Source organism: Pinus tabuliformis, chromosome 7 (genome assembly GCF_031772625.1).
Source record: "Pinus tabuliformis cultivar Carrire ecotype Pingquan chromosome 7, CPIR1, whole genome shotgun sequence".
Classification (NCBI taxonomy): Eukaryota; Viridiplantae; Streptophyta; class Pinopsida; order Pinales; family Pinaceae; genus Pinus; species Pinus tabuliformis.
The window spans coordinates 1,363,699,944-1,363,844,122 of record NC_142293.1 but is presented as its reverse complement, the minus strand read 5'-3'; positions in this window follow the sequence as shown (position 1 = coordinate 1,363,844,122).

Genomic DNA, 144,179 nt, shown 5'->3' with positions numbered 1-144,179 from the left:
TGATCTAATCAGTGTAAAGACAAATAAGTGGAATTCAAAGAGTCAAGTATGGAAAAAATATTCATGGAAGTCCAAAAGACATGTAATACTAAGAGATATGTAATTCCAAAATTCATTTGGAAGTCCAAAGGTTGTAGAAGTCCAAAATTCATTAGGAGTTGGAAAGTTAAGAGTCATGAGGATGTGAAAGGTCATGCCTCAAGTTATAAAATGATCCTCATTACTCATGTAAAATAATTTTAAACTTGGCTTCTCCCACAAGGCATTAGAGGGACAAAGTTAGTAATTTTGGGGAGCAAGTAGTGGCTCTAACGCTCCACTATTGGAGCTAGTGATGTTCATTGTATTTATGTATCTTGGAACTTTTGCTTAATATCGAAGCCTTTCAAGCCAACACATTTTCACACATGGATTGTGGATGTTTCTAATACTACTCTTTGGATGTTTATGATTCATGTTTTTTTCACATGCATTGGAGTAATCGAACTATTTCAGTGAGTTTGGTGCTTAACCTATTGGAAATGTGTTGTAATTTTTATAATGATCATTGCATCTATGTGAACTATTTCACTCGATGTTAGACAAACATTTCTCATTCATGTGTGTCTCCATTAGGGTATTACTATTACTTCTCTATTAGAGGCTCACTTTATTCCCCCCTTGTAGTAAAATAACCTTGATACATTTGCAATCAAGCATTCACAAGGCACACTCACTTGTTGATTAAAAAGCACATGTGCACTTATCTCTCATGGTAATAGATAAATCCAAGGTACATCTTTAAATAAATGAAATTTTGTTCGTATTTCGGATGGGACTCCTACATCAAGCTTTGTGATGTCTAATTTGGACCTCATATAAGGGATATCTCATGTATGTTGGTAGTATCCAACACCATCAACATTTTGGCGCTAGAAGGAGGGAAACCCATTTTTTATGGCTAATAACTCTATGCACCTTAACCATTCATCTTCTATAAAAGGTAACAACATTCTAAGCACCATTCCAACTCCTATTCCCAAGGTAAGAGGGTCTTCTCAACTTGGTCTAGAATTTTCATACAAGGTTACCTATGAACACCTTCGGGCCCTTCAACCCATAACCCATTGGTTTGCAAAAGCTATTGGTTTACTTCCTATCACTCAAAATATCTCGCATCATCCTAAGAAGAAGGAAACAACTCGTACTGGTGTATTAGTTTTGACTATGGAATATTTGGTTTTTTCCACTCTTCAAGACTTAGCGGAACCCTATGGGGACACAATTCAACAAGATTGACTTCCACCCATTAACAAAGGGTATGAGGAAGACATTATTCTTTCTGATGTAGTTTTTGAGTTTAATTATGGCTTAGACAGTCAAGGAGAAGGCTCCTCAGATTCTGAAAATGAGGAGGAGCCAAGAGATGAAGAAATGGCTAACCAGGACTTGGATTGGATGGCCCGAGGGTCTCTCACTCTTCCAGATAATCTTCATAATATGCTCAGACATCCAATTTTTTCTATCAAAGTTTGATCCAGATAAGAAGACAAAGGAAGAAGCTCATATCGATGATTTCTACATGCATCTGTGGATGTTGGAGGTAAGATACGATGATGTTGATTACAGGATTTTCCCTTTTATGGTAGAAGGTAAAGCAATAGCATAGTACCATAGTCTTCCTGTTAAATCAATGCACAGCTGGAGGGAGTTTAAGAAGTTATTTCTAGAGAAATATGTAGATGAAAATACTCGCGCCATGTTATTGAAAGAGCTCAGAAATAGTAAGATGGGGGGAAAGGAGAAAGTGAAAGATTTAATCAAAAGTTCAATCACATATTGAACAAGTTTCCCTTGGGCATGCAACCACACAATTCAATTACTATTGATTATTACACAACTGCCTTGCCCACTAACATTTCCTCATTCATTAAAAGAGATGCAAAGGAAACATTGGCACTAAACTTTGCAGAAGCAATCACCATCAAGAAAGACTTGTGTGCTATTGGAGTTATTACTGATGATGATGAATCAAAAGACTCTAAGGAGATCAGTAGGAAGTCTCAACTTTCTTCAAGTAAGGCTAAAGAAAAGGACTCGTCAAATATTGAAATTTTGACCAAGATAGTAAAAACACATACAGTGAAATTTCAGAATTAAAGATAAGCTTAAGCGAGACTTCTACTAATAGCAAGCCTCCCATGTATTTCCCATTTCAAAGGAATAATAGTAAAAAAAATAATTAGCCCACCAAGTCTGCCCAAAGTTCAAATGTTGTGTTGAATATAGAAAGTATGGGTATGGAAAACTATTTCTCTTTCAACCAAGAATATCACTCAGAAAAGACATGCCCAGAGTGGAACCAGAACATGAACGCTTTGGATGCACACATTGTGGATTCCTTATTACCATATGAGAAGTCAAAACAAATGGAAGAAACAAAAAGAACTTGTAGTAGTTGAAGAAAGTATGGGTATTGGACATGTAATGGATGTTTTTTATTGTATACTTAATGCCAACAAGAAAAATGTTGAAGTACCACCACAAAGTGAAGCCCCTCCTTAGAAGAAAAATGGTCGATATAAATTGAGGAGACAAGGACCCATTTTTAAATAGGAGGTGATGAGACAAGAATTGAAGGAGAAATTGTTAATAAGGATCACACCACCGGTTAATCTTACTCAGCATGCTTAAAGTAAATCTGGAAATGCTACCACTTCCATGAAAACTTCCTCTAGTAGTAAAAGTAAGTCCACGATCACTCCAGAAGTATCAAATAAATCCACTCCTCCAGACACTTTAACACTTCTTGCTAGAGGTGAAACCATTGATTACAACATAGTTGAATATTTGAAGAGAGATCAAGCAAATATTTCCATATATGAGCTTGTGAAAATAGCAGGCCAGCCTGAACTACTTTTCCAGACCTTTTCACAACATTCGTCAAGTGAAAAAGATTCTACCTCTTAGAAGGTGTCTGGTATGTCTTCTGGTTCCCTTGAATCCGTGGTTAATGTTGTAACATTAGAAGCTAAAACTCATTGCCATTCGTTTTTGTTAACTTTTGAAATTTTCAAACAATTTCCATAATTGTTTAGTATATTCTTGTGCATCTATGAATGTAATGTCATTATCTATTTCAAAGAAAATAAACACCTAATGGGACAAAACTGATGCACAAATCATTCAGTTGGACATATCTCTTGTCCAAGCTATTGGTGAACTCAGGAATGTTCTCATCTGATTATCATTTGATCAATGAGTTCAACAATGTATAACTATTGTAATTATGGACATCCCTAAAGCCTACGGTGTACTCTTAAGTCTAGACTGGTCTAGTAAATTACAAGGATATTTTGCTACAGACTGGTCACATTTATGGATTTCCATACAAGGGAATAAATAAATAGAATCGAGTGGAAAGTGAGCCATACATGAAACACACCGTGACACCACTTAAGGGCCACAATGAGCCTGTTGTCTTTGCCAATCTAATATTTGGAAATTTTTTCCTTGAAACCAACCATGAGCATTATCAAGTACAACCATCACCTGTCCCACCAGATACACAGTTGGAGCTCCTTCCTTGTTCTCCAATTGGTGCAAATGAATCATGTAACATAGATGTACATAGTAATAGGAATAATCATATAGGAAGCAACTTAGTAGTTCATAATATTTGGACTTTACAATTTGATGGTTCAAAGACACAGAATAGCTTTGGAGCTGGTTGCATACTTACAAACCCAAGTAATAAGAAGCATATCCTTTCATGTTGTTTGGAGTTCAAGTGTACCAATAATACTATCGAATATGAAGCACTCGTACTTGGACTGAGGAAATCCATTAACCTGAAGGTAGAGATTCTTAAGGTAATTGGTGACTCAGGTGGCCACTCTTTAGGTACGAGATACTATCCACTGTGTTTCATTGAATCTTAAAAACTACCAGTGGGAGGTATAACATTTAATTAGTTACTTTAAATCTTTTACTATTTTTTTTGTTCCTAGGTTTAGAAATGTTGCAGCAAATGCATTGACAAATGCATCTGCTAGGATATTGCCATTAAGAAATATTTTTTCTACTGAAATTATATATAAACCATACGTTCCTAAAAACATCAATAAATTTCATGTTTTCAATGATGACCAACATATACTGCATTTTATGGCTAATGCGGACATATTCAAATATGTTTCCATAGAAGAGGATGAGCATGAAAAGGCTTTGCAGGAGGCATCTAATGAAATGAAAGGAAACATTATGCCTAAAGGTGTGGCATCCCTGGAGAATTTATATGACCTACAGAACTGATTTAGAGGACCAATCAATACAAAGACTCAGAGTTCAAAGTTATCATCTGAACAAGTCAATCTAGGAACTCAAGAAGATCTGAAGTATGTGAACCTCGGTACATATTGTTCTCCACAAGAATTACATGCATTTATCCACTTATTCAAACAGTAATGTGATGTTTTTTCATGGACATATGACGATTTGAAGACATGTGAAACTCGTATTATCCAACACATAATTCCCATAAATGAAGGGGTAAAACCTTTCCAGAAGAAACTAAGTAAAGTGTTGGACAATTGGAATTGCTTGGATGGATAGTGGCAGTGAGTGTGTTGGCATTGGTGTCAACAATCATGCTAGGAGATGTGTTGGATATTTGGCATGGTCTAATGGCTAGTGGCAACATGTGTGTTGGTATTGATGTCAACCAGATGAGCAGTGAGGTTAGTGGCAACATATGGTGGAATTGATCAGCTTGATGTTTCAAGCACAGGGAGTCTCATGGTTGGTGTAGTCTCTTATAGAGAATCATCATAGTAGTAGGCTTATTAGAGAATCCATAAAATGGTGATTATGATCGTTGGGAGTCCCATGCTTTGAAATATATTCTACCTCAAGAGATCAACTCATATGCTTTTGGAGATGGCACAGTTGGATAGTGCTCGGAAAGAGACTTCCAAAAATATGTGGAAGTCTGCAAATGGCCTCTTATATTAGGAGTTATTGCTAGTCAAAGTTGAGATTCCCCAAAGTTATATGGAAGAGTTAAATGTGGCCTTGGGCCAAAGTGTTGACCAAGTTTAGTAGTGGCTAGAGTTAGTGAAACTACTTATAGGGCCACTAAAGGAGGATTGGGAAGATGTGGCCAGACACACAATAGCAGAGACAGTTCTCATTGGCCAACAAAGGACCCACTTAACATGCAATCTCTGTAGGGGAAGACCGGTGGTATAAACTTGGTGCAACCTTAAGGCGCGCATAGTGAATGCACCGAGAGATAGACATCCGGACACGGAGGAAAACTAAAGAACAATGGGAGTCAAGAAAGAGGTCCTCACTCCAACAACTCTGCCCGTTGAGGGCTAGCTTGGAGGAATAAAAAAGTTGCAATGTAAAGGAGAGCTGGCCCGACGGAAGAAAAAACAAAAAGTTGGAAACCCTTAAAATGGTTAACAAAGAAAATGAGTACAAAACCAAGGGCCACATGACCCTTTCTCTCTCCTCTCTAACAGTGGGACACATGGAAATATTTGATTGGATCTTAGGAGATGATGGTCCCAGATGAAATCAACATGACATAGCTATACAGGGGACACGTGGCAGGAAAATTCAACATTTTTGGGTAGTATAATGGGCCAAATACAGGTGACACGTGTTACCACTCTAAAGGTGCCATATGGAACTGATAACATTAACATGATTTCATCCTGCTGGTTGGAGCCCAAAAATGTTTTTAGGTGTTGGGACACATCGGCATTGACAGTCAGGTAGTCAACAACCAAAGAGAAGTGAGTGGACGGACCCCACCAGAAATCTCAGCTAGTAAAGGGAAGACCAATGGTTTTTTAATGGTGCGCAAAGAGGAAGTGTCGGGCAGAAGGTATCAAGCTACCTAGGTGTCAGGATGACATGGGCATTGTCAGAGATAGATCACCCCGACAGGTAATTGTGTTAGGTCCCCCTAATACTAGTGTAGCCCCCTTATTTTTATTGTTATTATAACCCCATTATTGTTATTTTTGTGCCTGTGTAGCCCCCATATTTTTATTATTGTGCCCCATAGAAGCCCACTATTTTTATTATTGTGCCCTTACATTATTATCGTTATGTAGGCTCTGATTATATTGTGACCCCTTAGACTCTTATATATGCAAAGGATGTCTTTTCATTTGTATCATCCGAGAATTTTTTATTTATATAATGTAAAGGAGGATTCCCCCTCGAATACAATAATTTTTAAGTCATTGATCTATCTACCTGTGAGCTGGTTGCATAATATTTGGTATCAGAGGTCTGGATTCTAGGCTTTTGCTACTTACAATAGGACATCGTGGAATTTTCATTATAACTCCTTTTGTAAGAAGCTTTAGAAGTTGAAATTGCAACCATGGGTATCTGAAATCATGGTGAACTTTTTTCCATAATTTCAGATCTTGGTTCGCTATATTTTCTGAGATATGGTCTGAAGAAGTTAGGGTTTTTTCATGCTTTAGAATTGAATATCAAACAAGTGACCTAGGGAAAATCATTATAACTTTTGTTTCAAGAATTAGAATTAAATTTTATAATTTTTTTATGAAAGAGAACAAAATATAGTTTCATCTATATAAAATTTAGGGCCGAATGTTAAAACAATGACACGTGTCATCCCATACAACTTCCCTCTACTGAACCAATCAATAATCAGGTCATCGTCGGAGATATGGCATAACTATTTATTAAAGAATCCAATATTGGTTTGACTTGTGGAATTGGAAATAATATTCATAGGGATAACATAGGACCAAATTTAAAACCTTGGATATTTGAAATTACATAGTTACAACCATTTCAAGATCGGGCTTCTAAAAAGAAAAAAAAAATGTGTGTATTTTTTAATTTTTTATAACGTTTGTTTGAACAATCAGTTTGAAGTGACTCAAAGGGAATATTGAAGCATAGATATTAGTATTTGATTCTAAAATACCTCCCAAACAAAATAATTCTACACTCATTAAGTCCTCATAAATCTCTACTATGACACATGAAGAAGAAGAATTGCAACATGATATATCAAAGTTACGAGACCAAGTGCAACAAATTTTGCTTTCACAAAGAGCAACCAAAGATGACGTGGATGGTATTAAAGACAAATTGGATGGATTAAAAGGGTACATGGATGGTATTAAATACAAAATGGATGGATTAAAAGGGTACATATATGCTATAAAAGTAAACATGGATTTTTTAAAGTAGATATCGATGCGATGAATTTCAAGTTGGAAGGGTTGAAAAAGTTGTTGCAAGAAAGGATTCTTGGTCATGACAAAGTAATCCATGAAAATCGTGATGAGGAAAAAAGGAATATTAATTATTATTTTAGAGACTCCAATGTGGGGTTTAAGAACCACTACATTCTAAAGATAGATATGAGGAAGTTTTATGGCAAGGATCTGGTAACATGGATACTACAGATGGAGCAATATCTTGATCTACAAGATGTGAAACCCTCACAAAAGGTACGCATTGCATCTTTATATTTAGAATTCAATCAATTTGTATGATATAGATGGATTTTTTCTCATATACCACTTGTCACTTAGTCAATTTTTACGGAGGAAATGATAGCACCTGATGAAGATAAAAAGAGACACACCTTCTTTAGCCAATTGATAAATCTCAAACAAAAGGGTTCAATGGCGAAGCACATTGAAGACTTCCAAAAATTGAATATTCGGGTAACCGATATTCCATAGGAACATAGGATTGATGTCTTCATAGGGACTTTAAAAGATAACATCCTACATGAGGTTTGTCCTTGGGAACCTGATTTATTGGAGAAGGCATTTAGGTGATAAGAAAAGTTGAAAACAAAATTATGGCAACAACAAATTCTACCACTCACAACTATAAAGATGGAAGTATTGCTACTCCTAGTCTTCCACAACCTACAAGATTGAAACCAAAACAATTGGAATAAAAAGGAGAAAAAGGGATTTGTTACATTTTTGATAGAAAATACACTAAAGGTCATAAGCATGTTGAGAAGAAATTACTTTACATAGATTGTGAAGAGGAGGAAGAAAAGGAAAAAGAAACATCAAAAGAGGAGGATATACACTAGGAACCAACCCTAGAGAAAGAAGAAATGTATCCAACCATATCTTGTAATGCATTGGTAGGAATTACCACTCAAAATCTCAAGATAAAAGGATATATCAAGAAGAAAAAGGTAATAGTTTTGATTGATTCGGGTAGTACCCGTAATTTTATTCATTGTAAGACAACCAAGGAATTAAATTTCTTCCTATATCTAGTACCAAAGTGTCAAGTGATGGTTGCAAATGGAGGATTTATACATTTCTCTATAAAGTTTCATGATATCAAGCTAACCATGGGGGAATATCTATTTTATAGTCCAATGATTTCCATTCCAATGGGTGGTTTTGATGTTGTACTAGGAGTCCAGTGGTTACAATATTTGGGGATGAAAGCTTTCAATTTTCAAGAAATTTTCTTGAATTTTTTTTGGGAAGGAAAGGAAGTTGAATTAAGGGGTATCACAGGGAAGCTAGGAATATAATCAGCTCTAATGGCATGAAAAAGTTAATGAATAAAGAACAACGGGGTGTAATTGCACAATTATTCTCACTAAAGGTTCAAACATAGAAATCATCTATTTCTCCAGATCTCCAAAAAGTATAGGGAAATCATTCCAAGATGTTTAAGACTCCCAAATCCTCCCACTTATTCATGATCATGATCATGCTATTCATTTGATTCCAGGAAGTGTTCCTCCAAACATTAGGCCTTACAGATATCCTTATGCCCAAAAGAGTGAAATGTATAGTTGCAAAAATGCTAAAGGTTGGTATAATTCAACCTAGTCAAAGTTATTTCTCTACTCCATTAGTATTGGTGCACAAGAAGGATGGATCATGGCATATGTGTCCATATTATAGGGAGCTCAATATGATCACCCTTAAAGTTAAATTTCCCATTCATGTCATTGATGAATTATTGGATGAATTACATGTAGCAATTTACTTCACCAAGTTGAATCTTCGTTCAGGATATCATCAAATTAGAATGAAGACTGAAGACATTCTAGAAACAACATCCAAAACTCATGAGGGTCATTATTAATTTATAGTCATGCCTTTTGGCCTTACTAATGCACCTTCCACATTTCAAGGTTTGATGAATTCCATTTTCAAACCCTTCCTTAGAAAATTTGTGTTAGTATTTTTGATGATACACTAATCTACAACAATTCTTGGAAGGATCATGTTCAACATGTTGACAGGGTGCTTAAACTATTAGAGGAGAAACAATTATATGCAAAAACCTCCAAATGTTTCTTTGGAGTGTAGGAGGTGGAATATTTGGGTCATTGTATTTCATGAGGGTGTTAAGGTAGACCCTAACAAAATATAAGCCATTTAGGAATGGACAATCCCCACAATCATAAAGCATCTTCAAGTTTTTCTCGGGTTGACAGGGTATCGTCTCAAGTTTTTTAAGAATTATGGGAGAATAGAGGCACCTTTAACATCATTACTGAAGAAAGATGCATTTTCTTAGATTCCAGAAGCAACGAAAGCCTTTGAACATCTTAAAGAGGCAATGTGCCAAACACCGGTCTTAGCTATCCATAATTTACAAAAAGTTTTATTGTGGAATGTGATGCCTCAAAAAAAGGAATTGGTGTTTTTTAATGCAAGAAGGAAGACCCATTGATTTTGAAAGTCATCTAATCAAAGGAAAGTATTTACACAAACCTATTACGAGAAGGAAATGTTGGAAATACTACATGCACTAAAGCAATGGCGACCTTACCTAATTGGAAGACACTTCAAGGTAAAAACAAATCATGATAGTCTTAAATACTTTGTGGAACAAAGATTATCTTCAAAAGAGAAACCAAAATGGGAGACAAAGATATTGGGTTATGACTTTGAAATCATCTGCAAAAAAGGGAAGCAAAGATTTGTTTCATGTGCACTCTCAAGAAAGGATGAGGATGTGGAAGCATTTCTTTGTGTCATTTATATAATCCAACCTGAGTGGATAACCGAAGGAAGGGATGAATAGAAGAATGTTGAAGAGGTGTGGTCACTCATTCAAAAGTTGCAGCAAGATTCCAGTACGTCTAGTACATTTAGCTGGAAAAATGATTCATTATGGTACAAATATCACTTATATCTTTGTAATAATTCCCAACTCAAACAAAATATTCTTTTGGAATTGCACACCTCTCCCTTAGGGGGGCACTCAGGATTGTTAAAAACTTACCATAGGTTCAAGAAATAAGTTTTATGGGATGGCCTTAAATTTGATATTCAGAATTTTGTGGCAGAATGTTTGGTTTGCTAACAAAATAAATTTGAGAGAATTAGGACCCCAGGTCTGTTACAAACTTTAGTCTTTCCAAGTTAGCATTGGGAGGATATCTCAATGGATTATATCATAGGTTTACTAAAGTTTGAAGGAAAGAGTGTCATCATGGTGGTAGTTGATATACTTACCAAGTATGCACACTTTTGTGAATTATCTCATCCTTTTAAAGTTAGTATAGTTGCTACTGCATTTATGGAAATAATTCAAAAGCTCCATAGAAATCTAAAGATTATAGTAAGTGACAAAGATCCCATTTTCACTGGAAATTTTTGGACAGAATTATTTTCTTGTCTTGGTGCTCAATTAGCTCATAGCTCATTTTATCATCCTTAATCTAATGGGAAAATTGAGATAGTGAAAAAATGTTTGGAAGGATATCTTCGTTTCTTTGTATTTGATAAACAAACACAATGGGTCAAGTGGTTACCTCTAGCTGAATGGTGGTATAACACTTCCTTCCATACTGCAGCAAAAATGACCCCATTTATGGCACTTTATGGATATCATCCACCATCCATCACCACATCTTTAAGTGAAAATGATAAGGGTCAAGCAGTGGAAGATCACATCAAGCATCAACAACAATTCTCCAAGTCTTAAAGGATAACCTCACTATGACGTAGAATCGAATGAAACAATAGGCAGATTAGCATCACAATGAAAGAAGTTTTCATGTAGGTGATTGGGTATTTTTACGGCTACAACCATACAAACAAATGCATATCAAGCAAGCTAAGAAGGATAATAAATTATCACCTAGGTACTACGGTCCTTACAAGGTGTTGCAAAATATTGGTACTATGGCATACAAATTGGAGTTGCTTGCATCTTCCCGAGTACACCTAGTTTTCCATGTTTCATGATTAAGGAAGGTTATCTATGACAAGATTCTAGTTCAAATAGTGTTGCCAGAACTTAACGAAGAAGGAAAAATCATATTTGATCCCGAAGAAGTGATAGCAAAAAGACAGCTACGGAATCAATCAATTTCACAGTATCTCATTAAGTCGAAGAACTTATCCACTGAATATTCCACATGGGAGGATGAGAATTTTATACAGAAGCATCCAGAACTACTCAAGCATTGAGGGCAACACTTTTTTGAAGGAGAGGGTCATGTTAGGTCCTTATAATACTAATGTAGGCACCTTATTGTTATTGTTATTGTAGCCCCATTATTGTTATTGTTGTGCCCCATAGAAGCCCACTATTATTATTGATGTGCCTTTACATTATTATTGTTATGTAGGCTCTGATTATATTGTGACCTCTTAGACTCCTATATATACAAAGGGGGTCTTTTAATTTGTATCATCCAAGAATTGTTCATTTATGTAATGTAAATGAGGCTTCCCCCTCGAAGAGGATAATTTTTAAGTCATTGATCTATCTATTTGTGAGATGGTTGCATAACAAATTGAATGGTTGGTAGCTGCAATGGATGGTCCCACTTGACAACCTAGCCCGAAAGGAATACCATGGTGGAGATATATGGGTGCACAAAGAGAACCATTGGCATGAGGACATCGGGCATATGTGGTCGTGTTACAGCACGGGCCAATGGAAAATGTGTCAGGTGGACCCCATGGGATGTGTTATCTCTCAAAGCTCACCTGGGTGGAAATAAATGAGTGCACAGAGTTTTGGCCAGGAGGATAGCGTCAGGAAACGTTAGCAAGTCAACACAAAAGCAGTGACAAATGAAAAAAGAGCTAGAGGACACCACAAGACTTGTCATCCCGCTAAGAGGAGCTTGAAAGTTTGAATTTGAGGTATGAATGATACCACTAGATTAGAGAGCTATGGGCTAAGTGTTGGTGTAGGGTTACATTTGGAAAATGTGACTAAGGGCATAGAAGGTTTGTTGCATAACTTAAGCCCTTGGGGCTATAGCTCAAAAAGTTCCCAAGTCTCGGACTTGCAAATTTTTTGTGGGTTATTGTGACAATGGGCCTTCAGGCCAAATTCAAGAAAAAAAGGGACACCAAGAGGATTAGGCAAGAGGCTAAGTGCCAACATGAGAGGTCTATAATCAGTAAGGGCCGCAAAGTTATATTTGACAACATTTTGGAACATTGGTCCAAGCTTAGCACTTGTGCCATATTTGGAGAATCTCTACTGGATGGTTAACAGGGATTGAATGGGTTGGTAGTTGTGACTTAAGAATTTGAGTCAATGCAATTGTCGAGAGATCTGGTTCAAAGCAAAAAGGACCACAACACATAGGAGAAAAATAATGAAGCATGATGAGAAACAGAATTAGTCATCCCTGAGTGTCCCTCACGTGAGGAATAACTAAATCAGAAGCAAAATTGGAATGGAGATCCATGGTGTGTGTCCAGGAAAAGTTTAATGGAAGAATTCCTTGAGTCTGTAGCTTGGCTGAGATTCAATTCTTAGAATGGAAGAACACTTAGGTGCCCAATCCTTGAATTAACTCAACTATTGTGTCTGAGAAAAGAAGTTACTATAGAATGGAGAGTTATACTAAGAGTATGCTTTCAGGAAGTATGGCTGATAGCAGAGACAACATTGTTCCCTATGCAGCAGAGGAACAAAACCCAAGATTGTAATGGAGTAATGGGGGACAAGAAACATTATTATGAGAGAGTTGTGTGGAAGAGATCTATGTGAACGCTGCTAAGAAGAGGCCAAGTGTTCCTGTGTTGTAGAGAAGAGGTCGAGAGTTCTTGAGAAGAAGAAGGTCGAGAGAAGAGAGCCCTATGTGGGTGTATGTTGTTGTAGAGTGGAAAGAGTGTAGAGAGGGTTGTGTATGAGTGACTGTTATTGAGCAGAAAAGAAGGTTGAATGTTGAAGTTTGTAGAGGAGAACAGAGATGATATTAGGTAGAGTGGCTACCATCTACAAAGAAGATTTGTTACTTGTTGAGTGTAGGTTAGAGCCTGCATACAAGAAGTTAGTGATTCTATCTATAGTGGGTGTTTGATGAAGGCTTGGAGGTTGTTGCCTCGTACAAGTTGGTTATTTCAAAAATCCAAGCAGATTCAAGTTGGTGCTTTCAACAAATCCATGCAGTTGGTGCTTCATATGGTGCTTTTGGTAAGCTGATTAGGTGTCTACAAAAGAAGCGAGTTGGTGCTTCCTGCTAGTCGGCACTGGAAAACATTCAAAGGGAGTTGGTGCTTCCTGTGAGTGGTGGATCACAAAAAAAATTGATGTAATAAAGTAGGTTCTCTTATTTACATCATAATAACAAACCAAATCTAGTGGTTTTCTCATGGAAGGGTTTCCACATTAAACCTCAGTGTCTCATGTGTTTGTTTCTCATGATGAAAACACGTGTGTTGATTGATGTGGTTTCTATTACTTTTGGTCAATGGTTTCTCACATAATGATTACTAACACTAAATGTTAAATACAAATTGGCATAAAAAATTGAATTAGCCTTAATACTGATTCAACACACCGCCCCGCCCCCCCAACCCCAAGTATTAACATGGTTTCCAACTGAAAGTCCATCCAACATTGGAACCCCTCATCCAAAAGGAATTGAGAAAGTTGTTGGATGCTCAGATCATTTTTAAAGTTAGACACTCCACTTGGGTTTCAAATTTGGTCCCAGTCAGAAAGAAGTTCGATGAAATAAGGTTATGTGTAGATTTCTGCAATCTCAACTGGGCATCTAATAAAGACAATTATCCAGTGTCATCCATGGAACAAATCCTCTAGACAGTATCTGGGTCTGAGATGTTCTCACTACTAGATGGTTTCTCTAGTTACAATCAAGTGCTAGTAGCAGAACCTGATTGATTGAAGACTACCTTTAGGACCAAATGGGGAACATTTGCTTTTAAAAGAATTCCATTTAGGTTTATCAACGTTGGTGCTACATTTCAAAAAGTGATGGACATTGCTTTCCATGGCCTTATTGGTCAAAGTGCAGTTGTTTATTTGGATGATGTTACTTTGTTTTTGAAGAAAATATCAGATCATGTATGTCTTCTGAAATGTATATTTGAGTGGTCTCGCAAATATGGGATTTCTCTCAATTCCAAGAAAAGCATCTTTGGTGTGTCAAAAGGAACTCTATTAGGGCACATCATTGCAAAGAGTGGAATTAAAGTTGATCCTCAGAGGTCAAATCCATTACAAAAATCATGTTCATGGCAAATAAGAAGGCTATGCAGTATTTCTTAGGAAAGATCAATTCCCTAAGAAAATTCATCTATGATTACACTCAAATAGTTAAGCCCTTACAAGAGATTATTAAGAAATACGTCACATGCAAATGGGACAAACAGGAAAAGGATGCTTTCACACAAATCAAGCAGACTATTATTGATGCACCCGTGTTATTCAGTTCATAATATGGAAAAGATTTCTTGCTTTATACGTTTGCTTTGGATTCCTCTATTGTAGTTGTATTGACTCAAAAGGATACTAAAGGAAATGAGAGGTCTATCTCTTTTATGAGCGCTGACCTACAGTGGTCATAATTAAATTACCCTGGTATCAACAAACAATAATATGTTGTATACAAGACAGTTAAATATTTCAGGCCCTATCTTTTAGAAGATCACACGACCATATCTGTGCCTCATCCAGTGGTAATAACACTCTTTGTAGAACAAGAGTTGGGTGAGAAGAGGTAAAACTGGATGACCTACTTACAAGAATATGATTTGGAATTTAAACCATTTCATACCATAAAGGGTGATGGCCTCTCTAAACTAGTAGCTTAAGTAAAAGGTGCTCCAGAGAAAGATATTTTAGGTTGGGAGAAAGAGATAGAAATGTACAATGTTGAACATGTTCCTCTGTCGACATCAACAACACCATGGTATTTTGATATACGAAAATTCCTAGAGAATGGCACCTTTCCCATGCACTTATCAAATAAAAGAAAGAGGGGAATTCGTTTAAAATCTCTATCCTACCAGCTAGTTCATGGAGCGCTTTTAAGAAAGCACCACAACAGTGTCCTAACAATGTAAACTTTGACATGGGAACTATAAACTCAAAACGGGAACTCTGGACAAAAAAAACCCCGAAAAAACATCAAAAACAGTGCTAAAAATGAAAAGTGTTGATGTTGGAATAACACCTTTTCTTTCTTCTTGGGTAAATTTTCAATATGTTTTAAAAATGGTGGTGAAAACCAATTTTTTGCGCAAAAATTGTCCAAAAAACACCCTCAAAACGAAAAGTGTTAACGCTGGGAAAACACTTCTTTTTTTTCAAAAGTAAAATTTCAACATTTCAAAATAATGGCGTAAAATATTTTATCATGGCCCTGAAAAACATTAAAAAAAAAAAAAAAAATCAATCATAAAAATGTAAAAAAAAACTAAATTAATGATAAGAATTAAAAACTACAAAAATAAAAATAAAATTATAAACAAATAAATAGTAAAAAAAAAAAAATCTTGTAGCCCATAAAAAAAAATTGTCAAAAGAAAAAAAAAGAAAAAAACAAAACAAAACAAAAATATGGAAAAGAACAAAAAAAACAATTAAAATAAACTAAAAATTAAGTAGGTAAAAATAGAAAAATTAAATAAAAAATAAAAAAAATCAAAAACATTAAAAATAAAAATTAAAAACAAACTAGATTTAAAAAAAATAGAAAATTAACAAAAAAAAAACTACTAAAATTAAGATTAAAATGTTGATTACTTAAAAAAACAAATATAAAAATATATATAAAAAAGACAAAAAAATAAAAAATGTTAAAAAAAATTATCTCATAAACCATAAAAGAATTTGGAAAAAAATAAAATAATATATATATATATATATATAGGCGATGGCGCACGGACGAACTAGGGTTTGCAAGGGCTATGGTTAGGTTTTCCTGGACCCTGCAGACCACGCATGAACCATCGAACCCGCCTCCGTTTGTTTGCTGCAGTGACTGTTTACCCTAACCGCTTCGCCGGTTTACCTGCTGGAAACTCCATGGTTTCTGAGCCCGTTCCGAGACTAACGGCGTGACCTGCGACAGAACTACCACAGCTGCACGGGATGCCTTTCTCACAACTGTCGTTTTCCCCTGGCTACTTTCCGTTCCGAGGTGTCTGCAGATCCTAGGAGCAGCTGGCAATGGAAGATATTGATGCCGTCGATTACTCCGCGGACCCATTGGAAGGGGTCTCCATATGGCGCTCACCCCTTGAAGCATCTGGAGGTATGTACAGCTCGGACTATTCTGCTCCATTTCCGCCGTTTCCGTTTTCTGAACCGCATTCACTCCCTCCTGTTATTCTCCCGGACGACCCGCCTACCTGGCCTGCTCTCACCACTCCCTCGCACTCTCCGGCTAACCTAGGGTTTGTTTCGAGCTGTACAAACCCTAACCCTGGTTCACTTCCCCTGGTTACGGGCTCCATCCCCCTTCATTTCCACAACCCCTCCCTCCCGGGACCTTCCATTGGCATCCCTGTCTCTTTCGGGATCTCATCCGGCAGTTTCACCGCTGTCCCACCTCTCTCTGGCGCCCCATCGTCTACTGACCCTCTCGGACACCCCCATCCGACTCGGTTCCCGGATTCACAGCCTGAGAACCCGCCTCTGCCTGGTCACCCTACCCGCCTCCCCCCCTCTCGGGGCCCTAAACGGAAATATAAGTGTTTTAAATCCAGGGAGGAAGACGTATTTCTCCGGTTAGAAGAAGACATTCGTTGGGGTGAGACCATGGATTTTGCGGACCGTGTCTTGGTCGGTCGCATCCGTGGCCGTAGTTACTCGGCAGCACGTTTGAAGCAGTGGGCAGCTGATGTTTGGGGTCACCATCTGGTTGATATCCCATTTGTGCAGACCTTCGTGCGGGGATGGTTCGCACTCCGTTTCGCGCGTGCAGACCATACTAACTGGGTACTCTCATCATACTGGCATTTTGACCATGCACCGGTGCTTCTGAAAAGATGGACTCCACTCTTCGACCCTGAGACGGAGCAAATTGGCATTGGACCAGTATGGATTAGGCTACCAGGTCTACCTCTCCAGTACTGGTCTGAGGATATATTCAAGAGGATTGGAAATGCAATCGGTGTTTATATGGGCTATGATAAATCCTATCAGCAGACAGGAATGATGGCCTACGCCAGGATTCTCATTAACCTGGACACGAGAGGGGGCTTGCTGGAATACATTACGATCCAATGGAGGGATATTGAACGCAGGCAGATCATCGACTATGAAGGAGTTCCATATAGATGCCGCCGATGCCATAAAGTGGGCCACCTATACAGAGATTGCCCACTCCTCAAGAAATCTGGCACACATGGCACTGAAGATGCAGCCCCTCAGCCGCAGGACACCCAACCGGAGACACGGCCTGCTCAGAACACTGAGGCACCAGATCCTCCACCGATCGTGGAAGAACCAGAGCACGCTGGTACTGGCGAAAATGCTGGGGTACCCACTGACCTGCAGCCGGACTTGACTGATCTGCAGACGACCATTGGACATGAGGATTTGGAGCAACCGGGGAACAAAACACTGATGCTGACCATCTCTCCAAAGAGGCAGCGCACAGGCAAGGAGACAATTGGCTGATTCAGGAGGAGAGAGAAGGGTCATTCTATCAGTATTACCATAGGCCCTTTGATGACTAGATGGAAAATGGGCATTAAGGCCCACTCACAGTTTTATATTTTTGTAATTTTGCTGTAAATATTTTAGATCTATATGGCTCTCTGCGAAGAGCAACAGACACAAATATGTTATACTTTTCAGTAACAATTTTTGGACAGCTCCCTGCGTGGAGATTGATGTTAATTTTTTATTATACAGTCTACACACTGAACTCGATAGGCACAGCTGCCTCTACTTGAATGCTTCGGCATATGCAAAATGTAATTTCTTACCTTAATAGAAATTACGACTTTTTCCCAGGGGAAAATATATATATATATATATATATATATATATATATATATATATATATATATAAGTAAAAATAGAGAAATTAACAAAAAAAAAATAAAAACAAAGTAGTTAAAAAAAAACACACACACACAAAATAAATTCAACTTATAAAAAAAACCAAAAAAATATGAAACTCGCGTAAAATATTTCTTTTCAAATGAAAAAAATAAATAAATAAACAAAAAAACATTTATAGTTTATAAAGAAATGCGTACATTTGATTTTAAAAATAATAATAATAATAATTATTATTTTTTATTAAACCTACATTTTTTATTTAAAAATAATAATAATAATAAATAAATTTAAATTATTTTTTTTAACAAATATATTTTTTTTTAATTAAAAAAAAATAATTAATTTTTTTTAAACAAATATAATTTTTAAATTTAAAATTAAAAAATTATTTAAAAAAAAAAAAATTAAAAATTAAAATTGTTTTCTAACGATTTTTTTTGGGCGTGGCCCCTCCACTCCCCTACCGCCCATGGTGGTGCGGGCGTAGGTGGAGGGGCCTGCGTGCAGGCCCTCCGACCACGGCCATGCCACCACGGGCGGCCGGGGGGCGCAGGGGGCAATTCTGGGAATCGCCCACCCGCTGCCCGGCAGCCCATGGTGGCATGGTCGTGGGCGGAGGGGCCTACACGCAGGCCCTCTACCCACAGCTGTGACACCACAAGCGACCGGGGAGTGGAGGGGCCACACTGAATTTTTTTTTTTTTTTTGGTAATAAAAAAAAATTCAATAAAAAACAATTATAATTTTTTTTTTAAATAATTTTTTTAAATTTTTAAATTTTAAATTAAAAAATTAAATTTTAAATTAAAATTTTATATTTGTTTAATTTTTTTAATGATTTGTTTTTTTAAATTAAAAATAAATAAATTAATTAATTAATAAAAATAAAAAAATTGTTTAAAAAAAAATTAATTTTTTTTTTTTTTCAAAACAAAAAATGTAGGTTTAATAAAAAATAATTTTTTTTTTTTTTTTTTAAAGAAAATATACGCATTTCTTTATAAACTGTAAATGTTTATTTATTTATTTTTTTCATTTCAAAAGACATATATCTTAAGCCATTTTCATATTATTATTATTATTTTTTTTTATTTTTTTTTTAAATTTGAGTTTATTTTTGCTTTTTTAATATTAATTTTACTAGTTTTTTAATTTTTTTCGTTAATTTTCTATTTTTTTTTTTAACTAGTTTGTTTTTAATTTTTTTTCCTAGTTTTTGCTAATGTTTGTTTTTTTTTTTTTTTTTTTTTTACTATATATATATATATATATATATGATTTTGTTTTATTTTTCAAATTATTTTATGGTTTATGAGATATTTTTTTTTTTTAACTTTTTTTTTTTTTTTTTTTGTCTTTTATATATATATTTTTATATTTGTTTTTTAGAGACCATTATTTCATGTGGATTGAAAAATTAATTAACGATGCATAAATATGTAGAATATCAACCTTCTTCTTTAAATATGCAAAACAATAAAAATCTCACTACAAAAAAAATAAAAATAAAAACAAGAAAATATGAAGAAGAAGACCACTTCCAAAATTATTAAATTTACAAAATAATTATTTACATTTCATACAGTATAAAAAAAAAAAAAAAAAAAAAAGTAAAAAAAAAAAAAAAAACCTTTTAAAAAATGGGGCATGGTGTAGAATTACCACTTTTTTAAATCAATATCAAAATCATTACCATTCTAAAACGCAATGTACATAAAAAAATTTATAGTGCCAAAAACTATGCTCTAAAAAAAACATGTGTGTTCTGCATCACCCCTTTTCAAAATCGGGTCACTTTTTTGCTATCTCTACAAAACGGGTAACAATATTAGTTCCCATTTCAAAGTTTACGTTGTTTCCTATTACAGTACCTTAAGCCACAATATACAAAGAAGGTGCTTAGATATTTTCATGATAGACCATTGGGTGGCCACTATGCGAGTGACAAAACAACGTATAAAGTCATGATGGTTGGTTATTATTAGCCCACTTTATTCAGATATACTTATGCTTATATCTGCAAGTGTCCATCTTGTCATAGATGTGTCAGTCGAGATCAAAAGAAAGTTGCCCCACTACTACCAGTAGTAGTTGAGGAACCTTTCCAACAGTGGGGCCTAGATGTTATCCGATAAATATTTCCTCACTCGTCAAAGAAACGCTGATATATTCTTATAGCAACATACTATTTTACTCAATGGTCAAAAGAATTTCCCTTTAGACATGAAAATGATCAAGATGTTATCCAATTTTTGCAATAGAACATTATAACAAGGTTTGGCATTCCAACATCACTTGTATTTGATAATGCGACCTACTTTTCATCATTGAAACTTTATGAATTCACATTAGAAAATGGGACTGTATTAAAGCATGCATCTAAGTATTACCTACAAGGAAATGGTTTGGCTGAATCAACAAATAAAAATATTATTCACATAATCAAGAAAATCATCTTCTTTGAGCAAATGAACTAGCACAACGCTTTGACCAATGCATTGTGGGTTAACCATGTAACTCCTAATCCTTCCCTAAAGACCTCCATGTACTTCCTAGTTTATGGTAAAGAAGTTATCTTGCCCTCGAACCTGTATCTCCCAACCTTGCAACTCTCCCAAGATTCCTAAGGTAGAACTTGCCTTTTGGTTCAGAGCAGGATAGACACTTTACTCAAACTTAAGGAATAAAGGCTTAAAATCAAAGAGCTATTTATTATTCACCAAAACTATGTTAATCACTGGCTTGATAAGAATTCGCAGGGAAAAAGAGTTTTGATGTGGGTGACCTAGTACTGAAGTGGGATAAACCCCATGAAGATAAAGGAAAACACACAAAGTTCCAAACTTTTTGGATTGTGCCATTCAACATCAAAGAAGAGGTCAGTCATAGTACATTCAAGCTAAAATCCTTAGACGGGAGGATTGACCCCCTCCTCGTAAATGGCTGAGATTTGAAACATTATTTTCAATAGTAGCTACAAGTTGCACTCCTTGTACAATTTGTTTTATCTCTTTTCCTTTTTGTATGTGTCAATCCTATGTGTGTTATGTTAGTCCTGTCCTTCCATGTCATGTTTGTTAGTATTTGTACATAAATAAGACCTTGTGTAGAATTGGATGGCTCAAAAGGAATTTATGGTGGAATAAAATAGAAGTGTATCAACTACAATGCTTAGCTTTCTATTTGTTCTCCTTCTTTGTTTGGAAAAATTCCATAGGTTGAACCAAGTCTAGATGGAAAATATGATACATAAAAAAGGAGAACCTTGAGGAAACCTATTAGATCTATACCTATTCTAGTATTTAAACCACTCAACTTGGTGTTAATTTACTTGTGTGTTAATGCTTGTCCAATCTAGTAGAGAAAGAATAAGTGGAAAATCTAAAGCGAGAAAACCTATATCAAAGGTCTTAAAATTCTTCTCTGAAGGGGCTACCTCCTCTGCTCTCAATAAGTCAGGATCCTTTTTCCGCCTGTTGAAAATAATTAGTTTCGATGCACAATCTTATTAAATAAATAAATAAAGGTTGAAAGAAGAGAAAGGCTTCTTACGTAGGGAGGTGAAGCAAGCAAATTCGTCAAAGTACTGTTCAGGACTACTAGCGATGAAGAAATGTATTTTCTCCTGAAGTGAATCCACCAGAGTACTGTCCAAGCCTACTTGCAGTGGAGAAAAACCAGAGATCAAAACTCATACTTTGAATATCTGTTAGGGTCCCACCCTAACCCCCTTATTTATGTCATGGGATCACGTCATAGTCAAGAGTCAATAAAGCCCATATTAATATTTGTAAGTGGTTAACCCGCAATTAATGACGGGACCACAGTTAGTTGCAAATGGGCCGTAGTATTAGATAGATGGTATTAATAAAACCCACGGTATTGGCCCGTGGTACTGCATGTATGAGTCATATATAAAGGATAGAGACTCCCTGCGAGGAGCATTGTGTCTTATTTTTGTAATCGAGCTCTGCTCTATTGGAGGTTGCCCCCTCGAAGAGGCATGTGAACATTGCTCTCTGAATAATAAAAGCATTGCTATTCTGTGTTCTGGGTATCTTTTTCTTCGCATATTCTGTATTTGGGTATTATTTTGTAGGTTAAGAGCATAACAAGTGGTATCAGAGCACTTTCCAGGGCTCGGTGGAATCTCCAATTTTTAGCAATTTTTTTTTTGGCTAGAGACGTGTTCTGACTTCTTTAAACCACAGGATCTGTCGTTGAGCGCATAAACCTGCGAATTTGGGGAGGCATGCACACAGGAAATACAAGAGGTGGTCACGTCTGTTGGACTCCCTTGTAACCCCTGTGGGTACCCCTTCGAGTAGTAGCGCATTAGACAGAACCGCGCACGGACTGTCTTCCACGTACCCTCTGGGTATATAGGAAGCCCCCTAGGCTCCCTTGAAACCTCGCCATAGATAAACCTTCGGTCGTCTTGTGGCTACAGTACACCGAGAACAACACTCGGAGAGATTACTCGCCCGCACGATAGGGTAGTCGGGTTGTACAGCTAAGGGTACGGTCGATCCTCCTTAGTTAGAGCCCTGAAACATTGGGCCGAGTACTATTGTCAGACCCTTATGTATATTGCGATCTGTAGCACTTGACACTCCTCTAGACCATAGTTCCCTTTTCTATCGGGGGATCACACATCATCTATTCCAGATCCGCGTGTGCAAAGAAGTGCCGCAGCAGCAGACATCAGTCCCGCAGCTCCATCAGATCCGCAGCAGCAGTTGTTCCACCATTCAGATCTCTCAGATCCACCAGATCGGAGTTGTTGTGAAGGGTTCCTATACCGGGGTATACTTTTCGCAGGACTTTTGGCAGCTTTGACATTTTGAGGATTTGGCGACTGCAGTATTGATCAAGGAGTAAAACTCCATTAGGAGTTTTCCAAAAAAAAAAAAAAAGTCTGAGATCTTCCGGGGTGCTTATTGGTGATCTAGCCCATCAGAATCAGGACGGCGAGCTGAGCAAGGTGGTACCATTCAATTTATTAGTAAAAAAATTTTAGGCGGTCCCAATTTTTCATCTGGTTGGTGTATGGTAGAAACTAGAGCTCAAGCGATGGCCAATGAAAGGATGGACAAACTTGAAGACACTGTGAACACCATCCAAACTGCGATGAACTCCCTCCAACGTGAGATGAGCGGACTAAGTCTCCAGATACAGCAAGCACTCTCGAAGGGCAAGGAGCCAGCCCACGAGGAGGCGTATAATGGCCATGAATACCATGAGGGTGAGTCTAGCCACTCTCCTCACGTCTGGCACACCCATCCACCACCCAGTCAGCGACCTCCCAAGTTGGATATGCATAAATTTGACGGTTCTCACACGTCCGCATGGCTAGCACAAATGGAGCAGTATTTCAAATTGAATCATATCCTAGATGATTGGACTAAGCTTATGGTGGGGACCATGTACTTGGACAATGAACGTTGGCAATGGGGGGAATGGCATCAGCGTTGCAATGGACCTTTTCAGAATTGGGCCCAATTTACCAAAGCTCTTCGAAATCGCTTTGAACAGGAAGACTCTTTTTTGGGGCGTCTCACTAAGCTCCGACAGATGGGTACAGTGGATGAATATATTACCGCTTTTGAAGCCTTAGCCTTCCACACTAAGGGTCTCACAGATGAGTTCTACATGGAATGTTTTATCAGCGGTCTTAAAGAAGCCATCAAAGCTCAAGTTCTACTCCACCACCCTCCCACGTGGACAGAGGCCTGCCAGGTAGCTCGTAAGGTGGAACGTGCATTAGCAGCCCAATACAGCAGGCTCCCAACACGACTCAGACACTTAAGATTCAAAAGGTGTCACCTGCGGAAATGGCCGAAAGAAGGAAGCAAGGACTATGTTACTACTGTGATGAAAAATATTCCCCGGGTCATAAATGCAAGGAGCCCAAGTTTTTTCAAATAGATGCCACTGACTACAGCTCCACCGAGGAAGATCCACCACTTGAGGAACCGGAGGCGATCGAAGAAGACAACCAAAAGGAGATTGTATCTGACGAACCAGTTATTTCGCTAAATGCGTTGGCAGGAATTTCTTCCCCTCAAACTCTCAAAATCAGGGGTTTTCTTAAACATCGCCCAGTAATAGTCTTGATTGATAGTGGAAGTACCCATAATTTCATCCATCAAAAAAATCGTAGAAGCAGCGCATTGTTTTGTACGGGCAGTTTCTAACTTCCAAGTCCAAATTGCAGATGGGGGCACAATGAAATGTGAAGACCGCTGTGAAAATGTCAAACTTCAAATGGGGGATTATCAGTTGAAAACCCACATGTTTGCCATACACATGGGGGGTTGTGACATTGTCCTAGGCGCTGAATGGCTCCGCACTCTTGGGCCAATCACAATGGATTTCCAGGAGTTATATATGAGTTTTAAGCAGAACAACTCCACACATACCCTCCGTGGACTCCAGGCGGGAGCCCCCTCTATCATCAGCTCACATAGGATGGAAAAATTGTTAAAAAAGGGCCATCATGGAGTGGTCGCTCAATTTAATGCCATCCAGGTAGTCGAAACCATGTCTCTGCCAATTCATCCTGAGATGCAACAGATATTAAATAACCATCGGACGGTCTTTGACAAGCCTCATGAGCTTCCACCCTCGCGAGGGGAACATGATCATAGCATCACCTTGGTTCCAGGGGCCCAACCCCAAAATGTGCGGCCATACAGATATCCGTTCACCCAAAAGAATGAAATAGAAAAAATCATCAAGGAATTGTTGGAAGCAGGTGTCATTCGTCCCAGCATTAGTCCTTATTCATCCCCAGTGGTCATGGTCCTCAAGAAAGATGGGGAGTGGTGGATGTGTCCCGACTTCAGGGCCCTCAATAATTTGACAGTCAAAGATAAATTTCCCATCCCGGTGGTTGACGATTTGCTGGACGAACTCAATGGGGCTCAATTCTTCACTAAGTTGGATCTTCGCTCAGGCTACCACCAAATTCGCACGAAGGAAGTCGACATTCCCAAGATGGATTTCAGAACTCATGAAGGCCATTATGAGTTCCTGGTCATGCCATTTGGTCTCTGTAATGCCCCCTCTACTTTTCAAAGCCTTATGAATCACATTCTCAAACCATATCTCAGAAAATTTGTCCTTGTCTTCTTCGATGACATCCTCATCTATAGTGGCACTTGGGCAGCACATCTTCAACATGTAGATCTACTCTTGCAACTGCTCTGCAAGCATAAATTATTTGTCAAGATGTCTAAGTGTTCGTTTGGCATGGAAGAAGTTGAGTATTTGGGCGACATTGTGGGGCGTGAAGGTGTCAAGGTGGACCCCAAAAAGATCCAGGCAATGCAAGAATGGCCTCAACCTAAGACCTTGAAGAGCTTGAGAGGATTTTTGGGTCTCACAGGCTATTATCGTAAATTTGTCTGCAACTATGGCCGCATAGCGAAGCCCCTCACTCAACTCCTAAAGAAAAATTCCTTCTTCTGGAACGAGGAAGCACAACAGGCATTTACCGCTCTCAAAAACGCCATGTGTTCCACTCCAGTCTTAGCACTACCTGACTTCACCAAATCCTTTGTCATTGAATGTGATGCTTCGGGTACAGGTATTGGGGCGGTCTTAATGCAGGAAGGGCGACCATTGGCCTTCACAAGCCAACAACTCAGTGGGAGGAATCTGGGCCAATCTACCTACGAGAAGGAAACGATGGCCATCTTACATGCAGTCGAGACCTGGCGACCTTACTTATTGGTGCGACGTTTCCAAATCCGCACAGATCATCACAGTCTTAAATATTTTTTGGAGCAACGCCTATCCTCCCCACAACAAAATAAATGGTTAGCCAAAATGCTGGGATATGATTATGAGATCATTTACAAGAAAGGGAAAGACAACAGTGTAGCAGATGCATTATCTCGCCAATTTGAGGAGGAAAGTACTCTGCTCGCAATTTCCCTCCCCATTCCAGACTGGATTGAAGAGGCTCGCAGGGAATGGTTTTCACACCCCGGGCTCTCCCAACTCATTTCTCAATTGCAGGTAGATCCTAATTCCAGCAAGGGCTACTCATGGCAGAATGATATTCTTCGCTACAAGGACAGAGTCATAATATCACTAACATCCACCCTCAAAAGTCGCATTTTGGCAGAATTGCACTCATCTCCCATTGCAGGACATTCGGGCTTTCAGAAGACGTATGCTCGCACCAGAAGATCATTTTTTTGGACAGGCATGAAAAAGGACATCCTTACTTTCATAGCAGAATGTGATGTCTGTCAATGCCACAAAGGGGAAACCGTCAACACACCAGGCTCATTACAACCATTGCCCATTCCGGCATCAATTTGGACGGAGGTTTCTATGGATTTCATTACAGGTCTTCCAAAGTCAGGGAACAAGTCAGTCATCATGGTGGTTGTGGGCCGACTGTCGAAGTATGCTCATTTCTGCGCTCTACCCCACCCGTTTACACCAACTTTGGTTGCTCAATCTTTCATGGATCAGATCTTCAAATTGCATGGCATGCCCACTTCTATTGTGTCTGACCGCGACCCGATCTTCACCAGTAATTTTTGGCAGGAACTCTTTAGAATACAAGGCACTCAACTCAAACTCAGTACTTCATATCATCCGCAAACAGATGGTCAAACCGAAGCCGTCAACAAATGTCTAGAAACCTACCTTAGGTGTTTCACTTCAGAAAAGCAACACCTTTGGGTACAGTGGTTACCTCTGGCTGAATGGTGGTATAACACCAACTATCATGCCACCACCAAAATGACTCCCTATGAAGCAGTCTATGGTCAACTTCCACCTTCCCCTACTTCTTATCTCAAGGGGTGCTCCAAAGTACAAGCAGTGGATCAACTCCTACAACACCGCGCAACCATGCTCGCCCATCTTAGAGAGAATCTTCATCAAGCTCAGAACCGCATGAAGCAACAGGCCGACCAACATCGCTCAGAGCGCCAATTTCAAGAAGGGGATCAGGTCTTTTTGAGGCTGCAACCATATAAGCAAACATCACTCAAAGACAAGGGTTGTCAAAAGCTCTCTCCAAAATTCTACGGACCATACCAAATACTTCAGCGCATTGGAGAAGTGGCTTACAAGTTGGCTTTGCCACCTACGAAAAAAATCCATCCAGTTTTCCATGTATCGTGCCTCAAGAAAGTGATTGGGAACAATTGCCGAGTTCAAACCAGTCTACCTGAATTGGACGAAGAAGGGTCAATCTGGCTTCAACCCGAACAGGTTCTAGATACACGAGACAAGCACCTGCGTGGCTGCATGATTAAGGAAGTCCTCGTCAAATGGAAAGACACCTCTCCGGAAGATGCAACTTGGGAACCAGCCACTATTCTTCAGCAGTTTCCGCAGCTTCAGCCTTGAGGACAAGGCTAGTCTTAAGGGGGAGGGCATGTTAGGGTCCCACCCTAACCCCCTTATTTATGTCATGGGATCACGTCATAGTCAAGAGTCAATAAATCCCATATTAATATTTGTAAGTGGTTAACCCGCAATCAATGACGGGACCACAGTTAGTTGCAAATGGGCCGTAGTATTAGATAGATGGTATTAATAAAACCCACGGTATTGGCCGGTGGTATTGCATGTATGAGTCATATATAAAGGATAGAGACTCCCTGCGAGGAGCATTGTGTCTTATTTTTGTAATCGAGCTCTGCTCTATTGGAGGTTGCCCCCTCGAAGAGGCATGTGAACATTGCTCTCTGAATAATAAAATCATTGCTATTCTATGTTCTGGGTATCTTTTTCTTCGCATATTCTGTATTTGGGTATTATTTTGCAGGTTAAGAGCATAACAATATCATAAATTCGCATCACACATTACCCTTACCTAGATTGAAACAATTGTGATATGGTGTATCCTTGTGTGTTCAACCAAGTGGAAGAAAGTAGGGTACTATGTGATAACTGGGTCAAAGGGGGGAAGTCAAGGAAATCCAATTGGTGAATCAATACTCCTGGAAGCACTGACCCTTTAACTAAAATCTATTCCTAAACAAAGAAGCCAAAGCTCACCTATTGTGTCGCCAAGTGTTATCGTTACTACAACGCCCTCCAAAAATTTCGCTACATTAAAATTTTGGAGCCTACTTTACCATTGTATCAAGTGTCTCTTTAGTCATCAAGTGTCATTTCATGTCATCCTATATGTTTCAAGTGTTCTCTTGTGCTCTCAAGTGTCGTCACATTGATTAGAACATCTTTAGTGTATTTCATGGTCATAACATCTTTGTTGTTGTAAAACAACACTTTTTATTCATAGTCACACACCCTTCACCCATTGTGCTTGGGGAATGTTTGTAAACTAGTGTTCTGATGTTTAATTCTCATTTTTCAATATTTTCTAAGTTTTCTTGATGAGTTGGTATGTATCGCACTTGGTTTTATGTCTAAACTCATCGTGTTCACCCATTTTACTAGTTTCTAGAATTAGACAAATTTTGGTTTCAAAGTGAACCCATTAAGGCAAAGAGAACATGAGCACACTTTGAAGCCTTGATAGGTAATCCTTCATTTTTTAGAAGTGCACCATCCACCCTCCAAGGGTGCAAATCACACTCCTCAATCCCTTTCCCCTTCCTTGTTCCCAACTGCGCCCTTGAGAGACAAAGTCTTCCTTTGAGCGCACTACTTTAACCTAAAGGAATGCACCCTCCTTAAGTACATGAGCGCACCTTCAAGGCCTTAAAATCCACCCTTCAGCCTTCCATAATACACCATGCACCCTCTTGATCCTTTGAGTGTGTGAGCGCACTTCGAAGGCATGAAGCCTCATTCTTCAGCCTTCAGACTTGCACCATGTTCCCTCCTGGGCCTCTTGAGTGTATGAGCGCACCCGAAAGGCCTAAAGCCTTCCTCCCTAAGCCTTCAGGAATGTGCCCTGCACCCTCCTTATCTCCTTTGAGTGCACAATGTACTTTGGGAAGCCCAAAACATTATCCTTTGTCCTTTAGACTTGCTCCATGCACCCTACCTTAATTACCTCTTCCTCTTGAGTGCGTGAGTGCATGTCAAAGACCTTAAGCCTCCTCCCTTCAACACTTCAACCTTTCGAAGTGCACCCTTACATCCATAATCTCTCCTTGTCCCTTTCAGGTGCACTGATAACGTTGAAAATGCAACAAGAAAAATCTTGATTTAATTTTCCTTTGAGTTAAATTAGGAGAAAATTTGTAATTCCACATCACAAGACAACTTGTACAAGCTAACTAAGTTAAGTTAACTTAGTTGGTTCAGTTAATTTGAGTTGAGGGTCTAACTTGAGTCATGTAGAGTGTATCCTACTTTATAGGAACCCTGGTTGAGTTTATTTTGAGTTGTAATTAATTAATTCAGTTTATCTGAGTTAACATCAGTTAAACTAGTTCCAACTGATGGAGGAACTAGTAGGATGTCTAACAATGGGGTGCTACTTCATGTCTTCAACTGGTTAACTGAGAATTAAGTCATAAATATCTCATGCATGTCAGATCTGAGAGTTAACCAGTTGAGATTGGAGTTCAAGGGAAGTGTACTATTAGTTGTATAATCATCCAAATTGTATGGGTGGTGCATGCAGTCAAAGGAAGACCTATCATGGATTGTGCAATTCCAATTGAGGAATTTCCCTAATTAATTGGGGATAATTCCCAAGGAAAAAACACAAGGAAATAAGTACTTGGGAAAGTAGAAAATTGGTTAAGTATTGGCCTAGGCTTGTCTAGGAAGCTGTGAGACAGATAGAGATAGTGCAGAGGTTGCTCGAGCTTGAGAAAAGCATTGTAATCTTCTCATATTTTCTGATTAATGCAATATACAGATAGCAAGGGTTTTTAGTAGTGGATTTCTCTAGGAAATCATTGTGTAATGTGTTAATTGAATTATTTCTCTTATATGATTCGTGATTTCTCAATCAATTAATTATTTTCACTGATGAGTAGAGTAGAGTCAAGTCTTTTGTTTTAGAAAATTACATAAATAGTTTGAATCTAAAAGGAATTTCTACATGGTATTAGAGCAGAAATCACACTAGAAGATAAGAATATGAGTTTTTATTTGCAGGATCATTCTTCAGAGCCAACAGGATGTCATTCATGGATTGAGACTTGGGCAGTTCGAATTATATTGCTTGGAAGGACAAGATGGAGGCATTGTTGGAAGACAACAGGCTAAAGGAATTCATAGACAATGATATTCCTAAGCCTCTAAAAACCAATGCTCAAGATCTAGCAGAGTGGAAGAAATGTGTGGCAAAGGTAAGGAGTATCATATTAGAATGATTTGAGATCATAGTATCTCGAATATCCACAGGAAGGATACACCACATTCAATGTGGTAAGCCTTGATAGACTTGTTTCAGAATAGCAATGACCATAGGAAGTTGGCACTGAAGGACAAGCTTCAGAAGATCAATATGGAGAAGGACGACATAATTCAACAGTACTTAAGAAGTTTCACCCAATGTCGAGATGAGATTGGGAGCATTGATATTATAGTTGTTGAAGATGATATAGTTAGCCTAACACTTCTAGGCCTTCCCAAGAGCTGGCACAACTACCAAGAAGCATTTGTGGTTCGACTTGGTGCAATAATAGATCAGGCAGAACACCAAAGATGGAACCTCATCCAAGCATGATGATGAGGAGAAATGTGTAGCTGGAAAGGCAAAGGAAGGGAAAGGGAAGATAATAATAATGATAATAAAAAATTCAAAAAAAAAAAAATTCAAAACTTTTAAAATTAAAAAAAATGAATTATAAAATATTTAAATTATAAAATTTAAATTAAAAAATAAAATAAAATTAAAAATAACATTAAAAAAATAAAAATTAAAAAAATATTATATAAAAGAAAAACAATCCTGCCTCCTCTCCCTCCCTCTGCTCCACCCCACCACCTCCCTGCCCCACTCCACCCCCCTCACTCCCCTCCCCACCTCACTCCCCTTCCCCAACCCACTTGCTCCCCATCCCTCCCCGCCGCACCCCACACCCCCTCACCCTCCCCTGCGACCCCCCCCCCCTTACATCACTCCCCGTCCACCCCTTCCCTCCCCCACCTCCCCTCCCCACCCCACCCCCGCCCACCTGCTCTCTCACCCCCTCCCATCCTCACCCGACCCTCCCCACCTGCCAAGGCCCCGAGCCTGCAGCCCCTTGGCCGCTAGCTGGGGGCCTGGACAGGCGATGAGGTCCAGGTGGGGATGGGAGGGTGAGGGAGGGGGTGAGCGAGGGTGGGGTGGTGAGCGAGGGTGGGGTGGGGAGAGGGGAGGAGGGGCGCTGAGGTGGGGAGGGCAAGGGGGGTGGGGAGGGGGAGGAGGGCAGTTGGGTAGGGTGGACGGAGGGGGGAATGATTTTTTTTAAGGTTTATTTTTTTATTTTTATTTTTATATAATTTAAATTTTTATTTTTATTTTTTTAAATTTTAAATTTAAATATTTTTTAACTTGTTTTTTTTTTAATTTTAATTTTTATAAATTTTAATTTTATAATATATATATTTTTAATTTATATATATATATATATATATATTATAATTTAAATTTTATAATTTTAATTTTATAATTTTAATTTTAATTTTTATAATTTAAATATTTTTATTTCTTTTTAATTTTTTTTATTATTTATTTTTTTTATTTTTTTTAACTTAAAAAATGGTTTATTTTTATTTTTATTTATTTTTTCTTAAATTGTATTTCTTTTCATTTCTTTATTTTATTTTATTTAAATTTTTCATTTTTACAAGTTAATTTTTCTTTTGTTTTTTACATTTTTTTTTTAACGTTTGATTTATTTTTTGTCATGAATCGTCCCCTTGCCACCCTTGGTCGGTTGGGCCTCAAGGTGGCCGGGGAAATATAATTTTTTTTTTTAAATGTTGTATTTTGTTTTTGTAATTCTTTTTATTTTTTTTTTATTTTTTTTTAATTTCATTTTCATTTTATTTTACTCTTTTATTTTTCTTTTTCTTTTTTAATTTTAAATGGTGTGGTTTTTTTTTTTTTTTTTTACATTTTATAGTTTTTTTTGTCATTTCTATATATTTTTTATATTTGATTTTTTTTGTCATGTTTTTTTATGTTTTATTACTTGTTATTATTTTTTATTTTTATCGTTTTTCAATATTTGAACAAGGCAGTGGTCTTGGTCTTCTTGACTTATACCTTAATGTGCAAGGGCTTGTTCATCTCCTTCTCTTCCTCATGATGAGGGCTACTCCAATTCACCTCCTTCTGCATTCAGGTATAGACAATATTCATCCACATTAGAGATAATTTCCACCTAATTTCTTGAATATATGGAAATATGATTCTTTCTCTTCTCATCCTTTGTCTAGTTATTTGGGTTTAGCTTTGGATGCAATTTCATCTATCACTTCTCCTATATGTCGTCATCAATGTTGTGGTGATTGTAATGATTTATATATTAAATCCTTGCACTAATGTGCAATGGTTGTTGTCTTCTTTCCTTTCCTCCTTCTACTTCTTTTTCCCTTCCCCGGAAGCTTCTTGGTGCCCTTTTTGTTTCAAACCACTAAACTTCCCTTTCTCTTGGCCTATGTTTTCTAACTAATATGCTTGTACACATGCCTCATCCACTATTCTTGGCTTGAAAAAATCACCTTCTTTAGTAAATGGCTATGTAGACCCCCCAAATACTTAAGGAGTACATTTGGGCTCTTGAGAGAGATACTTAGCATGATGGCCATCCTCCTAAATTTAGTGGTGTACTCTTGTACACTAACTCTGCCTCCGCCTGAAGTAGTTCCATTGAATCCATTGATCCTTTACATACCCAATAGGGTATATTGGGACTTTACGATGGTTTCAAAGTCCCCCACTCAGTTACTATGGGTTAACCCTCCAACCTAAGTCTCTTTGCATTTCATTTCCACCATGTTATGGCATGGCCCTTTAACTTCAGCCTACCAAATTATATTTTTAGCTCCTCATCTATGTGGTGAATTCTAAAATATATCTCTACTTGTTACAACTAATGATTTAATTTTAAGGAATCAATCTCACCTTGATACAACTGGATGTTGACCTTTGTTTCCATCTTCGTCAATGACTATGAATGGTTGATGTCACTTAAATTTGTCTTCTCTTTCTCAAGTTCTTTCCTTGACTCATTTTATGGGTCTTCGTGTTCCCACAATTTTCCTTTTGATCTAGCCTCTAATTCAGAACCTCCTTCTTCTTTGATTCCAAAATTTACTAATTATTGTTTTCTACTTATGAATGTATAGATAAAATGCAAAAAATAGAGAACGATAAAATAAAATCACACATCAACCACAACAAGCATAATATATGCTCTAAGAAACCCATATGGGAGAAATCCCAGCTAGAAGGTGCAGTTGCAAGTACAAAGGAGAAGGTTCTCTCCATGGATTTGGCATGTGGCTTGATAAACCGCTACAAAAAATAAACCTCATTTATTACACTCTCTCACTGACACTCCCAATTTATTCTATTCTAATATGGAACAATATATAGTTAAAAAAAATGGAATCCCTTATACTCCTAGTGGTCGATCGTAACATAACCCATGAGCCAACTAGGGGTCAAGTTTGAATTCTTCAACTCTCAACTCGAGTTACAAACTTGACCCTTTTAGATTATTCTTCTAAGTACCCATGTTGGTATCCCCACATGCATGAGTAATGGGGGTTGACATGACATCCACTCATGGTATAGTGGTCAAACATGGTAGGTAAAATTTTGGGAGGCATAACTTTTGCATATGAACTCCTATTGATGTGATTATTGTATTGTTGGAAAGGTCTCCAAAATTGATCTCGCTAATAAAACTACTCCTGCAAGCTAATTACTCAACTTTTCTCCACTATAAAAGCATCAATCTGGACGACAAATAATATAATGATCTAATCAATGTCACCCTCAAACTTGTCTCTTATCTTGATTCTGAGTCCACAACCATATTCTACTTCTCGAGAGCTTTCCAATTATTATAATTTTGTTCAAATTTGAGTCTAAAGCACAAACTTATGCTCCTTTAGAGTTTACGCTAAGCACCATTTTCTCTCCTATTATATCAAAATCTATACAATGTTATGTTAGCTTAGCCACTTGGCAATTGTACTAAGACACATCATCACTCCTACAACCCTCCATCAGCCCAAGCTACTTTCCCTTATTGGTGCCCTTTCATTTTATTCTTGTTGACACCCTTTATTTTGTTATTGTTTGCACACTTTCCTTTTATTCTCACTAGTGTATCAATGAACTTTACCTTTATTTCACTGATAAATTGACTTATTTCATTGAAGCCTTTCCTATCAGTACTATAAATATTTCTTTAACGGTGGACTATCCCTTTTGTTTCAGTGAAATTTTGGCCTCTACAATCATTCTTCTTTCTAATTATTAAGCTTCCCTTCAATACCAAATTAATGGATCCCTCGTATTATTGAATTTAAACTTGTATCTCTCATCAATACTTCATCTTTCATCCTCATCAATGCTTTCTTTCTTCATTAGTGTCTTTATCCATTTCTTTTACCGAATGAAATATTTTTACCTTAATGGAATCTTTTATTCCTTCACCAAGCAATGTATCACTACCTCGAAGAAATATTTTTCTCCACCAAGAACATATTGTTTCCTAAAAATGTTTCCCATAATACTTCCTCTTCCTCAAGCTTTCAAAAGAAACAATACTTTTATTTTGGTGGTGGAGACCAAATCATTGGAATATGAAATTGCATACCAATCCACAAAGTTCCATTGTTTCAAATAGTCTATGTAGTATTCACATCTAGTCAAGGCAATGTTAAAGTTGGGTTATCTGAAAGCCTCTCATTTCCTTTCATTCTTAGTCCATTAGTCCCATATTCAATCAAAATCTAGGAAAGCATTTAGGCTAAGGTAGGTTATTTTATTTGTGCATTCAAAGGGATATCCCCCATAAAAGGGTTGGGATTCCTACCCCTCTGAGTAGTAGGGAGAAATTCGTATTGGTAAATTTCACGCTTTAGGTTTTGATCTTCCTCACTATAGTTAGCATATACTCTTAAGAAGTTTTTATGATTTAATATATTATGGGACCTAACCAAATCTAGAGATGCCATCTAAAATGAGCCTAGGTGCATAAGTGCTACATATCTTCCCTTAATTTTTCTACCAATTATTTATTATGTTGACCTTCTTTATGTTCAATCCACAAGGATTATCATTTTCCATGGTTTATTTTCATCATATTGTTGATGGTTTGTTGATGTTATTGCGATGAAATCATTCTTAGATCAAAATACCCAATCGCCTTTTTCCATTTTGAAACCTTAGATTTTAATAGGTCTATCTATATAGGCCTATCCTCATATCTCCTCGATATGAAGTCCCAATTAGACCTCACATTGTTTGGTGTAGGATACTTATCCAGTATAAACCCAATTTCCAAATCCTTAAAGATTTTCCTTGGCTCTAGCTATCAGCACAAGAGAGTGATGCAATGGTGTCTTTAGAAAGCAAGGGAGGAGTGCCTAGTGAATGTGCATTTGAAATTGTTTCAACGTACCTCTGCTGAAAAAGGGGAGAAAAGTGAGCCTCTAAGTGAGAGGTAATAGTACCACCCAAGAAGAGGCACACATGAACCAGAAGGCTATGTCTAACATCCAGCGAAATAGTCCACAGCATATGCAACAATCGTTACAACCAACAAACAAGGAAATATGTCTAGTGTCTCATGGAATATTCCACAATGATGGGATAGAAATAACAACCATTACAACACATTCTAAATAAGATAAGCACTAAAATAACTGAAATAGTTCAACTATCTTCGTACATGTGAAAGAAAACATGAAATATAAACATCCACAAATAGTCTTACAAACAGTCATAGTCCATGCATGAAGAATGTGTTGGCCTTAATATAATTTTGTTATAAAGAAAAAGTTCCAAGACACATGTTTACAATGTACATCACTATCCCAAATATTGGGACATTTGAGCCACTCCTTGCTCCTCAAAGAACTAGTTGATCTCTCTAATGCCTTGTAGGAGGAGCCAAGGTGAAAGTTCCTTTGCTTATACAATGAGGGGGGATACATAACCAAGGGGTGATGCTTCCCCTTTGTGAATCTATAACTACCCTCATGACTATTCAACTTCCTATGAATTTTCAACATACATGACTCTCCATATTCATGTGTGTCCTTTGGACTTACACTTTACAATACATTTAAATATAATGTAGATGGTCCATAATAGTGATGTGGCATATGACCACTCATGACATGACATGACATGACACTACTAACATGGAATGCTTGGTGATATGGCAATGCCAATCCACTACTACTACTGTGAATGATGTTTTCTTGAGAATACTCTAGTCTTTCACCTCCTCATGGCTTTGTGATAGGAATATTCAATGATCTCAAGTCTTAGGTTGTGGTCGCAAGTTGGTGTCCCTTTTCTTTTCCTTGATAGATCAGCTTGCATGCTTTGCTACAAGAATGCCAATTTCATTTCTTCCTCCTTCATATCCTTCTTCATCATCCCATCAAGTTCATGTATCTACAATTCACTCATGGCGAGATGACATCAGCCCAAAAACCTCCTAGCCTAAGATGGTGCATTCTGGTCTGGGGAGTGAGTTGGAACTGTGTTACAAGTTGGGAAGGCAGGCTCAGTCACTACGTATTTTACAATCCCAGTAACTATATTTGAGTCTTGAAGGCTAGAACTATGCAATACGTAGTTAAGGCTAGGGTAAGGGATAATCTCTGCGCAGTTTTGAGGGATAGTGAGTCTAGCTGAAGGAGGGCCCACTTGGAAGATTTCTGCATAGTTTTGGATAGGAAGGATGACTGAATTTTGCACAGTTCTTAGAGACAATGGGAAAGGATGAGGGGAGGACCACTGAAGATAGCTTCTGCACAGTTCTGGAAGGGAAGGTGACTGAAAATATTGCGCAATTCTCAAACGGAATACTAGGTCTTGGGCTCAGGATTTGTGCAATGCAGTAGCCCTAGGGGACAGGAACTGTGCATTGTGTAGATCTAGGGGTTAAGGTCACAAGCTACTGATTAGAGTTGTGCAATGCACAATCTAGGCAAGTTGGTTGAATCTAAGTTGAATGATCATGAAGCTTCTTCAGAAAGGATAAGTGTTGGACCAGCGAGACATACAAGTGAAATGATGAAGCTTCGACTGTGTCCTAACACTTAAAATACTTGATGACTCAACAACATTGATCACCCATGACACATGAACAACAATTTTGCTTGTGTATGCCTGCTTCATGACTAGTTATGACAAGTGAGACACCTAAGGTAGACTTTATTACAACTATGAAGACACTTGTGTGACAACATTCAAAACTTTGTGAATGAGTGCAACAGGTGCTTATATGGTTATGAAAACTCATAAAAATAAATATGAGCCCTTGAAACCACAAAAATGAGCTTATGCATAAAGTGCGACATCCAACATGCAAAAAGACGACATCTTGCCTAATTTGCTAAAGGGGAGCAAAAAATTTAGCGAAAACACATGGAATGACTCTTAGTGTTTGTGACCATACATGTCATTGAATACATAATGCTGAATACATAATGCTAAGACAATGATAAGTTGTCCTTCATACCACACTAAGAGGTGCATTTCAACTTCATGAAACATTTGCTTTGTTCTTCATACCTACCCTCCAAAGGGTTGTGAATCACATGGAATGTTCATGCGGTCTTGATCTTTGATCTTCTATCATACCCCAAGGTTCCTTGGTCATTTATCTAATGATTATCTTTTCTCCTCAGCTCCTTAAGTTTCATCTAGAATTTCCTCCTCCTTTGTCTCCTTCTTCATCATATTTCCATAGTGTATGCGAGTACCTCAAACTGCAACTCATTCATGATGAGACGACATTAATCTGAAAACTAAGATAGAGAACTTGGATGCATGAAGTGGGTCGGGATAAAGTGACAGGTTAGGGGAGAAGGCACAGCCACTGTGCAATTGCGCAGTTCAAGCAACCAAAGGTAAATCTTGATCACTGAGACTGCACAGCGTGCAGCTCAGGCTAAACTGAGAGGAATTTCTACACTATCCTCACTAAGGGAAAAATTTGCACAGTTCCCGCGAAGGGAAATAATTGTGTATTTCAAGTAGGTAGTGTCTATGTAGGTTTTAACCCCATACAAAAATTACCTACATACGAATTCTAAGAACATAAAATAAACAATGCGAGAGCATAAAACATAAAACACATATACATAGAGATTTTCCCCTGGATCCCAAAACCGGGACTACCATCTTTATTTTTCATTATGTTCCTTTCAATTTTACAATACATATTTATACATCCAATACGATGGATCGAAAACCATCGCGTCCAAAACCATGGACCAAAAACCATCGCGTCCAAAACCATGTACAAAAACCATGAACAAAACCATCGGTAGGTCCGCCCAACCTAATATAGGGTCCAAAAAAAAATTCACCCAGGGCGTTGCCCCGGACCCCGTAGAGGAGGGTTACCCGCTCCCCTCAAACCCCCTAGACAGGGGGGGCTCCCGCTATGAAATTGGTGCAACAAAGGGGGGGCTCCCACCCCCCCGCTACACAATTGGTGCAACGAAGGGTGGGCTCCCCCCTCGCTGCACAATTGGTGCAACGAAGGGGGGGCTCTGCGCCCCCCCCCCCCCCCCCCCCCCCCCATAAACTACGTAGGCTAGTCATCGAAAGAATATAACACAACCCACCATTCTCCCACTTGTTGTTTTCTTTCCACAGGGAGCCACAAGAGAGCTTAGTCATTTATCTAGCCCTGAAATGCCCATTGTTTCTCTACACCAAGAGAAATTCTTAGAGCTCATAGATTTTATCAATGTATCTGCAGTATTCTTCAAAGTGTCCATCTTTACCAGCAAAACCTTTTTGTCTTCTATCATATCCCTCACAAAGTGATACTGAATATCAATGTGCTTTGTCTTTGAATGATAAGCAGGGTTCTTTGCCAAGAAAACTGCACTTTGACTGTCACAATCTATCCTTATAGCTCCCTGTACTAACCCCATACTTGAACACAATCTCTGCAACCAAACAGATTCCTTGCTTGCATGAGTGGCTGCCATGTATTCTGCCTCTGTAGTTCATACTGCCACTACAGATTGTTTCTTACTCATCTAGCTGACTGCACCTGCAAATAGGTTAAACACATACCAACTTGTAGATCTTATATGATCCAAATCTCCATCCCAGTCTGCATCATCAAAGCCATGGATATCCAAAACTCAGTCCAATCCTGGTCTTCCTTGGTAGCACAAAGCATAATCACTAGTGCCACACAAATACCTGAAAACTCGCTTCATTGTTGCCCAATCCTCCTTCCCTAGTTTTGACATAAACCTGCTCAATACTCCCACTACATGTATAATGTCTGGTCTAGTACAGATCATCGCATACATCAGGCTATTGACTACACTTGCATATGGAACAAGAGACATATCCTCTTCCTCTTCTTGTGTCTTGGGACACTGTTCAGTGGATAACTTTACACCTACAGGAATAGGAACCTTCACCGGTTTACTATCCTACATATTAAACCTTTGCAGTATTGTCTCGACATACTTCCTCTGGTTTAACCAAAGATTCCTCTTTTCCCGATCTCTTTTTATTTCCATGCCCAAAATATAGTTTGCAGCACCAAGATCTTTCATGTCGAATTTGGAGGGCAATTGGGTCTTCAAATCTTGGATAATTTCTTTGTCATTTCCAACCAGCAACATATCATCCACATACAAGACTAGATAAATAACATGGTCACCAATAAATTTAAAATGCACACAGTGATCTGCCTTGCTTCTGGTGAAGCCAAGTCCCCGTATAAATGTATTAAATTTCTGATACAACATCCTTTTTGACTGTTTTAACCCATATAGAGACTTCTTTAACTTGCATACCAGTTCTTTCTTACCCTTCATTACAAAGCCTTTAGGTTGCTTCATGTAGATCTCCTTTTCTAGATCCCAGTGAAGAAACGTTGTCTTCACATCCATCTATTCTACCTCAAAATCAAAAGCAGTAACAACAGATAAAAGTAATCTAATAGAAGCTACCTTGGCAACAAGAGAAAAAATATCACCAAAATCAATTCCCGGCACCTGGGAAAAACCTTTTGCTACCAACCAAGCTTTTTATTTCTCCACCTTTCCTTCTGCATTTGTCTTCTTCTTGAACACCCATTCGCTGCCAATGGGTTTCCTTCCAGCCAGCAACTCCACCAGATCCCAAGCCTCATTTTTGTGCAAAGATTCCATTTCATCAACCATGGCCTCTTTCTAGAGTTTTCCATCCTCTGAATCTACTGCTCCCTTCACAGTTCTGGGATCATCATCAGTAATAGATAAAGAAAAATTTGAATAGAAAGTAGATGGACTATACCTTTCTGGCTACCTTCTTTCTCGAATTGATCTTCTCACAACCGGAGTTTGTGGCTCTTCATCTTCTGATTCCTCTTCTGATGTAGAGTCTAATTCTTCCCCCTTTAGATCAAACTCTATCTTCTCAGGTTCCTTTGATGGGACTTCGTGTTTAATAACATTTTTCACCTCTCTGAACACCACATCTCGGTTATACATAACCTTCCTTGTTACTGGGTTCCAAAGTTTATAACCCTTTAAACCATCCTTATACCCAATAAGGATGCATTTTTCATATTTACTATACAACTTGGTTCTTTTCTCCTTTGGAACATGTACATATGCATCACATCCAAATACCCTTAGATGTGAAAGGGAGGGTTTCTTACTAGTCCATACCTCTTGTGGAGTCTTATCCTCTAACACTGATGAAGGTGATATGTTGACCAAGTAACATGTTGTCTCCATCGCCTCTGCCCAAAATTCTTGTCCTAACCCGGCACCACTGAGCATGCTTCTTGAGCTTTCCATCAACGTCTCGTTCATTCTTTTTGCAACTCCATTTTGCTTAGGTGTGTATGGAGTAGTATTCTACCATGCTATACCACACTTCTTACAGAATTATTCAAATTCCCTACTGCAAAACTCTCCACCGTTATCTGTCCTCAACACCTTTATCTTGTTCTCTATCTGGTTTTCCACCAAAGCCTTAAATTCTTCAAACATGTCAAAGACTTCAGATTTCTTCTTAAGGAAATATATCCATGAATTCCTTGAGAAGTCATCTATAAATGATACATAGTAACCCAGTGATGAAACCTTCACAGATCGAAACACATCACTATGCACAAGCTCTAATATCTGTTTCGCCCTCTTACCATCAGAGGGGAAACTCACTCGATTCTGCTTCCCATATACACAATTTTCACAGAAATCAAAATCCAGAGAGTTATTACTCATACCTTCTACCATACCTTTACCATGAAGTATTTGAAGGCCCTTCTCTCCAATATGTCCAAGCCTTTGATGCCATAGCATGGTCTTCTCTCCAGAGACCACTAGATTTTCTGCTCCACTTTCAAGAACCCCAAAACTGTTGCACCCATCAACAATAGTGCTACCTTGCAGTTTGTACAAAGTTCCAATCCGAACTCCCTGCATCAATACTAGTGCTCCCCGAACCATCTTGCAAGTATCCTTCTCGAACATTGTTTTTACACCTGCATCATCCAGCTTGCTTACGGAAATCAGATTTCTGGCCAATGCTGGAATATGTAGAACACCCGGAAGTGTTCTAACCTTTCCACCTTGCAACTTCACCTTACTTTTCCACGACCAATGATTCTAGCCTTCCTGTCATCCCCCAAGAAGACATCACCACCATCATATTTCTCATACTCGCAGAACAACTCTCTATGGGGAGTGAAGTGAAAGGATGCACCTGAGTCAATCAACCATGCCTCATGATCTACATGTGTACTTGAAGAAGCCAAGTACACATCCCCACCTTCATCTGAGGTGGTTTTCACCTCTACAGAAGGAGCATCATCAAATCCCTTTCCTTTGTCAGGAGCTTTAGATTTACAGTCTCTTTTGTAGTGCCCTTCCTTTCCGCATTTCCACCACACCACCTTTACATGTTTTCCTGGATATTTAGATCTCCCACTCAATGACTTATTTTTGTTTCTATTCTGGGACCATCCTCATATAGACAAGGCATCACCATTCTAGCTTTCCATATTTTTCCATCTCATATCCTCCGTCGGCAAGGATGAGACTATTTCATCAAACTGCAAGGCAGTTGCATTGCTACCTATTGCAATAACTAGACTATCCCACAAATATGGTAGTGAACACAACAAACTGATGCACTTATCTTCATCTGAAATTTTAATATCAACAAATAATAACTGACTTACCACAGTATTAAATGCATTCAGATGCTCTGTCACCGAGTCTCCATATTTCATCCTCAGGTTATACAACTTTTTCCACAGGAATAGTTTATTCACCAGAGACTTAGATTGGTACAAAGTCCCTAACCTTTCCCAAAAAGGCTTCATCGTAGCTTCCCCTGATACATCCAGCAATACTGAATCTGAGACACACAATCATATTGTGCTCTTTTCCTTCCGATCCAACTTCTTCCATTCTTCATCGAACACTCCCATTGGTTTAGTACTCGGATCTACCATGATCCACTGATCTTTATCCACCAACGGATCCTCCATCTTGAGTTTCCGCAACTCAAAACTCTGACCATCAAATTTCTCAATCTCTATCTTTCCATTGCTCGCCATCTTCTTTCACCACCAGAATTGATCCCGTAGATCTCCCACTGAACAGGGTCTACTATAGGCCTGAGTGAAACTCCTCAACAACAAAGGCATCCCCTTGAAGCCAAAATAGCTTTGATACCAAATGTAGGTTTTAACCCTGTACATAAATTACCTGCATACAAATTCTAAGAACAAAAAATAAACAATGCGAGAGCATAACACATAAAACACATATAAACAAAGATTTTCCCTTGGATCCCAAAACCGGGACTACCAGCTTGATTTTTAATTATGTTCCTTTCAATGTTACAATACATATTTATACATGCCGAAGCATCCAATACCATGGAATGAAAACCATCGCGTCCAAAACCATGCACAAAACCATAGGTGGGTCCACCCAACCTAATATAGGGTCCAAAAAAAATTTCCCTGGGGTGCTGCCCCAAACCCCGTAGAGGCGGGCTACCTACCCCCTGTTGTGACCCCCCCCCCCGCTGTACAATCGTAACAATGAAGGGGGGGCTCCGCCCCCCATATAGCCCCCTCGTAAACTATGTGGGCTAGTAGTGGAAAGAATATAACACAACCCAACAGTCTATTGTGGGATTCGGCCCTGGGAGGAAAAATTGCATAGTTTCAAGAGGCAAGGGGGACTAGGAAACTGAGAGGCTTGAGGGATGGAACTGCGTTGTTTCTCGAGGCATTGAGCTCCAGCTAAGGGAAGGACATTGGAGGAACCATCTACATAGTTTTGGAGGCCAAGGGCGGCTAGAATTTATATGCATTGGGCAGTTCTAGTAGGCAAGGAAAAATCTTGAGGGTTGCACATGCAAAGTGCATATTTTAGGAAGGCTGGATGAGGCTGGGTTGCTAGGAATCCTCTGGAATTTGGCTAAGTGTGGGATTAGTGGAAACGATGTGAATAGTGTTAGAACTTGGCTATGACCACACACTTGGACCCTTAGTGATACAACATAGATCATCCATAACATATGAAACATACTTCCCTTAATTGAAACAACCTTTGTGGAAACTTACAACAAGTGTAGCTCCGACATTAGACTTTTTGAGGATAATGATGACACTTGTGTAATAATGCATGATAGTTTGGAAATGAGCACAGAATACGTCTATATGATGACAACAACTCATTTTTACTAAGGTTGTCCCTTGAATCAAACCAGAACTCCCCTTTGCATGATATGCGATAATTCCCAAGCTCGAAGATGACACTAGCTATATAAAGATAAAAGTGTGGAAAACACTTGAGATCCAAGAAGGGAGTTTGAAATCATCAGCTAACCAATAATTGACTAAGGAATAACTGATCACAATATCCATAGTAGGCTCCAAAATTTGAGTGTAGGCCAAAATTTTGGTGGGTGTTGCAGCTGCTACAACACTTGGTGACACACTGTTAGAATCCAGCTTCTCTATTTTCGTAAATTCTTTCGTGTATGGCCTTAGTTCTTTGAGGAGTATTGATTCATTGTGTAGATCACTTTGGGATTTTCCACTTACCCCATGATTAGAAATGGTCTCCTCTGTACCTTATCAGCTGAACACAACATAAGATTTAGCAATATCACAGTGTTTCGAGTTGGGAAATGTAGTGTAGCTTGCAAGCTTAAGATTTTCAGAGTATAAGTTTTCATCTCTGGTGTTTCTCTACTTCCAGCAAGCCTGGACAGTACCCCAATGAAGTCACACAAGAACACAAACATTGCTCCACTTCCAGCAAGCCTGGACAATACACTAGCAGCGTTTCTTTCTTCACCTCTCTACGTAGGAAGCCTTTCTCTTCTTTCGCCTTTATTTAATTATTTTTAAAATAGGATTGTGCATTGGAGCTTATTCATTTTGGGCGGAAGAGGGATTCCAACTTATTGAGAAGTGGTTGTTCCTTCAAAGAAGTATATAAATACATATGATTCAGGTTTTCTTGTTTAGATTTTTCCCTTTCTCCTTCTCTACTAATTGGATAAGGATGAGCATAGAACACAAGAACCAACTATAGACATAAGGTCTCTTGGACAAACACAGGTTCATGGTTGGACCAAAAATCTCCTTACAAACGGATTGTGTTTTCCATCAGAACTTCATTGACCAAAAGACAAATCCAACACAAAGAAGATTGGCTGGAGGTTCATCCAAGTGTTACAATATCACAAGAATATTTAGACTTTAGCCACATACGTACTAAGAAGCCAACATAGGTCCAAGCACAACACTTATTCATGTGATGAAAACAAAACAAGAAACTCATAAATAAAACAAGACGAAAAGAAAGAAAACACACAACAAGGAAACAAAACCAGAAGACAAGGAAAAAAATGGCTAAATGAAAAATGATGTAAAACCAAAGTAAGGAAACGAGAAAAGACTACAGGGAATGTGTGAAAAATGAGTGCAAGAGAGGGAAGATAAGGATGCAACTAATCCTACTCCTAGCCTAATAGCTAGAAGGTCGGGATCACGCATAATGAAATTCTAGTGAAGTCACCATAGTTGTTCTCAACCTGCATCCATAAAGATATGAAAAATTAAAATAGATATAAAGTGATGTGCAACAAAAAATATAAAAACTTGCACAAGAAAAGGAAAGTCTTCCCTATGGGTGGAAAGGTGTGTGAAAACCACTACATTCATCCCATTCACATGGTTACCTTTTTGATGAATACCATTTTTCAACAAAACTGGGATGCTTCTTGTGGATGTGTCTTCATCTACACCGAGCCCCTTAGCAAGCACGAGAAAAAACTGAAACTTGTTGTTTGATACAGAGCTTGCCGGGTAAGATTGTTCCATCCATTCAACGATTGGATCGTAAAATTCATAATGGACCTCTTGAAAACACCAAAATCATGGAAAAGGTGAATTTTCAATTAGAGAAGTGGAATCACAATGGGAATATTTTAAGGGAATATAGATCTGATCATTCTCAGCATTCATGCCAAGATAGTGAGGACCCGACATCACCATCAACGAAGGTTGAGATGCCTCGCCTACTTGACAAAAATATGAATAGAGAGATGTTGTACAATTAAGATCAAGGGGTGTGAAACAACTGTCATTAGATGTGGTGATGGGAAAATAATAAGCTCAATGACAGTCACCAAAGACATAGAAATGGTCAGATGAGCTGATTGAAGCATCAGATTCCCATTTTGCAATAAATGAAGAAACATTGATATGAAAAATCTTGTGAATGCTCTGAACAATCAAACCAAGTTCCTTGCGACCCAAATATGACAAACCACCTTCCTGCGACTGGTGACAAATTCTACAAGCATTGTATTCATCAAAATAATTTCAAAACGATGCTAGCACCACAAATGCATGAGACCAGTTGGGAAATGATGAACGGATAAGAACTTGATTCATGTGACAAATTGTGCATTCATTATCACTCAAGAAGATTTTTGGTGGGATGAGAGGACAGATTTGCAACATCAAATTTGCAAGAAGACCTAGGAGCTAAATATTAAGGGATAAATTCAATAAGCATGATTCCTTCCGGCAAAGATATTCTTTGAGATGATCAGTTTCATAATTGCATGATTATATGAGAGATGCACATTCCCAACCTGAGTTTGATGCGAGATATTTGCATGAAGATGAATGAACCAAAAAATATTCTTGAGTTTGGTCAGAAGTAAAATCTCGAGAATTTGAAATATTACATATGAAATACCAAACATCTTTGAGAAAGATATTTACATTGAATGAAACCATGCAAAAAGAAGGATTGTGTGAGAGAAACTAAATCTGACTTAGTTCAGGGGGCTTACCAGAGTCACGAGATCCTGACATAACCATCAATGAAAGTTGAAGTGCCTCGACTCCTTGGTAGGTCCTGGAACTTTCTAAGATTGTAGAATCACATTTTGAAGCTTGAACCAGATCATGCATGGTTTCAAGATAACCGTTGTTGTTGGTTTCAATACTGCCCATTGGATGGTAGCCATCTATGTCACAAGTTTCACTAGATTTTTCAACTTCAATAATCAAATTAATCAAGTGGAAAGGTTATTCTGATTGCAAATTCAAAGATAAATAAATCGATGGGATCTCATGAGAAAGATGATTTGAAGAGTTGTCTTCATGTAGGAGAAGATATGGTGAGTGATGGGAAGGGTACTTTGTGATTTGATTGTTTTTAATCTCATCATGGATAACCTCCCTACCTTGTGATAACTCATCGGATGAAGAAAATGAAGAGCATGGATTATCACCATTGTAGGTAGATGCATTGCAAATGGAAAGAAACAAGGGATAGTGAGGTGAAGAGGAATTTTTGGTATGAAAATCTTCTGTGACTGAACCAGATTCTAGATCTAAATTAAAATCTTCATGAGAAACTGAAAGATCATATGATGTGCTTGGGCATTCATCATGGCATACTCACTGCTCAAGGTTGGGGGTTGATTGAAAGAATTGATTACATTGGATTATCTACTGAGATTAGAAGATTGAGAATCATTCAAGAATGGAAACACAATATCTCGACATGAAACATTCTGAAAAAGGGAGGAAATATTGAAAGTGTGTTCACCTTTCTTCTCCTCTACCTGCGTAATGTGACTGCTTTGTACATAATCGCAATTTGAGCCAACAACTTGAGAATCAAGAGAATGTGAAGAGCCATCTGGTGGAGAAAATTGATCAAGTGGGTCATGGTACAAAGATTCAGGATGTGTAGATGATAGAGGATAAAAAAAAATATGGATTAGCTTTGAGACTAGAGTTGTGAATGGTGACATCATCTTGCGGGATGGAGGAGTGGTTCTTTATCATAGGCTTCATGAGCCATTTTGGAATTTCCTCCATTGAATCTTAATCATGAAACACAGAAGAAGAATGAGAAGATGGACTGGAGATTTGATTTGAAGATTTCCCAATTTTACAACCATTGCAAGGAGGTACCTGCATCAAGACTAGAAAGGGAGGAGGACAAAGAACAAAAGGGGTAGTAAGCTCCTCCTCTGCAATTTGAGGTGTCTCATGATTCACAAGAGTTGGGGAAGTGGAAAAATTAGGAGGTTCAAGTTCACCGTATGAAGAGATAAGAACCAACCACTCAAACTCTTGTTTCAATAAATCCCAGTTCATATGTTTTTTAGGAATTTCATAATAGAGGTGAAGGAATCGATCAAAAAAATCCTCAATTGATTCATCAAGCTTCATTTTTAAAATATTGATTCTTCCACAAACATCTCGGTAGTTATACTTATCGAAGGATTTGTTAAGCTTCTTAGCAAGCTGGTCGAATGAATGGATAGCAATAATGGGTAATCTATGACACCAATGATTAACATGATCTTCGAATGTCAAGGTGAGTAATCTGGCCATGACATCTTTGCAACATATTCCTTTAGAAAGACAAAGATGAAAAACTTGCAACGAATGTTCATGAAAAGTTGATTCACCCTCACTATCGGACGTAAATTTGGATAGGTTATGAATAACTTCTACAAGGATGGTACAATTAAGTTCTTTAGGAAATCATCATCGGATTATGATTTGGAGAAGATCCATTTTAAATAAGATATTCAAACCAGAATCAATGGGCACAACCTGTTGTCTGGCCCTCCTTCTAGCACAATTTTGTTAATGGTGTTGGAAATCTATCAACCAAGGGGATCTCCCCAATATGAAATCCCAATCATACCTCACACCATTTGGTGTAGGAGTCCCATTCGGTATAAAGGCTCGGTTTCCAAATCCTTAAAGATTTTCCTTGACTCTAGCTTTCAGCACAGGAGAGTGATGCATTGGTGTCTTCGGAAAGAAAGGGAGGTGTGTTTGGTGAGTGTGCAATGGCAACTGTGTCAAGGTTCCTCTACTAAAAAATGGGAGAAAAGTGATCCTCTAAGTGAGAGGTAATAGTACCACCCAAGAAGAGACACACATGAACCAGAAGGCCCCATCTAACATCCAGTGGAATAGTCCACAGCGAATGCGACAGTCATTACAACCAACAAACAAGGAAAGATTTGTCTAGTATATCGCGGAATAGCCCACAAGGATGGGATTGCAATAACAACCATTAATATAGCACATTCTCAATAATATAATCACTAAAATAACCGAAATAGTTCAATTATCTTAGTACATTTGAAAACAAACATGAAATAAAAATGTCCATAGAATAGTCTTACTAACATTCATAGTTCATGTGTGAAGAATGTGATAGCCTTAAAAGGCTTTCGTTATTAAGAAAAAGTTCCAAGACACATGTTTACAATGTACATTACTAGCCCCAATAGTGGGACATTGGAGCCACTCCTTGCTCCTCAAAGAACTAGCTGATGTCTCTAATGCCCTGTGGGAGGAGCCAAGGTGAAAATTCCTTTGCTTATACAATGAGGGGGTATATATAACCAAGGGGTGATGCTTCCCCTTTATGACTCTTTAGCTACCCTCATGATTGTTCAACTTCTTATGACTTTTCAACTTACATGACTCTCCATATTCATGTGTGTCCCTTGGACTTCCACTTTACAATACATTTGAATATAATGTACATGGTCCACAATAGTGATGTGGCATATGACCACTCATGACATGACATGGCATGGCACTACTGACATGGAATTCTTGGTGATATGGAAATGTAAAGCCATCATTACTACTGCGAATGATGTCTGCTTGAGAATATTCTTGTCTTCCACCTCCTCATGGCTTGGTGATAGGAATCTTCAATGATCTCAAGTCTTGGGTTTTGGTCACAAGTTGGTGTCCCTTTGATTTTCCTTGATAGATCAGCTTGCATGCTAAGCTACAAGAATGTCCTTTGTATTTATTCCTCCTTCATCTCTTTCTTCATCATCCCACTAGGTTCTTATATCTACAATTCATTCATGACGAGACGACATCAGCTCGAGAACCTCCTAGCCTAAGATGGTGCATTCTGGTACGAGGACTTAGCCGGAACTAAGTTACAAGTTGGGAAGGGAGGCTTAGTGACTATGAATTACATAGTCCCAGTAGCCAGGGTTGAGGCTTGAGGCCTGGAACTGCACAATGCATAGTTCAAGATGGGTTGAGGGATAGACCCTGTGCATTTTTGAGAGACAGTGAGTCTAGTTGAAGGAGAGGCCACTGTGGATGCGCAATTATGGAGAGGAAGGCTAACTAACTTTTGCGAAGTTCTAGGAGAAAATGGGTCAGGATGAGGGGAGGACCACTGAAGACAACTCTTGAGCAGTTATGGAAGGGAAGGTTGACTGAAAGGAATGCGCAATTATGGAAGGGAAGGTTGGGTCTTGGGATAAGGAATTGCGCAATGCAACAGCCCAGGGAGATAGGAATTATGCATTGCACAGATCCAAAGATCAAGGTCACAGCCTACTGACTAGAACTGCACATCCAGGTAGGTTGGTTGAAGCCAAGTTGAAGGGTTGGGAAGCTTCTTCGGAAAAGGCTAAGTTCTAGGCCAACAATACTGAAAAGTGAAGTGATGAAGATTCAACTGTGTCCTAACACTTAGAATACTTGATGACTTAACAATATTGATCACCCATGACACATGAACAACACTTTTGCTTGTGTGTGCCCCCTTCATGGCTAGTTACGACAAGTGCGACACCTAAGGCTAGGTTGCTAGAAGTCCTTTAGAATTTGGCTAAGTGTGGGATTAGTGGAACCGGTGAGAATAGTGATAGAACTTGACTGTGACCATGCACTTGGAAACTTAGTGATACAAAAAATATCATCCATAACATATGAAACATACTTCCCTTAATGCAAACAACCTTTGTGGCAACTTACAACAAGTGCGAGGCTCCGACGATAGACTTTGTGAGGATAATGACGACACCTGTGTAGTAGTGCGTGATACTTTGGAAACGAGAGTGAAATGCATATATATGATGAGAACAACTCATTTTCACCAAGGTTTTCCCTTGAAGCACACAAGAACTCTGCTTTGCATGATATGCGATAATTCCCATGCCTGAAGAAGACACTAGCTATATAAAGATAAAAGTGTGGACAACACTTGAGATCCAAGAAGGGACCTTGAAATCATCAGCTGAACAATAAGTGACTATGGAATGACCAATCACAAGATCCAAAATAGGCTCCAAAATTTGACTATAGGCCAAAATTTTGGAGGGTGTTGCAACTATTACAACATGACCTAACTAAATCTAGAGATGCCATCTAAAATGACATCATTTGTTATTTTAATAAAATAGCATAGACTAGAGAGGGGCACCTATAGGCCAAGGCCACATGAGCCTAGGTGCATAATTCTACATATCTTCCCTTAATTTTTCTACCAATTATTTATTATGTTGACCTTCTTTATGTTCTATCCACAAGCACTATCATTTTCCATGGTTTATTTTTCATCATGTTGTTGATGGTTTGTTGTTGTTATTGCAATGAAATCATTCCTAGATCAAAAGACCCAATAGCCTTTTTCCATTTTGAAACTTTAGGTTTTAATAGGTCTATCTTTGTAATGTTTTGGGAAACCCCTTATTTTGAAAGTACATTCATATTTTCTAGGGTTTCTATAGATAAGTTATCAATTGTTGGTATCCTTGTTTGTAATTGTTCATCTTTAAGGTTGTTATTTTATTATATATCTTATTTTATAGAAACCTTTGAATGATTATTGATATATATACAACTATTTGAGCAACAACATGCCTCAAATAATCATCCAAAATCATGGGTTCAATCATGGGGTCTACCATGTGTATACTACAAAGAACATGTTATGTTTCTTCATTTATTTAAATATTGGCATTACCTTCACATGGAGCAAAAGGTAATTTTTTAATCTTGCAATGGCCTCTACCAATATATTCAATATTGAAACATCCTTAAGATTCCTAACCTTTTCTTTAACAAAAGCCAATTTCTAATGCAAACCCTTATTTACTGTATACAATCTTTAATTTATCTACGACAAAGTAAAGTAAGAGAGTTTATGGCATAAAAATGGCTTACCATCAATTGACATACAATCTTTAATTTATCTACGACAAAGTAAAGTAAGAGAGTTTATGGCATAAAAATGGCTTACCATCAATTGACTTAGTCGACATGGAGAACCCATAGCTCCTAGACCTTAATAGACCAACAAATGATGAGAATGGACAAAAGAACAAGCAGGATCCCATTGGAACAAATCCCAAAAGATAGCTTGGTACCTAACAAAGTGATCCAGGAGGATTCTCAAAATCCTCAAAATTTTATAATCTCAAATGGTCCTAAAACCAGCACCAATTCGTAGTGCTCGTCGCACTGATAATGGTGGTATATTCAGTTTCGCAAATGGCCTTTGTATGAGTAAGAAAATGCACACTAATAACGGTGGTATATTCAGTTTCACAAATGGCCTCTGTATGAGTAAGAAAACGCCTGCTGAAGTTTTTAGTAAACAGGCAAAAAAAAAAGTTCCTTTGCAGGCGAGGTGGCAGCTCTACATCTTGACACATGGTAGGTGGTCAAAGTCAACAAGGAGGTGGATGGGAAAAGTTGGGGCTCGAACCCGCAACCTCCCGTTCATATCAAAATATTTTCCAATAAACCATGGCATACCGTTATAATGCGATGGCACAAAATTTGTATTTGAAATTGATTTGTTATGGTATGGGAGGAAAGGGTTGGTGGAGCCCGGTAGATCCAGTAGCCTTGCCAAACCCTTGATTGTTTTACCCAACACAACAAGTGGTGCTCTAAATATGGTGCAGCGCAAGCATCATACATTACCAAAGTCTAAAGTTTAAACATATGTCAAATATGTTGACGCGAAATTCGATACAAGTTACAGTCTAATGTTTAAACCATAGGGTATCAACCATATGTCACATGTCTATTATATATATCCGTCGATTTGGGTATTTGTTTTAAACTATATGATAATGTTACAACAGTTCGAGGCGCGGTCCATTAAAAATACTATGTAATATAGTTTTTGAAACTATATAATATATATATTAAAGCATCGAGTTATGTTATTGCACTGTTATGTAATTGTTATAACAACTCCAAACAAATTGCTAACTATAGCCTGGGAGGTTCGACCCTAGAACCTGCCTGAGGCTTATAAATTTTTTACCATTGCACCAATGGGTTTAGGAGTGAATAGTGAGTTTTAGAACAAGGTGTTGTATGTGACTGTTTTTCTTCATGTAAGCATATCTTGGCCATCCTTGAGCCATTTTGAGAACGAAGATAGGTGTTGGAAAGCTGAGACAGAGGGATTCTTTTTTACAGTAACCAATAGTGCCTGCGTGCACAGTTCAGTTGGTGAAATTCCATGTAAATAACATTTTTGGAGCATTCCTAATATAACAGACGCCCATTGGAAGCGGACCCGAAGACGTAGTCCAAGAGGGATGAACTCCATCAACAATGTTTGTTGTGTTTGTGTCTTTTATTGTTGTTGTTTATTCTTCATTTCAGTTCTCAAATTTTGATGTTTAAGGCATATTAACAACTTAATTTCCCTCTTTCATTCACACATATGCAACCTTAGTTAATGTTGGTGAAATTGCACAAATAATCAATCCTTTAGATTTTAGATCATATTTTGGTATCAGAGCGATGTTGATCATGTTAAAGCAGGATATTTTCCAATCTGAATGTTGATTAGATCCAGGTCGCTACATGGAGAAGGGAAAATTGAAGAGTTAAATCTAGAGATTAGAAAGAATAAAGTTTCACAAAAGATGGTAGGTTCAAATGATGGAGAAGCTCCTGATGTTGGCATTATGATATAGGTGTTGTCCTTGATGGCAACTCACTTAGATGAAAGATCACAGTACAACAAGTTAACAGCAAATAATTACAGATCAGTCTACACAGAATGAAGAAAGAGAGGTATACGCAGGTTCACCTTGACCAAGCTATGTATACATGCAGGTTCACTGACCACAAGTAGCGTATACATACACATGCACTTTCACAGAAGGAAAAGTGCGTATACCTTGGAAAACTAAGTTTTTGGTTCGAGGTATTTTCTCCATGGTATTTTGATCCATGGTATTGGTCCAAGGTATCTAGTTCGAGGTATTGACCCTAGGTATTTGGTCCAAGGTATTGGTCCTAAGTGGTTTTGGTCCATGGTATTGAGAAAGGCCTAAAACTATAAAAGGATGAGAATATCATTAGGCTAGGGGTGGAAGTAGTGAATATTTGATGAAGTGTGAGATCTAGTATGCGGGTTATCGGCTTATGGTGCTTTGCTTTATCTGAACCAAGGATGAACTTTAGCGGTTGATGAGGGATAAGATCTAATGATGGATTGGGATCTTAAGGCTTGAAATGAATTATCATTATGTGGTTTTGATCATGTATAATCTAGATTTGAATACTAACACATGTATTATTATGTAAATGTTATGATCTAGGTATAACTAAAGTCTGGAATAGCTGCAAAATTATGAATTAATATTTATAGATGTGTACGTTGGTTGGCCTTGATAAAAGCGTGTATACACGCTGGTTCGGCACATGGAAGTAGCATATACCTTTTGAAGTATGTTTCAATTGCTTCTGTTTGCTGTTGCAAAGTTCTAGGCTCTACTTTGGGTTCTAGTGACTGTATTCTAGTGACAGTATTTTGAATTATCAGATTGTTTTATTGTGATTTGCTATAGTGATGATGGGTTTTCAAAGTGATGGATTGATTCAGTTGTGATGTTTGAGTTTCAAGTGATTGGTTGATGCAGATGTATTTGATAGTTGTATTGCAGTGGTGATTGATTTTAAGCTTCAATGTTGTTGATGGGTCCAGTATGAAAATTGGATGAAACGTGGCCTTAAGATTATGGTGTTGTGTACCAGGAGTATCCAGTATGAAAATTTATGAAACGTGGTCCCTGGAGAAAGAAAGAAGGTCGTAGCCTTCTATAGGTCGGCGCCTACATACTAATAAAAATATTGGCTAGTACAAGAACTAGAGGGTTGTAGCTCCCTTTCAGTGGAAGATGGAGAACGAGAGAAGGTTGTAACCTTCTGCAGGTAGAAGCCTGCGTACTGGTATGAGTCTGCACCAGTACAATGTTGTAAATAGATTTTCTTATTATTAAAAGAAGACAGAGACGACAACAACAGGTAGTTTTCACCCACATTGAGTTTCCGCCTTAAATCTTGGTGTTTGTGTGTGTTGCTTATGTGTGATGGTTCATTCTGTTATTAACTGCACATGGTTACTATTTAATGTTCAATAAAGTACTGATGCATAAATTAAAGATCAACATATGATGAATTAACTGAATCATAAGCTTGCTGGATATACGTTGGTTTCCTTAAACATAGTTTCGTGTACACGCAGGTTACCTTCATTGGAGTAGCATATATAAATTTGAGTATGAAAAGAAAAAGATTATTGACTTGACTAATACTGATTCACCCCCCCCAGTATTATTCCCAACAATTGGTATCAGAGCAGGTCCTTCAGCAGAAGCTTGATCGCTTGAAGGAGACCCACAGAAACAATGGGAAAGAAGCTAAAGAAGAAAGCACCTCAAAAGAAGAAGGTATCTCAAAGGAACTATGATAGTGGGAGAGTTGATTGGGGATTATGTGGAAGCAACTCTTCAGATTCAGAATCACCTCAGAATGAAGATGAACAAGAAAAATAACCATCAGGTATGAATTTATTATCCTCTAGTGATACATTTCTCTGTCCATTTGAAGATGATGAAAGTGACAGTGAAACAACTGAATTTGCTCTTATGGGTGAAAGAGAAATATATCAAATAGAGGCGGAATTTAAAAGGCTCACAGAAAAAATTAGAGATCAAAAAGATCTATTGGACAAAAGGGAGTGTGCCTTCAAAGAAGAAGCTACCAAACTAAAAGAGGAAGGAGTCAAAGTAAGGAAGCAGTAGGAATAGTTGGAAGATTCCAAGCAAATCCAAAGAAATCACACCTTCAAGTGGTCCAAAAGATTTTCAAATATCTTCAAGGAACACAGAACTTTGGTTTATGGTATGGTAGAGATACAAATCTTACTCTTCATGCATATATAGATGCAGATTGGGCAAGAAGTGTTGATGACAGAAAAAGCACTAGTGGTGGTGCATTCTATATGGGTTCCAGGTTAGTGTCTTGGTTCAGCAAGAAATAAAGTTCAATTGCGTTATCTACAACTGAAGCAGAATATGTGGTTGCTGCATCTTGTTGCACAAAACGACTTTGGATGATGCAAACATTGCAAGACATTCAGATCACATGCACTCCACCCATCTCCATTCTATGTGATAATACAAGTGCCATCAATATTTCAAAGAATCCAGTCATGCACTCCAAGACCAAGCACATACCCATCAAATACCATTTTCTATGTGAACAAGTGCTTGAACAAAAGGTCAAATTGGAATATGTTCCCTCCAAAGAACAGGTTGTTGATATATTCACTAAACCACTGCCCAGAGAGACATTTGAATATCTCAAACAAAAGCTGGGAGTAGTTGCTGCATCATCCTGCTGTTAAATCAAACTTTTTAGAGAAAGGTGATTATACGTATGTTTCCTAAAGTGAAGTCACATACACATGTGGGTTTCTGTGGGTCAAGGAGCGTATATGTTTTTCAGACAAGAAAAACAGTGGGGCAGGCTCTGATATGGGTGCTTTGACTGATATTGATGATATGCTCTGTTCATTAATTTTATCTGACTAACAAAGATGCCTTGATCTTTGATCTGTTAACAATGCACAGGTAGCACCAGTTCAGGGGGAGCATTAGCCTTCACGTACATTCAGCATTGTTGGCATTATGGTTGCTGAGTCTAGCTATGGCTTCAGATATTTATACCATTGGCTGCTCAAGTCATGTAAAAGTCTAGGGTGTGATATGTCTTCTCATACATTTGAATGGGTCCTCTTGGACAAATGATGTAATTTATATCCCCACTTTACATGGGATGGATGATGTAATATTTCTTGTTTTTGTCATGTATAAACAATTGGTATATCCCCACTTGGTTGGGTGGATGAGTCAAATTTGGTATATCCCCAATTGGTTGGGAGATGGATGTTTGTCTGAGTCATTGGTGATAGGAAGGTCAGTGGTGATGTATGTATAGAGTCATGTTATTCTTTTAGAAAATATTTTTGCAGACTTTGCTTGTGCTCAGGGGGAGCATGGACTCAATCATGGGAGCTCAATTAGTACATTTCAGCATATCAGAGAATTCAACATGTACTCAAGGGGAGCATGACCCTTTTCCCTTGATGTCAAAGGGGGAGAGTGACTTGGTGTTGTTGTTGCCATCAAGTCCAAAGGGGGAGATTGTTGGGATTATGATATAGGTTTTTTCCTTGATGGCAACTCACTAAGATGAAAAATCACAGTACAATAGGTTAACAACAAAGAATTACAGATCAGTCTACACAGAATGAAGAAAGAGAGGTATACGCAGGTTCACCTTGACCAAGCTGTGTATACACGCAGTTCACTAACCACAAGTAGCGTATACATAAACACAAACTTTCACAGAAGGAAAAACATGTATACCTTGGAAAACTAAGTTTTTGGTATGAGGTATTTGGTCCATGGTATTTTGATCCATGGTATTGGTCCAAGGTATCTAGTCCGAGGTATTGACCCTAGGTATTTGGTCCAAGGTATTGGTCCTAAGTGGTTTTGGTCCATGGTATTGAGAAAGGCCTAAAACTATAAAAGGAGGAGAAGATCATTAGGCTAGGTGTGATGAAGTGTGAGATCTAGTATGCAAGTTATCAGCTTATGGTGCTTTGCTTGATCTGAACTAAGGATGAACCTTAGCGGTTGATGAGGGATAAGATCTAATGATGGATTGGGATCTTAAGGCTTGAAATGAATTATCATTATGCAGTCTTGATCTTGTATAATCTAGGTCTGAATACTAACGCATGTATTATTCTGTAAATGTTATGATCTGGGTATAACTGAAGTCTAGAATAGCTGCAAAATTATCAATGAATATTTACAGATGTGTGCGCTGGTTAGCCTTGATAAAAGTGCGTATACACGCTGGTTCGACACATGGAAGTAGCATATAACTTATGAAGTATGTTTTAGTTGCTTATGTTTGTTGTTGCAGAGTTATGGGTTCTGCTTTGGGTTCTGGTGATTGTATTCTAGTGACATATTTTGAATGATCAGATTGTTTGATTGTGATTTGCTACAGTGATGATGGGTTGTCAAAGTGATTGATTGATTCAGTTGTGATGTTTGAGTTTCAAGTGATTGGTTGATGTAGATGTATTTGATAGTTGTATTGCAATGGTGATTGATTTTGAGCTTCAATGTTGTTGATGGCTCTAGTATGAAAATTGGATGAAACGTGGCCTTCAGATTATGGTGTTGTGTACCAGGAGTATCCAATATGAAAATTTATGAAACGTGGTCCCTCGAGGAAGAAATAAGGTCGTAGCCTTCTGTAGGTCGACGCCTACATACTAGTAAACATATCGGCTAGTACGGGAGCTAGGGCATTGTAGGTCCCTTCTAGTAGAAGCTGGAGAATGAGAGAAGGTTGTAACCTTCTGCAGGTAGAAACCTGCGTACTGGTATGAGTCTACACTAGTACAATGTTGTAAATATATTTTCTTATTATTAAAAGAAGAGAGAGACGAAGCAGTAAGTTTTTTTCACCCACATTGGGTTTCCACCTTAAATCTTGGTGTTCAAGTGTGTTGCTTATGTGTGATGGTTCATTCTGTTATTAACTGCACATGGTTACGGTTTAATGTTTAATAAATTACTGATGCACAGATTAAAGATCAACATATGATGAATTAACTGAATCATAATCTTGTTGGATATACGCTGGTTTCCTTAGACACAGTTGCATGTACACGCATGTTACCTTCATTGAAGTAGCGTATATAAATTTGAGTATGAAAAGAAAAATATTATTGACTTGACTAATACTAATTCATTCCCCCCCCCCCCCCCCCAATTATTCTCAACACCTAAGACAAAGAGCGAGGAGAAATTTCGGCAGATGTTCCTTAATATGTAAAGGATGATTACAGAACTTTATGAAGACAGGAAGACTAGAGATGCAGAATCGTCTTCTAAAGGCATGAAATTGAAAAAGGGCAAGGAAAAATATGATGGTAATGGACCTCCTTCTCCTCCATCTTCATCTTCATCTTCTTCATCATATGATCATTCAAGTTTAGATTCAGATTCTGAATCAAAGAAGAAACATAAGAAATCTCATTTCCTGAAGCTTGATGTTAAATTTGAACTGCCCATATATGATGGTGAAATGAATCTTGAAATTTTAGATAACTAGATTAAACAAGTTGAAGTGCATTGTAGAATTCAGAATATTGTTGATGATTTTGTGAAATAGCTACACTTAGAATGGGGGGAACAACTTTGATTTGGTGGGAAAGTAAAACACAACCAGATTTAAAGCATAAAGGTAAAATTATCTCTTCATGTTCTAAGTTTATTAAAGCTCTTAGAAAGCAATTCTATCCTTTAGGATATATGCAACAGGCTGTAATAGATTGGCAGCATTTGAGACAAGTTAAAGGATAGAGTGTGCAAGAGTTTACACAAGAATTCAGGAAAAAGGCTTTAGCACTTAACGTTCCATTAAACACATGGGAAACTATGTTAAAGTATATTAGAAGTTTGCATTCTTATTTGCAGCATACATTGCTTATGTTTAATACAACTGCCTTGATGAAGTGTGTGTACAAGCCATTCATATTGAATCAGGTGGTAGACCTTTTCAGTTCAACTTTTCAAAGAAACCATTCAAGAATTTAGAAAATAAAGACTCTAAAGACAACAAAGGGAAGAGAATCAAAGGGGAATAAATAGGAAATAGTTAAGAAAGAAGGAGAAATGCCTACTTGTACTCATTGTCAGAGGGTTGGACATGATGAGTCCAAGTGTTGGAAGCTTCATCCAAAACTTAAGCCAAAGAAGTTCCTTAAGAAGAAGGGTGAGAAGAAAGCTAATGTTGCAATCCAACAAGACTTGGAATCCGACTTCGATGATGAAGGGAAGATAACCACTATGGGTCTAATAGGTAATCCTTCTGAATCTAGCTCTAGTTATACTTGTTCTAAATCCTCTTCAAAATCTAATGATGTGATTGAAGAAAAGAAGAGAGTTGAATTCTTTCATATCAGGATTATCTCCAAGCACACTAAGATAGATACATTATTCGATAGTGGATCACAGGCAAATCTAATATCTAAGGAACTAGTAAGGAAATTGGGATTGGAAACTAAGAATCATCCAAAACCTTACCCTTTAGGATGGTTAAAGGAAAACACTCAGATGCATGTCACAAAACAGTGTCAGTTAAGATTTGCAATCACAACTAATTTTGTTGATGAAGTTGATTTAGATGTGATTCCTTTAGACATATGTGGAGTTGTGTTGGGTAGTCCTTATCTTTATGATCGAGATGTCATATTTCATAGAAAGGAGAATAAATATCATCTTGTTAAGGATGTAATTGAATATGTTTTTAGGGCACATAAGATTAAAACAATCTTGGATTTAATCAATGTAAGTCAAATGAAAAGACTCATAAGTTCAAGTAAAAAGTATGTTCTCATGTTTGTTAAGGAACAACCTAAAGATAAGTATGATGCTTTTCAAGGGTGTGATTCTCAATTTAAGGACAAGTTGGTTGAAATAGTTAATTCTTATAAGGAATTATTTAAAGAACCAAAAAGTCTACCTCCAAAAAAGGAAATACAACATGAGATTCAATTACAATATGATGCCCCTCTTCCGAATATTGACATCATCGTATGTCGGTCATAGAAAATGAAGAGATTAAGAAACAGATTTAGAAATTGGTTGATAAAGGATTCATTCGACATAGTTCATCTCCATGTGGATCACCGATAATTTTAGTACCTAAGAAAGACACAACTTGGAGAGTGTGTGTTGATTTCAGAGCTTTGAATAAAATCACCATAAAGAACAAGTATCCTCTTCCAAGAATAGATGATTTGCTTGATCAATTAAAGAATGTTGTTTACTTTACAAAACTAGATTTAAGAAGTGGTTATCATCATATTCGTATTGCAGCGAATGATATATGGAAAACTTCATTTAAGACTAGAGAGGGGATTTATGAATGGTTCGTTATGTTGTTTGGTTTATACAATGCTCCAACAACATTTATGAGAGTGATGAATGATGTGTTTCATCCTTTTATTGATAAGTTTTTCATAGTCTATCTGGATGATATTCTTATTTTCAGTTCAAGTTTGGAAGAACATGTTAAGCATGTGAAATAGGTTTTTGATGTGTTGCAAAGAGAGAAACTGTATCTCGAACTTTCTAAATGTGAATTTGGAAAAAAATCCTTAGTATGTGTTGGTTACATAGTTGGAGGTGGTCATCTTAAAATAGATCCAGCTAAAATCGATGTGATTATGAAGTGGCCAAGGCCATAGAATGTGACATAAGTTAGAAGTTTCTTGGGTGTAGTTCAGTATTTGAGGAAATTCATTTCTCATTTCTCTTTTATTGCACCAACACTTTGTGCTTTAACAAGTTCTAAAGTCTCTTTTCAGTAGGGAGGAAAACAAAAAAAAGCATTTGATACTTTAAACAATAAAATTGTGGCAACTCCAATCTTAGCTTTGCAATACCTTCAACAACCATTTGAAATAGAAACTATTGCTAGTGGGTATGCAATGGGTACAGTGTTATTGCAAAAAGGAAAGCCTAATTGTTTTCATTTAGAAACATTTTTTAAAGCAGTTTCTAACTATCCAACATATGACAAAGAACTATTTGCATTAGTAGAAAGTGTTAAGAAATGGAAACATTATTTAATGGGCAAAGAAATAGTGATTCATACAGATCATCAACCACTTCAATACCTTCAATCCCAAACTAAGTTGCAGTAGTCTTGACATTATAGATGGATGAATTTTTTTGCAGTAGTTCCACTTAGTAATCAAATATAAGAGAGGTACAACAAAAAAAGTATTTGATATGTTGTCAAGACCATCTTTGAATGCTTCAATATACTTCAAAATAGTTCTTTAGCACATGAAAGTTACATTGAACAATATGTTGAAGATATTGATTTCAAATATGTTTATGAATCACTAAATCATGGTGCTCAGGTGGAAGAAGTGAATTATCATGTTTATGACAGGTTATTATACCATCTTGGCATGTTGTGCATACCACAGGGAGAAAGAGTGCATGTGATCATGGGAGCACATTCTTCTCGTGTTTCAGGGAATTTTGGGGTAGGTAAGATAGTGGAATAGTTACAAAGGTATTGTTATTGGCCTCAAATGAATTAAACAATTGTAGGGTACATTAAAAGTTGTGCCATGTGTTCAATAAGCAAACCAAGAAACAAAAAGTTCACTCTGTATATGCCTCTTCCAATTCCTTCTAGACCATGGGACAATATATCTATGAATTTTGTAGGGAGGCTTCCTATGCCTAGAAAAGGGCATGACTATTTGTATGTTGTGGTTGATAGATTTAGCAAAATGTGTATTCTTGTTCCATGTAAAAAGTAAGTAACTGCTTAACGGACTACACATATGTTCTTTTCAAATGTATGGATTCATTTTGGGTTGCCTACTTCCATCATTTCAGATTGGGACTCTCATTTCATGGGAGAGTTTTGGTCCACTTTGTGGGGACTCATGGACACTAAGCTGAAAAAGAGCACAACTTTTCATCCACAAATAGACGGTCAAACAGAGGTGGTGAACAGAATAGTGGTACATCTTCTCAGGGGCTATTGCAACAAACATCCTAAGTTGTGGGATGAATCTTTACACTATGTCCAACATGCTTACAACCAGGCCTTGAATTCTTCTATAGGTAAATCTCCTTTTGAGACATGTTTTCAGTACCTACCAAAATCACCAATGGACTTCTTGTTTGGTGAGGAAGCTCAGGATGATGGACATGGAGATGGCGATAAGGAAATTAAGTTCATTCAAAGAATCCAGAAGATTCATGAAGCAGTGTGGGATCAAATGGAGAAAAGTCAATCCAGGTACAAAATGTGCCACGATAAGCATTAGGTGGATCATCACTTTCAAGTTGGTGATGAAGTATGGCTACACATCAACAAAGAAAGGATGAAAGGTGAAGGTAAAAAGTTGAAACTGATTAGGTATGGTCCTTTTGAAATTGTTGAAAAGATTGGGCACAATGCATTCTGGTTAAATTTTCCTTAACATACGTGCAAATATATTCAGTTGTAAATGTTGAAAATTTAAAGTTGTATGAGCCACCTATGATCTTGGATCCAGAGGAGAATGTTCAAATTCCAACTGTAGATGATTTTTCACCTGAATGCATGATTGAGTTGTAGAAAAATACCATAATGGACAGGAAGGTCCACACTTCTAGGCATGGAGATGTTGATCTTCAAGTGGGACTCAAAGGCATGAATCCAAGCAAGTCAAGGTGGATGGAGATCGGAAGGGTGAGGGAGTTGTACCCTCAACTAATGTATGCTTAAAACCAAACTTTTGGTGGTCTAAAAGCTTCCAGTTGAGAGGAATGATCCAGAAGGATTCTCAAAAAACTCAAAATTTTAAAGTCTCAGATGGTCCGGAAACTAGCGCCAAGTCATAGTGCTCGTTGCATTGATTTTGGTGGTATATTCAGTTTCGCAAATGGCCTCCATATGAGTAAGAAAACATGTGCTGATGTTTTTAGCAAACAGGCAAAAAATATTGTACCTTTGCAGCCCATGTGGTAGCTCTACATCTTGACACATGGTAGGTGGTCAAAGTCAACGAGGAGGTGGATGGGCAGAGTCGGGGCTCGAACACGCAACCTCCTGTTCATATCACAAAATCTTTTCCAACAAACCATGGCACATCGTTATAATAAGTTGACACAAAAGCTCTATTTGAAGTTTTTTTTGTTATGGTATGGGAGGAAAGGGTTGGCGGAGCCCACCAGATCTAGTGGCCCCGCCAAACCCTCGACTGTTTTACCCAACACAACAAGTGGTGCTCTAAATATGGCTCAGCGCAACCATCATACATTACCGAAGTCTAAAGTTTAAACATATGTGAAATATGACAGCGCAGAGTTCGATACATTTTACAGTCTAATGTTTAAACCATAGGGTATTAACCATATGCCACATGCATGTTGTATATATCCACCGGTTTGGGTATTTTATTTACAATATATGATAATGTTACAACAGTTTGAGGTGCGGTCCATTAAAAAGACTATGTAATATAGTTTTTGAAATTATATACAATATATATTAAAGCACTCGAGTTATGTTATTGCACCGTTATGTAATTGTTATACCAACTCCAAACAAATTTCCAAGGTTGATATAAAGATGATATGAGGTTGTCATTGATGTCAACCCAAGCAGCACCAGAGGCTACCTTGATCCTGCAAGGCAATTTTGACTTGAAAACTTACTCTATTTAGATTCAAGGATCTTCTAGATAGATTCTACTCGTCGAGATGTTTCCATTGATATATGGCACGCCAAGTAATTCTTCACGGTTTGAGAGATATTCATGTTTGAAGTTAGTAACCTTAGTTAGTGGGCTAAAGCCCTATGGGGTTGTGCCATGGCACTCATAATTAGTTTTGGTCATTGAATAGTCAATAATTAATCATTTTTTAAGCTCCTAAAATCCCTCCAACATTCTCTATAGAAGCCCCTCTCAACTCTATAAATAAAAATCTCATATATCCTCCAAAAGGAGCGATCGTCGCATTTTCACTCTAACTTCATTTATGTGAAGTCTTAGATTCTAAAATTAAAACCCATTTGGTTTGAAATCCTTATGAAAGTGGTGAACAAATTTCAGATCTTGGTTCGCTCTATTTTCGGAGATATGATCTATGGAAGTTAGGATTTTTGCAGGCTGCCGAATTTCATCTCAAAGAAGTGACCTTGGGACAATCGTCATAACTCTCTCTCTAAGAAGAGGATTGGAATTCTGTAAATAGTGGTGGATAGTGCACAGACTGTAGTTTAATTTTTATCAATTTCATAGCCAAAGGAGGAAACAGTGACAAGTGGCACGTCGTACAAGTTCGCTCTATTGAACTAGTCCATAATTAGGTCATTGTGAGAGATTGCACATAACTTTGCCTTGAAGAGTCCAAATAAGGTCAGACCTGTGGCATTGGAAAGATGACTCAGAGGGATACTATAGAACCGAAGATCACATATTGTGGATCTAAAATCATAGAGATACATCAAATTAAATTTCATGCTCCTAAAAGGAAAGAAAAACTAGATCAAGTGTTGTTAAGGGATGTAAAGGACCAGACTTTCTAGGGCAGCAAAGAGCAAGGTGCAACAAAATAATGCAGCAAAGGTAAGATACAGGTAAGTATCTTATGTATATGCATGTTCATCTCATTGCATTAGGTTCCTTTTATTCTAATTTGTTGTTTTTGTTTAGCACTGACATATGCTCTGCAGGATGAGGTAAGTTTTACTATTATCATGTCGTGGGTATTTCCTTGAAGACTTTTTGCAGGGATATTCATCAAGAGAAGACTCAATGCATAATATAATTTTATAAAGAATGAGAAAGGGTAGCATAACAAGAGCAGCAATCAAGGTGCAGAAAAACAGCAAGAAGTTCACCACATGAAGTCTTCAAGTGGGCAGCACTGCATACAAACATTGTAAAAGTATCATTGTACATAGTCATTGTAAAAGCATCTTTGTAAAATTTGTACAAGTGCCTATCTTCCAAGAGTTGAAGAGGTGGTGTTAGGAGGTCTAGGATCATCATTAGGTGGTTGCGTCATAGCTGGGGTTATGGTCTAGTGTGTCGCCTTCTTCTACATCATTCTATATCATTGTAAAGTGGAACATTTTCCTTGGTACAAGAGTCCATTCTTCATTTGTTCTTCTATAGGTTGGTAGGGTGGTGCTAGGTTGGTGCATGAAGTCACCAATAGGTTCAAGCCTATGAAAACTTTAGGGTGGTATGGTGGTGCTAGGGTGTTGTAGCTCATTGGGTGTTGGGGCATCTGTTTAGTTAACTGCTGAAGAATCTCAAGCATTGGAGCATCCATCCAGTGGGAGCTAGAGAAGAATGCTTTTCTAGATTCTAGGAAGTTGGAGCCTTCTTTTCAATTGGAGTTGAAGATTAAAGAATTATTAGAAAAAAATTCGATGGTTTTTGACCCAGAGGGGATTTTCCACCTAAAATTTTTGTGCCTCCTCTGTTCTTTTATTCACTGTTGTTACTGCATAAACATTAATGATAATTGAATATTAACTAATGCTCTGAAAAGATTTAAAAGTGCTAATTGCTAAGGAATATTGATTCACCCCCTGACCAATATTTTCCAATAATTGGTATCAGAGCTTGGTTCCTTCAATAGTATTTTAACAACTGGAAGGAGATCATGGAGAATACCAAGAATGGTGTACCTCTATTCAATGAAAATAATTATGCACTCTAGTAAGGAAGAATGGAGGTCTATCTCTTGGAACAAGGTTACGCAGTATGGGACACTGTTCAAAATGTCTTTACACCAACCGCGGATGAACAAGGTAAGAAGAATTTGGTAAATGATGCAAAAGAAAAGAATATTATTATCAGTGGACTTATTGAATATGCTTATCATAAGGTGTTGGGTTGTAAAACCATAAACAATGTATGGGACAAGCTTGAGAATATATATGCAATTGACTCAAATGTCAAAGAAGCAAAGCTTCAAATCTACAAAGAAAAATTTGAGCAACTTAGAATGAAAGAAGATGACAACATTGTTGCATACTTCCAACACGTTGATGAAATAACCAACACTCTAGAAGGATTGGGAGAGCCTGTTGATGAGAAGACTATTATACGAAATATTCTTAGAACGTTACCAGAAAGATTCAACCCAAAGGTATCGGTCTTAGAATACAGTGCAAATCTGGAGAAACTCAGCAAAGAGGAATTACATGGAGTTCTCATAGCATATGAAATGAGACTTGATGAAGAAGAGGGTACTTTGCATCTAGAAACTGCATTCGCTGCATCTAAGAATACCAATAAGTACAAACAACCTTCAAAGGCAAAGACATGCACCTGCACCAGCACCGTCAAGTGTGAGAAAAGGAAGATGATGAAGAAGGTTTTTCAAATGGAGAATATGCTTACTTTACGAGAAAACTAAAAATTGGCAAGGGAAAATTCAAAGGTAAACTTCCATTGATATGTTTCGGTTGTGATGAGGTTGGGCATTTCGCAGCAAAATGTCTGAACATAAGTGATGGAAACTCAAAAGGAAAGAAAGGATTTAAGAAATTCAACAAGCAAGGCAAGAAGAAAGGATTCAAAAGGAACTTTCTCTCTAAATAAGATAGCTCATCATCCGATGAAGACAGTGACAATGAAGAAGAAGCCAATGAGAGAGTATTGTTTATGGCCAAGCACAATAAACAAGAGGTATCAAACAATGAAGAAGAAGGGTTGACCATAGAAGAATTTTCTAAGGAGGCAATCAAGCTTATAAAAGAGCTCAAGGCTGAGGAGATTTGTTCCAATACTCTTGAATAACAAGTTCAATGTCTCAAAATTGAATTTGAAGAACACAAATGTATTGAAGAGTCACTTCAAAATAAGTTGGAAGAAAGCAACTGAGAAAGGGAAGCATTAGAAGCCGAAGTAGTCTCGTTGTGTAAGGAAGTGAAGAAGGGAAAAACTATCCAAAACTATGCCAATGACTCAAGGGCGTTGGAAGAAAGCATCAGCAATCAACGATCTTACAATGACAAAGCTGGCCTTGGTTACAAAGAAGAAGAAGTAGGACCTTCCACAACAAAATACAATGAACCTATGAGATCTAACAGGCAAGTAGACTTCATTGAACAAGATTCGCAAGAACAGCCTTGGAAGACAATTCCTCGACGAAGATTTCCATCTAGGTACCAAAATATTTTTCATGGCTATTGTTATTCATGTGGAAAATTTGGTTATGAAGTTGTAGAATGTCGCATGTACCCTAGGAACCAATACAATTCTAGGAGATTTGTCAAATATGAACCTCCTAGGGCTCAAAAAAACATCAATGGATTTGAACATTTAAGAAGTAATATTGAATGTTACAAATGTCGAAACTTTGGACACATATCCAGAGACTGCAGACTTGAAAATCCTCCAGAAGAATCTTCAAAGCCACAGAACGAATGAACATGGAAGAAGAATAACACTGATAATTGTGATCTCGCTCTCAAGGCTCAAAACAAAAAATATGTGTGGTATGTTGATAGTGGTTTCTCAATGCATATGACCAGAGATAGAAAGAAATTTGTATCTCTGAAAGAGAAGAAGGATGGGACCGTGTCCTTTGGAAATTATGGATCTTCAAATGTTATAGGATCAGGTACCGTCAGTCTCGGAAGCAAATATGCTCTATCCAAGAGTGTTCTATTGGTTGAAAACATGAATCACAATCTGCTTAGTGTTGGACAAATGTGTGATCAAGGACACACAATGCTATTCAACTCCACAAAATGTGAAATCAGGAAAGGCAGGTATGGTAAAATTGTGGCTACAGCAAGTCGAGCTCCAAACAACATATATGTTCTAGATCAAGCAACTAAAGCATGTCTACTAGCTAAAGAATATGAAAGCTAGTAATTGCACAAATGAATGGGTCACATAAACTTTGACAATATTATCAGGATAAGCAAAAAGGAAGCAGTACGAGAAATGCCAAAAATCTCAAAACCTTCCAACACACTACGTGAGGCCTGTTGGCATGACAAACAGACAAAATGTGGATTTAAAACAAAAGAACACTTTGCATCACATCCATTGACATTGATACATACTGATCTATGTGGTCCTATGGGAACAAAAGCTTTAGATGGAGAATTATATTTCATGTTAATGACAGATGACAACCATCACTTTCCTAAAGAAAAAATCTAAAGCATTTGAGTACTTTAAGATCTACAAGGAGTTGGTCAAAAATGAAACTAATTTAAAAATAAAGTCTCTAAGATCAAATAATGGCTGAGAATTCACTTCCAAATTATTTCAGCAATACTGTGACGAAAATGGAATAAAAAGACAATTTTCAACAGCACGAACACCTCAGCAAAATGAAGTTGCTGAAAGAAAGAATAGAACCGTACAGGAAATGGGTAGAACAATGTTGAAGGAATCAAAATTGGATAAAAAAATTTGGGTTCAAGAAATTGATACGGCGGTCTTCATTATCAACAAAAGTATTCTTAGAAATAATTGCAATAAGACCCCATATGAATTATAGAAAGGAAAACTGGCTAATGTAAAATATTTCAGAATCTTTGGAAGCAAATGTTATATCAAAAGAGAAGATCAAAAGTTGGGTACGTTTGAATCGCGTGTTGACGAAGGTATCTTTGTTGGTTACTCACGCAAAAGAAAGGCCTATAAATGTTATAATCTAAGATGAAAATAGATAGTGGAGAGCAGAAATTTTACATTTGACGAAGATAGTGTTCTAATGAATAATGACGAGGATCTAGAATCTTTGAAACTTGAGACAAAGGCTGAAAAAGGTATAGAGAAAATTCTAAAACAAGAAGCAACTGTCAAGCAAGAAGAAGTAAATAATGATCAACAAGATATACATGAATAATAACAAGAAGCTCCTCCAAAGAGAATAAAAGTATGGATTCAAAAGAACCATCCATCAAATCAAATCATTGGTAACATAAATGAAGGAATTGGAACAAGAAAAGGTTGATAGTTTCGTTCATCACAACAAGATCAAATTACTTTTCTAGCAACCTTTGAGCCTAGTAGTTTTGAGGAAGCCAGCCATAATGAACATTGGGTAGCAACTATGAATGAAGAATTGTATCAAATCGAGAAGAATAATACCTAGGAATTAGTTACATGACCAAAAGATAAAAATGTCATTGGGACTAAATGGGTGTTCAGGAACAAATTGAATGAAGATGGATAGGTTACCAAAAACAAAGCAAGATTGGTTTGCAAAGGTTATGCACAAGTGGAAGGAATTGATTTCAACGAAACATTTGCACCAATTGCCATAATGGAATCCATCTAGATGTTTCTCGCTTATGCATGTTCAAGAAAAATAAAATTCTACCAAATGGATGTTAAGTCAGCATTTCTGAATGGAGAATTAGAAGAAGTTTACATCAAACAACCTGAAGGTTTTCTACTATCAAAAAAAGAAGACTATGTTTGTAGGTTAAAGAAGGCTCTATATGGTCTCAAGAAAGCTCTGAGAGCATGGCATGCTCGTCTTGATGGATATCTACATCAACAAAGGTTCAAGAAAGGTACTGCTAATAGAAATCTTTACGTACAAATAGATAAGGATAATTTAACAATCGTTGAGGTATATGTGGATGATATAATCTTTGGTAGCAATGATGATCAACTAAGTAAGAACTTTTCTACAAAGATACAAAGTGATTTCGAGATGTCTTTACTTGGTGAGTTGACATACTTCTTAGGGCTTCAAATATCTTAGCAAGAGAAAGGAATATTTATATGTCAAGCCAATTACATCAAGGAAATGCTCAAGAAATTCAAAATGGAAGACTGCAAACCCGTCCTCACTCCGATGGTAACAGGTTGAAAAATGAGCATAGACGACTCATCTAAGGATGTGGATCAAAGGTTGTACAGATCTATGATTGGTAGTCTTCTATATGTAACAGCCTCCCAACCAGATGTTATGCAAGCAGTTGGATAAGTACTAAGATTCCAAGCAGCACCAAAAGAATCACATATTATTTCCCTCAAGAGAATTCTTCGATATCTAAAGGGCACAACTGAATATGGCTTGTGGTATCCTAACGGAAACAATCTCATTATTCAAGCCTTTAAAGATGCAGATTGGGTAGGAAGCATTGATGATTGTAAGAGTACTAGTGGAGAAGCATTCTATCTAGGTGGTTGTCTCGTATCATGGTTGAGCAAAAAGAAAACCTCATTCTCGTTATCTACAGCTGACGCAGAATACATTGCAGCGGCAGCTTGTTGTACTCAAGTTTTTTGGATGAAACAAACTTTGCAAGATCTTCAAGTACAATTTAGTGAGCCTATTCCCATATTCTATGATAACGCTAGCGCCATCAGCATCTCCAAGAATCCTATCATGCATTCAAAAACAAAATAAATTCTGATAAGATATCATTTTGTTAGAGAAAAAATTGCTGAAAAGAATATCAAACTTGAATGTGTTGGTACAAAAGAACAAATCGTTGATATCTTCACTAAACCTTTACCTCATGAAGCATTTGAATATCTTCGCCAAAAGCTTGGGATTCTCCCAAGTTCTCATTAGATTTTCCTTATTCAAAAAATAAAGGGGGAGTGGAAGTGTGTGTAGGTCCTTAGGATGGTTGTGTGTTAGGAGGAGTTACCCTTTGCCATTGATGTCAAACGGGGAGAGAAGGTAGTAGGAAGAGGTGCCCTGATCATAGGGGGAGTACTTGTGTTGCCATCAATGCCAAAGGGAGAGATTGTTGATCTAAAGATGATCTAAGGTTGTCATTGATGTCAGGCCAAGTAGCACCAGGGGCTACCTTGATATTGCAAGGGAATTTTGACTTGATAAATTACTCTATTTTTATTCAAGGATCTTCTAGATAGATTCTACTCATTGATATGTTTTCATTCATATATGGCATGCCAAGTAATTCTTCACGGTTTGAGAGATATTCATGTTTGAAGTTAGTAACCCCAATTAGTGGGCTAAGACCCTATGGGGTTGTGGCATGGCACTCATAATTGGTTTTGTTCATTGAATAGTCAATAATTAATAATTTTTTAAGCTCCTAAAATCCCTCCAACATTCTCTATAGAAGCCCCTCTCAACTCTATAAAAATAAATCTCATATATGCTTCAAAAGGAGTGATCATGGCATTTTCGCTATCATTTCATTTATGTGAAGTCTTAGATTCTGAAATTAAAACCTATTTGATTTGCAATCCTGATGAACGTCTTGACCTAATTTTAGATCTTGGTTCACTATATTTTTGGATATATGATCTATGAAAGTTAGGGTTTTTGCAGGCTGCCGAATTTCATCTCAAAGAAGTGAGCTTGGGAAAATCGTCATAACTCTCTCTCTAAGAAGAGGATTGGACTTCTGTAAAAAGTAGCGAATAGTGAACAGACTGTAGTTTTTTGTATATCAATTTCAGAGCCGAAGGAGGAAAAAATGACAAGTGGCATGTCGTACAAGTTCGCTCTACTGAACTAGTCCATAATTAGGTCATTGTGAGAGATTGGGCATAACTTTGCCTTGAAAAGTCCAAATCAGGTCAGACTTATGGAATTTGAAAGAAGACTCAGAGGGATACTACAGGACCAAAGATCACATATTAGGGATCTGAAATCGCAAAGATACATCAGATTAAATATCGTTCTCCTAGAAGGCAGGGAAAACTAGATCAAGTGTTGTCAAGGGGTGCAAAGGACTAGACTTTCTAGGGCAGCAAAGAGCAATGTGTAGCAAAATGATGCAACAGAGGTAAGATATAGGTAAGTATCTTCGGTATATGCATGTCCATCTCTTAATTGCATTAGGTTCTTTGTATTCTAATTTTTTGTTTTTGTTTAGCACTGACATATGCTCAGCAAGATGAGGTAAGTTTCGCTATTATCATGTCATGGTTATTTCCTTGAAGACTTTTTACAAGTATTATATATTCATCAAGAGAAGACTCAATGCATAATCTAATGTTATAAAGAATGAGAATGGGTAGCATGACAAGAGAAGCAATCAAGGTGCATAACAACAACAAGAATTTCACCACATGAAGTCTTCAAGTGGGCAGCACTTCATACAGACATTGTAAAAGTATCATTGTATAGAGTCATTGTAAAAGCATCTTTGTAAAAGTTGTACAAGTGTCTATCTGCCAAGAGTTGAAGAGGCAGTGTCGGGAGGTCTAGGATCATCATTAGGTGAACAAAAGAACCATCCATTAGATCAAATCATTGGTGACATAAATGAAGGAATTGGAACAAGAAAAGGTCGACAGCTTCGTTGATCACAATATGCTCACATTGCTTTTTTAGCAACTTTTGAGCCTAGTAGTTTTGAGGAAGCCAGCCAGAATGAACATTGGGTAGCAGCTATGAATGAAGAATTGGATCAAATCGAGAAGAATAACACCTGGTAATTATTTCCACGACCAAAATAATATTATTATCAGTGGACTTATTGAATATACTTATCATAAGGTGTTGGGTTGTAAAACCGCCAAAAATGTATGGGACAAGCTTGAGAATATATATGCAGGTGACTCAAATGTCAAAGAAGCAAAGATTTAAATCTACAAAGCAAATTTTGAGAAACTCATAATGAAAGAAGATGAAAACATTGTTGCATAATTCCAACACGTTGATGAAATAACCAACACTCTGGAAGGATTGGGAGAGCCTATTGAAAAGAAGACTATTATATGAAAGATTCTTAGAACATTACCAGGAAGATTCAACCCAAAGGTATCAGTCTTAGAATACAGTGCAAATCTGGCCAAACTTAGCAAAGAGGAATTACATGGAGTTCTCATAGCATATGAAATGAGACTTGATGAAGAAGAGGGTACTTCACATCTAGAAACTACGTTCGTTGCATCTAAGAAAACTAATAAGGACAAACAACCTTCAAAGGCAAAGACCTGCACATGCAAGTGTGAAGAAAAGGAAGATGATGAAGAAGGTTTTTCAAATGGAGAATATGCTTACTTTACGAGAAAACTAAAAATTGGTAAGGGAAAATTCAAAGGTAAACTTCCATTGATATGTTTCAGTTGTGGTGAGGTTGGGCATTTCGCAGCAAAATGTCTGAACAAAAGTGATGGAAACTCAAAAGGAAAGAAAGGCTTTAAGAAATTCAACAAGCAAGGCAAGAAGAAAGGATTCAAAAGGAACTTTCTCTCTAAAGAAGATAGCTCATCATCCGATGAAGACAATGACAGTGAAGAAGAAGCCAATGAGAGAGTATTTTTTATGGCCAAGCACAATAAACAAGAGGTATAAGATAACGAAGAAGAAGGGTTGACAATAGAAGAATTTTCTAAGGAGGTAATCAAGCTTATTAAAGAGCTCAAGGCTAAGAAGATCCATTCCAATACTCTTGAAGAACAAGTTCAAGGCCTCAAAATTGAAGTTGAAGAACACAAATGTATTGAAGAGTCACTTCAAAAGAGGTTGGAAGAAAGCAACTGAGAAAGGGAAGCATTAGAAGTCGAAGTAGTCTCGCTATGTAAGGAAGTGAAGAGGGGAAAAATTGTCCAAAACTATGCCAACATCTCAAGGGTGTTGGAATAACTCATCAACAATCAACGATCTTACAACGACATAACTGGCCTATGTTACAAAGAAGAAGAAGCAGGACCTTCTACAACAAAATACAATGAACCTATGAGATCTGACAGGCATGTAGACTTCATTGGACAAGATTCGTAAGAACAACCTTGGAAGACAATTCCCTAACAAAGATTTCCATCCAGGTACCAACATATTTTTCATGGCTATTGTTATTCATGTGGAAAGTTTGGTCATAAATTTGTAGAATGTCGCGTGTACCCTAGGAACCAATACAATTCCAGGAGATCTGTCAAATATGAATCTCCTAGGGCTCAATGAAACATCAATAGATTTGAACATTTAAGAAATAATATTGAATGTTACAAATGTCTAAACTTTGGACACATAGCCAGAGACTCTAGACTTGAAATTCCTCAAGAAGAATCTTCGAAGCCATAGAAAGAACCAACATGGAAGAAGAAAAACACTGATAATTGTGCTCTCGCTCTCAAGGATCAAACCAAAAAATATGTGTGGTATATTGATAGCAGTTTCTCAACGCATATGACTGTAGATAGAAAGAAATTTGTATCTCTGAAAGAGAAGAAGGATGGAACCGTGTCCTTTGGAAATGATGGATCTTCAAATGTTATAGGATCAGGTACCACTAGTCTCGAAAGCAAAGATGCTCTAGCCAAGAATGTTCTATTGGTTGAAAACATGAATCACAATATGCTTAGTGTTGAACAAATGTGTGATCAAGGACACACAATGCTATTCAACTCCACAAATTGTGAAATCAGGAAAGGCAGGTGATCTGGATTTAAACAGGAATGCAAGAAAGTACAAAGATAACCATATACACAGATATGCAATGGAAATAATGCTCCATTTCATTAATGTAAAATACTGAAATATGCTTACAAATAGAAATGGGAATAAACTAGCTAGGGCGATGGTAGCTTATCTCTAAGAAGATATGTGGCGGCTACATGCCTCTGAACTCTGTTACAATGAGGCTCAAAGGCCTATTTATTGTTGAGAAATAATGGAAAACCCTAAACATCCAAAAACCTAACCCTAGAAGATGAAACGCCAAACTATAGGCTCCGTTTGGGTAAATTGGTACATCAACTTCACAGGGTCATAACTTTGGCATACGATCTCCGTTTGATGCACACAATATCTCATTAGAAAAGTCTATCCGAGAACTACAAATCATGGACCCATGTTGCTCCCAGCTTTCCCAAAAAACGTTGTTTAGGGCCTCAAAATGGCTCCGAAAGTTTAGGACCCAAAAAACTACTAAAAATAGTAAATTGTGCTACAATTAAGGAAAATAAAAAGCAAAAAGAAACAATGATGGGGGTCCAAGTGGACTTGGCAGGTGACCACCAAAATCCACCTAGATCATTCCTCCCCCCTTAGGAAGCAATGGTCCCCATTGCATTGAGTTCCTCATTGAGATGAGGAAGCTTCTGTTGAGTTGGGTCCCTGGTGAGCTACTCTGCAATCTCTGTTGTGTCCAGGAATGGTAGGAAGCATGGTCGATGACGGTCCATGTTGAACACTCGGTGCAAGCAAAGGAATGGGGGAATGTTGTGCTCCAAAGCATTGTTTCCCACAGCCTTGGTAATGGTGTAAGGACCATGTCGGAGTGGTTGAAGATTCTAATGGGCTCTTGTAAGGCATTCTTTCTGCAGATGCAACCAGACTTTGTTGCCCACCTAAAACTTGTGTGGTACCCTTGTGGGTGAGGCTAAGTTGTGCATGTGTTATTTCATGACCATATCCATCTACTGTTGTTGTTGCGTGGAGGAACCCTTCGCGGGGGTCATGGATGTGGTGACGATATTCCCCTTACTTTGGGAGCGAACCAAACAGAAAATGAATTTCCTAGTCTGGGAGATGACCTTGTTGCATTTCTTAGCAGTGATTAAAGAGGTGGCAGTAGGTGGGGCTACCTTCGATATCCTGTATGATGAATTACCCAAAGTAATAATAACAGCACGAGGCCTTGACACATACACAACATGTCGCTTACATAAGTATGGTTCGCCTAATAGTACATCACAAACATCAAGAGGTGCAACATCACACAATACCTTGTCTGTGAAGGGCTTGATGCTGTAGGGAAGGCGACAATGATGGTGAACTCGAAGATCTCGTCCTTGGTGAAGCCACCCGCTACTGTACTACTGCGGGTGTGGTGTAGTCAGTAGGCCCAACCACTTCATGACCTCTGCTGAAATGAGGCTCTTTTGGCTCCCATTGTCAACAATGAATTGCAAAGGCGAACCCTTCACCCACATTTGTGAGTTGAAAAGTCGCTCCCCCTCCTCTGGATCTTTGGGCTCATTCTTCTGGATCTTGGCAGTGGTGACAGTGGCGTTGGGCTATGCATCAATGATTTGCTTCCCTTTGCCATTCCCCTTGTCGGGTTTTGACTTAGGGTTGAACATGCATCTGATTCTGAAGCCTTCAACTCAGCCACCAACGATTACTTGGTTCGACACTCACTTGCGTTGTGAGTGGGGCTCATATGGAACTCACACCACTTTCCTGTGTCCTTCTTTGACTTTGTGGTGTCGTTATTTTCTTGCAGCTTCGACGTGTAGTCTAGGTTTGCCCCGTCTTGGCTTTGTCCTTGGTTCTGCGATTTGGGGAAGCCTTTCCCTTGCTTCAGATTCACAGATCCAATGTCTTGCTTCTTATGTTTAAACTTTTGCTCAATTTTGACAGTGTATCGATATGACGTGCCGAGCGAGGAGATGTTCAGGAACTCCATCTCGTCCTCGATGTAACTGTGTAGGTAGCCACGATATTTGAGTACCAAATGCAGCTTAGAATCCTTGATACCCAACTATGTGCGAAGGGTATGAAAAATGTTTGTGAACTCTGGCACATCCTAGTCCCTTCCCTGCCGCAGCATGGTCCACTTTATGCATTTGTCCTCATAGCTTTTGACAGGGTAGTATTTCTCCTTGATGGCATCCCAAAATGAATTCCAAGTGGGTGCGGCTGAAAATAGTGAGCCCGTAATTTCATCCTTCTGCTCACAGTAGGTTTCCCACTAGTCCTTGACGTGGGGGGCTGCTTTGACAAGAGCAAAAATAATCTTTTCCCGACTAGAAAAATCATGAACAGAAAAATACCCGTCTAGCAGATTTAACCATTTATCTACGACATCTGCGTCTATCTGACCCTCAAAGATGGGGATTTCAAAATTAACTTGTACCTTAAAGGGTGTGGCGTTTCCAGAGTAGCTGTTGGAAGCCGATGCGTCACCTCTGGGTAGCCGCTGAAGGATCTGGGCAAAGTTGTCCATCATCGCGTTCCTTTGTCACTCGAGGGATTCTTCGAGCAAGATTTTGATAGTGTCTCCTACCCCCTCGTCTTTCTTTTCATCCACCATGGGAGGTCGTTGGGATCTTCGAGGCTGATCTTGCAAAGGTTCAACCAAATCGAGCCCTAGCTCCTTATATCCCGACCTCGTTGGGGACATGCAAAGAAAAACCAAGAAAAAGTAGACCGCTCTGATACCACTGATCCGGATTTAAATAGGAATGCAAGAAAGTATAGAGATAACCATATACATAGAGATGCAGCAAAAATAATGCTTCATTTCATTAATGTAAATTACTGAAATATGCTTACAAACAGAAATGGGAATAAACCAACTAGGGCGATGGTAGCTTATCTCTGAGAAGAGATGTGGCGGCTACATGCCTCTGAACTCTATTACAATGAGGCTCGAAGGCCTATTTATTGTTGAGAAATAGTGGAAAACCCTAAACATCCAAAAACCTAACCCTAGAAGATGAAACGCCAAACTGTGGGCCCTGTTTGGGTAAATTGATACATCAACTTCCCGAGGGCGTAACTTTGGTGTACGATATAGTGGAAAACCCTAAACATCCAAAAACCTAGGGTAACCTAACCCTAGAAGATGAAACGCCAAACTGTGGGCCCTGTTTGGGTAAATTGATACATCAACTTCCCGGGGGCATAACTTTGGTGTACGATCTCCGTTTGACGTGCACAATATCTCATTAGAAATTTCTATCCGAGAACTAAAACTTTGAGAAGACAAACCATGTTGCTCCCAGTTTTCCCAAAAAACGTCGTTTAGGGCCTCAAAACAACTCCAGAAGTTCAAGACCCAAAAAAATGCTAAAAATAGTAAACTATGCTACAATTAAGGAAACTGAAAAGCTGAAAGAAACAATGGTGGGGGTCCAAGTGGACTTGGCAGGTGGCCACCAAAATCCACTTGGATCAGCAAGTATGGTAAAATTGTGGCTATAGCAAGTTGAGCTCCAAACGACTTATATGTTCTGGATGAAGCAACTAAAGCATGTCTACCAGCTAAAGAAGATGAAAGATGGTTATGGCACAAATGAATGGGTCACATAAACTTTGACAAACTTGTTAGGATAAGAAAAAAGCAAACCTCAATCTCGTTATCTACAGTGGAAGCAAAATACATTGCAGTGACAACTTGTTGTACTCAAGTCCTTTGTATGAAACAAATTTTGCAAGATCTTCAAGTACATTTCAGTGAGCGTATTCCCATCTTCTGTGATAACACCAGTGCCATTAGCATCTCCAAGTATCCTGTCATGCATTAAAAAAAAAAACACATTCCGATCAAATATCATTTTGTTAGAGAACAAGTCGCTGAAAAGAATATCAAACTTGAATATGTTGGTACAAAAGAACAAATCGCTGATATCTTCACTAAACCTTTACCTTGTGAAGCATTTGAATATCTTCGCCAGAAGCTTGGGATTCTCCCAAGTTCCCATTAGATTTTCCTTATTCATAAAATAAAGGGGGAGTGGAAGTGTGTATTGGTCCACACGATGGTTGTGTGTCAGGGAGAGTCACCCTTTTCCATTGATGTCAAAGGGGGAGAGAAGGAAGTAGGAAGAGGCGCCCTAATCGTAGAGGGAGTACTTGTGTTGCCATCAATGCCAAAGGGGGAGATTGTTGATCTAAAGATGATCTGAGGTTGTCATTGATGTCAACCCAAGCAGCAATAAGGATGACCCTGAAATTCCATGGCACATTGGGCATCATCATTCATGGTTTCTCATCTCATAACCATTATAGGAATACTCTACTCAAAAATATTTTTTTATCGGTATATAGCTCTCCTCGTAATTCCTCACGGTTTGTAAGTTATTCAATATTGAAGTTAGTAACCCCAATTAGTGGGCTAAAACCCCATGGGGTCGTGGCATGAAATTTATCATTGATTTTGGTCATTGAATAGTCAATAACTAATAATTTTTTAAGCTCCTAAAATCCCTCCAACATTCTCTATAGAGGCCCCTCTCAACTCTATGAAAAGAATTCTCATATATCCTCCAAAAGTAGTGATCGTGGAATTTTCGTTATAACTTTATTTTTTTGAAGTCTTAGATGCTAAAAAAAACCCATTTGAGCCAAAATCCTAATGAACGTCATGACCGAATTTCAGATCTTGGTTCATTGTATTTTTGGAGATATGATCTGTGGAAGTTAGGGTTTTTGCAGGCTCCCGAATTTCATCTCAAAGAGGTGACCTTGGGAAAATCGACATAACTCTCTCTGAAAATAGGATTGGAATTCTGTAAAAATTTGTGTATGTTTCACGGAATGTTTTATTTTTTATGTCAATTCTAGAGACGAAGGAGGAAACATTGACACGTGGCACGTTGTACAATTTCTCTCTACTGAACTAGTCCATAATTAGGTCATTGTGAGAGATTGGGCATAACTTTGCCTTGAAGAATCCAAATGGGGTCATACCCCTGGAATTGGAAAGAATACTCATAGGGCTACTACAAGACCGAAGATCAAATATTGGGGATCTGAAATCACAGAGATACATCAAATTCAATATCGTGCTCCTAGAAGACAAGAAAAAACTATATCAAGTGTTGTCAAAGGGTGCAAAGGACCAGCCTTTGTAGGGCAGCAAAGAGCAAGGTGCAGAAAAATGATGTAGCAGAGGTATGCTACAGGTAAGTATCTTCTGTATATGCATGTTCATCTCTTAATTGCATTAGTTTCTTTTGTATTCTAATTTGTTGTTTTTGTTTAGCACTAACATATTCTCTGTAGGATGAGGTAAGTTTTTCTATTATCATGTCATGGGTATTTCCTTGAAGACTTTTTGCAGGTATTATATATTCATCAAGAGAAGACTCAATGCATAATATAATGTTATAAAGAATGAGAAAGGGTAGCATGAGAAGAGAAGCAATCAAGGTGTAGAAAAACAAAAAGAAGTTCACCACATGAAGTCTTCAAGTGGGCAGCACTACATACAAACATTGTAAAAGTATCATTGTACAAAGTCATTGTAAAAGCATCTTTGTAAAAGTTGTACAAGTGTCTGTCTACCAAGAGTTGAAGAGGCAGTGTCGAGAGGTTTAAGATCATCATTAGGTGGTTGTGTCATAGTTGGGGTTATGGTCTAGAGTGTCGTCTTCTTCTACATCATTCTATATCATTGTAAAGTGGACCATTTTCCCTGGTACAGGGAGTCCATTCTTCTTTTATTATTTTATAGGGTGGTAGGGTGGTTCTAGGGTGAGTTGTAGCTCACTAGGTGTTGGGGCATCCATTCAGTTGACTACTGAAGAATCTCGGGTGTTGGAGCATCCATCCAGTGGGAGCTAGAGAAGAATGTTTTTCTAGATTATAGGAAGTTGGAGCTTTCTTTTCAATTGGATTTGAAGATTAAAGAATTATTAGAAAAGCGTTCGGTGGTTTTTTACCTGGAGGGGGTTTTCCACGTAAAATTTTTATGCCTCCTTTGTTCTTTTATTCACTGTTGTTACTGCATAAACATTAATGATAATTGAATATTAACTAATGCTCTAAAAAGATTTAAAAGTGCTAATTGCTAAGGAATACTAATTCACCCCCCCCCCCCAGTATTTTCCAACAGCCAACTATATCCTGAGAGGTTCAACCCTGGAACTTGCCCAAGGCTTATAAAAATTTTGACATTGCATCAGTGGGTTTAGGAGTGAACAGTGAGTTTCAGAATAGGGTGTTGTATGTGACTTATTTTCTTCATGTAAGCATATCTTGGCCATCCTTGAGCCATTTTGAGAATGAAGACTGACGTTGGAAAGTTGAGACATAGAGCTTCTTTTTGACAGTAACCAACAATTCCTGTGCACAGTTTAGTTGGTGAAATTCCATGTAAAGAACCTTTTTTGAGTATTCCTAATATAACGTACACCCATTGGAAGCAGACTCGGAGATGTAGTCCAGGAGGGATGAACTCCATCAACAATGTTTATTTTGTTTGCATATTTTATTGTTGTTGTTTATTCTTCACTTCGAATCTCAAATTTTGATTTTTAAGGCATATTAAAAACCTAATTTCCCTCTTTCATTCACACATATGCAACCTTAGTTAATTTTGGTGAAATTGGGCAAATAATCAATCGTGTAGATTTCAGATCACAAAGTGTAAATTATCTTTTTGTTAGGAAATTAATAGAGGATTTACAGTTACAAAACTGTGGATAATTTAGAATTTCATAGATAAGAAGTTGTACAATTTTAGCTCTTATGGTTTGTATCAATCCCACATACTCAAACTTTAAGGCTCATTTTCTCTCCCTAATGTTTTGTTGATGTATGGTTGCATGACTCATACATATTTATAATATTAAATATTACAATTATTGCTTAAAAAATGCCTTATAAATTATGCAACCAATATTCTTGACTTTCTTGATCAATGGAAGGCCACTAATGGTTCCTCTCATGGCATCCAATTGATCAGGTTCATGTGAAGCTTCTATAGCTTGACTAGTGATATTTGCAACCATTACGAACATAGTGTGGTTGCATTGAAACCTTTTCTCAGATTTTTCCTACAGAGGATCCAAATCCCCTATAATTTGTTTATTTTCCAATGTAAACACTTATTTACTCTATGCAATTTCAATTATTGTTATACAGTAAAATGACCTCCTCGTAAGCTCATAGGGGAAAGACATGATGACTGAAGCAATGACCAAGTTCACAAGCCTTGTTTCCAAGCTAACACTGCCTATACACTAACAACCTGCTTTATAAAGCTTCTCTGCAAGCCTAAGGGAGCATTAGTGACCCAAGTAACTCTACTTGTTACCTCGGGATAGCGTTAGTGAACCCTAATGAGGATCTAAGGGTCAAAGGAGCGAATTGACTATGAAATATCCCTATATTCTCTTATAAATCAACTCGGAAAAGAAAGGAAACATCAAAGTTCGACCTATTTGGGGGATTTCTAATCCTAATGAAGTAGGAAAATGGGAAAGAGCTCAAAATAATGGGAGAATCATTGCTTTTACCTAAGGAAACTCATGGAGAAACTTGGCAACCCTAACCTTACGTGCTACATAAGCAAAGCTAGGGCTATTGTGATAAAGCTCAAATCATTTGAAAGGATAGCTTACTTGTTTGTCGAGCAGAGTCTCAGACCTAAGCATAAGAAGTTGGTAAGAAGGGGGAGAGAGAGAGGAGATGGAGGGGTAAGGGAAGGTTGATGCAACCGATGGTTGTAATCACTCTTTCAACATTAATATAGAAATACAGTTGTACTGTCTACCCCGTGGTGTTGGTACTATAATTCATTTATATGTTTATTCAAAGTCTTTTAACATGAGTAGCTTAGTAATGTGTAACTAGATGTCTTTTGTATATTCATACATTAATTTTCAAGGTTTTATGTTGTGATTACACTTGTCTCTTCTATGTGCAGGACTTGATCCGGAGCCAGCTCAGGAGACTTCCACCTAGTTGCATTGCGCTCTCCAGCAACTCTACATGAGACTCGAGGTAATGAATCCATCTTGCTTTGATAGTTAGTTATTGAATATGGACATGCATGTATCTTTGTGACAACTGCAGATAATCTTACAGTCTGCCAAGGGTCCCAGGAAGACCCTTGAGGGTTCCTTCATTCTCCATACACCGTCCATTAATCCCTATAGAAATTATCTTGAAAAAACTAAAGCAAGAGATTTTATGGCATGAAAATGGATTATTAATTATGAAACAATCTTCTTGATTTTCTTGACCAATAGAATTCCACTAATAATTCCTATAATGACATCTAATTGGTTGGCTTCTTATGGAGCTTATCTAGCTTGACTAGTGGTGGTTGCAACAATTATGGACCTTGTGTGGCTGCATTTAAAAACTTATCTCGAAAGTTTCCTATAGAGGAGATGAATCCCCTATAATTGTTTCTTCCTTACAAAATGAGGACTATTTTGTAGAGATTCATTAGACTTCCCAACATCTAGACAACTTGGCCCTACTTTGTCATTCCTCGGTCAACGTGTTTCCAACATGTGGTTGTCTTCTCTTTCCTTTGCATGTTTCTCTTATAATACATTATAAGGAGGGTGTTGTGAAGCAAGGGTTTCATAGGCCTGGCCTCTTTATGACAAGGCATCTATGATGATGGGTTTAATGAAGCCATGGTGAGACAAGTATTTCTTAGGACTTTTGTTATCATTTCTTACCATTTTTTCCAATGTTTCCAAATATCAAAGTCGAAAGTAAATAAAGGTAATGTAGTATTGATGTATTTGATGTGTAAGAAGTCTCAAATGGTAAAGGAATTGTAGGGTATGATGGCCTTCACATGTGTAAAAATTATGTATGAAGAAAGATACTTCACCCCAAGATTGCAGAAGTGATGAGAATTTAACACCTTTCCCTATACAGTACCAAGTTTAATTCTCTGTGATTAATTCTATGTGAGCATTATTGACCATGCTCCAACACAAACCAAAATTCATCATCACTTGGAAAACTAGTAATCCTAGCAATGTATTCGTCAGATGTCCATTTGAATTCATCGTACCAAGTAGTTTAGAGGAAAAAATACCAAGCAATCCCTAATGCTAGTATAGTATCAAACCCAATAGGGAATCCACCCTGCTTCTTCGACGATGCACATAATGGTTGGGTTGGAACACAAGAGGTGAATCCATCAAGTTCATGGTGAACTGAAAAACCACCCATGGTAGAAAGGAATGTAAAGGTTTCATGTTTCTAATCAATAAAGAAAACAAGAGTTACATATCTTGCAATAAAATTCAAATTTAACATGATGGATATAAGTTTTGGAAAGATTGGATGTCACGTAGAAATATAATAATTACAATACAATTTTCTGTAATGACTTGATACATAAAGGTGATATCATATGATGTAGAATATTGTTTGGATATTTAAAGTGGTGCAAAGGTGCATCACATTTGTAGAGTGAATATGAAAATATATGACATGGTCAATCTCACTCTAATATAAATTAAATGCCAATATTGGAAAAGTACAAATCAGTAAGGAGGAAGGGATTCAAGAAATCATAGAAAATAAACTAGAGTAAAATTTGAAACTCAATAATAAATGTAGGAGGATTTTTACATGTACCTAGTTTATGTTTAAATAGAGCCTTTGGAAATCATGGCAAAGGACTAAATATGACAAGGATCTTGAGTTACAAATTAGGAGTTGGAAAGAAATCATGTTGTAGAATCCATAGCACTCTAGTGATGACTAGCGTAGAAAATATAACAAGGTATATTACCCATAGTAGTGACTATTGAAACAAGACATATGTATTATACCTACAAGATCTATAACAATTTGTATGAAGTAACTGATATGTAGCAGTCCTACAAGATTTGCAGTAACTCTTCAAAACTAAGTCATAACATGGTTGGCTATTAAAAGATGCATCTTTAAGATATCCAAAAATGAAAACAAAATTTGCAATTGAGATATGAAGGTTTCTAAATAAGTTTATGTAGATAATAGGAATAGCATGCTAAAGCAAGAAAATATAGAAACTAGGACACAATTTAGGAGTGAATAAAGCCTTGTAGCTAAAGTGAACACCTATGACACAAGAAACAAAGTGAAATGTCTAGTGGTGTCTGTGATAGGTTTTCGCCATTAGAGTTATTATTAGTATTATCATTTTAGTATTACTACTTTATAAAAATATAATTAAAAGATTTTAAGAAGTTGTAGGTGACATAGTCCCATCTCATGTAACCTCCAATTCTTACTACTTGACCAAATCCTTGATAAAGTCATCCTTGGATAACAAATCCTGATATAAAGTTAATTAACGGGCATTATCCATTAGTGGGGTTCTCTCTCCATAATTTAACATAACTTGATAGAGCCATTTTCATAAATTATATCAACCTCATAAGGTCCAAACCACCTCGAATGGCATTTTCCCTTGAAATTATTGAATCGTGAGTCAAATAGAAAAGACTAATATTGTGTTTATAACTTCTTCTCCTTACTGGACTTGTCGTGCCACTTAGTCCTTTGTCGTTGTAAAATAGAGGTTTGAGGCAAAGTTGATTGATGAATTTCATCAAGTTCATTAATCTACTCTAATCATTGCTTTTGGGCATTGAAAAGATCCATCCCCACTTACAACGAAATATTTAGCGTCTTAATTTCAAACTTAATAGGAATGACTACAGTCTTACTATATATTGTTTCATAAGGTGTAAATCACATAGATTTTTTCCATGTTGTATAGTACTTAGTCAATATGGACTCCAAAAATTTATAAGTGACTTTAGTTTTCCCATTGGTTTATCGATAGTATGGTGTAGAAGCTTTATCTCTAATATGATACTACTTGGGCATGTTTTCAATGATATTGGATGTGAATTGTGCCCATTTATTTATAGCAATCTTTGAAGGAACTTTAAATCAAGCAAATATATCCAAATAGATACCTTCTTCTTAGATGTTGTGCCAATTGACCCCACAAATTCTAGAGACCACTTTTGAAAAGGATCCACCATAAGATGAAGCTAAATATGCATCTCATCTAACTATATTGGTCATTCCATCCCTCAACAACTATCACAACTTCTCACATACTTTTTGGCATCTTAAAGTATGGTAGGAGAATAGTAACCTATATGCAAAACTTTGTTGGCAATTCTCTTGTCAAGAAATTTCCCTCCACATGGGTCATCATGGCATTACTTTAGGAGGTCAAAGGCCATATTTCCCTATCACAACATTAAAGAATAATATCCAGTTGTATGTAGAAGGGTTAGCCCTTATAAATCCATTAGTGCATGACTCATTGTTTTAAAATATTTTACCTATCTTTAGGTGAAAGATGTTATGGAACCTCTCTTATAGCTAAATAGTTAGAAATATATACAAATCATGCTGTGTAAATACATAATGCAAATAAATATTCATCAAGAAAAACATCCTCATCCCATCATTAATATTTTTGAAAAGAAATTAAACAACAAATTTTGATTTCCCAGTTTGTTGAAGATATTGATGTCAAATTTCGTAATAATAGAAACCATCTCGTCACTCTACCTTTAGTGATATGTCTTTTGATTAAATATCAAATAAAATAATAATAAATATGCACAAATCTAAGATATCTAGTTATATTGAGACAAAATTTATTAATAGAATAGACAATGACACAAATCTCTTTTTAATAACAATATAGTTTAATTCGGTCGATGCAAAATTCTTGCTAATGAAGTAGATAGCATATGGTCTATTTTTCTCCGAGCACTACAAGTCTAATGGTTGTAATTTAAGCATTTCTAAGAAATATGACATAGGTGTGGACAAAACTGGTCCCATCAACATAGGTGTTACAAACAACTTTTCCTTGATGATTTTAAAGCAAAATTGACACTAGTTAATTCAAGAAATTTTTTATCATTAGAAAGAAATGTAAATAAAGAAGATGAAATTTTCAATAAATTGACTATAATACCCAGTATCTCTAAGAAATTAGAAACACTTTTTTGGATTTTAAAAATAAGAAGGGGTTGACACTTAATCTTTGGGATTAGGTAAATTCATCTAAAAATTGTAAAAAAAATAAAAAGAAATGGAAAGACAAAAAAACATTAAGAAATAAAACCCAATAGTCTCCCTCTCTTTATATATATTCATATTCTCCATACAAAACAAATCAGAGCCACGTATATATTCATATTCTCCATCCAAAACAAATCAGAGCCACATTCCATTTTTATCAGTTTTCTTGATCGTAACTCCTGAAAATTCTCTACTATACTGCTATATTGTCCCATTGTCCTCTGTCATGTAACTCCTTCTCTGACATCTCTATCCTGTTGTGTACTGTAATGAGAATATTCAAATACGTGTATGCAACCCATTCTCCAATTATTCTATGCGTTGGTGTTATGCTTATGGTGCAATGAACTCCTTTTAAAGACGATCTATGTTGAGTTTGTTTTAATCGTATTATATGGTTGGAAGCCACATATGATTTGGTGGTAATGTTTAGTTCAAATCCGAGTCAGGTTTGAAGGAAGGGATTTAATCATCCAGAATTTGGATAGTCTCATATTATGAATGTTGCATTACTTGGGTTCAAATCCGCCGATACCGTATGTATGGTATGCTCCCTGTTGTTGATTAAAAAAAACAAAAAATTGTGCGCTGGTTACAAAAATGTTTATGCATTGTGATGGGCGTTGAGTATGTTGGGGTGGACCGACTGTGCTGCAAAACGGTGTTGTTGTGTTGATGTGTAGCTATTGGGATGCAAACATGTTACTCGAATCTAAGGTACCAGGACACTGGATCTAATGTCGTGAATTCTTCTGAGTTGAATTTCATATGCAGTGGTGCAGTGGTCATTCTTACTGTTACGCGGAGCGTTAAATTTGATATGATGTCATATGCTATTTGCTGAATGCTTTTATTTCGTACGTTGGTCATTATGGTTGTGTTAAAATAAATAATAAATAAATAAAGGAAGTTTTATGTTTAATCGAAAAGGCCGGAGTCCATACATGCGTTGAAGTTTATTTTATGGATGTGTTGAATAGCCTTTTTTTTAAGGCCATGGGTTGGTTTCCTTTTTAAAGCCAGGAAAGCCTTGGTTGAAGTTTATTTTATGGATGTGTTGAATAGCCTTTTTTTTAAGGCCATGGGTTGGTTTCCTTTTTAAAGCCAGGAAAGCCTTGGTCGTTTTGGTGCTACTATAAAAATTGTTGAGTTATTTTTTTGGTCATATTATATATGGATATATGAAGGTTATGATCTATGGATACGTAAATTGTGAATGAAAACATATTGTGATATGATTTATTATCAATGGTGAGTGGTAATACCATAAAAGCTTTGTTTTTTATATATTAAATTAATTTTTTAATCTTAGAAAGCAAAAAAATAATAAGTAAGTATTTTGGAAATCAAAAGTATATAGTCTATTTTGATGATGCATTCACTTATCTTTATAATGGGAGTAGTTTTCACTGGAAAAGAGAGCTACCATGAGTGATCTACGAAGATTAAACACACCCTTATTTTCAATGATTTGTGGAAAGGGATTTTTCAAGGAGAAGGAGACAATGCACTTGAAAATCCCATTTCAAATAAGGATCTTGCCATTTGGGAAAACAAGAACAGCAAGGCCTATTCCTTGATTGCAGCGTCAGTAAATGAAGAGGTAAGTTGACATATTTTTCCATTTTCAAATGCCTTTGAAGCCTTAAAGAAGTTGAAGGAATTGTATGACTCACACTCTGAACTTGAAGTTGTTCAGTTGATGATTAAGTTGTTCAATCTTGAATTGAAAAATGATGACCCTATTGCCTTAGCATCAAAAGTAAGATCCATTATGCATGACATAAAAGTCACTGTCATTGAAATAGATATTCCTCTCATAGCTTATGTCAAGGCACTATATCCCACCTATTCACATTATCTTGAGTCATTGCAAGCAAGTGGAAACCTTAAGGATATTACCTTTGACTCCCTTGAGAAGAAGTTTGTTGAGAGAGAGAATGATTTTGGGAAGACAACTCCTCAGTGTACTGAAGAAGTTGTATGCCTTGCAAAAAAAGAGAAGAATCATGCACAAGATTATTCTAATGGAAGAGGTGGTCGAAGAGGAAGAGGAAGGAATAATTTTAGAGGCGGGGGGGCAGACATTTCCAAGGAGAAAGGTTTGATCTTCATTGCATACCATGCAATAAATATGGACATGATGCTTCCACATGTAATATGCCTTGGGAAAAAATTGAGCAGGAAAGAAATGAAGGAAAAGGTAAAACACTTTACAAAGAGAAAGGAAAAGCACTTGAGTCCAGTCATTATGTTGTGGCACATTGCAACATTAGAGTAACTGAAAACATATCCAATGATTCACTTTCTTCATGTAAAGATGATTGGTTGCTTGATTCAAGAGCAACTTTCCAAATGAATTTCAAGAGAGATTTGTTTGAAGAATTCACTGATAATTCCCATGGAGCAGTATACTTTACAGACAAGTCAAAACTTAAGCCATCAGGCTTGGCAGCATCAGGCTCAAATTGCCTAGACTTCCAGACTTTCTTCTACATGATGTTCTATACCTCTCAGAGTTGAGGAGAAACTTGTTGTCTTTGGTCCACATCCGCCAACAATGACACTCCATTCACATATTTCATGGCAATATTGAGGCCAGAAAAGCATAATATTACTCACTTGTCATGATTGGGATAGAAGAAGAAAGACTTATGAAGTTGCAAGGAACCTCCACTCGTGCACATAAATTTTCATACAGTTCTCACTATGATGAAGGTACACTTCCATCAAGTATTTTATGGCATGCTATATTTGGACACTTGAATTATGCCAACCTTCATTTGTTGAAGAAAAATGGTGTTTAAGTATTGAGGGGTTTTCGCAGTGCATATATTAGATATCATTTTTGTGATTCAACTACATTAAGTAAGTCATTCATCTATGACCATTTCCATGAGAGGTAGTTGTAACTGACTAATTTCTCATGATTTTTGAATAGTCCACTTAGAAATCATTGCATCGGGTGATGCTCACAGGGGTGAAGAAGTGGGATTGAAACTAGTGAAATGATTTGCCTACAATTCCTAGGAAACTTAAGCAATGTGATGCTTGTCTCGTAGGAAAGAACAACAAATAGTATTTTCATGATTCTCATTCTAGAGAACATAGAAAGCTTGAAATTATTCATTCTAATTTATGTGTCCCAATTCTTGTTCCTTCTAAAAATGGCAATAAATATATGATAACATTTATTGATGACTACACCAGAATGTATTGGGTTTATTTATTGAAGAACAAATATGAAGCATTTGAAACATTTAATAATTTTCATGCATGGCTTGAAACGATGCAAAATCTCATATTGGCTCTATTCGTACTAATAATGGAAAATAATACAATTCAAATGAATTTGAAAACTATCTTCACTAGCATGGGATCTGTTGTACCTTGGAAGACAACCTCTAGTTGAGGAGAGGTCAGTGCCCAAGACATTTGTTTAAAACTGTGATGAAATAAGTTTTTCGTCCCATTGTTTTAAAACTCCAAAAATTATAATTATAAAGACAATTCCTCTTAATCTTCTATGGGAAAAACAATCTTTCAAAGTGGCCTTATGATGTTGAATACAATTTTAATGGAAGTGTAGTGAGAAAGGATGTTGGAAATTCTTTAACAACAGGCTGCTTAATGCATAATATTTTGTCTTCAACTTTAGAGGAATTATGTAATTAGCATGGAATGATATATAGAAAATAGGAGAACATAATTAAGGTACTTTTAACTTTTGAATCTGATTTTTTACAGAACCCACCAACATTCAGGGGATCTCCTCAATATGAAGTCCCAACAAGAGCTCACACCATTTGGTGTAGGAGTCCCATCTGGTACGATGGCCTGATTGTAATTATCTTAAATATATTCCTTAGATATTGCTTGTCAGCACGTGAGAGTGGTCTGCTTCATATTTGAACAATGAGGTTCACGTACTTGGTGAGTGTTAGCGTTACATGTGTCAAGGTTCTTTCACCGCGGAGGGAGAGGGTGGAGGTAAGTCTCTAGTCGAAAGGGAAGAAGTCCCAACTCTGTCAGAGACACACTGGGAGACTGAGATGGACAATCCGGATCAGCAATGATTGTCTGCAGGATCTAGCTCGGTTGGCAGGAAGACCTGCGTAATTTTTTGGAGGAAGTGGTGTAGGCAGCAGAGGGGCTTAGTAGAAAAAACTACGCAATTCCTCTAGGGAGCTGGCAGCAAGCTACACAAGGCTTGCTGGAAAAAAATGCAAATTTTTTCAAGGAGATGGAAGTGGGCTGCGGGATTGTTGGTGACAAAAACTGTGTAATTGCTAGGAGGATGACCTGCTGAACACCTCTGGGTAGTTTCTGAGCTAAGCGGGTTGTTGGGTAGTTGAGGGACTACTCATGAAATATGCGAAGTTTTCCGGGTGAGAAGCCAGTCACCTGACTGGGTCACTGGCTAGAAAAACTGTGCAATTTTTTGAGAGAGACGGGGATGGACATTGGGTGTCTATCCGACCTATCTATGCAGTTTTCTCGGTCATCGGAGTGGGCAAGGTTTGCAACTTTTGCGCAATTTTTTAGGGGAGTGAGTCCCAGGGTCACTGCTCGGTCAAACTCTCCAGTTGACCAGTAGGAGGCTTGGTTGATTAGCTTGTCGGTACTGCATATTGAAATGGCTTGTTAGACACTTCTGTATTATTCTGGTGATAGTTGGTCAAGTTGATTCTAGGGTGGATGTTCGGCTATTAGAGCGTGACCTAGTCATCAAAACTTCAACAAAATGACTAAGTGTGTAAGTGAGTGAATTTGTGCATACACGACATTGTGAACACACAATCAACATGACTTGATGACAAGATGCCTCAAACCATCAAGACAACATATACTCATCATGACTAACCGAAGGTGCGAGCGATAAGCGCGATGTTTGTGATAGATCGTTGAACAACCGCGACGACAGTTGTGTGATAATGCATACAACTTTGTGTGTGAGTGTGACAGATTTTTACATAGCAAATACAACTTGTACACACGAAGCGAGACCTTGTGCATGACCAGAACATGGCTGCAAGTGCGACATTGTGACCAACATGCAAAATGATGTCCGTTGAACGATCAAACAAGGAGGGTGCAAAGACTCAGCACAAGCTCATGAGGTGAGCCCGAGTGCTTGCAAAAATCAAGTAAAAATCCAAGGGAGGCTTCAAAATTGGATGCAAGCCAAAATTTTGGAGGGTGTTTCAGCCACTACAACACTTGGCGACACACTAGTTGAACTCCAGATTCTCTGTTTTGGTCAATTTACAGAGAGGGCCTTGGTCTTCATGGAGTATTGAATCATTATGTGGGTTACTTCGGCCTCCGCATTTAACCCATGGACATACATGGTTCACCTTTCGCCAACTCAGTCAAACAAAACAAAGTTTCAGCTTAATCATAGTGTTTCGAAATCAAGAAGGGTAGTTTGGCTCGCAAGTTAAAAAAATTCAGAGTATAAGTTTTCATCTCTAGTGTTGCTCCACTGCTAGGATTCCTAGACAGTACCTTGGCAGAGTCACATTGCTCCACTGCTAGGATGCCTGGATAGTACTTTGGCAGAGTCTGTACCCCGGTGGAGTTGCATGCTTCACCTCTCTGTGCAGGAAGCCTTTCTCTTCTTTCGCCTTTGTATTTTCTAAGAGGATTGTGCATAGGCACTTATTTATTTTGGGGCAGAAGAGGGATCCCGACTTATTGAGAGAAGAAGAGGTTTTTCCTTCAAAGAAGCATGTAAGACTTCTGACATAGGTTTTATCGTTTATATTTTCCCCTTCTTCGTTTCTACTAGTTGGATGAGCAAAATCACACAGAGAAAAAGGTTGAGTTTAGGGATGGGGTTTCCCAGTGTGGACACAAGTTTATGGTTGGACCCAAGCTTCCCTTGTAGATGGATCATATTTTCCTTCAAGACTTCATCAGCCAAAGGTTACAACCAAGCACAAAGAAGATGAACGCGAGATAGGCCAAGTGCTGTAGTGTCACAAGACTCTTGAGATCTCAACCACATACTCATTCAAAAGCCAGAACTCAGTAGAGGGAAGAAATTATTTATAGAACTAAAAATAGCATGATACTAAAGGAAAAAAAAAACAAAACGAAACAAAAAAATAGTAAGCAAAGCAAACAAAACAATAAGCAAGCAAAGCGAGCAAGCAAACAAACCAAACCATGTTAGCAAGCAAATAAACAAGCAAACTAGAAAATAAACACTACTCCTACTCATATGCTAACAGCGCATGGGCCTACTTATGTGAAGTGATATTTCCAATTCACCCACCGATGCATTGGTTGGCCTATGTTGGTGAAGGCATCATTTGCAAGAAACATAGTCAAGTGAACCAACAAACATGAAAGATATAACAATGAAGACCAACACACTCTGAGTTTAAACACGTCTACAGAAAAGAAAAGAGTGAAAGTGCAAGACAAACCCTCTGTGGACTTGCCATAGTGCTGTGACACACTGCGTACAGATGATAAACATATGCACTCTCTTGACTACAATAGACAAGAAAACATGAGAAAAAGAGACAACTTACGCCTTGCAAGTGTGGTTGTTGTGAATGATTCCTCCAATGCACAGGTGATGGGATCATGTGATTCTGGTGTAGGAAGTGAAATCTATGTGTTGGATTGATCTTTAGTGCATACAGATGAGTGATGAGTAGCCTCAAGTGTTTCGTAAATTTTCTGATCATAAGTGGAACTAACCTTGGGACAGTGAGGGCCTAACATAACCATCAGCTCAGGCTAAAGTGCCTTGACAACCTGCGGGGTTTCCACTTCGTCAATAGATAAATCATCAGAGACCAGTAGATTAGATAGATTAACAATGAGTGAATCAACATCTTGATCAGATGAATAAGTACAGAGATCACGACAACCATGATCAGAAAATTCAGGATGTTTTTCGGCATCTTCATGATTTGACAAATCATACAGAGGGGTAGATGAGAAGCAAGAATGTTCACCCTATGCATTTCTGGAAAAAACAGATGAAATATCAAGTGGATTTTTAATGAAATATTTTTCCTCTCCTTTATCAAATGATGGACTAACATTAGGTGTGTTCTGCAAATGATTGGAAGTAGATGCATCTATGGATAGATTAACACAAAAAAATTAGGGATAACAGAATCACCAACAATGTTAGGAAAAAGTGGAGGAGGCGCGGACAGAAGGAGGTCATCCTTCACCACTTGTTCATGCTCATATGCTCAGTCATACTCTTTTTGAATGACAGTGCAGGTTGGTTTTGCAACATCAACTCCATTGATGGCTTGATCCTCGTTCACAGAAGGTGTAGAGTCTAGAACGGAAGAACACAAGACGGTGCAATCCATAGATCAACAGAGCGCGGAGACGGAGGTTGAGGTAACAAGTGTGTATGATAACCCATGGGCTTCCCAACCAAATCTGTGCAGATATTGGGAGTAGTGAGGGTGGGAGGATGTGATAGTTGAACAAACTTGTGCGCATGTTCTCCCACATCACTCTGCGGTGATGAAGTTGTTTGATGAGGGGAAGGTGGACAGTCACTTGTGACAGTGACTGTGTCCGGTTGTGATTGTGTAGCTCCATCATCGAAGTATGTCAAGCGGGGTTTTAACTTCAACTTAATCTTGGGATAGTGTGATTTGGTAAGGCAATATTCAAATTTGTCCATGAAAAGCGTTGTGAAAAATACATAGTTGATTCATGCGGGGCCTTCCGTTGTTTTAACAATTTTCTATCAAGTGCTTCAGGATCAAAATGGTGAAAAACAATTTAGTTAGATCACTAAACTGCTTGAATGAGTGCACAAAGTTATGAGGCAATATGTTACACCATCGCAATGGGTGGTCACGAAGTGTGTGTCTGAGCAGCAAATAGACCTTTGTTTCATTAAAACCTTCCATGTTCTCCATGAGTGCATGGAAGTCATCTAAGTGCTCAGGCCATGCCACTTCGCCTTCACCATCATACATGATTTGTGACAAGGCATCCCAGAACTCCCTCTCGATGTGAAAGATATGTTCGTTGGATAGGCATTTTGTAGCGTGAACTATAACAAACTCCATGATAAATGTGTGAGGATTCAACACAAATTGTGAGGACTCGGCTTGTCATATAGCCCTCCTTCCAGTGCCAAAATGTTGACGGTGCTGGACCCGCCAACACTCAGGGGATCTCCCCGGTATGAATTCCCAACTAGACCTCACACCATTTGGTGTAGGAGTCCCATCCGGTACGATGGATTGGTTGCCATTATCTTAAATATATGCCTTAGCTCTTTCTTGTCAGCACATGAGAGTGGTCTGCTTCATCTTTGAGCAATGAGTTTCACTTGCTTGGTGAGTGCTAGTGTTACTTGTGTCAAGGTTCTTTCACCACATACTGAGAGGGTGGAGGTGAGTCTACAATTGAAAGGGAAGAAGTCCCAACTTTGTCAGAGACACACAACATAATAGGACATGCACAGATTTTGGAGGAGAATTCCACATGGATGTGACAGTCACAACACACAAGAGAAGATAGCACGTACAACACCTGGCGGAGCGGTTCACGAAGTGAGACGATTGTTATAACAAGTTTATGAGAAAGGTTATGTTTGATGTCCGGTGAGGAAACCCATGCAAGCATGATAGTGTTAGCAACTCATACAACACATTTTCATAAATATATGTATTATAGCAACCAAAAGAGTTCAATTTTTTAACACAGGTTAAAGCAACATGCATTACAAGTGTGAAAATTAGTCTTGAAAACAGTGACAATACATGTGTGAAAATGTGCTTGTTACACTAAAAAATGTCACCTTGACTACTCACAGTTAGTATGGCTCAAATCAACAGTCATGCTACCCTCTTAGGCAAGTCTCATGCCTCTGTTATCCATCTCAAACTCAAAGAAGAGATAAAGTCTTGTAAAAACTATGTTTATCTCTGGGGTCGCAGGTTCTCTCTAGCCTTACCTGCGGGGACGCTGACCTTGTTCACAAAATCTGCGTCCATGGACGCTCTGTATGTTAAGGGACAGGTGCGTCCCTCTGTAAAAGGCAAAATGCGCGAGTTTTATCTTGAAAAAGTTACTTGTGGTTACTTCTAGAACATTCTAGAGGTCGGTTTGATGAAATGGATGCGCCTCCAGTTGGTTCATGTATCTCTATTAAGGGGGAACTTATCCCATCAATAAGGGAGCTATCCCACCCAAAGAGGGGGATGATCCCATTGATAGTGGACCTGAATAACCTCTTTACAGCACTATAAATAAAGGCATTGAGCCAGAAGGAGAGGAGGTTGGAGCTATACATTTTCTTTGGGTAAATGCTGCAGGATTTAGGTCTTCCATTAGAGCCTTTGTGAGGAGAGATTGTCTTCACTTGATTCTACTTGGGAGAGGGTGAGCTTTGTCAAAGTAGAGGAAAACCCTTGATGGACCCTGGGAGGAACTTGCACAACACCAAGGCCAGGTTGTAAGAGTTTCTTTGTTTCGTTATTAATACAAACTGGTTTATTTTTCTCAATAGCTTGTGTTAATGAGTTATTTCATGTGTTCCTTGGTCTGCATGTTGAATATATGTTTTATTATATGAAATGCAAGTGCTTGGTAATTGTTTGATTGTTTGTGGTTGCAGGAATTGACTTGAAGGAGGAGCTCATCCGGATCGTCAAGAACGGACTTCAACAACAGCGTTTTGGAATAAGGTAAGCCTAAACACTTGTAGTTTTCATGTTGTAAAAGGTGTATTTAGAGAAAGATCACTCCATTTTGTCTTGTTTGTCATTAGAATGTCTTAGACTTCTAGGAAGGTCAGTCGTGTCCGCACCCTTGACAGATTCCGTGTGACAAATTGGCGACTCCGCTGGGGATTCCATTAATGAGAAAGTCTTTTCCTTTATGTGAACTTTGCTTTGAGAAAATTGGTTTATTTTTCTGGTTTTGGCTCTGTGATTCTGTCTCTGGGTGGGTTAGCTTAGGATTAGTTTTATTTTGGTTTTTCTTGAGTTTTTCAGACGGACGCACCCTCTGAGTGCTGCACAGTGCGTCCCTGGATGCATTTTTGCTGCGTGCACAGAGCGGGCCCGCACCTGTGCTAACGGGTTGCCTGCGTCCCCTGCCAAAATTTGAGAAAATTCCATTTTTTGCCTTTTTTGCTCTTAGATTTTGTTTTTTCTTAGTTTTTTCTGCCCAGATTCATTAGTCCCTTGTCCAGAATCTTCACCTAAGCTTGTTCCTGCTTTTAGCTTTCATCAATTGGGTGTTTTGAGTCTCTTTTTTGAGAAATTCTTAATTTGATTTCCTTTGGTCATTACTTGGAGGTTTCTCTCAGTCTTTTCACAATTTTGCATCTTTTTGCTTTTGTTTTTGCAAAAAAATTTCCCCCTCATTCGCCGGGGGGGGCTAAATTGTGTATGAGTGTTAATCGCCTTTGAGTGTTTTTATGTTTTGATCTTTGGAACTCTCACCCAATTTTCTCTACTTGCACTTGATTGGTTCTTAGATTACATTAGAATCATCTTGTTTTTGAGAATTCTCTTGCATAGATCACATTTGCATAATTAGAGTTCTCAGTTTTGGAATATGAATGAAAAATGTGCATAGATTACATTTGCATACTTTTCATGTGAATTGTGCATAGATTACAATTGCATAGTTTACATTCTGAAAAATCAATCGTAGATTTAGATCAGCTTTCTTTGATTTGAATTTACACAAAAATAAAAATAAAAATTGGTTTGGAATTGATTTGCATTAGTTTTTCTTGATGAAATTAGTGCATTAGAGAATTTGTTAAATTTTCTCTTAATGATCAATTTTTTGCATTGTTGGAAGTGAATGGAAACTCTCTCCCTACTCTAGTTAGGATTCATCGAATTGAAAGGATTGCATTATCATATTCGATTGCATTCAGTTGAGTCGGGTCATAACACCATTGGTTTCATCTCCATTTACCCATTTGAGTAATAACAGCCTTAATAACACAGCGCTTAATTAAAATTCATCTAGTAATTTTTACATTTCTAGGGCTCTGAAACACCAACATAGCTTAGGCTAGGGTCTTGGAGTAGGTGAGTACTTAACTCTCCAAGACTACAAAACCAAACAGATAGTTTATCTTGAGTAGAATAAATCCAATTGTTTCAATTGCACTCTGGGAAAGCTCTTCTTAAAGGAGAAGCACGAGCTCGTGTCCGAACCAGTGAGGGGATCATTCCCCCCTCGTTGGGAACGACGCCAGACAGTACGTATTACAAACGGTAAACCTCGGATTAACCATTGTCGAGGAGCCAGGGGTCACTTATCGGTAAACCTTGGATTGTTGTCAAGGAGCTGGTAAGGGGATTGAGCTTGCTACTCTGCCCTTGCGTGCTGTCGGAGTTTAGACTGTTCCCCCAGGTGTGTTTGTTACTGTTGGTGACCTTAGTGACCATAATCTTTAGGGTTCTACCGAGGTGACGGTGGAGGGAAGGTCCCACTGTACCTGGAGCAGACGTCGGTTATACTCACTTGGATTTTCCGGGGGGTTCACTTCACTTCGAGACGGTTAAAGTGGAGGAACTTGTGCCGGTCTATTCATTAAGCAGGTTGCCGGGGTAACTATTCCACCCACCACTTCTGTACTGAATTCAGCGATGTTGGGCTTCATCACCAACTAGTGTTTTCGGTCCGGAAGGCTACTGTTTGTGTATGGTTTGACTCCTAGATTTGATAGCGCATGTTAATTTGTTTGTTTTTACTTTTAGAGACCATAGGTGTGAATTGTGAATTTTAGTTGTTAAGTGTGAATTGTGAATTGTTAATTTTAGTTTTAAATTGTTAATAAAATTCACTGAAGTTGAATATAATGGCAAATGTTCCAGAATTTACCAACCTAGGAACCCCTCCTAACGAGAATCCTAGTACTTTTCCTTACTTTGGAAATGTTGGTCCTCCTTATATGGCTACTTTGTCATTACCTGGATTTACAATAGGATTACCGATATGGTTATTTTCAACTTCGTTGGCCCAAAATACTCCAATTGTTCCACCTCAACCGGATGCTTCACCTCAACAGAGTTCACCATCTCAACATCACCAACCTTCTGTTGACCCTTTACCCTCTTCGCCTAATTTTTCTTCCTCCATTTCTTCCTCTTCGCCTGGTAAAAGCTTTGATGCTAGTAACCAGGAGGCTAAGAAGAAGAAGAAAGGGAAGAAGAAGAAGAAGAAGAAGAAGAAGCAAGATAAGAAAGAAGTCAACCAACCAACCATGGCTGTAAGTGTTAGTTGTGTTGAGGAAAATTCCGACATGCATCATAAACCCAAATACCCTTGCAGGCTTTGTAAGGGTGACCACTTCCTTGTCAATTGTCCTGGTATTCCAAAGGTCTTGGAAGTATGGTCAGAAAAATCTCATCAACTTTCCATTGATCCATCAACCAGTGATAGTCAGGTTCCTGGGAAAAAGGGTAAAGTTAGGTTTCCTTGTAAGTTATGCAAAGGGAGTCATCAAACTCACATTTGCCCTCACATGGATGAAGCCTCAACATTGTTGGAAAACCTTACTGTTCCACAGCAAGAATTTCCAACTGGTTACCGTAAACTTTCTCCCAACCTACCGTCAACTGACGGAGTGATTGATCTAAATTCAAGTACAGTCGATCACACTCTCCCATTGGAGAGTGAAACTCATGTCACTCAGGTTGATGATCCATTAGTTGATCAAGTGGTCGATTCAATTTCACATTCGATCGATCACACTCTCCTTTTCGAGAGTAAATTTCATACCGCTGATGTTCTTCTTGTTACATCGGATTCTTCTATGCTGGGGGGCATTTCACCTGTTTCTACAGAACCCCCTCCAAGTACTGAGGTCTTTTCCTTTGATTGGAATAGACTGACAGAACCTCGTCTTCCTTCCTCCATCCCTTTCCAAATCATTGTCAAGGCTGGTGGTAGGGACATACATCGTGCTCAGGTAGATGAAGGTGCTTCTGTTAGTATTTTATCCTCAGCTGTTTGGAAAGCTTTGGGTTCCCCTCAGCTTGCGCCTATTACGCAGAATCTGAAAGCTTTTAACAGAACAATTAGTGAACCTTTAGGAATCCTTCCTAAGTTTTCTATTACCTTGGAAGGTAAAACTGTCTGTATTGATCTTATGGTGGTTCGAGGTCCCTTGGATTTCAATTTACTCCTTGGGCGAGACTATGTTTATGCAATGAAAGCTGTCGTATCGACACTCTTTCGCGTGATGTCTTTCCCTCACAATGGCAGTATTGTGACTGTAGACCAGCTTTCGTTCCCTAGTCTTGTCTCAACTACCAATAATATGACAGCCCTAAATGTTCCTGAGTCTAAAGTGGTATCTACCCTGCCACGGGTTAATTATGTGGCAACTGGTCCCATGTTTTCAGTTACCGACGTAAGTGAGCCTCTCACTGTTTGCTCATCTTCCTTTGATTTAGCTCCGGTAATTGACATGGAAAACTCTATGGGATTACTTGAACACGATGTTCTTATCCCTTTTGAGTCCCTTGACATGTGTTCCTTCCCAAGAAGTATTCTTCCTTCGGATGAAGACCTCTTAGAAGCCATGATCAAGGTGTGTCCATTAACATGTCTTTCTTCCAGTTGGAAGCCATGATCAGTGTGAACGAGGATAGTTTATTCCTCTCTCAACCTCGTTAAAAAATGAAATTGGATAGTACGAGGAAAGTTCCTTTTACTGTGTCGACCTCGTTAAAAAATGAATCAGTGGGGGTAAGGATAGTTTCTTCTAGTCTCAACCTCATTAAAAAATGAAACTGGACGTCATGAGCATAGTTCCTTGTCTTTGTGTCAAGCTCATTAAAAAATGAAACAAGGAGTTGCGAGGATAGTTCTTTTCCTGTGCCAACCTCGTTAAAAAATGAAACAGGTGTCAACGAGGATAGTTTGTTCCTCTCTCAACCTCGTTAAAAAATGAAATTGGATGTTACGAGGAAAGTTCCTTTTACTGTGTCAACCTCGTTAAAAAATGAATCAGTAAGTACGAGGATAGTTTTTTCCTGTATCAACCTCGTTAAAAAATGAAATAGGCTAGCATGAGGACAGTTCTTTTACTGAGTCAACCTCATTAAAAAATGAATCAGCTAAATTTTAGGATATTTAGGTAGATTGTAGAAAGTCAGGTTTGAGGACAGTTCCTGTTACTGAGTCAACCTCATTAAAAAATGAATCAGGTTTGAGGATAGTTCCTGTTACTGAGTCAACCTCGTTAAATAATGAATCAAGTATGAGGATAGTTCTTCTCTTGTGTCAACCTCCTTAAAAATGAAACAACTCCCTTTTCAAGTTAAATATTGAAAGTAAACCTTCATTTCATCCAGCCGGTTGAATGCAATGAAGCCTGGGGGGCATGTACCTCGCTTTGCATCATTATGCTGGGGGCATGCGAAATTTTTGAGCACAATTCCTTATCTTGTGTCAAGCTCGTTTAAAAATGAAACAAGGGTAGGTTAAATAGGTAGATTGTAGAGCGTAGTCATGAGCACAGTTCCTTGTCTTGTGTCAAGCTCATTAAAAAATGAATCAAGGATTTCAGAGCATAGTTCCTTGTCTTGTGTCAAGCTCGTTAAAAAATGAATCAAGGTTTTTAAGTAGAGTTTTTGTTAAGTAGATTGTAGAGAGTAGTTATGAGCATAGTTCCTTGTCTTGTGTCAAGCTCACTAAAAAATGAAACAACTCCCTTAAGTCTTTCCAAGATCTTGAAAGTAAAGCTTCATTCCATCCACCTCATTGAATGCAATGAAGCTTGGGGGGCATGTACCTCATTTTGCGTCATTATGCTGGGGGCATGTGAACTTATAACAAGCATAGTTTTTCGTTTCAAGCTTGCGTAAACATGAAACCGAATCCGAGCATAGTTCTTTTCCTGTGTCAAGCTCGTTAAAAAATGAAACAAATCCTCCTCTACTTGAGTCGAGAGATTGACTAGATCTCGTAAATGTTAAGCGTTTAGGTTAGTTGTTTCGGTGTTTTGCATAATTTTCTTACAGTTTTAGGTCAAAGTCTTTTAAATGATCTCGTCACTAAACCTTCATTTCATCCAAATGGTTGAATGAAATGAAGCTAGGGGGGCATGCACTCTAGCAGTTATGCTTAGGGGGCATCAAGCACAGTTTTATCTCTGTTTCAAGCTTGTGTAAAAATGAAACTAATTTAAAGCATAGTTTTTATTTGTTTCAAGCTTTTGTAAAAATGAAACCTATCTCGAGTCAATTTTAGTTATTTTCAAGACTCGTTAAACTCATGAAAATACCGAGATTATTTTGCTATCTTTCATTCTCGTAAAACAAATGAAAATGCCGAGTTCTTTCCGTCTTTTCCTGCTCGTAAATTAAATTGAAAGTCGGCCATATGAGTACATTTTTATCCCTTTTTCGAACTCATTAAAACTTACGAAAAAGTGAAAACCATGAGTACATTTTTATCCCTTTTTCGAACTCGTTAAAACTTACGAAAAAGTGAAACCTTAGAGTCATCTTTTAAGCCCTTTTTTGACTCCTAAAACATGAAAAGATTGCCGAGCGTTTCTTTTACACTCGTTAAAACGGAATTAAAAGACGGTCCCCTTTTAGCTCTTTTCTGACCGCAAAATCAGGAAAAGATTGCCGGGTTTTTGTCGTTTCGAACTCGATAAGGAAATAAAACGACGTGTCCTTGATCGCTTTTTACTTTTCAGGTTAGTGGCACTAATTATGAAAGTACTCCTTGGTCGCAAGATCAAGCGGTTCCCCCAGGTATTATTTTATACTTTTTCGGGCTTGGGGGACACAAATTTACGAAAAAGTTCAACTTGGAGTCTTCTTAAGTTTTTCAGACTCTCTAAAATTGAAAAACGTCGAGTTTCTCCTATACTGGGCTCGTTAAACTTTTACAGTAAAGGACCTGTTCAATTACAAACAGGAACGAACCACTCCTTCCTAGGGTTCAAATTTAAACTAGGTTGGACTCGTCCGAAGGATGAGCTTATAATCAAGCATATGTTATCCTCCTCAAGCTTGTTAAAAATAAAGAGGTACTTGCCAGAAATGGTGGGGGAAAAGAGAGAAGAATGAACCTGTTTGTCACCTTTTGTCTCAAAAGAAACTTTATTACCGCTCTTGAACACGACACTTTTCATTCACCTGGGTTGGGAAATCTTTTACCTCACAGTTGACCAAACCACTTTGAAAGTCTTTAACCAGGTTCCGGGGATTAACTTTGAGTTATTCGTCACCAAGCCATCTATCGTGTCGTTATGTGTTCAAGAGGTCTGCAAGCAAAACTTTCATCTGCAAAATACTTGTCATCCATTTGACCATCCCTGAGTCAGTCCTTACAGCAACATTTCTTCAACTTGAACAATGATTTCATGTTGTGGGCTTGCCTGCAACGGGTCGCTTTCTATCGACATCGACACATTATCTAGAAAGATGACTTAGGAATCGACAGTACCTTGAAGTCTGCATGCATCAATGGCAGATTTCTCGCCTTTGACGTCAGTTTACATCATTGACTTTCGATCAAAGGATTCCGTGAAGTGTTCGACATCAAAACATCTATTCACATTTCACGGGTTGTGCTTGGTACTTTGAGAACCATTGACATTACTGGTGGTTTCTCTCACGCTTGTTAACAGTTTACATCATTGACTGGTAATCAAGTGGTTTCTACCATGTTCGACATCGAATCATTTAATCACATGGCTAGAATCGTACCAATTCGGGAAGTAGAAGTGAAGACCCTGGATCTAGTTTCTACCATCCAGGCTGCGAGGAGTTTTGTATTCATTATCTATGTAGACTAATCATAAACAGATGGCTGCGTCCATACTGTGTCTACAAAAGTCTATAAAAATGATGTACTGCAAGATCATTCCTGTATCAGAATAGTTAGTCCATTAGTTAAAGTTTTGAATCTGAGTATGGGAATGCCTACCTCAGTGATGATATAATCTTATCCATGTATTTTGTGTTGAAAATTGCAGGTTCCAACCAGGCCATCCACAAGGCAATCCTTGAAATGATAAAGCGCTTCACCCTTCCTAGAATTACAAAACCCTATTCTATTCCAGGCTTCGCACTTTAGGGGGCAATCTGTTACACTAAAAAATGTCACCTTGACTACTCACAGTTAGTATGGCTCAAATCAACAGTCATGCTACCCTCTTAGGCAAGTCTCATGCCTCTGTTATCCATCTCAAACTCAAAGAAGAGAGAAAGTCTTGTAAAAACTATGTTTATCTCTGGGGTCGCAGGTTCTCTCTAGCCTTACCTGCGGGGACGCTGACCTTGTTCACAAAATCTGCGTCCATGGACGCTCTGTATGTTAAGGGACAGGTGCGTCCCTCTGTAAAAGGCAAAATGCGCGAGTTTTATCTTGAAAAAGTTACTTGTGGTTACTTCTAGAACATTCTAGAGGTCGGTTTGATGAAATGGATGCGCCTCCAGTTGGTTCATGTATCTCTATTAAGGGGGAACTTATCCCATCAATAAGGGAGCTATCCCACCCAAAGAGGGGGATGATCCCATTGATAGTGGACCTGAATAACCTCTTTACAGCACTATAAATAAAGGCATTGAGCCAGAAGGAGAGGAGGTTGGAGCTATACATTTTCTTTGGGTAAATGCTGCAGGATTTAGGTCTTCCATTAGAGCCTTTGTGAGGAGAGATTGTCTTCACTTGATTCTACTTGGGAGAGGGTGAGCTTTGTCAAAGTAGAGGAAAACCCTTGATGGACCCTGGGAGGAACTTGCACAACACCAAGGCCAGGTTGTAAGAGTTTCTTTGTTTCGTTATTAATACAAACTGGTTTATTTTTCTCAATAGCTTGTGTTAATGAGTTATTTCATGTGTTCCTTGGTCTGCATGTTGAATATATGTTTTATTATATGAAATGCAAGTGCTTGGTAATTGTTTGATTGTTTGTGGTTGCAGGAATTGACTTGAAGGAGGAGCTCATCCGGATCGTCAAGAACGGACTTCAACAACAGCGTTTTGGAATAAGGTAAGCCTAAACACTTGTAGTTTTCATGTTGTAAAAGGTGTATTTAGAGAAAGATCACTCCATTTTGTCTTGTTTGTCATTAGAATGTCTTAGACTTCTAGGAAGGTCAGTCGTGTCCGCACCCTTGACAGATTCCGTGTGACAGTGCTGGCCTGTTATCAAGATTTTCAATTAAGTGAAAGTTCCAAGACACATCGGTACATCATACATCACTAACCCTGTGAAAGGGGTGTTGGAGCCATTGTTCGCTCAAAGAAAAGACTACAGGCTCTCAAGGGTATGTGGGAGGAGCCAAGGTGAAAAGTCCTTCGCATGTCCAAATGAGGGGGTATTTATAGCCAAGGGTGAAACTGGCCCTTGTGACTGTTCGACTTCCCTCATGACTATTCGACTTGTTTGACTCTTAAGCTTTACATGACTCTTTGTATGACATGTGAGTCTCTTGGACTTCCACATTACATTACATTGATTTACACAGTATCGCCCATAGTAGTGATGTGGCCAACATGACTCGTGACACAAATCGACACGACAATGTTGGTATTTTCATGTTGTTAGTGATGTCAATGTCGAGCTGTAGTGTTGTTGAGTGATGGATGTGCTCTTGGTGTATCACATCTTCACCTCCACATGGCAAGGTGTGTGGAGTCTTCGATGGTCTTGGTGTTTGCTTGATGTTGCATGTGCACATAGCTCCTTTCCTTGTTCTTTGGCATGCTTCGCATGTTCGTTCATTTGTGAAAAATCCTCCTCACATGCATCATCCATTCGTGAAAAAATCTCATCACATGCATCGTTCGTTCACGATAAAATATCCTCGCATGCATCGTTCGTTCATCCATTCGCAAACAAATCTCCTTACATGTGCTCTCCTTGTTCATCTCGTCCATCGTCGTGTCATGTCTTATCCATCTACCTGTATATGCAATCATTCATGACAAGGCGCCATCAAATCCATAAACCTCCTAGTCTACCATGATGCATGGTTGTTCGATTTCAGATGTAGGTTACTGGGATAGAGGAAAAGGCTATGAAAATGCACAAGGCAAGTTTCAAGCATGGATGCGGGCTCCAGGGATTGCTCATGAAAACTGGGTAGAAGTCATTGGGAGACTGAGATGGAAAATCTGGATCAGCAGTGATTGTCCGTGGGATCTAGCTCGGCTGGCGGGAAGATCTGCGCAATTTTTTGGAGGAAGCAGTGCAGGTAGCAGAGGGTCTTGGCAACAAAAACTATGCAATTCCTTCAGGGAGTTGGCAGCAGGCTACAAGAGGCTTGCTAGGAAAAAATACACATTTTTTTCAGGGAGCTAGTAGTGAGCTGCGGGATTGCTAGTGACAAAAACTATGCAATTGTTGGGAGGCTGGCCTGCTGAACACCTCTACACAGTTTTTGAGCTAAGTGGGTTGTTGGGAAGCTGAGGGACTACTCATGAAATCTATGCAGTTTTCTGGGTGAGCAGCCGGTCGGCTGATTGGGTGTATGGCTAGAAAAATTGCGCAATTTTTTTAGGGAGATAGGGACAGACATTGGTTGTTTGTCCAACCTGTTTGCGCAATTTCCTTAGTCAGGTGAGTGGGCAAGGTCTGCAACTTTTGTGTAATTTTTGTGGGGAGTGAGTCCCAGGGTCATTGCCCATTCAAACTCTTCGGTTTACCAGCAGGGGGCTTGGTTGATTAGCTTGCAGGCAACATAGATTGAAATGGCTTGTTAGACACTTCTACGTTGTTCTGGTGATAGTTGTTCAAGTTGATTCTAGGGTGGATGTCCGGCTGTTAGATGGTGACTTGGTCATTAGAGCTTTAGCAAAATGACTAAGTGTGTGAGCAAGTGAATTTGTGCATAGCGACATTGCGAACACACACTCAACATGACTCGACAACAAGATGCCTCAAACCATCAAGACAACATATACTCATTATGACTGATCGATGGTGAAAGTGACAAGCATGATGCTTGTGATAGATCGTTGAACAACTGTGACAACGCTTACGCAACAGTGCATACAACTTCGTGTGTGAGTGCAACGGATGCCTACATAGAGAATACAACTTATACACATGAAGCTGCCTACATAGAGAATACAACTTATACACATGAAGCGGGACCTGATGCATGACAAGAACATGGTTGCAATCATGACATTGTGACCAACATGCAAAAAGATGTATGTTGAATGGTCAAGCAAGGAGGGTGCAAGGACTCATCACGAGCTCACGGGGTGAGCTCGAGTGCTTGCAAACATCAAGTAAAAATCCAAGGGAGGCTTCAAAATTAGATGCAGCCCAAAATTTTGGAGGGTGTTGCAACCACTACAACATAATCTTTGAAACATACTTAGTTATGTCTTCAACTCCTAATTCCCTTAACTACTATGAAGATCTTGAGTTAAGGAAATCAATCATTTTCTTACAAAACTAAGCTCGTTGATGTAGTTTTTGCTTATTAGCAGTGATTAAGTTTTCCAGGTCTCTGATAATGATTTCTCCTCTTCAACTATAGACAATCATTCCCAAATATTCCTTACAGTATGGATGATATCATTCCATAGAATTTATCTTTCTTGAATAAGGGACATATTTCCCTTCACCTTCTCCTTTAGCTCCTTAATTTTTTGAGAAGCAACCTGAAAATCATTTTTGTACTTATCAACATTCTCCTTGGACATTGCCAACTCTCTTTCAATAGCTTTTATGATTTTCAAAGCACTCTCATAATCTCTTTGAACCTTTTTAATCTCATTCTCAGAAATTTGGAGCTCATTCATGACTCTAGTTAATTTATCAGTTGGGTCTTCAGAATCTGCTTGTACTAAGATGGTACAAACATGAGAGTCAATATTTTGTTGCAAAATAGAATTCATTTCCTTTAGTTTGGAAATATCATCATTTCTTTGCAGGATATCATTAGTTACTGCTTCCTTTTCCTTCTCCACCCGTGCTACTTCTGAAGCCATAGGATTATCTAGAGAAGGCATTTTCAACTTCTTCCTGAACACCTGAATTTTTGTTTCAACTCCCTGCAACAATTTCTGAACAATGCTTCTATCCTATGGATTGACACCAATTTTAACAATAAATTTGTTTAATTCCTCATATTGAGTGGTTAGGGTTCTAGAATTTGCTTTCTCTAATTTCAATTGATTAACCACTTTCTCTAACAAAACTTCATCTTTGCTAGAAGCCAAAGAAGTTTTATTCAAATCAATATAAATCAATTCTCTAGTCTGTCTATGTAATTTGATTTTATCAAGAAGTGGTATCTCTTTACTATTTATTGTCAAGTTGACAGTCTTGAAACCTGATGAAGAAGACATAGTCAAAGCAGAGGAGTGAGAGAAAGACAATTTTAGTTGATTTCTCTCCATGTCCATGGTAGAAAGAAATCTAGTTTGATAATCCGAAATGAACTAGGCTTCTAATTGGGACTCCATGATTTCTTTAAATTTTCTATTATTTTCCTCAATCTAGGAATACAACTTCTTTATGACTAGAACAGAGCTTTGAGCAGTCTCTTCTGGAACAAGAGAAGAAGGTGTGCAAATAGCTTCCCCTAACTGTAATTGAAAAATTTATGCTCATGATGAACTGCCCCCTTGAGACAATTTAACCCTTTTAGTACCTTTGTTTGTTTCTTCCTCCAAACCAATGACATCTTCACTGCCTCTCTTTAAATTATTTTCACTTTGATGAGGAGTTTCAATCTCCACCCCTCCTGACAAACTAGTTTGTCCTCCATTTTCTAATTTCTTGACATCTAGTCAACTTTCATTTATATAGGGAGCATAGGCATTTCCCACCCTCATGTTTGAAATAATATGGTGAGGGTCATATGCCCATTTCTCACCCAGTTGCAAATTCATATCTTCAAGAGCTTTTTGCACTTCTATAGCTTGCTTGTTATTCACAATAAAAGGTCCCACTTTCCTTGGCAATTTAAATAGATGTCCCTTCTTTGCTTGGACAAAATGTACTTGATCAACATTCAAACTATGCTTGATAAATTCTAATGAAAACAATATCATAGGCACAAATGTGGGGAGCCTGTAGGGGGCAACTTCTGCTCCATATAATCTAATTTCTGCATAATCTTCAAATAAAACCAATCACCTACTTTGACATCTTTACTGAGCTAAAGAAAAGATTGGGCCTTTGGTAATATGCAAGGTGAAGGAGAGTTGTTTATGATTGAGTAAGCAACTGATAAAAAGGAAGTTGTAAAGTACATCAAGCGCTCATTATTTGTAGTACTTCTTACCACATCAGTTCAAAATACCATTGATTGTTTGTTCTTGTGAGGATCCATGATATTCAATCCCAGGTGCATGAATCTTTCAACATGAGTATATAAGAAGAGGTAAGTAATTAAAGAAGGAAATCTAAAACATCCAGTGAGGGAAAGATTTGTTAACTAAGAATTGACCATCTTTTCCCAGAAAGCAGGTATGTCAAAAACTATTTCATTATTCATCATCAAACTGAACATTACTAGGATAGCTCTGTCAATAATAGTTGTATCTTCTCTTCCTAAAATCTTGGCCAGAATTTGAAGAATAGGTCTAACCTCCTTGGCAAAAGTATCCAAAGAAAAATGAGTAGGTTCCAAAGGTAAATGCTTCCCAGCAAGCATTAAAAAGAAATTCAATTGAGCATAATTCGACTCAGATAAGTCTTGGAAGGTAGAGAACAAAGTTTCATTTGAGAAATGAGTATAAGAACTCGAGGAAGGAAAACATAATGCTTGTTAAATCAAAAGGGAAGATAATTGGAAGATATTTTCACCTAATTGGTTCATGACAAAACATTTTTTAGGATAAAGGGCAGAGACCATCCAATGTATGAATTCTAGGAACACATAGGTTTGAGGAATCATTACAGCTAAAACATTTGACCTAACAGTAGAAGAATATACAGGAGACTTAGCTTGATTAAGAAGGATGAGCTAGTAAATTTCCATGCAGTTAATGGAGAAAACTAGGTCAAATATATCCCTTTCGGTGTCCATAAATGGAATATGGGAAAAAGAACCTACTAAAATGGATTTCTTCAACATTATGATAGTCTTGGATGTAAGAGATATTGTGCAAATACATGAGTAGTGACATGTGATGCTGACTAGAGCTGAAATTTGTACAATTAAATCCACGGAAGCAAGAGAAAAGGGCAATGACAAATGAAATGAGTATAAGGAACATAATCTATAGGTAAAACGGAATAACAAGAGGGAAAACATAATTAAATGTGAACGTGGGGTGTTTGAATTGATGACATGTTGAGAAGATGGATGCGGTGGTGGAAGGATACAGTGACATGCAATGACAGAGCAGTGGAAGAATGGTTACATGGCGGTTGCACTCGCTTGCTGGTGTAATATGGGGGCAGAATCCTGTATGGAGGAAATCCAATGAAGTCCCCCAGTAACAATTATAGTTCATTGATTTTCAGTCAGTGGAGATATGAAAAAGTCTCTACGGAGGCACTCAGAGAGTTAACCGTTAGGCATCTAGTGTTGTTGGGTTTGCTCTATCCAATGGGCCCCGCCTGTATTCTCCATCACACCCAAAAATTTAAACGATGTTTAAACATCGTCGACTTTGGTGGATGAGGACTTTCCATAAGTTTCTTAACCTTAAATTTTCATTCAAATTTGATTAGCCTAGCTCAATACACCTTTAAAAATTAAGTAAAATTTAAAATCAAAACCTTTGCCCCTTTGATTTTTTTATTTTTTTTGAGTACATATATATATACATTTTCTTTTGAACACATAGAAAAAAGTAAAACGAGCTACAATAGGATCAAAAATCAAACAATCATGCCCTATAATCCCCAATAGAATGGAGTAGTTGAAAGAATGAATAGGACAATCTTAAATATGGTACATTCAATTATGTTTTTCAAGAATGTTAAATTGATGTTTTGGGCTAATGTAGTTCTATGTTTTGTGTATATAAAGAATAGTTTTCCATCTAATTCTATTAAAAAAAAATACTCCCTATGAAATGTGGTATGGCCAGCTTCCTTCGGTGAGACATCTCAGGGTTTTTGGTTCCACCTGTTATGCCTTGATACCTACGGAACAGAGAAACAAACTTGGTGCAAGGAGTTGAAAATATATATTCATGGGGTACTCAAACACCTCCAAATCATACCGTCTTTATGATGAAGTGAATAAGAAGTTTATAATATCTAGAGATGTGATATTTCTTGAATATTCCAACACTGACAATGTTGTTGAGCTACATCTTAATTGCTTAGATAGATTTAGACATGCAGAGTCTCTACAAGAGTTTGACAATGAGATTCCACATCTTGAACGGGGGATCCCTATACTAGATAAATTTATGGAATTTTCTTCTAAATCACTCTCTCCCCGGCATGAATCTCCTCCACTGATAACACTTTGAGTGATGTGATTGACAAAATTGAGAGACTAAATATTGATTCGACCCCATTTCATTCAACTGATAATCTTGGGTCATCTCAGAAAGGTCCTCCAAAATGGCTCACAAAGAGACTTGAATGTGTATGTCCTGATGAGGTTGGAAATGTAGGAACAAGAAGATCAACCAGACAGAATGGAGGTGATGTAGACAATTATGATTCTCATGTTGATATGGATGTTTCTTATGATTGTGAATTGAATTTCTCTATAGATTTCAAACCAACTTCCTTCAAAGAAGCCACTCCTCATGATTAATGGAAAGAAGCGATGAAAAAATAATATGAGGCATTGATAAATAATGGCACTTGGAAGATGATTGATCCTCCATTAGGAAGAAGCCAATAAGCTGCAAGTGGGTCTTCAAGAATAAGTATGAAGTAGATGGATCACTTGACAAGCACATAGCCAGCCTTGTGGAAAAATGTTTTGCATAGAAGGAAGGGGTCGACTATGAGGAGACATTTTCCCCCACATCAAAATCGACTACCATTCGGACACTCTTTTCCTTGTCAGTTCGGAACGGTTGGAATCACATCAAATGGATGTAAAAATTGCTTTCCTGAATGGAGATATGAAAGAGAATTTTTTTTATGTTCTAACTAGAAGGATTTGTTGTGAAGTGTCGGGAACAAAAAGTATGAAAGCTTGTAAAATCCTGGTATGGCCTCAAGCAAGCAATGTGAGCCTGGTACGAGAAGTTAACTGAGCATCTTCTAAAACTCAATTTCAAACATTATGATCTTGATAATGCAAATTTGTTTATCAAGAAATTTGGCAAAACAATGGTATATCTTGTGGTGTATGTGGAATATCTTCTGATGGCAATGAACAATGAGAGATAAATTACATACATAAAGATATAACTGAGGAAAGGTTTCAAAATAATATATTTGGGCTATGTTCACTACTATCTTGGTATTGAAGTAGCTCAACATCCGAAGTTTATATTCCTCTCTCATAAGAAGTACATTGGAGATCTATTGAACAAGTTTGGCATGGATGAGTGCAATCCTTTGACTACTCCAATGCAACAAAACTTAAAGATCACATCCACTGAAGGAAAATAATTTGAGGATGAAACAAAGTACAGGCAACTCATAGGAAGTCTCAACTACATGACTGCTACCAGACTGGACATTTCATTTGTTGTTGGAATCCTCTCCAGGTTTATGCAAAAGCATTGTGAGGGTCAACTAGTCTACTGAAGAAAGAGTTATAAAGTACTTGAAGGGAACTCAAAACTTTGGACTCAAGTATACATAGGTGGATGACTTTAGCTTGATTGGATACTCTTATTCATATTTCGATGGAGATAAACAAATTCGAGTAACTACTTCAAGTTATGTTATGAGTCTTGGATCAATAGTTTTCTCCTCGAGATCATGCAAACAATTAATTCCAGCATATTTCACAACTAAAGCTAAATATGTGGAAGCAACTGAAGCAACAAAGGAAATTGTGTGGCTCAAGAAAATTATGGAAGATTAGTAAGAGAAACAAGTGCATTCAAATCCTCTTTAAATTAATTCCAACATATTCCACAACTAAAGCTAAATATGTGGAAGCAACTGAAGCAACAAAGGAAATTGTGTGGCTCAAGAAAATTATGGAAGATTCGCAAGAGAAACAAGTGCATTCAAATCCTCTTTCCATTCACAACACTTCTGAAATAAAATTATCCAAGAACCCGAAGATCCTTAATTAAATCAAGAACATCAATACAAAATATCAGTTGATTCAACTTCATGTTTAGGCAAAAAGAATCCACCTATGAAATTGTTCCACAAATGAGCAGATTGCAAACATCTTCATCAAAGCACTTGGAAGGGAAAAGTTTGAAAGATTCGGAATGATGATTGGCCTTACCAACATCCCTTCAGATTAAGGGGGGGATGTTGACACCTAATGTTTGGGATTAGGTAAACTTATGTAAATATTGTAAATAGTAAAAATAAAAGGAAGTTGGAAGATGAATAGACATTAGGAGATTAAACCCAATAGTCTCCCTCTCCTTGTATATAATCATATTCTCCCTTAATTCAAAACAATTTGAATTTGTGGAGTTACTCCTAGCCTAACAAAATGTTTGAATTTACCTCAATTTCACTATATCTACCTTCATACCATAATATGATGTCTAACCACAACTCCTTTTGTTAGTAACATGTGACACTCTTTATGACTAAGTGAGAGGCTTTTTTCTTGGAATAATTTAAGAATTTCCTCTAGGTTTCTCATGGTTTCCTCAAAAATGCTCCCATATACTATAAAATCATCCTTGTAAACATTTATACAAGTATGAACCAATTCTACATCGATACTTAGAATATCTCATTGGAAGGTGGAAAAAGCATTACAAAGTCCAAAGGGAAAGACTTAGTAGGCATACATTCCACATGGGTAGGTACATGTCGTCTTATATTGATCCTTGGGGACAATCTAAATCCGATTGTATTTACTAAATCTATCAAGGAAGGGAAAGAAAATGTGTTAATGTATCAAGGACTTGATCTATAAAAGGTAGTCGGAAATAGCCTTTTAAGGTGCTCAATTTAATTTTCTATAGTCAATAAAAATGTGCCACTTATCATTCTCTTTATGTAAAATTACTAACGATAAGACCCATTAAATATCTGAGATGGGGTAGATAAGATTTACATTCAACAATTATTGTAGCTCTTTTTTGAATATCTCTTTCACAACAAGGTCCACTTGCCACTAGGGTTATTGAATAGGATGTAATTAATTTTTAATATAAATGTGGCGAGTACAAAGGTTAGGATGAATCTCTCCCATTTAAATATACATCAATACAAATGCATCATTGATTACTACATTATCAATTGGTTTTTGTAAAGGTCTCTAGCCAAGGATTGATGTTAAATATTGTTCCTAAACTCATTTCTATTAGCATACTATGATGTTCTAATATAATAGATAAATAAGAAAGTGTGTGTAACACCCTCCTCCCACACTTACCCAAGTTTAATAGTACAAAGGGGTAAATATTTGACGAGAAGTTACTATGATATGACTCAACCTCCTAAGTACAATTAAGGAAGTGGAATCGACAAACCAAAACCTTACTAACCTTCCTCAAGAGCTACAGGACCCACAGGAGCTAAACCACCCCTCCAAGTGCCAAAACCCTAAGTCAGATTGTTTTTTCACTGATCTGAGTTCCTAATCACATGCAAAATCCTACATCCATGTGACTGTAGGCCTCCAGTTGCATTCATAAGCCTGCAAGTGATTGTAGTCCCAATTTTCTAATTATGTGCTTGCAACCACGAAATTTGTGCCACCTTTTAAGGGATAGACTCCATATCACTGCCCAGAACTTGATGAGATTTTCAAAAAAAAAAAATGAAACAAAGAAAAATCCTCTAACAAAAAACTCGATCAAGAACTTGACCTAACAAAGCATAACCATGACATACATTTCGTCAAACATATGGTGAACATGTAATATACAAGTCATGGATGCATATCTGAACATAGGATTCTAAAACTTATCTAAGATTCACCAAGAAGGTCTAATACCCTCTCATAATAGTTGTAATAACATTTTTTAGTCCATGCATTCATCAACCATTCATATATTCATCAAACATGTCAAGAGCCATAGACATTATACATCATATAACCAACAAATAACTAGCATAGAAACTAACAAATAACCAACATAGAACCATGGAAAACAGGCCATAAGATAACCGTAATAATCAATACATATTCTCATAGATCACAATAGGAAAATACCTCATATTAACACATGAAAATACCAGCCAAGTCGAGGACTTCCATGTACCACCCAACCATAGATTGGGTTGAACCAAATCTTTCTTTCAGCCAATCACCCCCATGCCATATTTCAAGTGTGAATGTGGGATCTCATGGAATAAGCCAACCAAAACCAAACCAAATATTCTAGAGGCCAAACCACCTCAACCCTCAACCAGTGATTCCGCTTCATGGTTGAACATCACTAACCATCACCATACCAATCTCTACCCAAGTTGTCCAGGACTCCAGAGCGTTTGTTCCAACCCAGCTCCAGGGCTAGTAACTCAACCCACAACTGCCACAATGATCCAAAGCATTGTCCAACCAAGGCTCTAGTACTAGTAACTCAACCCACCAAGGGCTTCAAAGCATTTGTTCAACCAAGGCTTCCAGGACTAGTACTCAACCCAAGTTGTTCCAGGGCTTCTAAAGCGCTTTTCCAAGAAAGGTTCCAGGAACTAATAACTCAACCCATAGCCATAAGGAACATGAGCACCAATCATAAAAAATGGAAAAAACCATAATAAAATGGCTATCCATGAAATGGAAAGGCTAGGAAAAACAATTGTCAATCCAAGAAATCCTCCATGCCAATGACAATTCATAACCAAGAAACCACATGCATGCCAAAACTATCATGGAAACCATACATGCAACTCAATAACTACGAATCAATCCAGTTGTAGCCATTGATCTATATGTTCCCTTACATTCTCATGCTTTCCTTGTCCTTCTTCCTCCAAATCCAAGTGAATACTAGAGTGCTCCAAGCATGCTCCAATAATACTGTAAGCGTATAAGAGTATGAGAGAATGAGAGAATAAAAGAGAGAGCCATAAGTGAACTGACAAAAGATAACACTAACAAAATATTCAACTGGAAAAGGCCATAAACTGATCCTCATAAGCCTTTTTATCATTGAGGCCTCTAATTTCTTCATTTCCCTTCATTTTTCCTTCAATTTCCTCCTCACATGCAACATGTGACCTTTCACCTTCCTTTTCTCCTATTTTCCATTATTTTCATAAATAAAATGCCAATTAATGCATCTTTGTCTTTACAATGCCTTTGTCAATTTCCATAGCCATAATATACCGAAATGAACACCCACTCGGATGTTTTTCCCACCATTCATCTTGGAATATGTGTCCCATGACCTTGGTCTTATAATCTTTTACATGGAAATTCAACCAGGGTTGTTAAAGAACCCTCTATGTAGAAATTTTGAATAATAAACACATATTCAATAGAGATTATCCCAATTATACACTATTGCAGAATACATGCACAATACATAACCTCCTCTATGTTGATCATCAATTTAGCAGTATCAAAAACAATGAAACATCAATAGCATGCACACATTAACACAGTATGTAACCCGGGGAAAGCTTACAGCTGAAAACCCCACACTATCTGTATATTAATGATTGAGAACATGTAACAATACATAGTACAATACTCCTCACAAGTATCCAACACTACCTCCACCTGTTACACACAAAACTAGCTCAGATCCGAACAAGTCACAGGTTCAAATCTTCTCTGCTTCTTTGCTTGCCTCTATTGCACACAATACCTTGTGAAAATCACTCACACTGAAAATCACGTGAGCACAGGCTATTTCACTGGGCATATACTGAGCAATTCTCATGGGCATACTCAATCCTTTAATTGTGCAAGATCTCATGCACAACTATAGTCACAACTGATAGCAATCTCAACCTCTAACACCTGTCTCCATTGAACTGTACATGCACTGAGTTAACTAATGTATTCTTCAGTTGCATTATGAGTTAATAATTAGTGAATTAATTTAGTCAATTAATTCACATCACTCATCACTAGTCTATTTGCAGTTAGACTAATTACAACTAGTTTAACAAAGTCAAATTGAACACAACTCCATCAACTCCACATCCAACTCCACAGAACTCACATGCATGAGTTCTAACTGATGTCCTGCATGCAATAGCTCAACTGACTCACAAGAAAAGTGTATTTCCTTCTGACAGCTACATGTGCCACATCTGTAGCTCAAACTGAAGTGCTCCAAGAGGATAAGATAAAGTTTATAGTCTAAATATTATTATGAGACAATAATATTTGACTTTTCTATTTTTAACCTGGCAGTCTAAAAATAGACTTTGATCACTCCTTCTATGAACCAAAAATAGAATTCCATCTATTTTTCCCAACATGGCCAATCATCCATAAACAACATTCTGCAACTCATAGACCATGATCCATATGTCTAAAAATAGACATAGTCTAAAAATATACTTTGCGCCATAATTTGCCTGCGGGCCCACTTAGTGAAGGTGACTCCTTTCCACTAGGCTCCATCATATTGTTGCATTTTCAACACTCCCTGTCAACAAGATATGGATTATCAGCAACCCCTATCCTGCCTCAGTGGTATTCGAATTTGCTCCTAGTGAGAGCCTTCGTCAAGATATCAGCATCCTGATCCTCCGTTGGAATGTATGAAAGTAACATGATTCTCCGCTGCACACAATCTCTGATATGATGGTACCTGATGTCAATATGCTTAGATCTATCATGAAATATAGGATTAGCCGAGAGTTTAATGCAACTTTGGTTGTCACAGTAAATCACAGTAGGATCCAAGTGAGAACCGAACAAACCGACTAGGATCTTCCTCATCCATATAGCCTCACATGCAGCCAAACTTGCTGCCATATACTCGGCCTCTGCTGAACTGAGTGCCACAGATCTCTGCTTCCTGCTGTACCAAGAAACTATTGTCGACCCGATACTGAAGACCCCTCCTGATGTGCTCTTTCTGTCCGTTGGGCTCCCTGCCCAATCTGCATCCATGAAGCCACATAGCTTCACCTCATCCTCCTGTCTGCACCACAAACCATATCCCGATGTGCCTCTCTTGAGCCTGCACACATGCGACTCCACCAACTATTGATAAACAGTGGCACCCACTACCTCCGCTGAAGTAGCATCCTCCTTCCTCCAACCTCCAGGAAGGGACGCAGTCTTCACATCCATCTGATGAATGTGCCACCCCATCTGCACCACTTTGTATATCCATCTCGAACCCACCACTGATTTCCCTTTCAGTTTAGGAACAATCTCCCATGCACTGTTTCTGACAATCGAATCATACTCTTCCACCATGGCGTCTACCCATGCGGGATCCTCCACAACTTCCTCGAAAGAGGATGGCTCAGTCACAACACATTTCCTCACAAGAGCCATGTATCCAGTGTACCGATCAGGTGACTGTCTCTGCCTGCGTTGGGCTATAGGTGGTCCTACAACTTTCTCTGCATCTTGAGTCAGTCGCTCAGCTTCTGTCAATCACTTTTGCCCTCTGATGGTTGGCGCTGCATGAGTGGTCTCTTCCACTCCATGAACTTCGTCCTGTGGCTGATCCACGTCCTGAAGCTCATCTTTAGGAACTAATAGCTCCTCATCTACATGCAAGTGTGGCTCCCTCTCAAGTGAACACTTCATGGCTTTCTCCTCCTGAAATTTTATATCCTGTCGCACAACAGTCTTACCACTGTCTGGAAAATACACACGATAGTTGTGGGGCGTATCAGTGTACCCCACAAATATCCCAACCTCTGCGGTCGGCTCCAACTTCTTCCTGGCATCCTTCGTCGCATGCATGTAAACGTTAGCACCAAAAATCCTAAAATGAGAAAGATCAGACTTCTTACCAGAATAAGCCTCCTCGGGTGTACTCATGCCAAGTATCCTGTGAGGACAACGGTTCTGCACATAAACTACTGTATTGCATGCTTCTGCCCACAAGTGAAGGGGTAGGCCGTGATCATGCAACATCGCCTGTGCAGCACCCACGATCATTCTGTTCTTCTGCTCAGCAACCCCGTTCTACTGTGGGTTATGGGGAGCTATGAGCTCTCTTCGAATCCCTGCTACCTTGCAGAATTCCTTGAACTCGCCAGAGATGTATTCACCACCATTATCGCTCATAAGAGCCTTCACCTTCTTCCCCGACTCCTTCTTGACCAGTGCTTTGAACTCACAGAACTTTTAGTATGTCTCACTCTTCTTCTGCATGAAGAAGATCCAGCACTTACGAGAGAAATCGTCAACAAATATCACATAATACTTGTGTTTTGTTGTTGAAGCTACTGAGAAAAGTCCACACACGTCTGTGTGAATTCTCTCAAGGATCTTCATGGCACGACTATCCTTCTCGTGAAAGGTGGCTTTCACAAACTTTCCCAAAGTACATCCCTTGCACTGATCTGACTGCGCAAGAGTGCCTTTAGGAAACCCTGTAGTGATCTGCTGCAGTATCTTCAAGGCTCCATGGTGAAGGTGACCCAATCTCCTGTGCCACAACTCACCATCATCCTAGCTCACCAATCCTTCTGCCTTACATGCCATTGCTGCGCATCCATATACTTGCAACTGATAAAGGTTCCTCACTCGAACCCCTATCTTCCCGGTTTCTCCAGTTGTCTTGCTGCGCAGGAAAGACTTTCCCTCGCTGAAAACAACATCATATGCCTTGTATTCTAACATCGCCACAGAGATAAGATTCTTCTTCAATCCTGGAACATGCATCACTTTCTTCAATACAAAGGGTTTACCAGACTCCCTCTCAAAGGAAATGGTACCAATACCGGTCGCACTGTATCTACCATCATCGCCCATCTCGATGTGCACTCCAAGATCTTTGTCCTCCAGATTAGAAAACAAATCTCGATCTCCTGTCATGTGAAAAGACACACCACTGTCCAAGAACCACACCGATCCCATCACAATTGAAACCAAGCATGCGATTAATGAAAAATCAAGCTCAACCTGCGAGGCTAGAGCCTCTCCTGCTGCAAATCCAATAGCTTGCTTGTTCTTCTTCTTCTGCGGACAATTAGTGGCATAGTGTCCGTGCTGGTGACAATGAAAAAAATTCACCTTTGACATGTCCTTCTTCTTGCCTTTCGCACCAGACTGAGAAGCTTTCTTGCTCTTCCCCTTCTTTGCTTTGGCAGCCAAAGCACAATTTTCTTCATCAGGTCCCTTTGATGAAGATCTGTCCCTGGTATTTCGCCTGATCTCCTCCTACACAAGATCTAACCAAAGTCTCTCCCATCCTAGCAATTTCTCCCGACCATTGACAGAGTCCTAATAGGAATGCCAACTCTTCGGAAGACCAAGGAGAGCCAAGCTCACCAAGTCCTCATCATCGACAGTCACCCCCACACTTCCCAGCTCATCTCTGCACTGAGTGAACTTTGTGAGATACTTGGGCATACTGTCTCCCTTCTCACATTTGATGTTTCTGAGTTTATCTTTGAGCACCAGCTTCCTCTGATCGCTCTTGCTTTGGAATAGATCTATCAACGCTTTCCACACCAAGTATGGAGAAGACTTACCATGCAGGCTGGACAAAATGTGATCCTTCACGCCCTCCAATAAAATCCTTCGACACTTTGTTGTCTTCTTTTGCCAAGCATCAATCTGCGCAGCATCAGTAGGCTTTTGGACATCAGCCTCTATGAAACCCTTCAGCCCGTTATCATCCAACACTGCCTCCATCCTGTCCTTCCATGCAATATAGTTCGGGCTGCCCTCAAGAGCATACTCCAATCGCAATCCGTTGAAAGACATTGCCATGTTGATACTAAGAAAACACTGCTACAAATTCGAATTCCACCAGCTCCAAACTCAACCGCCTCCGATCGAAGATTCGTGAGAAAAAAGTATTTCTTGTACAGAGATTGACTGTATGGGCTTTTACCAGATATCTCACCTTCCAAAGGAAGGATGAATCCAGAGGCTACCTGGCCCGATTATAGACTCTGCCTGAAGAAATAGAATGTAAACACCTCCTGAATAGTAGATCTGATGATCAACAACTCCGATACCATGTAAAATTTTTGAATAATAAACACATATTCAACAGAGATTATCCCGATTATACACTATTGCAGAATACATGCACAATACATAACCTCCTCTACGTTAATCATCAATTTAGCAGCATAAAAAATAATGAAACATCAATAGCATGCACACATTAACACAGTATGTAACCCGGGGAAAGCTTACAGCTGAAAACCCCAAACTATATGTATATTAATGATTGAGAACATGTAACAATACATAGTACAATACTCCTCACAAGTATCCAGCACTATCTCCACCTGTTACACACAAAACTAGCTCAGATCCGAACAAGTCACAGGTTCAAATCTTCTCCGCTGCTTTGGTTGCCTCTATTGCACACAATACCTTGTGAAAATCACTCACACTAAAAATCACGTGAGCACAAGCTATTTCACTAGGCATATACTGAGCAATTCTCATGGGTATACTCAATCCCTTGATTTTGCAAGATCTCATGCACAACTATAGTCACAACTGATAGCAATCTCAACCTCTAACACCTGTCTCCATTGAACTGTACATGCACTGAGTTAACTGATGTATTCTTCAGTTGCATTATGAGTTAATAATTAGTGAATTAATTTAATCAATTAATTCACATCACTCATCACTAGTCTATTTGTAGTTAGACTAATTACAACTAGTTTAACAAAGTCAAACTAAACACAACTCCATCAACTCCACATCCAACTCCACAGAACTCACATGCATGAGTTCTAACTGATGTCCTGCATGCAATAGCTCAACTGACTCACAAGAAAAGCATATTTCCTTCTGACAGTTGCATGTGCCACATCTGTAGCTCAAACTGAAGTGCTCCAAGAGGATAAGATAAAGTTTGTAGTCTAAATATTATTATGAGACAATAATATTTGACTTTTCTATTTTTAACCTGACAGTCTAAAAATAGACTTTGATCACTCCTGTTGTGAACCAAACATAGAAGTCCATCTATTTTTCCCAACATGACCAATCATCCATAAACAGCATTCTGCAACTCATAGACCATGATCCATATGTCTAAAAATAGACATAGTCTAAAAATAGACTTTGCGCCATAATTTGCCTGCGGGCCCACTTAGTGAAGGCGACTCCTTTCCACTAAGCTCCATCATCTTGTTGCATTTTCAACACTCTGCCTTGGGGGAACACCACCCTCGGTGTTCGATGACACCTATAAACTAGAAAGCCACTGAAAACAAAGCATACTTCCCATGTAGCTTTATAACACAGCTCGTTGCAATATTTACAATGATCACTGCTGAAGAAAAAAAAATAGCATACCGCTTACTGAAGCTTTATAACATAACTCATTAGGGTATTTACAATAACAACATATATATACTCATGCACATTTGCTTCAACCAACAAATAATCATATTGTCTATGAAGCTTTATAAACTTAGACTGATACAATATTTACAATAATATACACATATACACATATGCTCAACCAACAAATAAAAGGATATGATGCCTACATCAGCAACATGGTAATCCAAAGGCTCACACTTCCACCCTCAAAGTAGTACCAAGATTCACCTCCTTCCTAAGAAGTCCATAATCCACTACCAAGGTCAAACTTATATCCAATGTCCACCACTACGATCCTGTGCCACTTGTCTTCTTAGTGAACATGTTGGGTAGCAGAAGCCCTGCGTAATTGTCAGGGGGCACAAAGTCCGAAATTTTGGGTAGAGATAGGGTAAAGACTCCATGAGATGCGCGGAGCGTGAATTGCAATAAGTTGAGTCAAAGGGTTATCCGCCCAAAGATAATGTAAAGGGATGTAAGTTGAGTAGGCCTTCCCATGGTTCGCGGACCATGGGAAGATATAAATAGACGAGGCTCTATGGGTAGGAGGAGGTAGGTTTTTCGAAAAGGATAGTATGGATTGTAATGGGTTCATGAGCTAAGAAGTTTTGGTGCGTCTACAAGTCCGAGTCAAGGGTATTGGGTGAGAGATAGAGGCTTTGTAGCTGTGTGTGCAGAGGCCTAGTAGAGTTTGCAGTTGTGTGTGCGAACCCCTGCAACTGAGTGCACAGGGTAGATCTGGATGTATCAGTGATAAAGTGGAAATAAAAAATAAGTTGATTCTAAAATACTGTGTTAAATCTGAACTATTATGGATCTTCTTGATTTATGATTAATATCTTTGTTGAATCTATATGTGAATGTTTATGTTCTGGGTTAAGGCAAATCTATATCTCTTCTGAATGCACGCCCTAGTTACCTTGATTAAATGTTTGCTTAAAGACCCTCATAAGTATATCTGATCTATAATAATTAATTAAGTAATTAGTATTAAGGAGTAGCCTTCAGTCGAATCTGCGTGGAAGCAGAGCAGCATGAGGCCACTAAATGGTGCACGAAACCTCCAGACCACATCAAGACATCCCAAGGGTGTGGAAACTTGGTTCCAGCACCCTCCCCTGCTACCTTGGGTGGGACCTCAGTCCGCACTCCGTGAGCTGTTGCTGAAAGGTCTGGTAGCTGTGGGATTTGTTTGGCTAATTTATTCTTCCGAACCTGGGTCAGGCCCATATAAGCCAACAAATGGTTCCGTTGCCGGGACCGACATCTGCCGAAGGGGTGTCTGATGTTGGAACAATGGAATCCTACAAAGAAAGAGATTGAAGAGTGGTGGGATCTGAAGCTCCACGAGTTCGTGGTTCAGGAAAAAAAAAACTTGTGGATAACGGAGGAAGATTGGTTGGACCGCTATATATACACAGATATCCATGAGATCTTCTTTGCGACGTTTCCAGTAGCATTATACAAGTGGGTCACGAGGTTAGCTGACAGCATGTGAAGGTGCAGACTAGATCAGCCTATTGTGTGGACTCCAGAACTAGTACGTAGGCTAGAAGCTACCGAAGATAAAATCGTACGTGTGGTAGATCATTGGTTGGATCAGGTAATAGGAAGATTTATCACTGAGTTCGTGATAGATACAACCGTGAACTATAGTGAGGCGGAAAGGTGATTTCTCCAAGGACCGTAGGGTAAGTATATCAAATCATTGAATACTTGGATTAAAATGTTGTTGTGTGAAAAAAAAATTATGCACATCTATTAATGTTTGGAGTGACGCGGAGCGGAAGAGGTTACCAAGGAATAGGAGGGCTAGACAACAATCCTCTGATTTCTATTTTGCGGGAAAGAGAGGAGGAACTTGCAAGGTTCTCCTTGAGAAGTGCAGTCTGACTGATCAAGGAGCGGTTCCCACTAATCCCACCTCCATCCACACCACCACCCACTTCACCTACATCAAATCCATCTATGCCAACACTAACCCCACCTCCACCCCCTCTACCACCAAAAGTTGGGATGGCGAGTGCAATCCAGCTGCCGATATTTAAAGGTGTAGGAAATGAGGAACCAGACCGGTTCTGGTTTGTGATAAGATCTGTATGGGATGCTCAAGGCATCACAGATGATAACATCAAGAAGGCTACCCTAGTTAGCGCGCTGCGGGACCGCGCGTTGACATGGTACATGAAATACTCAAGCGATCATCCAAATGCAGGAATAGCAGCAATCTAGGATGCGTTAAACAAGGAATTTGGTCGACCAAAGTCAGAAGAACAGTCGGTTATTGGGTTGAAGGAAATCACAATGTTGCCTAGTGAAACCCCATGGGATCTGGATCAGAGGTTGAAAAGCACCATCTGCGAGGCAAACATGACACTGTCGGATGCATAGCACTGCGCCTGGTTTGTGGTGTCATTAACACCACATCTGAGAACGGCTCTGTCACAACAAAAGATCTCAACCCAAGCTGAAGCATTGGAGACAACAATGAGGTTACATGACACCCCAATACAGGATCCAGGGTTGGGAGTACAACAAATCCAAGCGCAAATACAAAACCTATGTCTAGAAATGCGAAGTTTGAAACAAGGGTAGGTGCCTTGATCAGAAGTAACGAAAGAGGTATGGTGCATCAAATGTAAGGGCCAAGGCCACAATAAGGACCACTGTCCGATCTTCGTGAACTATGTGGCAACGATGGGACCAATATCATTGCGACCATAGGTACCATCTGAACCAAGCGTGGTGCCCGCACTCTGGTGCGCAATCTGTCAGGTAGGAGGAAAGCATGCCACAGACAATTGTCGTCTATTGCAAAACCTAAGACAACCCCCCCCCCCTCAATAGCTATTTTGCAACTTCTATAGGATGGTGGGCCACGATGAAAGAAATTGCTGCAGTTATGAGATGTTGATGGATCGAACACCTGCTTATAGGATGCAAATGGAGGTGCGCGGGTAGGATCTCGCCGCACCCTTGGCACGCGGAGGATACCAAGGATGCAGACGAGGCCGCGGGGGAATGGGACCTAGACAGGGATGAGGACAGTTAATTTGCTATATTTTTTGAGGACCGAGGCATTATGCACGTGATTGCCCAAACCCAAGGATAATTTTAGGGGCGAATGTTCGCCCTTTGGCGAAATTGAGGGGTTTTAAATTTTTAGTGGGCGAATATTTTGTATCATAGTACATTTTTACAAATCACCTCAAATAGCCCACCTTATTTTAAGGGAGAGGGTAAAAAAGGTAAATTTAGCCCTTGAAATTAGGACTTACAACCTTCCATTCGCCCATTTTCAAGAATAGGTTTTATTTAAGTGAATCCATTCGCCCATTTTCAATAATAGGTTTTATTTAAGTGAATCCTATGGGCCAAATACCATATTTATAAAAGAGGTATGGTAAATTAATAAAAATATAAATAAATGAGAGGTATGGTAAATAAATAAAACATTTTTTATATTTACTCCATAAGTCACCTTATATACATGTAAGGGTGTAAACAAATAAAAATATAAGTAAAGTGGAGGTATGGTAAATAAATAAAGCATCTTTTTATACTTACTCAAAAGGTATGGTAAATAAATAAAAATATAAATAAACTAGACGTATCGTAAATAAATAAAACCTCTTTTTATATTTAGTCCATAACCCTCGTTCTATTTATGAAGGCTCAAGAAAGAGGTTTCATTTAAGTGAATCCTATGGGCCAAATACCATATTTGTAAAACAGGTATGGTAAATTAATAAAAATATAAATAAACGAGAGGTATGGTAAACAAATAAAACATTTTTTTATATGTACTCCATAAGTCACCTTATATTGACGAACACTCAAAAAATGGGTTATATTTAGGTGAAACCTATGGCCAAAATACTATGGGACAAATACCATGGACTAGATTGTTATTAATACCATGCAAAAAACCATTATTAACCCTAATATTAGAATTAATAAAAATAAAAATGGCACATGGTATTGACCCATGGTATTCACCAAAATGGCACATGGTGTTGACCCATGGTATTCACCTGGAATGTAGCCTATTTAAATGGGGGAATTAAACCAGCATGTAGCCTATGCTAATATTCACTAGGGCTTTACAAAGTTTTATTATTTAGTGAAAGACTCGCCAAGATCTTACAAGATTTTATAATTGAGTAAAATATTCGCCATGCCTGGTGAGAGATTCGCCAAAAATTATATATACATATTATATTATTGATAAAATCGCCTTTCATTTTTCCTATATACCATGGAGATTCGCCCATTTATTATATTTATAAATTTAGGGGGGGTTCTTAAAATTTTCCCTGCCCAAACCCGACTAAAGCCTGTTGCCCATACTATTACCAATTTGATCATGAAGCAGTCGATTGCCCCACGCTGATTGCTTGGATGCGGGAAAAGGGGGTACTCCTGGCTAACCCAACGCAGAACGTCCAAATGATGAAGTCTAAACCCCGCGCGGACGATCCTAACGTAAATATGGAAGTGGCGCCGCAACGGGGGAAGATAAGGGGAAGAATCCAGAGGAGGATACATGGGTCCGTAAGGCCCCTGTGAAACAACCGGAATTTGATTTGGCACGTGCGAAGGAAACTTTTATGGAAGCTAAGAAGAACTTCGCGGACGCTTCTAATTCGAGTAGCAAGGATCAGCTGGGACCAGAGAAGGATACTTCTATGCTAGCCACCTTCTCAGAGACATGCATGAAGTTACTTAGGGATGCTAACGCGGTGAAGGGACTGCAAGAATTAATAACTAGATGTGTTGGAGTGGATGAACCGCAAATGATCCAAAAGTTAGGAAAACATGCTTTGTGCACTGGGCGGAAAATGCGGTTGACTGTCTAGATTGGGGACTATGAGATGGACCAGGTTGTTTTGGATTTGGGGTCTGACGTGAATGTCCTACCGAAACAAACTTGGAAGCGCATGGGTAGACCCACATTGTAGTGGTCCCCGATCCAATTACAGATGGCTAACCAACAAAAGATCCTGCCCATGGGAAGATTGCACGGGGTTACAGTAGACATCGATGGCGCTAGCACACAAACCGATTTTGAGGTCATAGAAATTGTGGATGATAGTAACCCATATCCTGCATTGTTAGGGATAGATTGGGCAATGGATATGAATGGAGTTATCAATCTCAAGAAATGAAAAATGATATTCGAAAAGAAATCTCTCCGTGTAGTGGTTCAGTTGGATCCAGCTGAAGCGGCGTGCTATACCGAGCTAGTGCGCGATGACGACAGTGATGGTGAATTGGACTGTATCTACAAGATCACAGTGTAAGATTAGGACTGGGTAAATCCAACAGTGAACGAGAGACTCTCCTGGGACCGTGATATTTCTTGCACGTCAGACTCAGATGAAGAGATTGAACGTTGACAAAACCGACTACATGAAGTGACCACACTAAATTGTAACAGGATGGTAATAATAGGGGCAAAGGAGTAGCCAACTGGTGAGTTTGACAGAATAGCTCAGGAACCAATTGATAGGTGCGAATCAACAAAGTTGAGACCAACCCCACCGGAAGCATCCGTGGAGGCCCCATATGCAACAATGGCTTTAGGATAGGGTGCATTCCCGAAGATGCGAAGGAAGTGGCACGGATGTCGAAGGCAGGTGTGCACACGAATTGGAGAACAAAACAGGGTAAGAATCCATCGCTAGCATAGGCTGCAGGTGTATGTTGTGCAGACACCAAACCAGCTTAGAACTAGCAGCCCAAAGCTACCACAGCAAACCGATTCGCCATAGGCCGACGACAAGGTCAACAGGGAACCAAAGGAAAGCATGCACAACGACCATCTGATAAAGCAACCCAATGGGAAGTTGCGGATACCAGGAGTTCAATGGGTCTGTATTATAAGGTAGAAAAACATCCAGCAAAAGCAGGGTAACCGCAGGCCCCGCGACATCAACAAACCATGGGCATGGCCAAGGAAGCAAAGCGTGCTAAGAAGGGGAGGACTCACCAGGATGGCTCGTAGCGATGCTCACGGAAGCTGCACCAGATGGCACCTAAAGAGACTAGGCTTGGTCGGGTATCCCGCAGCACGAGAACAAGTTGCGACCCTGTTATCATGGTTGCACCCACACCGACGGGAGAACACACCCCACACAACGACGCATAATGAAAGAACGGCTACCCCAGCGTGCGGGAGGTGGTCGCAGCCCGGGCTAGCAGGGAAGTTGAGGAACTGTTGGAAATAATACTGAGAGGCGGGGGTGAATCAGTATTATCAAGTTCTTTTAATAAATCTTCCTTATTTATATTTTGAATTATTTTTGCATGTCAGTACCATAAAATAATGAGCATGAACAAGAAAAACAGATAGTCACACCAAAGAACACCAGATATAAGGTGGAAACCCAATGTGGGTGAAAACCACCTGCTGCAATATGTCTCTATCTTCTTTCAAATTAGAAACTCCTTTTACAATGGTTTTGTACTGGTGCAGTCCTTTACCAGTACGCAGGCTGCAACTTGCAGAGAGCTACAACTCTCTCTCGTTTTCCAGTCTCTCCTGGAAGGGAGCTACAACCCCCTACTTCTTTTCTTTCAAGGACCACTTTTCATAAATTTTCAAACTGGATCCATAAACATCAAGAGATCATCAAGTACATGTAAATCACACAGTCAACTGCAGTAACCAGATCAACAATAACAGTAAACTAAACCCAGAACACCTTATCAACAGAAAAATTCAGCCAACAAAAGTCTTAAGACAGATCCACAGTTTTTCTTTATCTGGCCTGCGTGGCTCCGCACTTCACCTTCTGCTCCCCTGCGTATACACGCAAAGAGCCTTCTGCTGCACTGCGTATCTATGCACCTGCACCTTCTGTCGTGCCGCGTACATATACTGTAGCTCCGCACCTGCGGCTTCTATCGCACCGCCTACCTCTACTTTAGCTACGCACCTACGGCTTCTGTCGCGCCGCGTATCTTTACTGTGCCTCCGCACCTGAACCTTCTATTGCGATGCGTACCCACGCACTACGCCTTCTTCTTCTCTGCGTACCCACGCACTGCGCCTTCTTCTGCTCTGCGTACCCACGCACTGTGTCTTCTTCTATTGTAAGTACCCACACACTTGCACTGTTAATCACCTGCATACCTCTGATTAGGGCTGAATTGGCAGTCCCCCAGTGTGCCACAGATAGTCAGATGCCCAGATCTGATCATGCGCCCGAGAGATCGCACTTCATAGATTCACTTTCACCTTCACTTTTATATAGATCAAGCTTTTAAACTGATAACCCAATATTTCAGATCTTAAGATATTCAATTTGCAAAAGATGCCTTAGCTAAGTGATCTCCTTCCCTATTTATAGTCAAGCCCTTATTCACACCATGGGGCAAAACCATTAATAACCAATACAAGGGATCCAAACTGGGGCAAAATTAGATCCTATACCATGGGCCAAAACCATAGAATCAAGAATGGCGGGCTAAATACCACGGGCCAAACATAAGAAACCCCACGTGAGCGCGCTTCTCTGCCTTGAAGTGAGTGAACTGGGGGTACGCACCTCATGAACGGGTAACCTGCGGGTATGAACGCACTTCCTGGCCGGCGTACCTGCGGGTACGCACCTTTTGAACCATTCACCTGCGTACCTCTTAATTTCCAACATTTTGAGAGCCTGATCAGAGCATTGCCACTTGAGGGTGTTGCCATCAAGTACAACATCTGTAACATAGAGCCATACCAGAATCATAATGCCAACAATCTCCCCCTTTGGACTTGATGGCAACCTCAAGATCTCCAATGTCATTCTCCCCCTTTGACATCAAGGGCAAAGGGTTATGCTCCCCCTAAGAACATGCTCCCCCTGACTATAAACCAGATCTGCAAAGAAGAACCATAATCCACCAAACACCATAAATGACCATGAAAGAGATAGAGACATATTGCAGCAATATTCAGACCAGCATCCATGATCTCCTTCTGTACTTCCTCCATAATGCCAACAATGCATTATATGCTCCCCCTGAACCTGTGCCATTCGATCTTCGATCAATCCGCAACCCAGCACATGTACGCATATACCCTAGATGAGCCTTGCGTACAACCAACCATCAGAAGAGATTCAACAACAAGATGATGCATCAACAACCCCCAGCTTTTGCCTGAGGTATTCAAAGGTCTCCCTGGGCAATGGTTTGGTGAGTATATCAGCAACTTGTTCCTTAGAAGGAACATACTCCAACTTGACCTTTTGTTCAAGTACTTGTTCCCGGAGAAAATGATACTTGATCGGTATGTGCTTGGTCTTTGAATGCATGACTGGGTTCTTTGAAATGCTGATTGCACTTGTATTATCACATAAGATGGAGATGGGTGGTATACAAGTGATTTGAAAATCCTGTAAGGTCTGCATCATCCAAAGGAGTTGAGTGCAGCAAGATGCAGCAGCAACATATTCCGCTTCAGCTGTAGACAAGGCAATCGAACTCTGTTTCTTGCTGAACCAAGATACTAATCTGGAACCCATAAAGAATGCACCACCACTTGTGCTCTTCCTGTCATCCACGCTTCCGGCCCAATCTGCATCTGTATAAGCATGAAGTGTGAGATCAGTATCTCTAGGATACCATAAGCCATAGTTTTGAGTTCCTTGAAGATATTTGAAGATTCTCTTTACTACCTGAAGATGAGTTTCCTTTGGATTTGCCTGAAATCTTCCAACTATTACTACTGCATGCATTATGTCTGGTTGGGTACATGTCAAATAAAGTAGACTTCCAATCATAGATCTGTAGGTTGGTTGATGCACTGCTGCTGATTCATCATTTGCACTGAGGCTATATCTTGTGACCATGGGTGTACATACTGGTTTTGCATCTTCCATGCCATATTTCTTCAAAATCTGCTTGAGATACTTGGTTTGAGACAAAAAGATCCCTCCTTCCTTTTGTTGGATTTCCAAACCAAGAAAATATGTCAGTTCTCCCAGCAAGGACATTTCGAATTCTTTCTGCATTACCAAGGCAAAGCTTTGACTCATAGCTTCTTCATTGCTGCCAAAGATAATGTCATCTACATACACAACAAGTATTAGCAATTTGTCATTTTCAACTTTTATATAAAGATTGCTATCTGCTGATCCTTTTGAAAAACCTTGTTGATGAAGATATTTGTCCAAACGATAGTACCAAGCCCTTGGAGCTTGTTTGAGACCATAGAGAGCCTTTTTCAATCTGCATATAAGATTTGGATCATTTCCAAGAATGAAACCATCTGGCTGCTCAATGTATACTTCTTCTTCCAAGTCTCCATTCAGAAAGGCTGATTTCACGTCCATTTGAAATACTTTGAAGTTTTGAAAGCTTGAGAGAGCAAGGAACATTCAGATGGCCTCAAGTCTTGCAACAGGAGCAAAAGTTTCTTCAAAATCTATTCCTTCTTGCTGCGCATACCCTTTACAAACAAGTCTGGCCTTGTTTCTTATTACTTCTCCATTTTCATTCAATTTATTTTTGAAGACTCATTTTGTCCCTATAACATTCTTATCCTTTGGTCTAGGAACTAACTCCCAAGTGTTGTTCTTTTCGATCTGCTCAAGTTCTTCATCCATTGCTTTGACCCAACATTCATCTTTGCATGCCTCTTTCACATTTTGTGGTTCAGTGGAAGAGAGTAATGCCAAATAGCTTGAAGCTTCTGCAATTGTTCTTCTTGTTTGTACACCTGCTTCTTTCTGCCCCAAAATCTGAGATTCTGGATGATTCTTCTGAACATATCTGGATGAAGTCTTCTCTTCTATCCTTATCTACTCCTCTAGTTCTTCTTGAGGTTCTTCTTCTTCATCATTCTGTCTTTGAGGGTAGTCTTCATCTTCTTCGATATCTTCATGATTTACTTGCCTAGGAATGTATCCCTTCTCATCAACCACTACATCAATGCTGTCAACAATTCTTCCAAGTCTTTTATTGTAGCACTTGTATGCTTTGCTGTGTGGAGAATAACCAAGAAGAATTCCTTCATCTGCTCTAGGTTCAAGTTTGCCAAGTTGCTCATCAGTATTCTTAATATAGCATTTGCTCCCAAAGATTTTGAAGTGCTTTACCGAAGGAGTCTCACCATACCAGAGCTCATGAGGGGTTTGAGTGCTGTTCACCCGGACATTTGTTTTGTTGAGAATAACAACCGCAGCATATGCAACTTCACCCCAGAAAGTTGCGGGAGTTCCAGACTCATCAAGCATAGCACGAGCCATTTGTTGGACTGTTCTGTTCATTCTTTCCACCACTCCATTTTGCTGAGGAGTTCTAGCTGTAGAGAATTCTCTTCTCATCTCATGTTCTTCACAGAAATCGAAAAAATCATTTGAGGTAAACTCCCCACCTCTGTCGAATCTGAGGCACTTAATTTTGTATCCTGATTCATTTTCAACCAAGGCTTTAAAGGATTTGAATTTTTCGAATGCTTCATCTTTGTGCTTCATAAGTCCTAACCAGACAAACCTGGAGAAATCGTCAATGAATAATATCAAGTATTCTTCTCCTCGAGGTGTCCTTTTCCTGAATGGACCACATACATCTGTATGTACTAGCTCAAGAGGCATGCTAGCTGATCCTTCCTTCTCCGGAAAGTTAGTTCTGGTTTGCTTTCCAAACTGACATGATTTGCATATGGTGTTGTCTGGAATTTTGATATCTGGAAGACCGCGAACTGCCTGATATTTGCATTCTTTCCTTATTTGTGAAAAGCTTAGATGCCCCCAACCTCTGGTGTCATAACCAGTGTTCATCATCCTTGCTTAGATAGCATTGTTGTTGTCCTTCTTCAAATATGTATAGATTATTTGGAGTTCTTTCACCTTTGATCACTGTTTTACCTGTATCAAAGATCACGAACAAGACATCCATTTGATCTAAATATCACCTCGGTTCCTTGATCACACATCTGGCTGACACTCAGAAGATTATGCTTCAATCCATCAACATACAAAACATTTCCAGCTTTGACCTTTTCTTTTAAGTGAGCAGTGCCTTTTCCTTTTATAGCTGCAGGAGTATCATTTCCAAAAGAAACTTTCTTTCCCTTTTCTAAAGCAGAATATGATTCAAGTTTTTTCTTTATCACCTGTCATATGCTTCGAACATCCACTGTCAATGTACCATAGATTTTCCCGTCCCTCTACATAAAATGCTATCCCACATCTTTCTGTTTGAGGTTCCTTTATTCTCCATGTTTTGGTGCTTGAGGTTTGTTCCTTTGTCTGATGAAACCTGCTCCTGCATTCAGAATCTTCATGACAAAAGTTATTGCAAATAGAACATTCAACTTCATTTTGAAGAGCCGAAAAGTTGTTATAGGTCCTTTTTGTAATCCCGGTCATACTTCTTTATTTTTGAGCTTCTCTAGTCATGATTGTTTTATATGCAACACATTGAGCTGCTTTGTGACCAAAGTTATGGCAAGAGAAGCATTGTCCATTGAAGAAACTTATGCGGTTGTCAAATCTTCCGGCCAAATGATTGTAATTTCTATTGTCATTCATTCTTGAAGCAAATTGAGAGGATTTTACCTGTGGCTGGTTGTAGCTTTTGTTCATCCTTAAGACGGATTGCCCCTGGTTTACCAGATAGTCTTTGTTTGTTCTTGATGTAATTCGTCCCTGCTTTACCTGGTGATCTCCATTGTGCTTTTGCTCATTCCTTCTTGCTGCATCAAGATAACTCTTTGAGGTGGATGCTTGAGAAGTTTCTCCATTATACCCCAGACCTGTCTTGTTTAGTGGAGAACGCTATACATTGATGATCTCATCTAGAGTTTCAAATCCTTTGACAAACTTAAAATTAATATCCTTTGTTTTCTCAATCTCTTTTCTAAGACCAACAATTTCTCCTTCTAACTTTTCAAGATATTTTTCTTTTTCATCAATTTGAAATTGTAGAGTATCAATGATCATATTCTTTTCTTCTATACATGTCTTGAGTCTAGAAATTTCTTCATGAAAGCTATCCACATCTATAGCATCCATGTAATCATCATCTTCAAATGCCATTAAAAGTTTATAGTCATTACCTCGTTCATCTTCATCACTATTTGATAGACCATCACTATCTTCATGAGTGTAGTAGCTTTTCTTATTTGCATTTTGTTTCTTGCTCCATCTAGCAGGTTCCTTTCCTTTGTCAATCTTATCCTTATGAGGACATTTCGCAGCATAATGACCTACTCTTCCACAAGCAAAACATTTAAAAGGTAACTTACCTCTGAACCTTCCAGTACCCCATTGAAGATTTCTGACAAAATTTGATTCTTCTTCTTCTTCTGGCACGTGACTTGCTTCATAGTAGTCTCCTTTGCCTGAAGCCTTGAAAGCAGCTTCTCTTCTGTCTGATGGACCTCCCTTTCTCATTTCATAAGTAGTTAGAATTCCGTGTAGCTGAGACATAGTAAGAGTTCGTAGATTTTCCTTTTCTTCTATTGCAGACACTTTAGATTCAAACTTGGGGGACAATGATCTTAGAACTTTTTCAACCACAATAGCCTCTTTTATTTCTTCACCCAAGTTTTTCATGCAATTAACAATCTCTTCTACCCGAAGGAAATAGTTAGCCACACTTTCATCATTATACATTCTGAGATTCTCATACTGAATCCTGAGGGTTTGAAGTTTAGCACGCTTTACCTGTTCATCTCCTTCGTAGCTCAAGACAATCTTGTCCCATATTTCTTTTGCGGATTTATATTGCATAATCTTCACGAATTCTGTTTGAGATAAGCATCCTAGCAGAGTATTGACTGCTTTAGAATTTGTTTCATATTTCTTCTTTTCGGCCGAATCTGTAGGAGTAGCTGAAGGAAAAGTGTAGCCTGTATCTATGATATCCCAAACTTATGTACCAAGAGATTGAAGATAGGCAGTAACTCTTACCTTCCAATAATTGAAGTTTGTCCCATCAAAAATTGGTGGCCTGATTGATGCTTCCCTCTCGTAGTTGCTCATGATGAGTGATCTTCCTTCAAGCGATCAAGCTTCTCTGAAGGACCTGCTCTGATACCAATTGTTGGAAATAATACTGAGAGGGGGGGGGGGTGAATCAGTATTATCAAGTTCTTTTAATAAATATTCCTTATTTATACTTTGAATTATTTTTGCATTTCAGTACCATAAAATAATAAGCATGAACAAGAAAAACAGTTAGTCACACCAAATAACACCAGATATAAGGTGGAAACCCAATGTGGGTGAAAACCACCTGCTGCAATATGTCTCTATCTTCTTTCAAATTAGAAACTCCTTTTACAATGGTTTTGTACTGGTGCATTCCTTTACCAGTACGCAAGCTGCAACTTGCAGAGAGCTACAACTCTCTCTCGTTTTCCAGTCTCTCCTGGAAGGGAGCTACAACCCCCTACTTCTTTTCTTTCAAGGACCACTTTTCATAAATTTTCAAACTGGATCCATAAACATCAAGAGATCATCAAGTACATGTAAATCACACAGTCAACTGTAGTAACCAGATCAACAATAACAGTAAACTAAACCCAGAACACCTTATCAACAGAAAAATTTAGCCAACAAAAGTCTTAAGACAAATCCGCAGTTTTTCTTTATCTGGCCTGCGTGGCTCCGCACTTCACGTTCTACTCCCCTGCGTATACACGCAGAGAGCCTTCTGCTGCACTGCGTATCTACGCACCTGCACCTTCTGTCGCACCGCGTACATATACTGTAGCTCTGCACCTGCGGCTTCTATCGTGCAGCGTACCTCTACTGTAGCTACGCACCTGCGGCTTCTGTCGCGCTGTGTATCTTTACTGTGCCTCCGCACCTGAACCTTCTATTGCGTTGCATACCCACGCACTGCGCCTTCTTCTGCTCTGCGTACCCACGCACTGCGTCTTCTTCTGTTGTGCGTACCCATGCACTTGCACTATTAATCACCTGCGTACCTCTGATTAGGGTCGAATTGGCAGTCCCCCAGTGTGCCACAGATAGTTAGATGCCCAGATCTGATCATGCGCCCGAGAGATCGCACTTCATAGATTCACTTTCAACTTCACTTTTATATAGATCAAGCTTTTAAACTGATAACCCAATATTTCAGATCTTAAGATATTCAATTTGCAAAAGATGCCTTAGCCAAGTGATCTCCTTCCCTATTTATAGTCAAGCCCTTATTCACACCATGGGGCAAAACCATCAATAACCAATACAAGGGATCCAAACTGGGGCAAAATTAGATCCTATACCACAGGCCAAAACCATAGAATCAAGAATGGCGGGCTAAATACCACGGGCCAAACATAAGAAACCCCACGTGAGCGCGCTTCTCTGCCTTGAAGTGAGTGAACTGGGGGTACGCACCTCATGAACGGGTAACCTGCGGGTATGAACGCACTTCCTGGCCGGTGTACCTGCGGGTACGCACCTTTTGAACCATTCACCTGCGTACCTCTTAATTTCCAACATTTTGAGAGCCTGATCAGAGCATTGCCACTTGAGGGTGTTGCCATCAAGTACAACATCTATAACATAGAGCCATACCAGAATCATAATGCCAACAAGAACCACACTGGAGGTGCGACCACCTGACTAGTTGTTGAAACTACAATCTCAGCGCCCCAAGCAGTTGAAAGAAGGCACGGGACTATAAACAAGTCTGCGGGAAGCCGGCTGGTCAAAACGGTTCTCTACCAAGACTTTCACTCCACCAGATCGCAGCTGCGCCCAAAGGACTGCATTACCGGGCGGAAAGGTCAAAAGGTGATGGTTAACAACACGGTTTCTAATAGAAATTTTAAGTTATGGCAGGGAGGAGCAGGTGGCGGGTTATTAAGATGGGAGTTCCAAGTTAGATCTGAAAAGATCTGCCGGTTTAGTATTGGTACTAAACTGGAAAAGGAGGGAAGGGATTTTTCAAAGTTACGGACTTATCTCATAACCTGTGGACGACACTGGAATATTGGCACTTTGAACCAGTGAAGAGCAGCGAGCACTCGGCTACCAGGCACCCCATGAGTACCATGGCCAGAACCCGAGCACAGTTCACAGAGGAAATGCAATTAAATCAAGAAGAGCCAGGGGACGTGACTCAGGTTCCAAAGCCCCCACGTACACCGTGACCTGGGAAGAACAAGCAGATGATAGGGATAGTCCGCGCCTCACCAAGATTCAAAAAAGGATCAGCAGTCGACAAGGGTAAAGCAGTTACCACCGAACCAGATGAGGACGACGATGATCTACAAGCCCTAATTGACCAGATTGATGCACAGGCTGAGGAAGAAGACGATCATTCCAACTCCCATCACTACCTTCATATTTCTCTTCATGGAAGGAAATGACCAAGTTATCGAAGGACTTGGACATTGCAAAGACTACACTTCAGACCGCGCTTCTTCCGAATGACATAAGGTTCAAAGATTTACCGCTGGGGTGCGTTCCAAGCATCAAGTTCAAAGATTGGGACCTTGCCGACAACGAAAAATTCCCTGAGTTGGCCGAAGACAAACTATTGCCACGGGCGTGGTTACTAGGTGTGGAGAAGGCGGGACTACTCAATCTAAGGTGGATACCTCACTATCACCGTGTGAGCATCACCATATTTGTGATCCGACAGCTGCTCTGTCTCATACATGATGGGTATCTCTGGTTGGAAGAGCTAATTCTGATCACAGCCAAATTAATCTACCAAATTAAGCACTTGCCTCTTAAAGGGAACAACCCCACCGACATAGCAGGAACAAGTAGCGAGGTAGGCCTCGCTGAAACAATGAAGGCGAAATACCAGTTGGAAAAAGGAAAGCGGGGGTATGTCATAGCAAGCATCAACGACCGTGTAGTACGAGTCACCACTCAGCTACTAGCTAGTAAACTCATGAGGAAGTGTCGCGGAGATAAGGTACTAGCTCCTATCATTGCCCTAGTGGGGCAGTGCACCCAAGGGGTTCAGTTCAATTGGGCACAGTTTTTATGTGACGAATTTCTAACCAATTGTCAAGAAGCATAGGACAATGGTAAGACATTTCATTATGTATGGTTTCTCTTATCAATCCTCTTGGTTACAGGAGACTTGCCGCAAGATAGCCAGTTTCGCAACATTGAAGATAGTCTACCCGAAGCCGTGCAGTATACTTCACTCTGGGCTACAAAGGACGCAACAAGGGTTTCTGCAATCCGAGCGTTTTGGAACTTCATGGAAGGGAAGATACAGACACGGATTGCTCGAAGACCACGGATGTCTCCCATGATCTACAATAATTTCCAAGGCATGGCCAAGTTCAAAGCTGACATGCATCACTTGTATATCCGGGCGCGAAAGGATCCAAAACAATCCTGGGTCACACTTCCGTTCATGGTAGCAGATGAGGTCATTTAAGCGGTATTAGCAGCATGGCCCCTGGAATGGCTCACCCCAGACAAGGCCGTGCTAGACAAGATGGCAACACAATATTAGAAGAAGGAATGCCAACAACGACTCTCTCATCTGGCCAAAAAGACACGTAAGGAATAAAAGGTTGCCTCGTAGCAGGAGGCTACCAAGAAACCGATAGCATCAAAGACCCCGGCCGATCCAGAAATGGACGTGGAATAGGACTCACCACAGGAAACGGAGACACAGGAACACCCAGACCAGGTCAAGCGGTCACGCGGTAAGGAATCACCACCCACACGCAAAAAGTCCAATACATCAAAGGCTCTGGAGAAAGAATTTCTTCACAGAAACCAGTCAACAAGCAATGTTCCCACCGGTGCGATAACAGAACTAATCACAGAGAAAACAACTATGTTGGGAGAAATTCGAGTGGAGTTGCAGGCATTACAGGTGCGACCCCCAAGTAGGGCCACCTTATAGCTAGCAGCAAATACAGCCGCAGCCGAGTAAATGGAGTGCACGCACACATCGAACACCTTACTATTGCCAGTCGGCATTGTCCTAGCCGAAGCCGCAGGCGGAGAGCATCGTTGGGGAATCAATTTGGCTGCCCTGCCAAGGGAAACGCTCTACCAACTACAAGAGGGGGTCACTAATGAGCTTCGTGCCAGGGAAGGTCATGCCCTCCACACCTTGACCGAGCAGAAGGAAAAGTTGGAACAGGTCACTCTCCAACATGGCGACTTGGTTGCCCACTATTAGGAAGTCGAACAAGCTATGATGGAGGCGTGCAGTATGGTATTGGAGTTATCTATCCCCACAGACCTTCCACCAGTCACCAAAATTCAGCACATGGCCGCAGGAGTCTGTATGGCCCAAGAGGCGACCGTAAAGGCCTAGGGGGAACTCACTTTACAAATTGCGGAGCTCAGACTCAAGGTGCAGCAACCCACACCTCTGGAACTTCAAGAACGGTGCCACGTTGAAATTCAAGCCAGACTTGAAATGATGAAGAGTGTTGTCCACGAGTGCTCAGGACTATTAGATTAGTCTCTGGTTCTGCTCACATCCCTCCAGGAAGACCCAACTATCCAACGAGTAGAAACCGAGGCCCATGAGCTACAATAGGCCTATGACACAGCTCAAGGGGCTGCACAGACAGTCACTATCACACAGTGGCTGACCAAAATGAAGGAGGCCCAGGCTCTCAAGACCCAAGTTGATGTTGTGCGGCAAAAGGAGATAGTTTTTAAGGAATGCATCCAGCCCTAGCTCGATTAATCATTTGGCGTCTCTACAACTATTGAAGGCAAGTTAGCGCATATGCAGGCAGTCTGTGATACCGAGCAAGCAACTACAAGTGATACATATGCATCAGCGGCTCGCTTGGACCAGGTACAGAAAATCGCAGCTGAGTTTGTTGAAGGTACGCGCGACATATAGAAGTTGTTGACCAATCTATGTGCCAAGATCACCGCATCGGCTGAGTGACTTGGGACGAGTCATGATGATTGTGTTGGGGGACTGTTGGGTAGCAAAAGCCCTGCGTAATGGTCAGGGGGCACAAAGTCCGAAATTTTGGGTAGAGATAGGGTAAAGACTCCGCGGGATGCACAGAGCGCGAATTGCAATAAGTCAAGTCAAAGGGTTGTCTGCCCAAAGATAATGTAAAGGGATGTAAGTTGAGTCGGCCTACCCATGGTCCACGGACCATGGAAAGATATAAATAGAGCGAGGCTCTATGGGTAGGAGGAGGTAGGTTTTTTGAAAAGGATAGTATGGATTGTAATGGGTTCATGAGCTAAGAAGTTTTGGTGTTTCTGTAAGTCCAAGTCGAGGGTATTGGGTGAGAGATAGAGGCTCTGCAGCTGTGTGCACAGAGGCCTAGTAGAGTCCGCAGCTGTGTGCGCAGACCCCTGCAGCTGAGTGCGCAGGGTAGATCTGGATGTATCGGTGATAAAGTGGAAATAAAAGATAAGTTGATTCTGAAATACTGTGTTAAATCTGAACTATTGTGGATCTGCTTGATTTATGATTAATATCTTTGTTGAATCTATATGCAAATGTTTATGTTCTGGGTTAAGGCAAATCTATATCTCTTTTGAATGCGCGCCCTGGTTACCTTGATTAAATATTTGCTTAAAGACCCTCAAAAGTAGATTTGATCTATAATAATTCATTAAGTAATTAGTAGTAAGGAGTAGCCCTGGGTCAGATCTGCGCGGAGGTAAAGCAACGCGAGGCCACTAAATGGTGTGCAAAACCTCCAGACCACATCAAGACATCCCAAGGGTGTGGAAACCTGGTTCGAGCACCCACCCCTGCTACCTTGGGTGAGACATCAATCCGCGCTCCGCAGGCTGTTGTTGAAAGGGAAGGTCACTGCGGGATTTGTTTGGCTAATCTATTCTTTCGAACCTGGGTCAGGCCCATATAAGCCAATAGAATAGTTACTAGCTCATTGTTCCAAGGCACACTCCCAATTTGCTTTTGATTCCATATGGAAATGCTAATGACCAAAATCAATGCATTCCCTAGTCTTCCCTTCTCTGCTACACAGTCCCTCAGAAAATCTAGTCACCCCCTTCCGTGCAGTCACACACCTTCCAAGTTTTATAGGCATCCCCTTCTCTGCAACACATCCCATCGAGAAACCCCTCCCTTGGTGAGTTTTTCTCACATTAGAAGGTCCAAAAACCAAGGCATGTCTCTGCCTCAAAACCATCATACCAATCATAGAATTCTCATGGAAATCAGTGGACACTATTGGGTACCAGTGTCCCACAATGGCCCTACTCCTGAAGTGCTTTACCATCATATTGTTGCTTGTTCTAATCCCTTTTTTTGTTGATACTAATTCTCTGGTAGCCAATACAACCACCCAAACCAGGAATTTCCATGCTTTCCTGTACCAAGCACATAATTGTCATTAGACTCAAAACAAATTAAACTAAATTCAAATCATACCTCATTGGTATCTCATTAATAATGTACACCTGCAATTTTTTTTACTTCCTGTCACACCAAGTCAAAATAGCTCTTCATTCAAATCATCATGTATAAGAATATCACATCCGATTAGCCCAAAATACAACCATCATAAATAAAAATCATAGATTACATGCATAGTTAAAATTGAAATAAAATACATATACTTATCCTCCAATCATTCCTTTTCTTCTTCCTTTGTTCTTTGTCCTTTCTGTACACACACCAAATCGGTTTCCAAACCTAGGAAGCACCCAATACCTTCTCTTCTCTTCAATAACGTACACATACACACAATGTACATCACATGCATACACCCACACATGGTGCACCACACAACACATACAACTACACCTGGTGTACACCACAATGCAATACATACACCTATACCCAGTGTACAACACAATACATATATATACACATAGTACAACACAACGAATACACATGTCACGATACCACAACTACATAGTGCACATACACAGTATGACATGTACACAACAAAACATGTATGACATGCACACAATACCACATGTACACAACACAACATGTATGGCATGCACACAATACCACATGTACAACATGTACACAGTACTACCTATACACATCACCACTTGAACAACGTGTACACATCATCACATGTATACAGCACCACCTCACAATGTGTACACAACACAACATGTACACAACATCACCTGCACAACGAGTAACAACATCACATTTACGTGGCACCACCTACATTATGTGTACACAACACCACATGTACATAGTGCCACCTACACATCATGTACACAACACCACATGTACAACATGTACACAACACCGCATGCACACAACACCTCATGTCCAACATGTGCATAGCACCGCATGCACAACATGTACTCAACACCATATATACACAACATCGTATGTATAATGTGTACATAGCGCCACGTATGCAACATGCACACAACACCATATGTACACAACATTGCACATGCAACATGCACATAACACCATATGTACACAACACTGCATATGAAACATGTGCATAACACCATATGTACACAGTATCGCATATGAAACATGCACACAACACTATAGATACAACATGTACAACAGATACACAATAGTAGTACTGCACATCTAGAGACCACACTCTTACCAAACAACCTTGTTTCTAGTGTCTTTCCACCACCCATGTTTGTCCCAATATGACATAGAGTGCACTACTTTCATTCAGTTGATGTATCCCTCAGCATAGCATGTCCATAAAATAAACATAGGCATAGTATACACATCATATCAAATCATGTCCACTTGATATTGACCTCAAAGATATGTTAGGGCTACTCTTCCCACTTGATTCCTCATAAACTAGGAACCTCTTCATGTCATTCACCTGCATAAGCAATCATTCATCCACAATAATGATCCCTGACGGCACTACTAGATAGCAACATACATACATACATGTATAAATATAAAAATCAACATAAAAAAATCATGACCCCTAACGACCCTGTCAGACAACAACATACGTACATATAGATGTGCAAATATAGACATCATCATAATCATAATCACAACATAATTACCATATATCATAAGGTTAAGGTTAAAAGAACTCCCTTTATCCATGCACAACATGCATAACATGGAGAACAATAGTTCCCAACATAACTAAGGCATTTGATGCCTCAATCCATTTACTTTACCTTTCTTGTTACCTTTCTCACGACTTTCCTACCATCGTCCATTTATCCCAGTCGACCCAACCAATCCAACTAACAGTCATATTCTTTCCTTTAGTTGCCCTATACTCATGCACCGAGCTTCATCCCAGTCTTACATTAGCTATCAGGTTCATTCATCTTTCATCAAGCTCCATTAGCATTCCTCTTTCCCAAAAAATTCCCAAAACCCTCAAAATATAAAAGGCAAGAAGAAGAAACAACAAGATGAAAACCAATAGAAATACAACACCACAAACAAAGTGGCATGGCCATACACTGAACATAAACAAAACTAAAAATCAAGCTCAAACAAATCAAAAGGCACTAAAAGCACAAAACTTACAACAAACACCATGACTCAACCCCATGGATTCCCAACGCTTCCAGAGGAAGGCTCAGCCTGAGCCTTATTTAAGATTTCATGACATTCTCTTTTCCATTCAATTCCCCTGCATCATATTGCGATAAGCACATAATTGTTAGTGTATAAATGAATATAAAAATATACCAAATAACTTACCTTGTTGTACCCAGCACACTGACCTATAACTAAACATGTACATATATCATCTCTTAAGGGACTCCAATTCATTGACGAAT